The 108,258-nt window shown below is 41.0% G+C and overlaps 3 protein-coding genes and 2 long non-coding RNA genes across 14 annotated transcripts; 2 read left to right on the plus strand and 3 right to left on the minus strand.

The window, feature by feature from the left end:
* Window positions 1-3,448: 3,448 nt before the first annotated feature.
* larp1 (La ribonucleoprotein 1, translational regulator) lies at window positions 3,449-52,029 on the plus strand. 2 transcript variants are annotated; one of them, XM_023962691.2, is made up of 21 exons: window positions 3,449-4,129; window positions 25,446-25,510; window positions 26,746-26,811; window positions 30,508-30,579; window positions 35,482-35,629; window positions 41,014-41,148; window positions 41,377-41,529; window positions 43,239-43,401; window positions 43,753-43,897; window positions 44,750-44,924; window positions 45,001-45,161; window positions 45,330-45,428; window positions 45,800-46,126; window positions 46,700-46,823; window positions 47,691-47,887; window positions 47,976-48,082; window positions 48,711-48,868; window positions 48,958-49,102; window positions 49,262-49,371; window positions 49,464-49,591; window positions 49,669-52,029. In XM_023962691.2, the coding sequence occupies exons 1-21, from the start codon at window positions 3,748-3,750 to the stop codon at window positions 49,861-49,863; spliced, it is 3,255 nt and encodes a 1,084-aa protein (XP_023818459.1). In that variant the 5' UTR covers window positions 3,449-3,747; the 3' UTR covers window positions 49,864-52,029. The 2 variants fall into 2 exon arrangements, with proteins under 2 accessions (XP_023818459.1, XP_023818460.1); XM_023962692.2 differs by lacking the exon at window positions 30,508-30,579.
* Window positions 44,205-44,822, minus strand: LOC144983752 (uncharacterized). The gene is made up of 3 exons (XR_013647544.1): window positions 44,729-44,822; window positions 44,384-44,642; window positions 44,205-44,344 (listed from the first exon to the last, which is right to left on the minus strand). It is a non-coding gene; the product is annotated as an uncharacterized LOC144983752 (long non-coding RNA).
* A 45-nt stretch (window positions 52,030-52,074) lies between the features above and the next one.
* On the minus strand, window positions 52,075-66,944 carry faxdc2 (fatty acid hydroxylase domain containing 2). The gene is made up of 9 exons (XM_004076047.5): window positions 66,810-66,944; window positions 65,000-65,043; window positions 60,726-60,823; window positions 58,708-58,811; window positions 55,973-56,094; window positions 53,248-53,453; window positions 53,059-53,164; window positions 52,815-52,981; window positions 52,075-52,596 (listed from the first exon to the last, which is right to left on the minus strand). The coding sequence occupies exons 1-9, from the start codon at window positions 66,832-66,834 to the stop codon at window positions 52,440-52,442; spliced, it is 1,029 nt and encodes a 342-aa protein (XP_004076095.1). The 5' UTR covers window positions 66,835-66,944; the 3' UTR covers window positions 52,075-52,439.
* A 1,940-nt stretch (window positions 66,945-68,884) lies between these two features.
* LOC144983751 (uncharacterized) lies at window positions 68,885-70,392 on the minus strand. The gene is made up of 2 exons (XR_013647543.1): window positions 70,253-70,392; window positions 68,885-69,113 (listed from the first exon to the last, which is right to left on the minus strand). It is a non-coding gene; the product is annotated as an uncharacterized LOC144983751 (long non-coding RNA).
* macroh2a1 (macroH2A.1 histone) lies at window positions 70,091-88,695 on the plus strand. Of its 9 annotated transcripts, none has more exons than XR_013647542.1 (9): window positions 70,091-70,419; window positions 72,525-72,728; window positions 75,515-75,621; window positions 75,707-75,898; window positions 76,556-76,663; window positions 79,928-80,014; window positions 81,714-81,803; window positions 85,787-85,961; window positions 87,295-88,695. XR_013647542.1 is itself a non-coding variant. In XM_004076048.4 (9 exons), the coding sequence occupies exons 2-9, from the start codon at window positions 72,557-72,559 to the stop codon at window positions 87,458-87,460; spliced, it is 1,110 nt and encodes a 369-aa protein (XP_004076096.1). In that variant the 5' UTR covers window positions 70,091-70,419; window positions 72,525-72,556; the 3' UTR covers window positions 87,461-88,695. The 9 variants fall into 9 exon arrangements, 8 of the variants coding, with proteins under 8 accessions (XP_004076096.1, XP_011481424.1, XP_020564309.1 ...); XM_004076048.4 differs by lacking the exon at window positions 79,928-80,014 and adding an exon at window positions 78,580-78,679; XM_011483122.3 differs by having other exon boundaries at window positions 79,928-80,018.
* The last annotated feature ends 19,563 nt before the right edge of the window (window positions 88,696-108,258 follow it).

Consider the following 108,258-nt stretch of genomic DNA (forward strand, 5'->3'; position numbering starts at 1 on the left):
TACAGTGTGGGGCCTCAGCAGGGCGTGTGTCTCTGTAATCATGTCCTCACCTACAGGGGACTGTGATTGTGAACGCACACACTTTGGGGTATGTGTGTCAAGAGATTTAGCGGTCAGAGGGTGTGTGACGGTGCCGCAGCTTAACAAAAAGCCAACGATAACACCTCAGCCATCAGACATTCAGACGTGTTTGTCCACTTCTCGGGATAAGGAGGAGTTTCATTCAGAAAAACGGCAAACTCTCGTAGCTTTGTGGAAAACAAAACTTGAGTCAAGCAGCAAATCTCCACATCAAAGCCACACTTCTGCAGTTAAAAGGCTTCCACTTCAAGCACACACACTACATACATTAATGACATTTCTATAACCACTAAAGATAGCAACAAATAGGTTTATCATTGTTCATTTGGTTACATTCTGAACAAATTTGCAGTAGATCTGTTTCATTTTTGACAGAGTTGAATTTATTGTCATATTTCCTAGCTCAGATTAAATTTTGTAATGAACCGGATGTCCGGAACAACATCCAGACTGAGTCTAATGGCCTTTAAAGGGCCTACACCATGCAAGATCACATTTTTGAGCTCTAACTTTGTTATAATGTTCAATACTCACAAAAAAACAACCCCAAAGCGGCATTTTGGTCCATTTGTGCATAACTGAGCAACCCTTTTTTGGGTTCGTTTCATATTAAAAGCGGTCCTTGTGTGAGCAGACTGACTGGTTTAGTGGAAAAATGCAAAGTATTTAATAACTTGGATAGGGGGAGTTGCAGGAGGTTACGTGTGAGTTAGTCAGCAGTCATGTGGGAACCAAATTTCACATGAGTAAACGTGTGAATGACTGCTGAGGACGATAAGTGATATAGAGACCCTTTCCCATGTGTGGAGTGATTGTTCAGAGGCCTGCTGACTCCTGAATGTTGGAACTGCTTCTGCTGTGTTGAGCCGTGATGTCATGGAGAGTTTAGCAAGCACCGGGAATAAACAAACTTCTGCCAAGCAGTGGGGCAAATTGATGAAAACGTCTAGTCAGGTATTCCAGCTTAATGGAAAAGTCTTGCATAAATTGAATCATTTTGAGGTTCTGGTTTAACGTTCTAAAGTTTAACACACTGGAGTCATTTCTGCATCGGCTGGAATATAAGATGCAATTGTTGCACCAACTTACTGAGTGTCATGTGACTGAAGCAGCCAGAGGCGTTGCTGCAATCAGACACAGGAGGCCGGTCCTGTCTTGTCTAACTCTCCGCGGTGAGAGAAGACATTTGTTCTTTCTCGCAGAGACTCGAGGGTTTCCTTATGCTTTGAAATGCAGCCAATGATTTCACTTTTATTATTGGATGTAAACTGTGCTACTCAATAAACTGCAAGTTCCCTGTTAGTGGGGGACATTTTGGAAGATTTTTTTTAGTATTTTTGAAAGGAAAATCTGGTGAAAGTGTTCTTTAAAGGAACATCTTAGTGACACTTTGAAGCTTTTAGATCTCATTCAGTTTTAAAGTTATTCTCCTGCAACACATTCCTGCTGCACGCCTGTTCACATCCTGTCATTCGCGCACAACAAGTGCTAAACCTTTCACATAATCTATAGCATTTCCAACACACCAAGAGAAACCACGTGTTCCTGGCTGACAGCGTCCTTCAGGACTTGCATTTACCACACTTCATGTATACATAAATGGGTGGAAAGGAAGAAACCAAACGTGTCTGAAAGCAGAGAAAGTAAAATGAAGGACTTCCCCAGCACAGGCACAGGGTTCATATAAAAAAACACACACAGAAAAGGTGGGTGTAGGTTTTTTTTCTCACAATCTGGAACAGGCGCGTGAGTACGCACGTGCTCCTTTTTCTTGGACACGTGCAGAAAGGTTGAGTCCCTCTTCTCAGCGGAGTTTCTTTTTTATTTTAAATCACAAACTGAAGGAAATTGTGAGCAACGACTGTTACTGTAGTTTGTCAGACTGTATTTCACCGAAACATGCGCGTCAACTTAGAAGTGGGGGGGTCTAAGTGGTACATTTAATGGAATCGGGAATTTTAGACGCCGGGCAGAAACAAGTTTCAGGTTCTCAGTTGCGACGATGAAAGAAAGTGAATAAAAAAACTCTCACACAGTATTTTCTCACATTTTAATTGTATTCCTCTTGGAATAGTCAATTTTGTGTGTGAACAAGTACAGAATATTGTGATCACAACACTTTTTGTATGTAAATTCATCTAAAACAAAAAATGTCTTCTTTCATAAAACTATGAAAAGATTATGATACACAACACATATTTTAAACTTAGATTTGAACATTGTTTTTTTTGAATTATCAGAAATATATTTTTGTGGTTCAACATGATGAAAAGTTTTCAATTGTTTTTTTCTCTCAAAGATTTTCACAAATTATTTACTGACAGGCATTTTCTCTATTTAGAACTTTATTTTAAACACTAGATTTTTATCAAATTGTTTACTTCATTTATTGACTTAGTTTTTGTACAGAAAATATACAACCACTCACTTTAAGAAACTGTTCGCAACAATAAATTAAAAATATAACACATAACATTTACCTTAATCCTTTGAAGTCCCTCTCCAGTCATCTTTTGGTCTGTTGTTCCCAGTAGTCTTTTAACTATGATTATGGAATTTTTTTAGTCCAAATCAAAATATCTGAGTGGTTTTCTAGGACAAAGGTTCTGCAGAGTAGCAGGAGTTCATTTGAAATTTACCTCTAAATTATGGGCAGGATTGTTGGTGTTGGTAAGCCTGCCAACACTTCCCATCATCCCTTTGTTTACTCTCTCCTGCTATCTTACACCCCTCACAACCCCAACCTAACCTTACAGATGCAACAAAAAAAGGACAGCAATATCAGACATATCCAGCTGTGATTCAGATCCCAGCCCAGATGAGGAAAACAAAGACGTACATGGATCTAATTGTCTGCAAGTAGATGCATCGGAATGAAGCGGAGCAGGGAGCTTGTGGCCTGCAGATTGTAGCAACTATGTCACAGCTACAAGCTTTTCCCAACTGCATTCTTTGTCTGCTCCTGATTTTCCACAAATTATAATGAAGAAATACGCAGAAAAGCAAGTTTAAGCTTATTATTTTCTCATAACATTTCTTCAAATATAAAAAAAATGCTACACCGGATTTGGTGAAGGCTTGATTAATTGGGTTAGGGTAATATAGTCAAAGCCCCCAGCAGGATTGTTAATTATTTGTTTGTTTGTTTATTTATGTATGACTGGTCTGTTACTTTTGTCATTTGTTTTCAGTGTTATTCTTGGTGGAATTGGTGGGTTTAAAAATAAATAAAAACTCTTATGATAAAAAACACACAATTTAAAAACCTAAAAAAGGATTTTTCTTATCGGTGGTATGAAAAACGAGCAACACCTGAAGGCACCATCACGTTCTGACCGCCAATGCGCGTCCCCGCGCTTGCGTGGCTACTCCCCCTTCAAACGTACGTGCGCGCGCCACTCTATCGCGTGGTGGGGGATCATCCATATTGCTGCTAGTGCTGAAGATAAGGTTTAATCCTGAGCGGTTGTTTCTGTGTTTTTATATGTTTTAACTCGGTGCCGACTCTTCCGCGGCTTAGGCTCGAGCTCCTGCGGTCTGGGAGCCACAGAGGAGCGGTAGACTCCGCGGTTCAGCTCGACATTTTTCCCTGAATTGAAGCCACATTAGGGCCGGCGGGGGGAGGACTTGTAATCCTGAAGGGGGGAAGAAAGACGGTGGTGGGAAATGGCCACTCAGGTGGAGACTCTCCTGCCCGGCAACCCGCTTGCCAAAGCCGAGGGGCACGGTAAAGTGATTCGCAGTGAGCCGGAGAAGAAGGAGGGCGGCCGGTGCGACGGGACGAAGCGGCAGGCGGCTGTCACCGACTGCAGCCCTGGGCAGGGAGGAACCACCACCACCGGCGGCGGCGGCGCGGGGGAGCAGACCTCCAAACAGGCGGTAGAGCAGAGCAAAGGCGGCGGTGACAGCGACGAGCAAACGAGCGACGAAGGGGGCAAAGAAAGCGACAAGAAGGAGTTCACGGAGGCTCCCCCGCCCAAGGTGAACCCGTGGACCCGGAAAGTGACGGCGGTGACGGTGGTCAGCGTGAACGGACAGGCAGCGCTCGGTACGTACCCCCCTCCATGCGGATCAGGCGGCTGTCAGAGTTGCGTGTGTGTGTGTGCGTGTGTGCTCAGGTGTGGTCACACCCTGACGATCTGCGGGGCTTTTTAAGTCAACAAAAAAAACCCCGAACTTTTAAACATTCAAATTCAAATATCTTTATTTTGAACTGTTAAACTATTTTGGAGTGATTATCTGGTCCCACCTCATTTGTAAATGCTGCTGATTTTCTGGGCTAAAGTCAATCTTTTATATGTCCCTCAGGCCATTGGATGCTCCATGTTTGGTGCAAACGTTCCTCCCCCCTCTCTTTTTTTACTTCCAAAGTCAGGGTTTTTATCTGGAGTTTGATCAGGCTGCAGCTGAAGTTGCTTCATCACCTCTAGACTCCTGCTGCTCACAGTCACACTCCCTCTCTCTGCTTACCAAATATTTAAACCGCTAGTTTAATGCTGTTTACCCAAGTTCCACTTTCAGGTGGGCCTTTTTAGCTCAAAGATGCTGCTTACAGCCACGTCAGACACGAAGAGACACCCGCCCATGTCACACATTGCATCAGTTCGTTAAAAAAAAGAAAAAAGTTCGACCCTGGCAGCCTGGTTAGCAGCTGAACCAGCTAACAAAGCAGACAGTCCCCTTTGGCCTAGTCAGACGCGAAGCCCTTTAGCTAGTTTAGCTTAAATGCGACCACGTTGTTTTGCAGTCTTAACAACACGCCAGCTTCCCACTACTTCTGGCATGACTTCAAATCGCGACCTAACACGAAACATCTGCTCGTTTAATCGCTAAAAATGAGCAGATTTGTTATGAGACATCACGTGTTCACTCCACGTGTTCCCCGAGAGAGAGGCATGGCTGCGGCTAGCTAAGCTAGCTAGCTGGCCACTGGCGAGCCGCCGGTCCCCACCGGTTTCTGAGTGCCGTGGCCCAGCGTGGTCTGTGTGGGTGTTTCTCGGTCATCCAGCTGGTTGTCATGTGTGGCGTTTGTTGTCAAAGCAAATTCTGTCGCTAGTCGTGTGTTCACCTTGCTAGCTAACATTAGCATGTAAGCTAGCACGCTGTGGCAGGTCATCCTACTGAACTCGGAATTTTTTTAATGAAACGAAAATGATGTTCCCTTTTATGTACAGATGGCTGCACGTGTTTAACCCCCAACGTGTTTGCTTAGATGCTGTCTTGATCTAAAAGAGGTCTTTTTGTTTGTAACTGAGCTGTCAGTTGTCTGGACTACCATCTTTGTGCCAGCTGGACTTCTGGCAGTGATAAAGAACGGGCTTTTCCAGACTTTAGACTTCAGTTTGGGCTCAGGATTGGGTTGAAATGGCTCCAGAAGCTGTCACATTCAGTGGTGGAACCCAGCAGGGTCCTTGGCTGCAGCAGCCACAGTAACAGGCCTGTTGTGTGCTGCATTCACAGACCAAAGTTATTTAAATCAAGTTTTGTCTGTTTTTGAGTCTTTGCTTCCATCAAACAAACACCACTTCTGCTTTTACAAATGTAGTGTGAAAACGTATATTTTAGAAAAAGTTTATGGCATTGTGTTTCAATTTTCTTGGAGTAATGATGCTTCTTGTTGAAAAATCTCTAAATACCCAGTCTGATCATCTTTTGATCTTTTTTAAAAGCGCTTTCCAGTGGTCTTTTAAGTATGATTATTCCTTTTTTTTTTAGCCTTAATAAAAAATCCTGTATTGTTTTGTAGTACATAGTTTCTTCAGCGCAGCAGGATTTAAACTCACCTCTCAGTTGTGTTTGCGTGGAGCCTGCCTCCTCTTCCCATTATCTATCTAGTTTACTCACTCTCCCACTAGCTTACTGCCCCTCATAACCCCAACCTAACATCACAGGTGGACGACGTACCTGGATCTGGGATGAGTGTGGAGAATGGAGCGGAGCACGGAGCTTGTGGCCCGACGATTGTAGTTTCTACATCACAACTATGAGCTTTTTTGAACAGAATTTTTTTTTAATCAGCTCCTGATTCACACCAATTCCAATAAATACCCAGAAATGCAATATAAAACATATTTTTCTTAATATATGTTCTCCATCAGCAAACAATCGGCCAACAAATGCCACAAGAAGATGTTAAAAACACCCAAACCCATTGTCTTCCCCCATCAGCTGGTCTTTAAAAAGCTATTTGTTCTCACTTGTAAGGATTTGGCCCAAAACAGTTGCCAAATCTCCGCTCCGTTCCGCCATTGACTCCTGGTTGGTGAAATGAATGATTGACATTTGAAGAAACTGTTAAAGGGTTCTATTCAACAAGCTGTAGTGTCAGCAGTGTGGGATTGTCCCCGTCTTTTCTGTAGTTTGGCGGTGCGTTGGTGGTGGTCGTTCTGACACAAACAGCACATCCAAACAGGTGTTCAGTGTTGTTGTGATCCGGACCACCGGCGGGCCATCCCATCATCTTCACATTCAGATTCTGGAGCTGGTCTCTAACAAATCTTCACTCCGAGGCAAACATTGCCATCTCTGAGGATGTTCAGTTCATTTATTTTCTGGACTGTGGAGGTCCAGGATGATCTGTGGTTGCAGAATCTGATCTCTGCATTAAAACTGCATCCACTAATGCATCAGGTCTCATTTTTCCTACGAGGGAGGGGTCCACCCCTTTCATGCTGTCTCCACCCAAAGACGTTGCTCTGTTGGTGCAGCAATCATCGACGTTTTTCCAGTTTTCTGGAGTATTTGCCAAACAACCGTCTTCCATATCAGGACCGCCCAACCCTGGTCCTTAAGATCTTCCACCCTCTCTGTTGTCTCCGTGCACGTCCGGCCGCTGATTACCTGGATCAGATGTGTTCAGTCAGAATGAGGAGACGCCTGAACAGCAGAGCATAGTGTATGGCAGCTGTGACGCAGTCAGGGGGTAGAGCTCCGGGATCAGCTTTGGGCAGCCTTACTCCACATGGTCAGGTTCTGCTGGCATTGAAGTTTTGACGGCGCCCTTTTGGTTTGGTTTGTCATGTATTGAAGACTTTCTATTAAGGGTGGAGCAGATCACCAGACTCAATGTTTGGATCGTGTCAAGGGTTTAGAGTCCCTGTTAAGATAATTTTTCATATCAGTAAAATGGGAGAAAAAAATCTACGGTTATTATTTTTTTAAAGCTTCAAAACATAGATTTGAAGCTTGTTAAAACAAAGACGGTGTACACGAGTTTGATGCACGAATTGCGTTTAATGTGAACGGACAATTGATTTGAATGATGCACGTGCGAGGTGCGCACAAGGGGGATTCGCGGTAAACCGTGTCTAGTGATCCGTATGGATCACAGATCATCCGTGATCCGTTGCACCCCTACTTTCTATGACCTCAGAGTCCGGATCAAATGACAGGTTTTGTTGTAGTCAGAATAGACACAATTTTGGAAGATCTGGACAAATAATTTAGGCTATAATCAAAGGTCTACTTTCTGTTTACAAACATTTCTGGGTCAGAGATTTCTGTTTTATTTCATTTATAAATGCATGTTTTATGCATCTTAACTCATGTTTTTCCTGTCATAAATAATAAAATGTTAATGAAAATGTTTTGGTGCAGTGGTTGGAAACCACAGCGTTTTGGACAGGTTCTGGACTAGACTGCAGTTGTTTTTGTTGCAGAAGAACTTAGTAAAAATGTTTATCAGAGTCTGAAAGAGGTTTTATTTAGGAAAAAAAGCAACTAGATAGGTCAGTCTGTGTGTTCGGTGACGAGGCAGGACCTTTCAGGGTAAATAACAGTAACAGTGAAGCAGGTTTTTCCTCTTCAACAGAACCATATATAAGGAACATATATCAGTTGTTTTTGGAATCTGAAGCTTTAAGGGCTTGCGTCTGAAATGTTTAAGCTTAATTTCTTTTACTTTGAAATGTAAACTGAAGGGATTTTTAGCTGTTAGTTCACTGGGTTTGGTGTTTCTTTCTGATCAAGCTTTAGCAAACAGTGATAAGCCTTTTTTCCAGTAAGTTTGAGTGAGGGGGTGTACATGCCGATTGCTTAAACTCTTAATGTGTAACTACATGTCAGATGAGATGTCCAGACGTCTGTTCTTGGCGCTTGCAGAAACTGTCTGAGGAGGTATAGATGACTTACAACTTCATGAACTGCTATTGTCGGGGTTCCAGCTCCTGTTCCTGATGCCTGGTGTTTGTCCGACCACTGTACCACTATCTCATTTCACACCAGCACTACTAAAGCTGGTCTGAGATAAACCTCTGAAATTCAGCCGGCTCTTCTTTTGCTTCTGGTTTAATATTTTGTGGATTGTTGGTGATCAGGTCGGTGTAAACGGTGTTTAGATGCCGGCTTTCAGGGTTTCTTTGAGGGAAATGAAATGCTTTAGCAGCTCACAAAGATGTGACAGAGTTAACTGTGTTACCGCTGCCTGAAGGGAATTCTAAGCAGAAAGCAGCTGCTTTGGTTGAGTTGCTACAGCACCTTCTGATGCACAGGCAAAAATGTGTAGACCCCAAACAAATGGTCAATCAGTTTCAGTAATATTGGCTCATTTGATGCTTTTAACTTAGTTTTAGAGGCACTGCTGCTGAAGAGACTGTTTGTACCTCCTCCCGATAGTGTGTGTGGCTGCAGAATTGGACCTTTTAAGGGATTTGAACGTTCTTCATGGTAGAATTGTCTTCAACAGTTGAGATGAGCTGTCGGTAATCCTGGTAAAGGCGTCGCTTTGTTGGGCATTCGTTCATTAAATCCTGTTTACATTTGTCAAAAGTCTTACAACTCTTTTAGCAACTTTTTTGTGCAACATTTCTGATAGACGTAAATTAAGTTGGAGATCAATGGTCGTGGTCATCTGGTGGCGCCAACCTGACTGTTTTTCCTGTTCCCACTTAATGGAAGTGACCTTTTGTGTATAGCAGGGGTCGGGAACCTTTTTGGCTGAGAGAGCCATAAACGCCACATGTTTTTCAATGTAATTTTGTGAGAGCCAGACAATGTTAAAAACTAAAAATACAAGTGAATGTGTGCATTTTATGTAATTTCAGCACTTTTAAACTACAATTAGTCTGTGGATTCTTTTCAATAACATTGTAATTGTAGAGGACTGAGTTAGACTGGGTGGCTGTTGGGTTGCGTTCTAAGTTCCAGAGTTCATTGAACGCATCAAGCAGAGATGCTGGTTGGCCCTCAGTTCTGTCGCTCAGCCTGTCGTTGGGGAGTTTGGACCAATGGGGTTCAGCTGTGGGCCCAATAAGGGAATAGGAGGGCTGGTGAGGGGGAAGGGAATAAAAGTTGGGGGAGTTCTGTCGGTGGGAGAGATTCAGGAGTTGCTGGATAAGTTGTAGGGCTGGGAATCACTGGGTACCTTACGATACGATTTGCGATACATTGCTCACGATGGCGATACTATCACGATATGGCGATATTGTGATAATCGATATATCTCGTCTCTAACAACTCACGATATATCAAACTTTAAGAAAGAAGAACTTGAAAAACTGTTTTTTTGGAAAATATTTCCCCATTTATTTTTTAAACACAATGATAATAAACAACTGGTGTCCTATTTGGTGTAATGAATAACATACTTTTGTGTAACATTGCTGAAATCAGTAATACTCTCTCTTTGACAAACAATGACAATTTTCATTTGGAAATATCTGTAAAATTTGGTTTAAACAACAGTGAACATGAACAGCAGCCATTATTTTGTACAAAATTGCTGTAAACAGGATAAAAAATGAATAAGTCAAATAGCTGCCAGGCACATTGTTATTAACTTTTGAAAAACAAAACCATAGCCATTGCTTAATTTAAAAAATACGGCTGTAAATCAGATATTAATTCTGTGAACAAATTATATTGTCTCTGTTAAAAATAAATGACACCATTTAGTGCAAATGTGGTGTAAACAAAAATATATTCCCACAGAAAAATAAAATCAAGTAGCTAGGAACTTTCCTTTAAGTTATTTAAGACATAAACTGCTTTCAAAATAAATGACCAGGGATAAAATACACGAAGAACTTAAAGTGCATCCAAAAGTAAACATCTTTGTGAAAAACACGATTGGGGAAAAGCTGCATGTGATGTATGTCTAAATGTTCATGTTTTTCTGGAGATACATAGACTTTAAGCAGACGCCACTCGTCCACCGCTGCTTATAGGAGAAGGGGGGGTCTATGGGCAGGGATGCCACTCTTTTTTCCGTTTCCATCTCAACCATAGCTCTGGTCTGGCTGCACAGCGCAGGGATCCTTTTTTCAGTATTTCCGAGAGGGAATGTCAAAGCGTGGCTCTAATGCATTCAATAAAAACCGAAATCCCTCGTTCTCCACCTCCTGTTTTGTTTTCCGTTTATTTATTGCCGGTGCTCTGTCTTCGCTTCTCATTGTTTTTCCCCCCGCCATCTTTGTTTGAATGTGTGTTTTTCTTCGTCCGCCCGCAACAGCCAATCTCGCAACGAACACCCCCTATGGACTTTCCGAAGAATTGTCTTACCAAAGGATGGTTAATATAACGTTTTACAGGGTCTTTAAACGTAAATAAAAGGGCAATACTTGACAAAGACGTCTCGAGAATCTATTGCGGGACTAAATATCGCGATATATCGCCATATCGATATTTTGGCACACCCCTAATAAGTTGTACGCCATTGGTTACGGCCTACAGTAACCAGAATAAAGAACCTTAAAATAGATTAAGTCTCTGTGCCTCATTTATTAGCAACATTATGCTGTTGCTAATAAATGAGTATTTCATAGCATTAATGTGACTTCTGGTGCTGCATGGTGGTTTTGCTGATGATCTTGTCTGGTTGATGCGTGGTGAGTTTAAGCTTCATGCGGGGGTTGAGACTTCCACCCGTTAATCGTGATCGTAGGTTGGTCTGAATTTTCTTTTAGATGTGAGAAAGACTGCTCACATGCAGACGTCAGTACAGCAATACTCACTGCAGTGTGTGGTATGTGACGGGCAGCGTGTTCTTATCAGTGCGCCTTGCTGCCTGAGCCCACTACCCCTCCCCTTTTCCTTCATATACATTTGCAGCTCCTTGTCAGAGACGGGAGCATCTGCAGGGACGGCAGTGCACAGGTTTTAGGCTGGTGCCAACTCTGTGAAATAACAGATAATAGGAAACTGATAGTGGCGCAGATCTTTTTTCTCCAAGCACCTCTACTACTGTGCGCCCCCCCTGGCATCGCATCGCGCCAGAGAAGGACTGGTCTAATGAAACATTTTTTTATAATTAAAGATTTGTCTGCGAGCCAGATGTGGCCATCAAAAGAGCCATATATGGCTCGCAGGTGGTGTAAAGCCTGATGAAGAGTTGGCGAATCAGATCAAACGTGGTGTGCAGGAAGATACCAGGATAGATGGATCCAGGTCCTGAACTTCACAAAATCCAAGTCTGCAACCCCACTGACTCCAGGAAGACCTGATAGTTGCTCCACAAAGATGCTGTTTGTCTACAGACTTAGTTGTTTATTTAACTCTTCGGTTAAACAGTTAAGTTTTAATTTAATTCCTCTAATAAAACTCCTCTGGGACACCCATGTGCCCATCAGGTCAGGCAATAACCAGCAAACATGGTAAAAAAAAAACATAAAAAATCGTTATTGATTTTTTTTTTAGCTGATTGTTCTGAAAATTCTTCGGAACAAACCATGCCAGCTGACCTTTGGCCATTCAGTCTGCTTCAATGGCCTAAGTTTCACACATTGAAAAATCGACAGTGGGAGGATAATCAAATCTATAGATGAATTTGAAGCTGTGGTTAATGGTGATGTCTTAATCCATATATTTACACTTTGTTTTCTTGGTATGGTTCAACCCTCCAACACCAGAAATGTTGCAGGCAACACCAAAATAGCACACGCTCTTTGACCGTCCGTAACTCTTGGATTGTTTACGTGATCTACGTGATCAGCTAATTCTGATGCAGCGAAAAACTGCTTTTCATATCAGATTAGTACAGACACACTAACGTAAAGTGTTGCATATTGGCGCAAAGCCGGATTTCTCCACATCAAAAACGGTTGATTCATTTTGATCGCATAAACGGTGGAGAAATTATGGTATGTCAAAGAATGTGTCATTTAGGTCTCGCCAGCGCCATCGGCAGTATTAAAGGGATAAAGGTATACTTGGACTGTACCATTCCTTCAATGGGAGGGTTGATTGCTCACCAGGGTTTTCAAAAAACTGCAGAGGTCGAAATTATAAAACTAAATTTTACTCACAGAACTGTAAATAAGTAGTTTTTGTTCAGTACCTACAATTTTAAGATTGCAATCTAGCTGTATTTGTATCACCATACCAATTTAATGTAAAGATTTACTTTGTTACAGTGAAATCACTTCTTGTGAGCGAGTAGATTTTCCATAGCAGACATGGAGATCAGGATGTTTTCATTTCCTGTGATCCACATCATTAGAAGTGTTGGCTTCACCAAAACAAAGATCATCTCTAAGTAGAGATACGCTACTCTGTGATAAACAATTGTTACTAATTGTTCGAAAGACTGAGAACCAGGTTGTTGGTTAGGTTTATTCAAAATGATTGACCCCTCCTTTAATAGATGACCTTAACGTTCTAGGAGAACACAGATAAGAACTGGACTGAAGACCTTAGACAGTTCAGTTTGAATCCATCATCATGTCAGTCTAGTCTGAAAGTTCCCACATAGTTTGTTTGAACTCATAATGAAAAGGTATGTTTGGTGAAATTCAGAAAAAAACTAAACTGTTGCTGTTCAAAATATCACAACCAGTAAAAGGTTTTTGTTTTTGTGAACTCTTCTAGCATTCAACAGGTGATCCGAACGTTTAATTTGACTTAATTAAATAGTCATTTTTTAGTCAAATTTTAAATTGATTATTTTTAATGAATTTATCTACGTAATGGTGGTGGTAGGGGGGCGGGGTAGAAGAGCTTCTGGAAGATGTACCAAAGGGTTTGTGAGGGACAGAATTTTTTGCTTTTTTAGGAGCTAAATCCTTATTTTCTGCTCCATCATAAATATATATTCTTTAAAATAAGTGTGATTTCCTGGATTCTTTTTTACATTGTGTCTCTAACAGCTGGAGTGTATCTAGGATGACATTACTGACCAAACAACTTGCAGAATTGGTGACAAATACATTTTTGCTCCTCTAAATTGAGCACATTTTATGAAAATATTTAATTCTTTACTTTAAAGTATTATATATTTTTTAAATAAGGAGAGTTGAAACTGGTTGTGTAATTTAGTTTAAACCTGGCCGTACTGACAAGTTCATTAAATGTTGTTTTTAATAATCATTGGAAATGATTTACATTTTCTTATGTTTTCATCCTTTGTGTTTGAGGAAAATAAGTGGCCATTTTTTGTTGCTCAAATTTTGTTGCGCAATAAAGTTACAAGATGATGATATATTTTTGATTTGACTCAAGAACATGATTTTTTATTTCTGTTTATAAACGTTTTTGCCCTTAAATTTGAGCTTATTGGAAAGGGAAAAATCTGAGGATTTGCACAAACATCAGTGGATTTTTTTTCCAATAAAGAAATCTTTTCTTGGTGTTTGGTTTTTTTCTCATGTGGATATAGACCGGAGGACCTTCAGGGTTTGGCGTTTTGAAGGTACTTGGCCATCTCACAGCAGTTTCTTCTGCAGTTCATAGAAACAGGAGCGACTCCTCTCATGTCTCACATCTGTCCCCGACTGTGGATTTTATCTTGTTGCTCCTTCAGCCATGTTTAAGAGCTGGATGTGTTTTTTGTAGGCAGCGTCTTATGAAACCCAGCAGAGAATCTGCCGTTTGAACCATGAGTGGGATGCAGACATATTGCTGGAATATTCACCAGGCAAAAGCTGGAATAATCCTAGCATCTAGCCTCTGACAGCCACCTCCTCTGCTCTGATGGTGTGGCGTACTGCTTGGTACCAGCACTTGTCTGGATAAATGTGCACAGAAGGGCCAGGTAGCAAGATTTCAAAAATGTCTGATACTTTCTCCATCCCTAGCTTCTCTGCCAATACCCCCCACCATCAGCTGTTTGGCATGGCTACAGTAACTCAAGCCCTTTTTATCAGTCTGGATGTTGTGTCTGGTCCTGGTGATAATGGAGCGACCCTTGGTGGAGATTCGGGTGGGGACCGTTTGTCTAATGTGGCCAGTCTGGTATTTTCCCTCCTGAGACCCACAAGTTAAACTGTTTTTTTTAGCTAGGAGGGAGAAACAGTATATTTGGAAAAGTAGCCTTAAATAGCTGCAGCTCTTTCAAATAGATGTTTTTCTCTTGGTTTTTGGGTGACTGAAACAGATGCTATTGTCTTTTCTGTCCTGTAAGATAATGACATTCTTTTCATTAAAAAGTCTTTTGAATTCATAACCAGTTCGTAAAAATAAATAAAGGGAAAACACGTGGTGGATTTGTGCTGTTGAAAAACGTCTCAGCACCGTCTCTCCCCATGTTGATGTCTAGCTTTTTCTACTCCAACCTCCTCAATCAACTCTTTTGTCTTTTCTACATTTTTTGTGTTTAAATGTTTTTGTCAGAGTAGAGAAGATGTTTGTGTTTGTTGAATCATTTAACAAATCTGACCTTTCCTCCCTTTATAATTAGGGATGGATACCATTTGGATTTTACCCGGTGCTGAACTGGTCCTTTTTAGAAACGGGTCTGGTGCCTAAATGGTGCTTCAAAATGGGAAAACACACGTCAACTTTTTCCAAAAACATGTGTGAGGAAGCAGCCTGACAGGGTGAAGATGATGGTCCTTGGATGGTTTATTTCATTCTTTCTGACAGGCAGCGCTGCATCTCCATTTTTATTCACGTTTTAGGTAAACACGTATTTCACCGCTCATCGCCACGACGACTATCTTTGTTTTAGAGCATCACTCTGATCCATCAGGTCGCTGAATTAGTCTTTTACTGTGAAGTACAGATAAACTGTGGCTCACTTTAACTTTGGCTTTTAGACTGAAGCTCCACCCACCCTCACGGCCTGACCCTTTATTATGAGCCCACCCACAAAGGAAAAATGATTGGCTAAAATTGTACAGCAAAACTGAATAGACTACAAGTGACTCACACATCTGAAACAAAGCACAGAAACCTGCATTTTTATGCAGTGCTGGTATTACTGTATACATCGGCACTGATACCAACTTGGCGGTAAATTTTGGTACCCAACTATCCAGTCAATATCTGATTTTTAATTGTGTGAAAACAATTTTAAAACAGCAGAATTAAATTCAGAGTGGAAATTAAAAAATAAACTAGTATTTTATTGAAGAAGCAAATCAAATTAAGTATTTTGCTGAAATGCACAAGTCATTTCTTTAATGAATATAAAAACAAAATGCATTTATATTAACACCCCTCATAGACCTCCCTGTCCTGCAAACTTTGCATAAATTACTCTTTTCTTTGCGCTTCTTTTGCAGTGTTTTGGTGCTTTCTTTTCGGTTTCCTTTGCTCTGCAATTTTCCTGATTTTTGACAAACCAAATGTAGAAAAAAACACGCATGTCAGGAGAGAAATCATTTTCTAAAATCATTATACACATTTAAGTGCTGGAATTAATTAAAAAAAACGACCAGAAAAGGAGTAAAATGATAAACGTTTATGAATATTGAGGTCAGTTGTTCCCCATCATTTTGATTGTGTTGAGTTCATTTTGAGCTGTAGTCCTGAGAGAAACCAAATATAAGAGATTGATGTTTTATTGTTTTTTTCTGGGAGTCATCAAGTTTATGTAGGGAGCTGTGTTCCATTGTTCCCACAGGCATGAATAGTTGTGGTTTAGGCTGGTGCAACCAGTGAAGATCAGAGCCAAGAAGTTTAAAGATAGACTTGATGTTTCGTAGGTCAGCACAAGGACCTGCTCAGTGACTTATCGAACATGCAACAAGCCCTCAGGAGTGGACGACTGTAGAGCAGTGCAGGGGTTTGTGCGGCGCTAACCAGTTCAGCATCACTGCTGGTGGTATCAGGTAGCAGTTGAGATCAGGTTAGATTCCTCTTGTTATTTGACCTATGTGTGGTTAATGACTTGGTAATAGACCTGGCGTACTCTTGTTGGGGTGGGTTGCTCCCTGAGCTCTTCCCTCTTGCGAGATGATGTCACCACGCAGTCATGTGACACTGAGCCGGGTCCTTGACGTGTGGGTGAGGAAGCAGGCGGGCGCTCAGCCGTTTCCTCCATATTTGGTCGTTGCAGAAAGGCTTCCCTCTGCTGTCGTCATGCGTTCATGCACAGAGGACCACCAGGCCGCCTGCAGAAAACCGACTTCCCTCTGATTCAACATTATTAGAGAGGTTCAAGAGAAGAGTTTTATGCTGGATCATTCACCCCTTTCATAGCTTCAACCCTTCAGCGTCTGTCTTTAAAAGCCATTGTTATGAAGATTTTGTGCTGAGAATGCTGCGTTTCCGCCTAACAGAAGAACACAGGAAAAGCCACAGACAGGCACTTGCCTCGATTATCTAAATCTGGCCTCGGTTATAATTCAGCGCATGTGGGTCTGGGGGCGGGAGGGGGAATCACAACAACAAGTCCCCACATCTGATGAGGATTGGGTTGGTTTTTCAGCTCCATGAGTTGATCCATCCCCGCAGAGCAACGTGGCACACGGTTTATTTATAGGCCTTTCCAGTGATGCACTGTGGGATTGGGAGCAGGTGGCTTCTGCAGCACCCATGAGAATTTCTTTGGTCCTCCCATGAGGTGTGGAAAAAAAAAACGCCTTTCATAGTAAGATAAGAAAATAGATAATTCTTTTAGCGATCGTAAAAAGGGGTTTGAGTTCGGTGCGTCTGCTGGTTTATTTTGTATCTGTAAATAAAGACTTTCGTGTCCTGGGCAGCCATTTATCAGGGCTCTACTAATGGAAACGATCAAAAAGGCAATTTCATGAAGCCCCCCAAAATTTAAAAATTAGGAATTTCATACAATAACCCTCCTAAGAAGCAGGAAATTATGAAGTTTATATGAATTCTAAATTTCCACAGAAACAAAGTAAAAGCAGCGTTTTTACTCATCCAACGTACTTTCATTGTTGTATTGATATGCGACTTTCAATTCTTAATTTTCCATTCAAAACGACCTAATTCCCCCAAAAATGGTAAGAATGGAAGCAGAATCGCACGATACTTTTACTACGCTGGTTGTTTTTTGTACATTAAAGCTTGATAGTCGACTGTGGGAATAACCCCATTGTTCTGACTTACAGCTCTGGTCTAAAGTTTTTCAACGCTCCAATTATTGGTTATTTTTTCCAGTTCAGGGTCCTAAATCCATTACTGAACATCCAGATGTGGAAAAAAAACAAAGATAGGGTTACAGTTGACTTACAAAGTCAATTTCAGTATTACAATTCACTCATTGATTTGCGATTAAAGAGCGTTTTATGTGGAATAGATGTTGATCCAGCAGTGGAAGTCTTCCTACAATTGTTCCAACTTTCCTGGGTTCCCCTCGTTTATCGTGGGGGTTACGTTCTAAAAATAACCCACCAAATCCACGGCGTAGGGTTACAGATGTTCTAAGGCTGTTAAACCCTTTACTACACACTTAATACACTTCCTCAGACAGACATGAACATTTCCACACTTTTCTTTCTTAAACTCTTTAATGGCTCAAAGTTCAAAGTTTCCCAAAACAAATGAGTCCAACACTATAGAACGAAAACAAAGATTTATGTGAATGTTGGAAGTTGAACGCATTCTGTACAGAGGTGATTGACAATGGTCTACAACCAATCAGGACGTAGAACTGTGTGCTTGGAAAACCAAAAAATGCAAAGTTGCACTTAAAATTCTGTAAAATGGTGAAACTGTGGTGGATAAACTGCCATATAGGGAACACTGGTTCCAGCCTTCACCGACTCCCTGGAAGGAGTAAAGAATCACGGTTTTACCAAACCCTTGTGAGCTTTTGTTGAACAGTTTTGTCCTGCTGAGAGTTGAGAGAGTGGGGAAAAGACCCAGAACTAAAATAAAAACGAGCCCTTATGTTTGTTGGACAGAACCACCAGTTGCATTTAAAATGGAAACGACGCATCAAAAGCGAAAAAAGGAGCACACAAACATGACATTTTATTACATATAGCATTTTTATCTCTTAACTGCCTTCTAGTGTCTATTGTTCTGTATTGTTTCTATTATTTCAGTGTACAGTTATGCAAAGTGTCCTAAAAAGTTGATATTCTGAGACAGTTTTGAATATCTGCTTTGAAGATATAGATAAAAAAAGGTTGGATAACATTAAACATTTGCATCCAAGTGCAGTCAGCTGACAGCCTCTAGCAGGACAAACCAAAGGAAAGTTGCCCAACTTTAGTTCTGTTCTCTGCTTCTGTAATCTGAGTATCTCAAATATTGAATGAATTGTTGCATTGCTGCAAGGTGGAACAAAAGAGCTGCAGCAGCAGAGCCAGCCGGTAAGTTATGGTTAATGTGACCTGGCAAGTGTTTGGTTGCGGTTTATGTTAATGGAAACCTCTGGCCTTCTGGAGTGCACAGCAGGCAGCAGCTGCCTAACAGAGCTGTGAGGATGGATGCATGGAACAATAACAGAGCAAGACTGAAAAGAAGCAAAGAAATGAAAGAGAGTGACGAAGCATTTCAGTGTGAGGAGTTATGGCCAAACCCAGCTAACGATTAAAGTGTGTTTGGCTGTAAACTTATAGGTTTTGACGTGTGATCAAGGCTGCGTTGAGCCTTTTTTCAGAGTTTGCTTGCCATAAATACTTTGGCAGCATCTTATCTACACTTTGGCAAGAAACGAAAAAACAATGTTTGTTTGTTTTGAACCTTTTATGACCCATTTGAAAAGCAACAACCATTGGCTTATAAAAATTTCTCTTTTCACTGATTTTAAAGTACCATCATGGCTTAGATAAAAAAAAGAAATTTTTAAATATAAAATACTAACAAAATATTAAACGTATCAAAAATAGCAAGCCTGTAATCGTAGCCTTTTTTCCTGGTGTGGAATCATAAGAAATCTGTGTAAATATGTTGGCTTTTCTGTCGGCGTTTCTTTCTTCTAATGTCTCTCAGGTCTCAGATTTCAGCTCATTAGTTGCAAACACCACTTATGATCCACATTCTGTGTGATTTTGTGTGAACATCCTGGTTAGGGACGGGCGATATATCTGTGCCCGTATGCCAATATTTGCATAATTTGAGTTTGTCTGTATCGGTCCGATTTAAAAAAATCTACTGAGATTCTTTTGTTTTCAGAAACACTTTAGTTTTGAAACGTAGACTTGTTCCTAATAGATTGGGAAGCGTATGTTCACAGTCATAGTCAGTAATTGACTGTTTTCAGGGAAATGTTCTTTTTGATAGGGATACGTGTTGTTCCTGATAGATCCCTGGCAATGGGGAGCTGTTGGTTCACAGTTATGTCCAGTATTCAATAAAGAGTCTGAATGCTTACAGATATATGTAGGTGAAAGTTTGAAAGTGATCCTTGTTCCTATGAGATCCTTTGCTGTATGTTAAAAAGGTTAAGTACAATGTGATTGTCCAGTAAAAGAAAAGTTGAGAATTTCTGATAAAGACACAAAAAGGAAATATAAACTTTGTAGACACTTATGAATCTGAATCGGCAAATATCAACCATCGTCCACAGTTGCAGGGGAAATATCGGTTATTCTATTGGCTGGGAAAAAAACACCCATACTGGCCCATCGCCATCTCACCTACTTCACTGCACAGGCTTGCCCATCCTTCTCCTGTATTTAACCCATATCTAGCTGTAAGGGCAGTTGTTGTGACTAAGCCGTTAATTTGATCTCTGCCTTTACAGTACCATCTTTTTTGTTTAGGTCCTAGTTCTGTGGTTCTGCATAAAGGAGGCCTGAAAGCACCTTCTGATCTTTTGATTTCCCCTGAATACGTTGGATCCCTGTGGACAGCTTGTAGACGAGCTAATGTTGGCGGGGGTGGGGGGGGGGGGGGGGGGGTAAAGCAGCTGATCAGAAGATTGTCCACTTTCTGCACAGACAGGCGGACTATAAAATCTAATTTCCACTTGAGGTTTCAGGAACCGGTCTAGTTCAGTTCTAAGGGATTTTTATTTGCGCTCACTACCAGTTCCTTGGCTTCAGTACAGTTAGATGTTGTCTTTTTGTTGCTCTGTGTTACCCTCTTTCCGTTTCCATGTCAACTTGGATTTGCATGCGTAAATGTGATGCAGAAACAAATAGTTTCTCGCTCAATAAGGATAAACCTGCAGCTGTAAGATTCTGGCAACGTTTCAAAGTGCTGGGTCATAGTGACTCGGCAGAAAGAGCCCGTTTCATCAGCTTGTCCCACTTCCTGGGATAGAGGTTTGGATAATTCAGCTGTCTAATGATGATCAGGCACATTGGTGTTCAGACTACTGCATTTAGGGAACTGTGTCTCTTGCGAAGTAGGCGGCAACAAGACATTCTCAAGAGTATTATTGTTGACATGCTAAGCAGATATAAGGGTTCGTGGCTTGCGGAATTTCTTAATTTAGCAAAAATGTTTTTCCTCGGGTCAAAGTCTCAAGTTCTCTCTGCTGCTGGAAAAAGCTGGCGGGACAATAATAGTTTAGGTGTTTCATGAACATAATGGAATACATGAGAGTAAAGGATGACTGTAAAACATTTGAAACCTGACTGATAAAACCATAAAAAATGCAATTAGCTGAAGATTTTTTTTCCACTTGTACATTTTTTTAAACAAAAATGGGATTATTAGAAGTAATCAGATAAATGTACTAAGTATGGAAACTGATTATCAGATAATCCAGATCTACTTGGTGTGTTTTGGGCAGAACTACATGGATAGATGTAACTTTGAAACTTCCTGTTACTTTCAAAACAACAGTCGTAGCATTAGCTTTGCTAATGAGGAAACTAATACATTTGCAAAAATAGAGAACATGTTTGACTGTTCTCTGTTTGTACTTCATAGCAAAGAAAGAGTGGTTTTCTTTGCCGCTCTGGTTCTCACATCTTGCTCGTGTGACTTCTGTTTTCAGCGTTTTTGCTTTATCGTGATCAGATTTCTTTTTGTATTGGCTGCTATTAATGCTTGAAATTAAAAAAAGAAATAAATTGTATAACAAGGAGCAAAATTAGGGGAGAAATGTGCATGTGTTAAACCAATCCGGTGGTCTCTCGTTCATTGCAAAAGTTATGCTCTAAAGATAATTTGCAATTGGTAATATCCGCAAAGTAGTCATATTAATCCTTTACAATTATTCTAGATGTTTTTAGGTTGTAAAATCTTCCTTACACACTTTAGACACTTTACTCAGACATTTTTACACATTTTTCTGTTTAAAGTTTGAATAAAATAAATGAAAGTTTCAATAAAATGTGAAGTTCAAACCTTTGTAGAAAAAGACTCCAGTCTCCAGTAAAAACACAGATCTGCTCACTATCAAAGTAGTGACACAATGTGTCACAATTTTCCACAGCCAATCAGGATGCAGAACACAATGTGCTGGTGAAAAAACATAAAGCATGCATAATTGAACTAAAAATATCAGCGAGGCAGCAAAAGATGAAGCAGGATATAGCGAGTCAACACTACATCATCATTAGATAAGGGTCGTTATCGAGTGGAAGGCACCTGACCTGCTTAAAGAAGTTTGATAACTTAAGAAATCGGATCCGTTTTTGACAAGTCATTCAACAAACAGATGTGGACAATACTTTGATTTACAGCAGATATAATCAAATTTCTGCCACGGCACTAGCACTCATAATCCTCATCTATCAAAGGAGACGTCAGCGTCTTATTCAGGTCGTAGGGCGGCGAGCTTCTTACACGTGGGAACGGCTACAGATGAAACGATTTTGGGAAATGATGGTGGTGATTTTACGAAGGATCTGTGGATCCAACAATTCCGCATGACACCGTGTGGTGCTGCCGGACCTCTTGTGGCGCCCGCTATGCATCCAGTTCCTACCAAAAGCCGCATCGGTGTCTGAATCAATTAATACGAAAAAAGTGTTTCCATTGCAAATATGTCCATTTCGCAAAAACATTTTTTGCAATAAATGCCAGCTTTTTCTGAATTGTCCTGTTTCCATTTATTATCCATTTATTATTACGATAAACAAACAACTACATATTTCCATTCATTCCATTTATCACAAGTCCATTTATGCACAATTTTATGGTCAATGGAAACGGACTGTAAACCTGTCTTGGATTTTAGCGGTAAAATTCAGCCCAAGTAGAGTTTAATTTTGAGTCCCTCCCCCCGTATAACGCCTAACTATGGGAAATACTTTAAACTTTAACTTTAGCTTGTTTATAGAGCAACATATCCCAACATAGATTGTCATCTATTCTATGTGTGATATATTCTGTGTGATTGTCTACGTTTTTAACGGACCAACGCCTGAGTTTTGTGGCTCTTATTTTGTTTTTTGCAGGAAGCGGCTAATGTTAAAATCTTAACTGTTTCTAAAATGTGATAATTTAACAGAAAACCATGAATGGATTCTTTTTATTTACATCCTAACCAGCACATTGAACTTTGTTTGGTCAGCTTTGGAACTGCAGGGCAGAAGGATGATGTCATGTGTCTGTTTGTCACACTTCTTCTTTAGGTAAAAGTGGGTTTTCCACTGACCGTGTGTTCTCGGGTCCCAAAGTTCACTGATTCTGAATATCGGTTGTGTAAGGACTGCTGCGGCTCTAGAGTCCTGCATTAATAAAGCTGAACAGATTGTTAGAAATTGGCGAGCTTTTCCAACCTCTGTGTGACTTGAGGTCACGAGAAAGAACCTACAAATGGAAGTCTGGCTGAAGCGGTCTCTCGTGATTGGGTGACACGGTGTTTTGTGTGTTTCTACCCCAGCTGCCTTCAGAATGCGTCAGAATCTGCTTATGACGGTGTTGGAGGCACAAAGTACAACAGCCAACATTCACACAGGAAAATGTAATCTATCTGATGTGTTTATGATTTAAAACACTACATTCAGTGAGAGGCTGGATTGAAGGGGACTTTGGAAGCTGGTTTTCATGGATTTTTTTTTTGGGACTTTTCCTGTTGTATTTTTCATTTGCTGTCTTTTGGAAACCCCTTTATTCCTGAAGATCCTTTTCTCTGTTTCTCATCCTTAAGGCCTGTTCACACCGGGACGATTTTCGCCGACGTTTAACGCCTCGTGACTAAACAAAGGGCACCAATGAGAGTGTGCACACCAACGCGAAAAAACGCCACGCATCAAAGCGTCAAAAAAAAAAAACGCCTCGGGTTCGTTTTTTTTTTTCGACGCGTTGCGTCGAAATCTATTCGACCAATGAGAATGGTGCTTTTGCACAAGTGTCTGGAGCTTCTGAAGTTACAGTAAAACACAACTTGGGGGCGCTCAAACACAAAACTGCCTTGCTGAGCACACATACCAGCGAAGAAGATAGACGCCAAGTAGCGTCTACACTGCCGCGAAGAAATAATGACGGACATTCTAAAATATCCCCGAACCAAGCACCAGTTGGAGCTACTGATGCTTGAAATATTCACGTTTTCTTTGTATGATTCTGAAAAGAGCGTAAATACTTGCTCTCTTCTTCTGAGTGAAAAGCGACTTTAAGAAGCGTAAAGTTGCGCAGCGCCACCTTGTGTACAGGAGTATTTCTGTTTACATTAAGCGCCATCTAATGTCAGGGAATGAAATTGCATGTTCGCTCGGCTCACCGTCAGCGAAAATCGCCTGGGTGTGAACACAAAAAACGTGGCGAAAAACGCTGGCGAATAACGCCTGGCGAATATTCGTCCCGGTGTGTACGGGCCTTTAGTGTGGTTTTGTTGATGCATTTTTCTTGAAATATGCCAATAAGTTTGCTTCTTAGTGAGTCTTAAACGTTTTTTCTTGCATTCTCTTAAAAAGTAAGTTCTAAGTTTAATATGTTTTCTTTGGAGATTTTTTGCTTCTCATGAAACTCATTGATTTATTTAAAATTCTTGCTATTTGACATATTTATCAGGGGGAAAACAGGAAGTAAATGTTTCATTTGTCCTTTTGAAATGGCATTAATGAATCCTGGTTTTTAGCAGCAGGACAAACAAGCCTGACATTCATTTCCTATTAAAGCTGAATATCAAGCATAACTAACATGCTCCAATTGGAGCGCATGTTATATCGTATAATACAAACGAGGAAAACACGCCCCTTGAGGTTACATTGGGAATTACGCCTGTTTCATGTTTACATATGCTTCAGTCAGGAAGCCACCAGCTGGTTGGTGTTGGTTTAGCGATGTCCTGTAGTGATTGTCTCTCAGCTCGACTCCCCTTAAAGAACTCAATCAGGAGACTTCTGTAGTGGAGCCCCTAAGCTGCTCCTGGCATCTGCTGCACACCTGGAGACCATAAGAGCCGTGATCTCTGGCTTCATGACAAACTCAACAACCTGAGTGCAGCGTTTAGATTATAGATTTATTGTTTAGATTCATTTCTTTATTATTATTATTAATCGATTGACTTTGACAGTGGAAAACCATAAAATGACGTAAAAAAATTGGCTTCTTTGTGACACTGAATAGGGTTTTATTGGAAAACTATAAGCGAACATGCAGTCAATAATAATTATAACAATAATAAAGGCACGTTTGTTTACAACAGACTTTATATTTTCTTTTATGGTAGTATCGTAAATTGTCCAGACCGATGACTATCTGACACGTCTTTGGACCAACGTACAGCCAGTCACATAATGTGACGTCAGCATTAGTCCCAGGCCCAACGGTTATGGTACCTACAACGTCTTGAACAGAGAGCTCTCATCAACGGGGAAGGGAAGGGTGGCGGGATTGCTCTGCAGGAATGGTTCCACCCATGACTCAGATGAGAATTTCTAAAGAGTCTAAATGCTGAATGCTTTTGATTAAGACAACGAAGACATGAAAGATCATTTAAAAGCCTTTAATATTAAGAGCCAGAAGAAGCTCTAATCAATAAAAAAAATGAATACATTTATTGATTTAGCATTTGTTACAGGCAAATACCAAAAAGTGCTTTACAAGGTATAATAAAAAGGTAATACAAATTAAATTAAATAATTACAAAAGTCTCTTCTGTGATAGTCAGGGGACCATCTTACCTTACTTCTACCTTATTTTCCATTTCCGTGTCTGGACTCCAAATTGTAGTTTTAGGTCTGCACTCAGAAGTGTAAACACAAACTAAAGTGTGAAAGTTCTTGTCCTTTAGTGCCACACCTGAACGCAGATCTGAACCAATCTTTTGTTTTCAGTTTCAGGGACTCTTTGAATGTTTGTGTGGCGTGTTTGTGCAGAAGTTATTTCAAAAGCCAATGACTGTATGTCTATTTCATTTGAGTTTATTGAACCGCTCTTCGTCTGTGTTCCCGCAGAGCCGAGCGGCCCCGCCAAGGTGGTGCGAGCAGGGAATCCGCCCAAACCCCGGCGTGGAGGAAAGGTATCATTTTCTGTTTGTGTGTCTGCTGAGGAGCCTCACAGATCGTCCTCCACGATCATAACAACATCCTTTGTGTCGTTTGTTGTTGCTGCCATGCTTTTGGACTTTATAGAAAGAAGCCTGTTCACAAACAAATACAATAAACGGTCATTTGTAACTCTAAAACAATCTCAGTACTGGATTGTTCCGCCTGCAGAATGTAAAAGATTGTAAGTTTAAATGTTCTGGGAGCATCTTTCTGTAACTTCTGCAGTCGTACATGAGTCGACGCCTCGGTCACATAATTAACGCCTCTCTGGCTGTGGCGCTCCAAACGCACGCCCACTTTCTCCTGCTGTTTCTACAACTTCAGAAAAGAGGAGCAGAGCGAGATGATGGAGATAATTTAGGACATAATGAAAGCGGTTGTCTTCCACAGCTTCTCGTGTTCCCCTGAAAGCATCAGACAGAGAAAATGAAAAGGTCACGGCGCTCAAAGCGTCCGGTTCATAACATTTGAGTCCCGCTGCAGCTGAATCACCACAAATTTTTTATGGGGGTCTTGAACTAAGAATTAGCTTCTCCAGTTTAGGGCATTGATGTGTTTTCTGCCCTCAGGCATCTGAAACCACATCACCAGATCTACTCTGGGGCTTTATGTCGTCACATCTGCTGATGCAATCATGACATTTTCAGTTATTTTCTATTGTTATATCATGTTGAAAGGGTGATTGTTAAAAAAATAGAGCTGAAGTTGTTTAAATGTGTTCTGCTCAATAACAGGTCTCTGCTTTATTTTGAAGTCAAAGCAAATGTTTGATTCAAAATCAGTTTATTGCCAAATTTGACAAGAGCGTTAAACTGTCTTTTTTTTTGGAAAAGGAAAAAAAACAAACATATTTGAGCAAAATTGAGTTTTTCTCCAATTAATCCAGTTTACAGGTTTCCTCAACGTCCAGAAATGTAAATAATTTTTTGCACCAAATAATGTTTTCCAGTTTAAATAGATGGCATTATGTGTTATGTGTATTTATTTTCATAAATAGAAACATTTAGCGGTGACCCAAAACCCTCAACTGTTCTTTGCAACTGAGATCCTGTTTTCTGTAAATGTTTGGGATAAAGAGCTGGAGGCTCAGTTTTCCTGCAGATGGTTGTTGGATCTCAACTTCCATACGGTTCAAGTTTAGAGAAGCTTTACTCTTGACTCTATTTTATCCATAAAATACTTTTTTCCCCTTGTTTTTTCTTCTAAGGTTGGAGACTTTGGCGACACAAACAGCTGGCCGACTCCTGGAGAGATCGCAACTAAAGACATGCAGGTAAGTTTTCCCGTTTGTTGGTTTTGAGGCTGAGATCGTCTGTTTTTATCGTTCAGTCTCGTCGAGGCTTTTTATCTCTTATTTAAAGAAACCTGATCAATTTTTTGAAGCATTTAAGTTATATTTAATTTTAAAATAAGCTCAGTTAAGGTGATCTTTATTTTGAAATTGTACTTAACACAGGTGTTATGTGGAGCAGATGCATAGCTCCTAGATGAGGTGATCACACCTTCACAATGAAAAGCAGGAAAGGAAATCCTGCAGAGGATCCTGGGACCAGCACTAAACATTACAACAAAATGCTCCAAAGAACAAATAACCTTTTTTTTTCAAGTGGTGGCTAAAGAGTAAAGAGCCAATCAATATTGTCCCAATCAGACACGCGTTTTTACTGCACATATATGAAAAAGCAGATAGATTCTTCCCACTCATGATGTGACATTTAATCCACATGGCATTTTTGTCTTTGTGTTTTTATTTACAGATATGTTAAAGTGGAGAAGCAGACCAGGAATTTACTTATTTGTTTAAATAAATAGGTGTCAGTTAGTTCATACAAAAAACATGGTTTCCATGACTTTTATGACTTGTTAGTATTTTCATTATAACCTTTTTTCCTTAGTTTAAATGTTCCTTCAAATGTTTAAAATTTGAGTTTTTGCCACAATCCTGTGTCGTAAAGCAAATGTATCTTAATTTATGCTGCTCACACGTTTAAACCCAACCTTGTTTATTGTTTGAGTTCTGATGCTGTGATGAAACAGGCAGTTTGAAGATAAAACTCTTGATATTTTTGGGAAGCAGATCATAGTTCTGCTGGTTTTTGCAGAGTTTTCTGTGGTTTTTACAGTGTACAAAGTTTGAAATATTCACGTGGTTCAACAAAAACATCATCAGAACATCCGGATAGTGATCTTAAAATAGTTCCATCATTTGTTTTTGGGGCCTTTTATCTATTCAGTCCATTCTCAGAGTCCCTGTTAGCTCAGCCTGGGATGCTGCCTGGGATACAGTAGCAGCAGCAGCCACTTTCTATTTTTGCCCTCTACATTGTAACCTGGCATTGAACCAGCAACCCCCCCTCCCCATTTTAGGCAGCCAGGTCTGCGCGCACCAGAACATTCCTGAGCGTCAGAATATGGGTCACTGCGTGAGCACCAGGAATAACCCGCGGTTCTGAGGGTGGAGGCCGAAGGTGGGAGGGGTGTGGGAGTCGTAGCCGAGGCCTGGGGGAGGACATCCTTTTAGGGACCCCCCTCCGTTTAAAAAAGAAAAGACCTGCTGGATTCGTGCTGCTATTTTTAGGGCTGCTGGAGAGCGATGTCCGTCACCCAACGTGTAAGGCCCTAAATCACATTCCTGACTCCAGGAAATGGAAACTGAACCCTGATAATAGAGGTTAAAAATGCTGTGCTCGGTCTGCTCCAATGTAGACCAAAGAGTTTATGCAACAGCGTCGACTTTCTGTGAAGTTTACGCTTCTAACTCTAAATTCACACCAAAGAGGCAGCAGCTCGCCACCAGACATCTTTCTTTCTGTTCAATCACAGCAGCGCCGTCGTACTGTAAAGGTTGGAAGCCTAATTTTCCTCTGCGGAAACCTGCTGAGCCACAGCCAGCGAAACACAGGAAACTGGCTCCAAGTGGCAAAAGGACTTCTGCTTGGCTTTCAAAATAAAAGTACTAAAGCAAACAAACAAACTGGCATACTTCAGTAGACAGTAACGAAGAGAAGTGAACTCTTGAGGTGGAGACATATCCCTGGTCCCCAACCTTTTTTATTGGCCACAGTCTGGTCTAATGTCGGGCAATCTTTTCATGGCCCAGCCTGTACGAGGCCAAGGTTTCCATCTTTGGTTTCCCTTAACTTGTTAGGCAAATGTTTCAAAGTGTCTGTGACACTAACTTCATCCTTAACCATCAAAGGCGTTGCTATAAAAAAGAGGCATCAACCTCAGCCATGTCTGAGTTTTAGGGTGTCGGATTATTACAAAAAATCAAATGATACAACTGTCAGCAAAATATAATAACAAACCTTATTACCAACGACCTGATGTGTTTGAACAGTGGTCACAATCAATGCACATTTTGAGCAAGAACTCCTATGTTGAATGCACTTTTCTTATCAGTTTTAAACATTTCTTCTGTTTCCAGACAGCTCTTTTTAGTCCAAACAAACTTTCTAGAGACGTTTGTTTTTTCAATTAAATTTGCCCGTTTGAGGGATTTTAATTTAGTTGTAACATTACCGGCCGAAGCAAACGTTTTAAGGTGGTCACAGATTTATTTAAGACTAGTGACCAAGACGAAAGACTTAGCGGGAAGAGTCAGAGACGGATGGGCTGGACAGAATCCAGGAGTTTTACAAAATAAAACTTCCTTCAGAAACACATAGGAAATAAAAAGGAAATGTTATTTATGCTGTGTGGTACCAACCAAACCGGAATTACTGAAATGACCCCCCCCAGTTCGCATCCCAGGGGTTTGCGATGCAAAACACTCATTTTATAGTTCCAGACTCCGTCTTAGCTTTGACACTTTATAAATAGATGTTCCTTCCTTAAACCAACCTCAGCTTCAATTTACACTATCAAACAATCAGAAAGTAAACTTACATATACACTAACTTATTGCTTTATCTGGAAAAGTGGAGGTTAAATGAAGACATAAAAACATCAGACTGCACGCACCTCTGGAGATCATTCACAAATTTTCAAAATGTACCAACAGCTGGATTTTCCCAACCCTTTTCACATTCCAGTGTAAGGTGATTGATTGTGTAAATTAAGAATGTAGTGAATGTTGGTTTAGTTAAATGGTTTTACATGAGTTTGACAGAGCAGTGTTTTATACTGGGATGTTTGTAGTGAGGATGGAAAACGTGGGATTCTGGGTTTTAATGTTTCTTTTACAGGTTTTTTTTCATGCTTGTGATCAAAGTAGAAAAGAGGAAACAGCTAGTTTTAATGCAATCAAACTGGTGTTTATGGAAGATCATGGGATGAGGTCATCAATCCTCCGTCTGAAAAACATTTTAAGTTGAAGTTCTGTCATGAACATTGTGGAGTTTTTGTCATTGCATATCGATAGAACCCGTCAGGACGTGTTCAGATGATGAAGTACTTAATAATTATTTGAAATAACACTGTCAGAAACCATCATAGCACGTGCAGATCAAGAATAAAAAGTCAATAATGTGTGTGGACTATTTATCCATAGAAAAATCACTCATGTAATTTGACATGTTTTAGAAATCATAGCATATGCAGATTCAGTCATCAGATCCTCATCGGCTCTCGCCGGACTCCACGTCGCATACCTGCTCCCGCACTTTTTGTTTGTTTGTCCAGTTTTGCTGCAGTTACAAAAGCAGCTGTTGTGTTTTTGTCCAGTCGCTCCGTCTGTCAGCGTGGCAGTCGGTGCTTCTGGGGGTTAAAACACATCTAAACAAACTGGATCAATTCTAACCGTCAATCTGATAAATCGATAAAAAGATTTTCACTTAGAAATGGATCCATTTTGTCATTTATGTGATTTGTACATTTGAGAGTGTGGAGAACAGGTCTGCGTAGCGAGGAAGCTGCTCATCCTCTCCCTCATACAGTAAGATTGTCTGTTTGTGTGTGTGTGTGTGTGTGTGTGTGTGCGGTCCACCTCATTGTCGTCTCTAAACTGCTCTTCCCTCCCTCTGTTCAGATGGAGGCAGAGACACGGACCGTGTCCTGCCCGCCGACTGTCAGGCAGGTCAGAGACTCATGGAGAATCAGTGTAAGTCCATCCTGATGGGACCTCCAGCCTGCTGACATTCAGTCTGTCTCAGACCAAAAACCCAAAAGCTGAACGTTCAGAAACGACGAAACGTCTCAATCAGTGCTTCAATGACTGTAGGATCAGATTTATCCAGTTCTGATCTGAAATCATTTTATGAAATTCTAAAAGTTTTAGGTTTAAGGATTAAAATAAAACCTTTTTTTTATACATTTTAACACGTAGGCAAAGGCGGATCAGCTTTCTCACGTTGCTCTGGTTGTTGGGACAATTCTCTATGGAGAAGGCTCATGTTATTGTTGTTTTTTTAAGGGAATTCACAGTAAATCTGCAAATACACACATATTTTAACTATTGACTGCATTAGAACTGGACTGAGTGACTCCTCCCCCTGGCGTTCCACAGGAAGTACCTGCTGGCTCCAAGAAGCCAAACTCCCATATTTCTATAGAGAAATACGTCAATTATTACTCAGTCATTCTTTTCATCAAAATAGCTCTGCAGCCTTTTTTAAAAGGTTCTTCCTAATCTTAATAATGTTCATGATATAAGTTATTCAGGTTATAAACGGACCAATCAGATGCCTCAATAAAAGTATGTGGTGCCTACTGGCTTCCACGTCGAACCCTTTCAATTTGTCAGATTTCCTATAGCCTGCTTTTACATGGAAGGGGGGGGACAACTTCACTACTGATCAACAAAAATGGTTGCCATAGAAACAGAGACAACTTTTCCAAGATGGCGGCATCTATATTGCGAAAAAAAAAATGGCAACTGAATTGACAGAAGTAAACCAGTTTTTATGGATGGTGTATCGCTCGCTCCTCTACAGTCAGTGGCTCCAACCATTTAGTCGTTTATTGCCCCGCCAGAGCACCTTTAAGTTGCTTTCACACTGAAATATTCCCCCAGATTCCAATGGGTTTGTTTTTAAGACGACCAAATACAGCTTTACAAAAAATCCTGACCTGCGGGGAAGGCAAAAGTACAAAGAACACCGTTTTCATCTTTCTCATCTCCTGACTTGACTGTTTTCCATAATTTCTTCACCTCCTTTGCACACTACTTCTTATACCCATAAGGCATTTCTCCTGCCTTTCATTACCTTTTTTTATTTTCATTGTTTCCTTTGTAATTCACAGAAAAATCACATTTCTGTGGCTCACCTTCTTTATCTGTTCCATTAAAGAGTCCATCTGCATTCACACTGTAGTGAATAACATCAGGGTTCATTTGCAAGACATTTACTTTTTCAGTGGGACCATAATTACAAGAGAAGTCATGTAGAGAGTTAGTTCAATGTTAATAAGAGGGATTTGTGATGCAGTTATCTTTTCAGCGTCTGGTGGGATAAACTTCCTGCTTTATCTACAGGAAGGGTACCAAGTCACACAAATGTACAAACCCGTGGCGATAGCACAGAAAAGTCAGATTTCTCCAGAGATTCTGTTTGTTACAGAAATGTGGAGTCTTTCTCCAATGGCCCCAAGATAAGAGTATCAAACCAAAAGCTAACATCCTCTGCCGGAAAAAAAAAGCCCCAACCCGGTCACATGGATCCAGACGTTGGTCTCATCCATTCCTCACAGTGATTTCAAGAGTGAGGATAGAAAGTGTAATTGCATAGTGATTCCTTCATGCAGCCTTATTTACATTTGAGTTGGACATTGTTAAAGGGCAAGCGGTTAAATGGAAAGGCCAGACATGTCATTACACATTAGCCTAACTATTGTTAACAAATTAACAAAAAACGCAAACATCGACAGAAGCTACCAACGGTCTTGACTGTATACTCGAATACTGTATACTGACCTGTTTGATTTAAAATATTTAGAAGCTTTATTTCAGCCTGGCTTGTTGATAACTGCTTGTGTAACGTTTTAATTTCTGTTTTAAGCATTTCGACCGCATGATTGCAGTGGTTCAAAGCTTCTGGGAAGGAACGTTTTGGCGGTTTTTGTGTGTTTGTTCAGAGTGTTTGAGCGATGAAACCAATTTCCATCGCACTACAATAGGTTCTCATCGTCTTTAATTAAACCAAATCTTAAAGGAATCAAACTTAATGTGAAGTTTTCTTTAAAGATTATTGTATGTGGTAATTTTAGAGTGAAGATTGTATCTATTCTGGCTTTTTTTGGCAAAGTGCTTCACAATTTCCATAGATTCCAATGATGAAAGTTGATTTTTAAACCTATTTTTAAAAACTTTCTGCTTGTTTCTAAACATCTATGTTGTACTTGCTGTGAGCCAATCACCTGGATCAGTTATCAATTTAAACCTTAAATCACCTGATCCTGCCATCAAGCAGTGATTGAGGCAGTTAGGATGTCCTACATGTATGTGTTAGATGTTTAAATCCCCTAAACTTTCTATGAAACATCTGTTGTTCCGTTCCTCAACATTGATCTCAACAAGGTTCCCTCCGATCAATAAAACTGTCCCACACTGTTATACTCCCACCACCGTGTTTCACTGTGGGATTTGTTTGGGCATTGTAGTCTTTCACCAAAACAGACAATGTCTCGCTCAGTGACACCAAGGCTATGACGAATTCCTTTCTAACCCATAAAGACTATCTATCCAATGCTCTGGACTTTAATGCAGTTGGGACACAAACTCACTACTTTTGTCTTTAGTGCCAAATATGACGTCAGCCAAAAGTAAATATGAACATTTTACAAAGTCTGAGTCCACTGTGTTCTGATGATTAAATTTGAATGGTTTACAAAAAATACATTTACCTCGATTTTTCTTTTTTTCTACAAATGTTTGATTCAAAGGCAATGCATCGTGGTCCATATTCTCTAATGTAGTGAGCATCAATGCACACTAGTTTTTCCGAGAGACTCCTGGGAAATTTCCAGGACACTGGGCTTTGGAATTGTAGATTTGGACTCCCCAAGAAAATGGCGAACGCCCTTATAGTGCACTAAGTAGTGAAGGACTTTGAACATAGCCCAAAAGTTGAACGCTCACTGCCCTTCCCCTATGCTTCATGCTAAAACGGTGTTTGTTCGTTTGTTTGTTTGTTTGTTTTGGATGCAGCAACCCCCTTTGAAAGATCAGGGGTTTTGAGTTTAAGTTGCACTCTTGACCACTCCTATGAGATTTGAATCCTTGGTTCATTGGTTCCTTGCTATATCACGGTTCACCTTTTGTTGTAGACCACCGTCAGTCAGTCTCCTCTGTGTCCTGAACAGAACGCCATCACGTCACTAAATCACGATAAGATCTTTGATTGCTTTCTATAATGCTGAACTTGTTTTCCACAAAGGTTTGAGCTTTGAGAGTTTAAACAAGTGAAAATGTTCATGTCTGTCTGAGAAAAGTGTATAAAGTTTGTAGTTAGGGGGTCTCACTGCCCTAAAACAACTAGAATTATGGTCAAGAATGAAGATGATGTCACCTATTGCTGGTTATTTTAAGAACCTAACTAAACGAGGGACTGCTGTACTGCAAGCTGTTCTAGAGAGATCTGAGAAGTAGATGTGATCCTTGGATGACGTCACTTTTCCCTAGAGAATAGTCTCTTATTGGCGCAAAAAGAAAAACCACACTGCTCATCCAGAAGTCCATGTTCTAGGTGGGTATGTTCGGGAAGAGCTCCATCGTTTCATGGGAAGCGTTAACTGATGGTAGGAGCGAGGAGTGCTGCAGATGTGTGTGTGGCTGATAGCTGAGGAGAGGCGGCGCTCTGTTCCGTTTGAATGAACGTGGGTATCGCCTCTGCGGCCAAAGATAACCGGCAAAGCCGACTGCTGTGAGCGCGCTCCTCACCCGCTCCTGAGATGAGGCGGTGTGAGTCTGCAGCCAAATGTCATGAGGGGATTTAACACAAGACGCTGTTAACCTCATGCAAAGCTGTCTTGGTGAGATAACCAACTAAAACTAACCTTTAACTCGGTGATGCAGTAGATATAACCGGTATTTTAAGATATTTAATGCTGGGTTATTATCTGCGCTTTTATTTGTTCAGTCAAGTCTACTCTGGACTTCTTTAGTCTGAGAGTTTCTGGTTTCTTCTTCCAAACTGGTGTTTTGGTCATATTTTGGTTTTGTCCTTCACTCAGCCTTGTCAGTCTGGCTGGACCTTCCAGCTGACCGTGTCCATGGCCCAACCAGCACACCTCCTCACCTCAGGCCGGCTCTAATGGCTGTTTTCAGGCAGGTCGGCCTTCTGTGTCACTCAGATGAGACGTGGCGGCCTCCCTCCTGCCCTTCAGGTCTCTCAGTCAGCCGTTCACCGCTGCAGCGACGCCCGTCTCCAGCAAGTTCAAATAAATATTCATAAAGCTGGGAAAATGATAAAACAGTAGTTCACACGCTAGGATTAAACAGAAGGATGAAATTTTTAATATCCTGAAAATGCTGAAATGAAATTTAAAACAGTTTTTCATTTACCGAATTCAAAATAGAATACAAATTAGAAGAGGACGTGTGGAAATACGTTTAGGTTTGGTGCTGAAACTGCTGAAAATGTATGTTTTTACAGCCTTTGATGGAATTTGAGCCAATAGTAACATTCAGTTCAGTAAACTTTATTAGTCCCAAAAGAGACGTGTATTGTTAGCGAACATTTCAGTAAAACGATCCATGCTACTCCTTATAGAGATTATTAAAGTACATTTTTTAATAACATCAGTTTAATAATGTGTAACTTGAATATCTGAGCCTGGTTCCTGTCAGAGTCCAGCTCGTTGAAGTTTCTGATTGGACGACAGCTCAGTTTGGGAGAAAGGAATGCTGCATGTCCTGAGTTGAAGCGTTTTTGTGGAATCCTTCTTCTGCTGAACTAACGTCAGAGCATCTGCTTTGTTTACAGAAACTCACCAAAGCTGTAATGACAAACTTCAGGTGTTTTCTGGTCTGACATGGTCGCTAATAGACGCCTTTCCTCTGTAGGGTCCTAAAAAGACCAACGCCAAGAAGGACTCCAAGGAGAAGAGGGAGAGCAACGAGGAGAGCAAGGAGAACCTGAAGGCCAAGTCGGACGATTCGGGAGAGGAGAAGAACGCAGACGCGTCTCAGAAAAACGGCCCAAAGAAGAAAGGTTCGGCTTTCAATCGATCTTAACCGTCATGGGAAACTTTCTGTTCACCTTCCAGGCTACATTTGTAGCTTCACCTACAGCTGTGTGTTTGAGTGGAGAAGGTCTCTAGGGGTGGAAACACCTTAGGTGTTTAGGGTTCAGTTAAATAACTGATTTATCCAATTGGAAAGTGCTAGATCACTTCATTAAATCTATTTCTTTCTTTCAAAGTTTTTCTTTTATTGTTTATGTTTTCAGATACAACTATTTATCTTTAAGTTTTAATGTAAGAATTTATCATTTTATTAGTCAGTGTTCCACCTTCAGTTGAAGTCACTAGCTGTATAACAATACGGTTTTGTAACCAGTTTATTAACAAAAACTAAAATTTGAATGATTAATCAGCAAGTTTCATTTAATCTTGACCTGAATCTAAGCTTGTCCTGTTTTTTTGGTAAGAGTCTAGGGATGTGATGTGTATCGCGATACATCCATAGACTGTACCGGAACAGTTTCTAAATATTTTTTTAAAAAAAAGTATGACTACCTGAATATTAACAGGCCTGTCATTGTCATAACGTGGTCAAATTCATTTTATGTAATGATCAAAACATTAAGCACTGCAACTGTTTCTCCTTTACGAGTTTCTTTTACCAAAGCCAATTCACAGTGCTTTTATTTTGGTAAATTAAGAAGATATATTTCTCCTTAAAGGCAACATTCAACACTGTCCGATTGACACGACAAAATATTTTTCAGTGTAAGAAAAAGTGCCTTAACCGATACGGTTCTGTAGGTAGTACATGTCTCATGACAACAAAGGCTGACTGAATGTTTAACACAAGCTGGTTCTGGTTGAGATCTAGTTGCTGTGGTGCGGCGTAGAGCTGCTCAGAGAGACTCGGTGTCGGGTGACAAGTCAGACACTGAAGGAAGCCTCATAAATTAAAATAAACAGTTTCTTAACACCATTTTAAATCCGATATAAGTATCGCCAAATGAAATATCGCGATATATCGCCAAATCGATTTTTCCTACACCCCTAGTAAAAACCAATTGCTAATGGTAAACACACAAAACAGTCAGAAATGCAAACACTTCGGTTCCTCCTCATGAGTCTCATCTCTTGATGCTGAACCTACGCAGAAAAGTTTAATTCGAAACATTCAAAATGTAAAGTTCATAGACTCTTGCTGGTTGTGTCTTGATTCCTTCACTACTTTATAGTGCGTTCACCATTTTGTTCAAACTTACAATTCCAATAAACAATACCCTAGAAATTTCCCAGAAGTCTCTGCAAAAAGCCATTGATCATCAATACTCACCAAATTGGTGAATATAGACCACAATGCATTGCGTTTGAACAATTTTTGTGAAGAAAAAAAAAGTATCATTTAGTTTTCATCATCAGAACATGATAGTTTTAGTAAAGTGTTCACATTTTTTAGGTTTTTGCTTCAGGAAATCGGTGACGTCAAAGTTTGCTTTAAAAAAAAAAAAAAAAAAAGAAGTGAAGAAGGTGTCAAAATGGCTGGTTAAAATCCAGGGCACTAGATGGTCCCACACTACAGTTTGGAGTAGATGGGACTTCATGTGAGTGTTGTGGTGCTTGCTGTATGAAATGGCAGGGATTGTCCTGATGGGACAGTCTGAGAGAAGCTCCAGCTCAACTGAGACACTAAAAGCTTTAATGGTTGGAAAAATGAACTGTGAAGGATTCATGGATTCAGCAGAGGGAATCGGTTCTCCATTCTGTTGTCGGCGCTCAGACCCGTTTCTGAGGAAGACGGCGCAGCGGCTCAGACTTTTCCTCAGTTGGAGACAAACGTTCTGAAAGTTTTGACATATTTGGTGTTCGTGTTATTAGAGAAAAAACATGGACTTTGCGTCCTTGGAAGTTCAATGTCATTATTGCTCGAAATATTTACATGAACTCCATAAGAGGAGCGTGAACTCAGGTTCACGCTCCTCTTCCTCAAACAGATGAGCTGGTAGAAGGTGGTGATTGATCCCTGATTGCGGATCTGAATGAGCAGACTGGCTTTTCATCTCCAACAGAATACTATGGTGGCCCAGAAGTGCGAAAAACATTTCAAAGATCAGAACGGCAAAACAAATTTTTAAAAAACAACAATACATTTAAAAAGACAAAGCTAAGTTCCAGACACCAAAACGTGAAAAAAAAAAGCAAAAGTAATTTCCAGAAATCCAAATGAAATGTTAAAAATGAAACAGCATAAGAAACTGGAGAGGGTAGAGACGATGGGACATCACTGATTGGATGGTGACGTTTGTCCATCATTTAAATTGAAAGTTAAATGGCATTAACTGATACTGGTATCATCATCCAATCAGCCATGTCTCATACAGTGATGAAAGTCTTCCGGGAATTCCCGGAAATCCGGGTTTTTGAGCAAACCGAACGTACTTTCCGGGAAATAAAGACCTGATCTCTACGGACAAATCGCTTTCCGGATCAAAAAATGGTCTGAAATCAGCTAATTTTAGCTTTATTTTCTATATTTCTCCGCAGATCGCTTCCTCTATGGTCGTGGCCATCTCTCATCTTCCCGGCCTAATTGACCAATGACGGGACGTTTTAGTTGCTTTTGGATGCGTCGACGGGTCTGATTGGCTCTGTCTGCACCACGTGGTCAGCGTGACTTGCTTCCCTAGAGACCAAAACTGGCGGACCCACGCTAAATTTTCACAAACACACCTGAAGAGTTTGCGATCAAATTTGTGTTAAAATAATGGCAGGCATCGTCATTATTGAGCGTGGTCACGACCTCAGTTGTGAGAAGACGATAAAAAACAAATTGAAGTGGTCTTGGCTGGAAAAAAAAGATTTTTAAGTTAGTGTAGGTCAAATACTTTTTTGTGTAAAATAATCTCAAAACCACATTTTGAAATAATTTCAATTTTAGTTTTGAGTTTCAGTTTTTATTTTGAATACATTTCTCTATCTAATTTATTTGTATTTCCTAATAAAAATGATTTAGTTCAGTATAGTTGACATTAATTATAAGTATTTGATGGTTTGGACCCACACTCCCTTAAAAAATAATGTTTACAATGTTTAGTTTAGTTTTTATGTTTGTTTTGATATTTCCCAGATTACTTAGTATTGGTGTTAAAGAATTGATGTATTATGTTATAGAATTATAGTTTAAAGCAGATCCCATATTTTGATGTAGTTATACTTTGAGAAAACAGTGCAAGTGGATGTTGTACATCAGTCATTTCTAAAGCAGAAATAATGTATAAATAACTGAGGTATTTTCATAGAATATAATAGTTACTGGTGTTCTTTTTGCCATTTGGGGCTTTGATGTTACTATATTTTAGCAATTGTATGTTTTGCAGCTTTAAGGAAAAGCGTAGATTGTAGGATTGTGTTACTTTGAGCAATTTTCCAAATTCTTTTTTGGGACCAGCAAGTCCTTAATGGAGAGTCAAACTAGGGGTTTGAATGACAAATCATGATGCTCCAATTAGTCTTAGTTTCTTGATAAAGAAGTGAATAACTAGCCGCCAGAATGCACCAGAATGCATCTAAGACCACGTATTTTTCCAAAATTTCGCTCTGTGCCCGCCATATCGCTCAAAGAAAAGTTCAGGGATTTTTTCCTTGCCTGACTTTCATCACTGCTCATAGTACCTACCTTTCCAGGTTCTCATTGTGTTTTTTGTTTTTCCACATTTCTTTTTGGTTTTCCGAAATGTTTCTTCAGTTATTTTATACGATTTTGTTTTCTAAAAAGGTAAAGCTATGTTTTTTAAATGTGTCTGGCTTTTTAAACTGTCTCTGTGTTCTTTAAACATGTTTCTGCATTGAGTGGTTTGTAGATGCCACCGCAGAATAGCAACATGAAGCGGCCTTGTTTTTATTTGCATTTGCACTTTTCTGATTTTCACTTTCTGCTCAGGAACCTGAGTCGGCCTCCTTTTCATTCAGGGCAATCAAACGGCTCTGACTGTTTGAATGCTTGCCACATAAACTCATTATGCTTGGAATGACTCATCATTCAGAGGCACGTGCTCTGTCACTGACTTCAGAAAGCTGGTTCAGGACGCCACCTGCTGGCCGGTCATGGACCTGCAGAACATTTTTGTTTTCAATCGGGATAAATTCATTTATTTAGGTAGCGATTCCATTCATGACTCAAGACGATTCCCAGATCAAACTACAATTCTTACTTTACAATATGTTTTGTTTGAATGGTTGCTATGTGCATGTCTTTTTAAAACTCAAATATTAAATCACCGTCATTTTTACCTTTTTTTTGACCAGAAGATCAGAATCAACAAAAAACAACAGGAAAAATAAATGGTATTTATCACTTTAAGGAGTGTAACACTCTTTTTTTGGTTAACTTAAACATTAAACAAAAAATCTTTTTCAAACAAATCCTAAAAATGTTCCAGGTATCCTCAAAGTTTTACTGACTAACTAGAAAACACCTTTCACCTCATTTTTTTCTAACAGTCATGTTTTATGAACCTTAGCTGACGCCTGACTGCAGTTTCATGATTCCACATCACTCATTGATCATGAAATCTGTGTAGTTTGCTTTTTTTCTCACATTCATTCAATTTTCATTCTATTTTTTATTGAAATTGTCGACTGTATTTAAAAATCCTTTTTTCAGAACTTGTCTCACTTTTTAATTTCTAATAACACTTGATAGTCTTACTTTGAAAATAAGGACCTTCACCCATGCTTTACTTTGAATTATTTACTTCCTGTGACAGTAGCACATACTTTTAGCTTAGTTAACATACTAAAAATCCAATATTATTCTGCAATTTTAGAGCAATAATTACATTACCTAAAGTGTATTTTTACTTTATCAACTTTGCTAATCAGCGATCTGGGACGTCACAAATATTCATTTCCACATTTTCTAGAACATTTCCAATATTCAAGTATTCGGATGCTAAATAAGAGTTTTAAGACGTTTCTGCCTAAACCGCAGCTAAAGCTAATTTCTGAGGTTTATTCAATTAAATGGACTGTATTTATTCATAAACATTTCATATTTGTAATTCTTAAATATATCTTAGTGAGTATACTGTATTGTTTGGCTGTTTCATCATATTTAAATGACATTGTGTCAAACGCACAGAAACCTGAACCGTGTTTTACATAGAAAGCATTAAACATTTTACTGAGCTCTTTGTTATAAAAGATTAGTCTAAACGTTTGACAAAAAATTCCATTTTCAAAAGGTAATATTATACTAACTAAATATTGGAATACTTGTAAAATTCACCTCAGGTATTTTTAAATTGATTTGAATCTCCAGGAAAAGGTTTTGCTGTGTTTTTGGATGATTTCTTTTTCATGTGTTCTTTGTGAAATGTTGTTTTGTTGAGCGTCGCCTCTCATCTCTGTCAAACAGCAAACAAGCAGAAGTGGGTTCCTCTGATGATCGAGGTGAAGTCCGAGGGTCCCAGAGAACGCTCCGCCTCCAGGAACAACAGCAGGCAGAACGAGAACCCCCGCCTACCTCCCAACGCTCGCAACGACCTCAGAGGTCAGCCCCGCCCGCCCTACGCGTCGCCCTCTGTGCTTTTGTGCGTCCACATGGAAGTGTGAAGGAGGAAGTGTGTGGTTGTGGGTGTGTTGAAGCGGCCGCCGGCTTTGTCCGCTTGTTTAAACTATCAGTCAGTAAAATGCTGGATGGATTGTTTCAAGCTTTTAATTTGAAGGGTTCGCTGTGGCCGATGCTTTCACTGAAGGACGGTTGCTCTCTTTTACGCAGACTGGCACAGTCAGAAGCACGAACGGGAGTGGCACGACGACCACGATGAGGTGTCCAGCGTGAAGAGCGAGGGGGCGCCGTTCCGGGGTGGGTTCAGAGGTCGTGGACGCGGACGGGGAAGAGGCCGGGGCCGAGGAAGAGGAGGAGGCAGAGGTAATCCTTTTCCTCATCCTCTCTGCTGATCAGACTCAAACATGACGCTGCGGCGCCAGCCTCTCCTCTCCAACAGCTGACACAAGCGACGTGACTAACACTTACATGTGTTTACGGGGCTTTGCCCTGCTCTTTGACTCGCAGGTTCTGCAGTCAGTCTGACCTGTAAAGCCAAAGTCAGTCAGTCAGTGAGCGAGGCGTCCACGTCTGTTCAAATGCTTTCAATGTTTTAAATGGCAACATGCCCTGAAGGGGTTAAACCCCAAACATGATTAGTTCAGATGGAGATGCTCCTGATGCTCCTTTGGGAAAGTTGGTGGTGGTTGGATGGATGCACCAAGCGGCTCCTGGAGCTTCCTGACCTGGAGGCTTGATGCAGAAATGATGAGCTTCCATGTCTCTTCTCTGATTGAACATCTTGTGGAGAAAAACCCGCACAGCTCTGATCTGCGGCTCACCGCTCTGACATTTAGTCTGGACCTAAAGTCAGGCTTAAAGCTTCTGGTAAAACAGCCATTCTCTGTAGTTTATTTATAGTTCTGTGACATCTGGAAGCCCAGAAGAGAAACAGAAAGTATGACTGGCTGCTAAAAATGACTCATGGTTGTTTTTCGTCCAGAACAGCTGAGCAGGAAAAACCTTCATTCCAAAGCTGCTTCTTTTCACGTTCTTTAAAAAAAAAAAAAGAAACTTTTTTGTTCTCCTCACTTTTTTGCGCTTCTTCCTTAAGCGGCCTGTTTCCACAGGAGCGTCTCACTTTTGTCCAGACTCTGTGGTTCTTTGTTTGGATTATTTTTTGTTGACATGGAAGTGAAAGCCGGCTGAACAGGTGACGACAAAAATACTCAGCAGCAACGATTTTCCCTTTTAGACGTGTTTATTTCTGATTTTCAATAGAAAAACGCTTCGTATTTTAGCTTCAGGCTGATCAACTTTGTTGCCAAACTGTCAGATTTGACTGTTAAGTTAGAACCTTTTTCTCTTTATGGCCTTTAAAGTTCTAAAACTACAGCTGAACAGTTTTTACACCCAGATTTTTAAAACAAAAACATTTTGTTTTTATTCTGTTCAGTTTCAATTGTTTATTTGCTACTAAATACATTTAATTTCCATTAGGATATTTCCTATAAATGTGGTTTTTTTCTGCTTTTTAATGTTTTATTGCTTGTTTTTGTTGTTGATAAACCAGAGGATCAATTCTTTTTTTTTTTTTTTTTTCAAAATTGTTTTTATTGGATTTTAGAGCAGCAATATTAAACACGTGATAACAATGATTACACTTTTTTTTCCTCCCCCCATTGAAACCTAGAACAAAAGGAAAAAAAAAAAAAACTCCAAACAGAAAGGCGATACACATCCCATCACTACGCCTAATATACACCAAAAACATATAATAATAGTAATGAATCATTAAAATTAAGAAAATAAAATGGCAGCACAACATATTTGATATATCAAAAGAAACTCTAGGATCAATTCTTTAAAACGAAATATTTTATGTTCACATAAAAAACGTCAGAATTCAGCTTTTAAAAGACAAAAATTGTCCCTATCTAAATGTTTATTGTATATTTTATTTTTGTGTCATAAAAAAGAGTTAAAACCCTAAACCTGATGCCCTTTTTACATTTATAATCTGGATTCGAGAACATCTGATGTGCAGAGAAACTAACATTTTTTCCTGTTAACGTGGTTCTCCGTTCTGGAAGGTCACTACGACTACCACTGCACCTACAAGTCCTACGACGGGAAGGACGGCTCCTACAGCCAGAAGTTTGGCAACTCCGTCACGTACTACTACGACAACATGAGCAGCGCTGAGCTGTACTCTGTGGACCAGGACCTGCTGAAGGACTACATCAAGAGACAGATGTGAGTCCAGCTCGCTGGGAAGAGGCGTATACGGACGAGGAGGAGGAGGAGGAGGAGCTGCAGAAGTGATGAGCTCTTCATGTCTCTTCTCTGATGAATCATGAGCAGAGAATTTTGACTCTGATCTGAGCTGTGAAGCAGGTTTTGTCCTGAAGCAGAAGCTCAAAGTGAACCTGCTTCTTGTCTATATTTAAACCTTGAACAATGTGGTTTCTGTTTCCACAAATACCAGCTTCCCTCCTGGGAACTTGGTTCCTCTCCTTCTCCACCACGGACGCCACGGCATCAGTTGAAGCATTTGTTTGTGTCGTTTTGTTGGTGACTTGAGTGGATCTGGTCTTTCCTCTGCAGAGAGTACTACTTCAGCTTGGAGAACCTGGAGCGGGACTTCTTCTTGAGGAGGAAGATGGATCAGGAGGGCTTCCTGCCCATCAGCCTCATCGCCAGCTTTCACCGAGTGCAGGCCCTCACCACAGACGTCAGCGTCATCCTGGAGGTGAGCAGGAGCGGACGAGTCCACCTCTGCCGTCGCTATGGAGACGCATGCTCAGCTAGGACGGGAAAGCCTTCTGCGGGCTGGTTGTGGCAGGTTTTTGGAGCTCAGGTGTTCAGTTTGTCATCTGCTTTTTGCAGTCTGCATTGAAGGAGCCTGACGTTAGTGGATTTTGATGATTTGACTGATGCAAAACGGCGACTGAAACGAGCAAGATTGAGAAATATTGGTGTAAAACCCCAAAAAAGCTTTGTTTTTTATGAAACATTTTTTTTCAAATAGTTTATATTATAATAAAGAATGAAGAAAAAAAAAAGGTTCAGAACCATCAGATTCTCCTCCGTGTTGGTTTGGACTCCGCCCAATGATTGCATCAGTACGTCACAGGCCAAAGCTGAGTCCCTGATTGGTTGACGGTGCGTCTTCTATGCTAAAGTTCAGATATTTGACCTTGCACCTGTGATCGTGTCTGAAGGTTGAGCTTGAAACTGGCCGCCCCTAAAGCACGACCGTGGTTCATATTTGACCTCTTTAGTGTTACGTCCCTTTTCTTTCTTCTAGATGTTTTAGTGATTTTCAGCTTTGTGGTTTTTCATCACAGTTGCATCCGGGATTGTATTGATGCTTTAGAGTTTCCACGGAAACACAAATGTGCTGGTTAACCAGCTTATTGAATGCAGGGAAGCTTCAGACTTGGAGGTTTCTGCAGAAATTATGAGTTTTTCATGTCTCTTCTCTGATTCAGCATCTGTGGGGAGAACTTTTAGACCTCTGATCTGCAGACTCTGCTTCTCCAGGGACAACAGAAGCTCTTTCTGGCGAGTCTTTACTTACCATTGCTGTGTCTGTCATCAGGCTCTCAAGGACAGTAAGGAGGTGGAGGTGATCGACCTGAAGATCCGCAGGAAGGAGGACCCAGAGAAGTGGCCTCTGCCCGGCCTGAGTTTACCCAACAACACGCACACAGACTTCTCCCAGCTCATCAACTGTCCCGAGTTCATCCCGAGGCAGATGACTGGGGATCCGAGAGGTCGGTCCATTCCCGCCTTCCTGCACCTGCTCCACCAGAGCCTCAACGGCTGTTAACCTGAGGGTTTCTGCTGCAGGCTCCTCCAGAGGATCCTCTCCAGTGCGGGCCAAGCCTGACCCAGACACCTCCAACCTCAAATCCATGCCCAAGGGCCTCTCTGCCAGCCTCCCTGACCTGGACTCTGAGTCCTGGATCGAGGTGAAGAAGAGGCCCCGACCGTCTCCCGCCAGACCCAAGGTCAGCTCAGAACGTCACGTCTTCACACGGAGCTCAGAGTTAAAGCTACAGCTCCACAGATTGATCTCAGAACCAAACCACATCCATCCATCCAGTCAGGTGTTGACAGAATCTGCTCTCACCATTCCTCTTCATCTCCTCTCCCTCCTCTTTTTGTGATGGAAGCAGGCCCCTTCGGTGCAGCAGCAGAAGGAAAAAGACGAAGTGGTTCGATCCCCGGTTCCCCCGCCCGGCTCCTCGCCGTCCCGCACTACCTCAGGAAACAAGGTGAGCCGCTCACCTGCACGGATCTGCAGGGGTTTTGGACCAGTTCTGGTTCTGTTTAGAGCTGTAGGTTTAATGGTCACATGTCCATCAACAGGCCACGCCCCTCCGTGGACACGTGTGTTTTTTAAAGGTCAAATTTAAAATAGGGCTTCAAAACATTATTACAGAATAAACTATATTTGTGAAACAAGCCACCTGGTGGTGACTTGATGGAATTACCTGATTATAGAGTTTAGTTTTAAAGCTGGGATTTCATCCTGAAGTTAGACAGTTTTTAGCAGTTTTTAAAATAGTTTACAAAGAGTTTGAAAATCCTGACAGTCTGTTGATGAATGAAAGTAACTGAGTATCGTGTTTGTTTGTGGGGTCAGGACGGAGCCGAGCAGGACGAACCAGAGGAGCTGGACTTCATGTTCGACGAAGAGATGGAGCAGATGGACGGACGCCGCAACACCTTCACCGACTGGTCAGACGAAGAGACGGACGGCGAGCTGGATGACCAGGACGTCAACAAGATCCTGATCGTCACGCAGACGCCGCCCTACCTGCGGAAGCACCCAGGCGGCGACCGCACCGGACACCACACGTCGCGCGCCAAGCTGACCAACGAGCTGGTCAAGGTCATCAACGACGGGCTCTTCTACTACGAGCAGGACCTGTGGGACGCCCCCTATGAGCCGGAGTACGCCACCATCAAGGTGAGGCGGCTTTATGGTGGTGAAAAGGGAAAAAGAGCAGAGTCATGCATGGAGGCCTTCCAGCGGTGGCTCTCCTTCAGTTGCAGCTTTTTCTGGATCCGGACCCAAAGCAGAGCACAGAAGCTGCCTTTTTGTCCGCTTTTTTGTTGCCGCTGCCGCCCATTGTTGCATTGTTGGGCTCTGTGTGGGACCTTCACGCGCTCGCCAACACACATCCAGCAGCCTGTGGAACACACGCCGCTCGTTTATAAATAGACCCCAAACGGCGGGGTGCCAGGGGGGAGGCAAAGATGGCCGCGGACCGATCCCTGGAGAGTCTCTGGAAAGAGAGGCCGAGTATGAGTGTGAGTGGAGCTGCTGCTCTCAGGACAGACGGGTTTGTGTGGAGCTGCTGTTTGTGGCGATATGAGGGTGAAACGCTTCTTTAAGGCCGCCATGTTCTGCTGCTGCCTGTCTGTCTCCAAACTTCTGCGGATGAGGTCCGCCGACGGAGATTCCCCTTCCGCCGCTGCCGGTCGCTTCCTCCGCTCCCTCTACTCACGCTGCGGGTTTCTGTCTTTTCTTTGCTTCCAGCAAGAGGTGGAGAACTTCAAGAAGGTCCACCTGATCAGCCGGGAGCAGTTCGACTGCCTGACCCCAGAACCCCCCGTCGACCCCAACCAGGAAGTCCCCCCCGGACCCCCGCGCCCCCAGCAGAGTAAGCAAACCCAGACAAAATCAGCAGATTATGTTTTACTAAAAGCTTTAAACTAAAATCTGTTTTGACCAGGACAATAGTTTCTCCTTTTTTTTTTATTTAGGAGAAATTTAGGTTTTTAATCTTTTTTTAAAAACAGATTGAGGTGCAAAGCAGTTAGAAAAAAATCAAAAAAAAGTGACAAGATTTCGACACAGAAACCTGAAACTACTAACTTTGTTAATATATTATTATGTAAATATTGCATTTTCTAAAAACAGATTCAAGTCGAACTCAAAACTAATCATGTTTTTGTAGTTTTAACATGTTCTGATGGCATCTTTCCGATGATGGAGGACAAATGTTAATGTCTTTATTTAATCTAAATGTTATGTCTTTATGGGTAAGGAAGTGTTCTCCCTGAAGCTTAAATTCTGATGCTTCCACTTGTAAACCAATGTAAGTCTTTGTTTTTTCTCGTCTCCGCTTGAATCTGTTGCTCTGCAGAAACTATGTCCTAGAAAACGTCTTTGCGTATTTAATTTTGGCTAAAAACAGGTTAATCATAATTATAAAACCACTGGGAACGCTTTGAAAATAGATCAAATCATGACTGGAGTGGGACTTTGACGGTGTGCAGCCTCTTGTTTTTCAGTCATTCATTGACATAAACGCTTAAATGACACAAATAAAGTTCATAGTTTCACTTTCTGATTCCCAGGAACAAAAATTAAAGCTGTCATTTACTCTACTTCAGCTTTCAAAATGATTAAAGAGTAGTTTTTGAAATGGGGTCACATTTATCAGAGTGCTCCTCCTCATCGGCGGCGTGTCGTTCTTCTCTCTGCAGTTTAAAGCTCACTTCTTTAGCGTCTCGTCGTGTTTCAGTCCCCACAGATGCTTTGGCAAACAAACTTTTCGGCGCCCCTGAACCCTCCTCAATGGCCCGCTCGCTACCCACAACCGTGCCTGACTCGCCAAACTACCGGACGCCGCGGACTCCTCGCACGCCGCATCGTAAGGACCCCACCATGACGCCTCGCTTCTACCCGGTGGTGAAGGAGAGCCGGCCTGTCGACGCCAAGGTGAGACGGCGGGGGCAGGTGGGGTTGATGTGAGGAGGTTTCCCGAGGGGAACTCCTTCACTCACGCTTCAGAGTCTTCCTCTTCCAGACTCCCAGGAAGAGGAAGACCAGGCACAGCTCCAACCCCCCCATGGAGTGCCACGTGGGCTGGGTGATGGACTCCAGAGAGCACCGGTCCCGCACCGCCTCTGTCAGGTGAGTTGCAGAGGAAGCATCATGGTATGGGACTGCTGAGTCTTTCTATCCACCAGCAGATCTTTTTTTTCGTTCAATTATGCTGGACTTATTTTTCTATAAAGGTTTAAACAAGAGAGAAAATTGTGAAAACGTTTTTCTGTCTGAGAAGAGCCCGTCAAGCGTGTAGCGGCGGCTTCTACAGCCTTAAAACAGACTAAATGAGGGAACGGTGTGTTCACAAAGGATTCTATTCCTGGTTATTCCAGTCACATGACTTGGTCAGGACACTCAACATGTGGTGGTTTTTGTGTAGAATGTTGTGTTGAAAACGGACCAAAGCTCTGTAGAAGGAAATGGATCGTTGAAGAAATGCATCATGGGAAGCTTGGTGTTTCGTCATTCTGGATGAAGAGTCCACCTCTCATCTCAGTGGTTGAGCACGGTGGTGGAGGCATGATGATGTGGGCTTGTGTTGTACAGAGGTAGAGCATCAACAGACGTATTCAAAACCGTGTCAGACGGATAACCCTTGAGCTGTCTTGTGGGGAGTGGGGTCATCTGGACCCCACAAGACAGCTCAAGGGATAAGAAAGAGTTTGGGGAGCTTAGGATGATCATGTTGGATCGTGTTTACTGTCCCTCGCAGCTCCAACGCCAGCCCGTCAGAGGGCACCCCCGTCATGGGCAACATCGGCTGCACGCCTCAGTCCCTCCCCAAGTTCCAGCACCCGTCGCACGAGCTCCTGAAGGAGAACGGCTTCACGCAACACGTCTACCACAAATACCGCCGGCGCTGCCTGAACGGTAGGTGTCTCCGCTGCGTCCGCGTGCGTCCGCCTCTTCCTCTGAGGAGCCCTGACCTCGTTCTCCTGCCTCCTCTCCGCCCACCGCAGAGCGGAAGCGGCTGGGAATCGGCCAGTCGCAGGAAATGAACACGCTCTTCCGCTTCTGGTCGTTCTTCCTGAGGGATCACTTCAACAGGAAGATGTACGAGGAGTTCCGACAGCTGGCGCTGGAGGACGGGAAAGAAGGTTACAGGTGAGCATCTGATCTGAAAGGTGGTTCACCTTTCTTTAAAATGGAATGGGATCTGCAGACGGACTCTGAGGTTTCTGATGCCGTCTGAGCTGAGCGGCTGCAACCGTTGATCCCTGGTTGCTGGTTTGAGTCCGTTCCTCAGCTGTGTTTGTGCTGCAGGTATGGTCTGGAGTGCTTGTTCAGGTACTTCAGCTACGGGCTGGAGAAGAAGTTCAGGCCGGACATCTTTAAGAACTTCCAGGAGGAGACCATCAGAGACTACGAGGCCGGTGAGGAGGACGTCTGCTGCTCAGAGTGGAGCTTCAAGATGGCGGTTGTTCAACCCGCAACCTTCTTCAACCTGTCTGCTTTGTCACCTCAGGCCAGCTTTACGGGCTGGAGAAGTTCTGGGCGTTCCTCAAATACTCCAAAACAAAGACCTTGGAGATTGAGCCCAAACTCCAGGAGCACCTGAAGAAGTTCAAACGCCTGGAGGATTTTAGGATTGATGTAGGTGGAAGGGAGGCGGGGTTTGTTTGAGTTGGAGGCGGAGTTTGTTCACCTAAAGCCGTTCTTTTTGGTTCCAGCCCCCGATGGAGGACGGAGGCCGCCGGAGACACCCGTCCAGCGGGGAAGGTCGACGCCGAAACCCCTCCCAGTCTTCCAGCCGGCCCCACAGCCAGGCGGGGGCTCATGGCCCCGCTGCCAAGGAGGATCCAAAGCCCAGCGGCCAGAAAGCCCCCGCCCCCATCGCCGAGCCAGACGCCAAAACGCTGAAATAACCAGCAGAAAGTCACCAGCCTCCATGGATCAGCTCAACCACGGCTGGGAGCCCACGGCTCTTTGTGCGCCACAGGAGGGGAGGGGGGGCTCCTCACTCACGCATGACACCCCCGCCTGGCAGCATCGCTGATAGAAATCCTTTTTGTCATGTTTTGCTTTTAGAACTTCCTAAATCAGACAAGAGTTAAAGGATCACAGTTTCTCCTCCAGCAGCTCAGCGGCTGCTTCCTTTTTTCCTTTTACTTTTCTTCTTCAGTCTGAGGCCCCCAGCCCTCGGTCTTTGGGACCCCCTCCTCTTCTATCATCTGTCCTGCTGGTTGAAACTGTTTGGTTCCCCTACCAGATGTTGGATTACCGATTTGCTCATCAGTGTGGGGAGGAGTACTTGAAAGCCCCCCCCCCTCCGCTGGAGGCGCCCCGCCCTCAGCATCCAACTGGACCAAAGTGGTGTGAAGCCAGGTGCTGTGTGTCAGGGGCCGAAAAAAAAACGCATTTCATTTACTTTGTGGACGGGGGAAACCAGAAAACAACCAAAATAGAAAAAAAAGACTTGTTTAAACCCCGCGCCATGATGGACAAGCAGATTTGAGAGTTGCCTTATTTAATGGTTTTAGTGCTTCTAAGTCTCTGCAGCATCAGTTCCCACAGCTGCCACTAGATGGCGCGTTTCTGCCAAACCTCCCTCCTTCCCAAGTCTCCACAGGTCTTCCAAACAGAAGTCTGTTACGTCCACAAGCTCCCTCTGTGGGGCAGCTTGGGGCTTTTTTTTTTGTTGTTTTTGAAAACGGATCTTCCCTGTGACCCCCCACCCCCCCACCCCACCCCAGGAGGACACAAGGCATCCATCCATCATCCATCCATTCATCCATCCATCCATCCGTCAGCAGTGCTTTGGGGACTGGAATTTTCAATCTGAAGTACTTGAAGAGTGGATGGTGGCGATCAGCTGCTGTCATTTACAGGCGTGAACACTAACGGTGTGGTCAGGTACAGGCGCCGGCACGAATCCCAGACCCCATTCTGTGGTCTTTTTTCATCCGAGTCGTCCCACGTTCTGGAGGAAAATCCTCCCGACTCCTAAACTGATGTCAGATCCTGTCCTCCTCCTCCTCATGTAAATGTGAATTTGACCGATGAAGAGAAACGATCTCAACTCCCGTTTATTGTTTATAGATCAGATTCTATATTCGCCTTATATGTGTACGAATTTTTTTTCTTTCTTTGTTTAAAATCTTTTATTGCTTTTTAATTTCCGCTTGCTGTGTTTCTAGTGCTGTTATGCTGGAGGCCAGGTTTGAACTCAAACATCCGGACGTGCTTTTCACACAAAAGGGAATTCGGGGAGTCGGCAGGTCTTTGAAAAAACAGAAAAGATGGTTTGATAGAAGAAACCAGAGCAAACATTTCCAGGCGATCAAACCCTCAACCTCCAGTTTTCCCTCAGAATGTGTGACGAGTCTGAAAATGCACACAAGTATTTAGTTTTGGGGGTTGAAGTTTTGGAGAAAATCTCAAGTCTTAACGTCTGCATTTGACGGTGCAGCTCCAAACGAAACTGTGCCTGTTCGTCTCCAGCGTTCGGCCGTCGGTCACAGAGGCGGACGGCGCCGCCGGTGTCCGGGATTCTTCAGGTTCTGTCCTCGGCCTCCGCTTCAGAGGCATCAGAAGTGTTTACTGGACTGCTCCTCCTGAGAAAACCCACTTTGTTCCTCTGAGCGAGCGCGGTGGACGTCTGAATGTTTGAGCCCCTCCCTCCCTCCATCACGCTGCTACGCGTCCGCACAGACTCTGGAAGGAGCCGGACCGGAGCGGAGCGGGAGGCCGCTCGGAGCAAACGAGGCTGTTAGGATGTCTGGGGATGCGAATTCTAAAAGGACTAATTCCAGAAAGCCATACGAATAAGAAACAACCATCCTAGTTCATCACCTTCTATTCTAGGCTTGTCATGAGGAAAAAAAAGACAAAAACGCAGAAAAAAGGAACAAAAAAAATATATAAAATGGAAAAATGTAAAATACTTGAATGAGATCTTGTATAAAACATTTAATATTCATAATATCTGCTTTGTAGGCTGATGTGATTCACTTAGTGTTATTTGTAATTTGTAGTAATTATGCTTTCCTTTAAATAAAAAAAAACATAAAACGGACAAAAAAACCTGAAAATTCTGTTTGCTGTGTGTTTTTTTTTTTTAATGACGAACAAGAACATCACATTTTTCAAAATTTATTCAAAACCATTTTTCTGCAGCATTATAGAAAATATACATTTACATAAAAGTTCCTTTTAGTATATAGGTCTAAGTGCTTCCCCAGAGAAAAGTGCATCAGTATTTAAGTGAATGCATCACAAGTTTGGCAAAACAGTTTCATGTTTGGACTGAATTTCCTGTAAACGGTTACATACTGTTCAAATGTTTGTTAAAATCAAGCTGAAAAGAACCAGAGAAACCCCGGTTTCTCAATTTGGATCAATCAAAACCTAATTAAGAGCGATTGGGAGAGCAGCATCTCTCTCTGCTTACATGAAGACCCCCTACAGTGGTTTCCTGAACGTCCCTGGAGGTCGGAGGGGGTCACTGACCCTTCTTGGGATGGTCTGGGATGCTGTGCGTCAGCGGCGTGAGGCTGGTCAGCAGCATGTGCCTCTCGTACTGCTTGGTCTGCTTGAATTTGGCGTCCGTGCCGTGGAGTCTGTCCAGAACGCCAAAAACCCCGTAGCACTGGTTGAACCTGAAAGGAGCAGCTGTTATTTCAGAAACGAACAGGTGGAGCAAAAGGAGCTGTGGGTGGAGCTTAAGGATGGAACAAAAAAAGTTTGAATTTAGTTCAATGTAGTAGCAGATTTCAAAAGTAGCTTTTCTAAAGATCTTTCAGATGTTATTGATTGTTTTCATCCCGTTTTCCAGAGATCTAGACGTTGTGTCCTGAATTTGGACTTGCAGGCTCACTTTAGATGATGGAAGTCATGGAACTCCGGGGAGGGCAGGAAGGGGAGGTGGTAGCCACAGTGGGAGATGGTGGTGCTGATGAGAGCCACACAGTACCACATGCAGGTGGTGGACAGGTGAGAGCCCAGGAGGACCGGCCCGATCATCACGGGCAGCGTGTTGGAGATCTAAGGGGGGGAACGCCCACATTCAGACTCATTCCAAACCTTTGGCCATCGACTGGGGACCTGGGACAGTCGCTTACCACGTGCTCCAGAGGATGAGCGTAGATGGAGATCACGCCGATGGGAGCCGTCCACTCGTGGTGCTGCTTGTGGAAATGCTTGTAGAGGCTGGGGTGGTGGAACAACCTGAGAAATAAAGCATCACATCTGCTACCCTGACAAATTCAAGTATGCGATGAACTCTGCATTTCAAAATAAAAGCCCCCTGCCTGTGCGAGTAGTAAAACAGAATTTCTTCAATGATGGAGAAAACCCCGAGCTCCATCAGACCCCAGTGGAAGGTGGGGAGCTCAGGCCCACAGGGGTTTCCTCTCCAGGTCATCAAGTAGTAAACCCCCACCGCCATGGGCCCCGAGATGAACACGTGGTTGAAGATGACGGTCTTCAGGGCCTGACGCAGCTTCACCGGATCCACCTGCAAGGTGACAGAATAAGGGCACACAAGAAACAAATCTTATTTTTAGGCTCCGCGTGCAGCAGCTAAGAGACGATGCTGATGTTGGACGATAAACTGAGGATTTCTAGTTTTAAAATCTCAGGCTGATGTTTTTTTTCCAACCAGATGTATCTATGACCTTTGGACTCTGGTTACAAACATGATACGCCGTCATCCCCCTGCAGTGTATAGAAAGGAACCTTTGGACATGGTAGTTTGATAATGGTTGCAGATATTTTCACCATCATCAGTAATTTTATGCTTCTTACATTTTCTGGTATGTTGCTTCTGCTTTGCTGGAGGTTGAGAAACAGGCAGAACCGCTGCAGCTCCTAACGCTGTTCTTGTTTGGGGGGGTGGTGTTGGTCCACATGGCTATTAAGGGTGGATGAAGACTGAGTGGGACTTTCTGGTACCTCGTTAAACCAAATTAGGAGAACAGAGAGTGGACAAAAAACACAAGTGGAGTTCCACAAGGCACCGTTTAGGACCCACAGCTGTGAATATGACGTGCAAAAAGTTAACGAGGGGGGAGCTTAGTATTCAATTCAATTTATTTGTATAGCCCAAAATCACAACAACAGTCGTCTCGATGGGCTTCGAAGTAAAACATGAACTCAAAAGGATCATGAATACAAAGAGTTCAATAGGAAAATACTAAAATGAACTAACAAACTGACTAAGTATACTGGCATCCCTGCCCTTAGACCCCCCTTCGCGGTAATCTCGAAGGTATCTCTGCACTTAGTATATTAATACCATTCCAGAATGTGGGACATTTGTTCTGGTTCAGAATGGCAGCAGCTAAAAGGCTGTAGGTCTGCGCTGCCACATAAAATCAAGTCACCTGAGGAAACATAGCAGATCTTTCTAAAAAGCCTCAATGTTTTTCTTCACCACGACAGATAAAGGGTTGGTTGGAGGAAAAAAACGTTGGTTCCATTGGTTTTATGTCATTCTTGCTTTTATTGTTAGTAATCTGTCTACTATTGAATTAATATATTAACTACAGGTTCCCAAAAGAGATTAATTTAAGTAAAACATGTTTAACATCGAATATGCACAAACAATTACATGTGGAGTTCCTCAGGACTTTGTTCTGGGCCCCCTATTTTTTTTTATTTTACACATGCTCCTATTGTTAGTATTCTGACTACAATAAAATTAATTTCATATTTACAGGTGCCCAATAAAATGTAATTAGAATAAACTTGGCTCAACAATGATTATGTTTAACTATTACACAGGGCTTTTTTTCTGGGCCCCATTAATTCATGCCTCCATTTGTAATATCTCCAAGTATAAAAATGTTTGATATATCCTACCATCAATTTGCAAAAGAGACTTTATTAAAGTGCATTTCAGTTTCAGTTATTCAGCTTTAAAAAGTGGTACTGAATGTTCTGCCACTTGATTAAACTTGGGTCAATTTAATGTCAAATTCTATAAATGACCTTTAAGATCCACTTAAGGTCATTTAATTTCAGGTTAGGTGTGTTTTAGAAAAAGATTCAACTTTTTTAAATATTCAGGAGCAATTAAGTTCTACTCCATGGATGAGTCATTTCACTCGTTTTCATTACAGTAAGTTGGGGGAGTTTTGTGGCATAACTTGTAATTAAGTCTTTCCATTAAGGTTTGGCCTTTGAACTTCACTTTCACTTTTATAACTAACACGTGTTGTAGTTCTGGACCCGTTTAAGCCCATCGTACTACTGGACGAGACATTTGAACCACAAATTGAGAGCAGGAAAATGCAGCTTTTTCTTTCCGATTAGTTAGAGTAAACCGTTTTTTTTTTTAACCTAAAGCATCAGAACGTCTAATCCACACATCGATGATCAGCTTCAAGCCTCTGATCATGATGGATCACAGAGGAAGCAAAGGCGCACAGCGACCACATCCTCTCCCAGAAAGCAGTTGGATTAACGATCAATGATTCTGTTTCAGGTCAAGTTTCTCACCAAAACAAACAAGCTTTCGTGTTGACACAAAGCTGACCATCCAGCAGGTTTTACAGCGCCTGAACTCTAAACCGTTTAGTGAAACTAGTTTTTTTTAAGTCGAGGTCCAAACTAAAAAAAAAAAGCAGGACAAACTGTTTTTCTATCGTAAAGCAGACAGTTTTTCCTGATGTTTTTATGCTTCCTGTGTGTGCACCGTGTTCCTGTCTGTAATCTCCAACAGATAACAACTAATGTGATTAATTTTTACCAGGCCTCTTATCTGGAACGTCGGCCTTCGTCTGTTCCACTGCAACCACGTCAGTATTTCAAACACGGCGGACTTTGCTCTGAGAGATCTGGACTCATCAGAACCTCCTGCTGATGTACACAAGTTTTTAACACAACTGACTCTAACAAAGATAAGATTTCTGAACGGAAGTGTATCTGCTTTCATCTTAAGAAAATGTCAAAGTGTGTTAAAGACTTAGATTTTGAACTCAAACGGGACAAATTCTGGATATGATTTCGAGGAGTCAGTGGGGCTCAGCTTACCGGCTCATTCTTGTTCATCTGGATCCGGTAGCGAGTGATGAAGGACAGTTTTCCGGTGGTGTCCACCAACAGCAGCAGACCGTTTGAAACCCAGAACGCCACGGTGGGGGCAAACATCGTCCCTGTCCAGGAAAATGTGAACATTGGTTCATGCAGGACATCTGGGTTCCACAGACATTTCCGTCATTACATTGATTCTTTAACAGGAACGTTTTAGTTCGATCATATCTATGATTGTTTCACACTTTTTAAAGTACATCTAAATACAAGCTGTACAAATGTTTGTGTTAGAGTTATATAATTATCATTTGCTTGCACACTATAATCTCCATAATATGATTGTCTCATTTCTATCTTTTCAGTAAGAAAACAATGACTTGAAAAGTTCTGATTATACAAGAATATGATGTTCCTGTTGTTTCTGATTAAATGACCCACATTCATGTCTGCAACCTTCAGTTTTCAATAAAAGAAGGCTTCATGCACTAGGATGGCAGAACTCCTCTGTGACAGTTTGCGCTGTCACAGACCGATTCTCCTTCTGCAGAAGTCTAGCAAAAATTCTCATGTCCTGTGTGGTTCTTCTCTTTATTAAGGAAAAAGTCAAAACCCTGACAGTTTGTACAACTGTGTTTTGTGAGCCGCCGCCAACTTGAGCCTCTCCTTCCGCCTCAAATTTTTTCATACTCTCACTTTTGGTAGCAACAGCCTTCAAACAGATTTTGCAGTTTGTTGCTTCCAGTCTGAAGTTGCAAAACGGAGCCAGTTCCATAGATCGACACTGTTCCTTTCATGGGAAAAAGCTCCTCTTTGCCATTTTCATATTTGTACATTCCAAGAGACCTTCCTCAAAACAATGGAAGGTCAAGAAACCCAACAAATCCAGATTTTACCAAAAATTTAAATAGAAATTTGAAATAATCAATCAAATCGATTTATTGCCCAGCCCTACATTTTAGTCTAAAATTTAGTTGTAAAACCAATTTTTTTATATTTCTCCACATAACTACACCTGCCACAAATACAGTGGGGTAAAAAAGTATTTAGTCACCCACCAAATTGTTCAAGTTAAAAAAATGAGAGAGGTCTGCAATTTTCATTCCAAATATCCAGTTTTTCTAGATAAATGGTGTAAAAGGAAGAAAAAAAACCCTCTGGAGCTTAATACTCAAATCAGCCGTGGTGCAGCGATAGGGCGGTTGCCCTCTTATTAGAAGATTGCAAGTTCAACTCCCTCCAAAGATTGTCTATGGGGTTGAGGTCTGGAGACTGACTGGGCCTCTCCAGGACCTTGAAATGCTTCTTATGAAGCCACTCCTGTTTCACCCTGGCAGTGTGTTTGAGATCGTTGGCATGCTGACAAGCCCCGTTTCATCTCAATGCCCTTTGCTGATGGAAGGAGGTTTTCACTCAAAATATGATGATACACTGCCCCATTCATTCTTTCCTTTACATGGATCAGTCGTCCTGGTCCCTTTGCTGAAAAACAGCCCCAAAGCATGATGTTTCCACCCCCATGCTTCACAGTAGGTCTGGTGTTCTTTGGATGCAACTCAGCATTCTGTCTCCTCCAAACAGTAGAGTTCTTCCCAAAAAGTTCTATTTTGGTTTCATCTGACCACAGGACATTCTCCCAATCCTCTTCTGGATCATCCAAATGCTCTCTAGCAGACTTTAGACTGGCATGCACATGTACTGGCTTTAGCAGGGGGACACGTCTGGCCCTGCAGGGTTTGAGTCCCTGGTGGTGTAGTGTGTTACTGATGGTAGCCTTTGTTACTTTGGTCCCAGCTCTCTGCAGGTCCTTCACTAGGTCCCCCGTCTGGTTCTGGGATTTTTGTTCACCGTTCTTGTGATCATTGTGACCCCATGGGGTGAGAACTTAGGGGGAGCCCCAGATGGAGGGAGATTCTCAGTGGTCTTGCATGTCTTCCATTTCCTAATAATTGCTCCCACAGTTGATTTCTTCACCTCAAGCTGCTTTCGTGTTGCAGATTCAGTCTTCCAGCCTGGTGCAGGTCAACATTTTGGTCTCTGGTGTCCTTAGACAGCTCTTTGGTCTAGGCTATAGTGGAGTTTGGAGTGTGACTGTTTGAGGTTGTGGACAGGTGTATTTTATATAAATAACCAGTTTAAACAGGTGTCATTAATACAGGTAACAGGTGGAGGACAGAGGATCCTCTACAGAAGAAGTTACAGGTCTGTGAGAGACAGAAATCTTGCTTGTTTTTAGGTGAACAAATACTTATTTTCCACCATGATTTACAAATAAAGTCTCTTCATCCCTTCTGCTATCCTAGACACTTTACCGTTGGGAGTTGGGTCATCTAGACCCACTAGACAGTGCTCTGAACCTTTTTTCTTCAATGATTTGTGATCTTCACTGGTGTCCATGGATTACATGTAATCTTTCCACCTTTCTCCACCTTTGTCATGGTAGGGAGAACACGTCAATGTAAGGGTGGGGTCATCAAAGATAGCACAAGGGTTAACTGTCATCAAAACATCAAGACTCTGCTGCGCCTTCTGGGAAAAAGTCATGCGTGTCCACTTCACAAACACGTGAGCCGAGTTTCTGTTACGTCTCCACATTCCTGACAGAGCTGTGTGAATCTATGAAAGCCCTTTCCCGTGTCAAGGGGCAATTGTCTTTTCTCAGCTGACAGACGATCGCTGAGTTCCTCTGCAGATCGAGATTCATTGGGATTTTTCAGAAGAACAGATTTATTTCTTACCCATGAAGAACAAAGCAGCTTCATGACCTTCAAAGGCCAAGTACAACTTAGTCCATAGGTTCTGCCAGAAGTCTCCTGACGCTCCCCAGAATTTCTGAAGGTGCCTGCAGGAAGAAAGTGATCAGGCTTCAGTCATGAACTCACTTTCCTTACTGATAAACATTTTGGTTTTTTTTAACCTTGCACGAAATAAAAACAAAAAATCTCTAGAAACATGTTCTGCTCTAGTCCTGCTGAGTGTTGGGTCACATCACTGCGTTTATTTCATTTTAAAGTCCCACTCTGATCTTCTTTTGATCAATTGCAAAAGTGTTTCCAGACATCTTTTTTAATTATGATTATGCCGTTTTTAGGCAAAATCAAAAACCTTTTACTAGGGCAGGGGTCGGGAACCTATGGCTCGCGAGCCATATATGGCTCTTTTGATGGTCACATGTGGCTCGCAGACAAATCTTTAATTCAAATTTTTTTTCTTCATTAGACCAGTCCTTCTCGTGCGCGATGCGATGGCAGAGGCGCGCAGTAGTAGCGGTGCTTAGAGAGACAAATCTGCGCCAGCACTAGTATAAGTTTAAAATTGTCTATTAATTCACAGAGTTTGTACCACCCGGAAACCTGTGAATTGCCGTGCGTAAAACTGCGCGCTCCCGTCTCTGAGAAAGAGCGCGCAGTTGCGGGGACGGGATGTGTGAGGGAGAAAGCAGAGGGGGGGGCTGAGGTGTTGTGGGGACCGGCAGCAGGTGAATCGCGCAGGGATTGTAAATAGGTAAAACCCACTGCCTGTCACTCACTGCAGCGTGTGAATGTGTGTTTGGCTCCAGGTCCGCATGTGAGCAGTCTGTCTCACATCTACAAAACATTCATACCAACCTAAGATCACGTTTAAAGTCTCAACGCCTGCATGAAGCAGAAACTCACCACGTAAACCAGACTAGACCATCAGCAAAACTACCACGAGAAATACTCATCATTTATTAGAAACAGCATAACAATGTTATTAAAAAGAATCCACAGACTTATTGTACTTTAAAAATGTTGAAATTACATCAAATGCACACATTCACTTGTATTTTAGTTTTAAACATATTGTCGCGGACTGAGTTGGATGGCTGTTGGGCCGCGTTAAAAGTTCTGGAGTTCATGGAACGCATCGATCATGCAGAGATCTGATTGGCCCTCAGTTCTGTCGCTCAGCCTGTTGTTAGGTAGTTTGGACCAATGGGGTTCAGCTATGGGCCGAATAAGGGAAAGGGGAGGGCTGCAGCGGGAGCAGGGGAATATAAAGTTGGGAGACGCGCTCTCGTCTCGTCTCGGCGGGAGAGATTCAGGAGCTGCTGAATTAATTGTACGGCGTTTGTTGTGGTCTGCAGTAACCAGAATTAAGAACCTTAAAAGAGGTTAAGTCTCCGTGCCTCAGTGTGGGAAAGGGACACTACATTATTGTATGGCTCTTTCGAAATTACATTTCAAAATATGTGGCGTTTATGGCTCTCTTGGCCAAAAAGGTTCCCGACCCCTGTACTAGGGCATCGTTTCTGCAGAGCAGCAGTTGGAAATTCACCTCCAAGTTGTGCTTGAGCCCCGTCCAGCATATTTTCTACATAATACATATAATCTTTATCAAACGGCATTTTTTCATCTGCTCCTGATTTATGATTTGAATAAAAAATACTCAGAAATGCATTTTTAATCATGATGGTCTTATGTTCTCCATCATCAAAAAAAGCCACAAGAACATGTTAAAAACAGCAAACCCAGCATTTTCATCAGAGTGGGTCTTTAAGCCACGTTCCACCGCGTTCTAAAGAGCACCTGGAGGAAAATCTGCATGAATCAGGAACAGAAGTTCATGCAGACTTCATTTAGTCTGAATTGTTGTCTTTTAGTTTGCTGTGTTGTGTCTGAACTGGTTCCACGTCGTTTTGTTTAGAAACAGAGAAGAAGCTTTGCTTGGTTTCAAAGAGCCTGTTCAGTCTTTACAGCCTGAAGAGGCCGCTGCTGCAGTGCGGACATCCCACCAGGTCACGGAGTTGCCGAATGCAGCCAAGAACAAGATTCCGGATCCGATGACGACGGCGGCCTTTTTCACGGAGTCCCACAGGCCTCCAGAAGCTTCCTGAGCAGAAGAAAAGAGTGTGAAGAGGATGCTGAGCTGTTTCCAGGTAAAAGGAGTTTTCAGAGGCTTTTGCTGGGAGTCTGTCGTTACCAAACCAGGTGCAGACATTTAAAAAAGAACAAATGACTTATGGCTGCCGGTGATTTATACTGGGACTGGTTAAATTCAACTTCTAGTGAACTTAAAGTATTTTTTGATTCCATCAATCTCACTCAGTTAGTGACTCTACCCACCAGGCCAGAAAAGTTCACATTAACTGATCTGGTTTTAACAAACATGCCGCATACATTTTCTTTGCTTGGTGTCTTCTGTAATGATTTAAGTGATCATTGTGTTGTTGCTGTTTGCAGAAACACTAAAATTCCTAAATGTAAACCACGTATAGTTTGTAAGAGGAATCTTAAACATTTTAGTGAGCAAGCTTTTCATCATGGTTTGTCATTAGTTAAATGGGAAAATATTGCTCTACTGCCAGACGTAGGGCTGTAATAGAGCATGGGACAAGGCAAAGACAAACTGATTCGTCCACTGATTGGTCTGTGTTTGAACAGCTTAGACATAAGTGTACTTCTGTCATAAAAAAGGCCAAATCTGAATATTTTTTGCCTGTCAATACTGAGAACCTTAATAACCCACAGAACTTCTGGAATGTGATCAAGTTTCTCTCTGTGACTAATATGAATCAAGGAATTCCTACTTGTGTTGTTAAAGATTCAGTCGTTGATGATAAAACTGAAGTCCTGAATTGCTTTGATGAGCATTTTTTATCATCAGGTTCCTTGTTTGATTCTGCAGGAAAGTCCTCAACAAACCCTTGCACAGAATCCCCCATGTTTTCTGGGGACCCATTCAACTTTGTACCTTTTACTGTGCATGAAGTGCATAAAGCCTTAAAGGCATTTATTGGATCACAGAAAACCTCCTGGGCAAGACTTAACGGAGCCTTACTTATTTAAACTGGCAGCAGATTTTACTGCAGAACCACTCACAATTCTCTTTAATCTTTCAATCAAAACTAAAGAAATTCCATCAGTTTGGAAATCAGCTTTTGTTTTCCCTTTATCGAAAGGAGGGGATCCATCCGTGACTAACTATAGGCCAATATCACATTTATGTGTTTTATCCTAAATTCTGAATCTTTAGTCTGTGACCAGTTGAAAGAATTCCTTTACTCGAATAACATTCTTTCTTGCAATCGGGTTTTTAAAAAAAAGCACAGTACCAACACGCTACTATTAATTAAGGTGATAAATGACATTATTGTGGCACTTGATCAAGAACTGTACTGTGCATCACTTTTTACAGATTTGTCAAAAGCTTTTGACACCGTTGACCATGCTGTTTTAAAAAGCAGATCACTCAGCCTTGGATTGTCAGAGCATGCAGTTGCGTGGTTCTCAAATACCTGAATAACAGGACCCAATACATTAAACAAGAAGGTCTCTGTTCTAAGTTTGTTACTATCCACAGGGGGGTGCCACAGGGCTCAGTTCTGGGCCCCCTACTATTTATGTTGCACATTAATAACTTGGGTGATAATGTCTCTGACGCTAATCTACATCTTTATGCTGATGACAAAGTTATTTACTGTTACTCTTCTCAGGCCATTGAAACCTTGCAGAAAGCTTTTAATGCGGTACAGCACTCACTTATTCAGTTAAAATTGGTTCTCAATGCTGACAGAACAAAACTAATGTTGTTTTCAAACTCAAAGAAGGTCCCTGAAACAATTCCTATGGTGTCCACCTTGGATGGAAATGTTATAGAGGTGGTTCATGAGTACAAGTACCTTGGTGTCTGGATTGATGACTCCCTCACCTTTAAACCTCACATAGAAAAACTAGTAAAAAAAACCTGAAACTTAAACTTGGCTTTTTCTTCCATAATAAGTTGTGTTTTTCTTTTGAAGTAAAAAAGCGTCTTGTCGCTGCAACTTTTTTTTATCTGCGCTGGATTATGGTGATATTCTGTATATGAATGCCTCATCTTCATGTCTCAAAAAGGTTGACACCATGTATCATGACACCATGTTCCGTGAGGTTCATCATCCTCTAGACCAGTGTTTTTCAACCTTTTCTGGGCCACGGCACACTTTAACCTTAAAAAAATCCCGCAGCACACCAGCATCAAAAATTAAAAAAAAGGAGAAACTCATAGTCTGTATTGATCCACAGCCCCTCCGCAATCTCACATGCATTTTTGAGAAAATTGTTGCAGAAAAAGCTGGAAACTGCAGCTGTTTTTTTTCTAAAAGATGCAATAAAAGATAAGTTAGAAGATTTAAAAACAGTTTGATGTGTGTTCGTTGGTTTCAAGACGTTTAACAACAGATCTCCGTATGCGCTGTCACGCTCACAACCCAATGCATCATGGGAGATGTAGTGCATGTAACGGCCGGAGATCGTTTTTCGGAGCTTCATTGTTTTGTTCACTTGTTCCACGGTCTGATACCGGATTCTGTGGAAAGCAACAGCGCAGAAGACGAGCTTTAGCTGCTATTTTTTTTAGAACTGAGCGACTTTACGAGCTAAATCGGGACAAGGAAGTGAAGACTTTAACCACTTCTGATTGGTCAGACTGATGACATGTGATTAAGCCCCTCAAGAATGATTGGTGGAGACAGTTAAAGGGACGGGACGTTTCCAAAATACAGCCGAAGGTGCAGCTGAATCGCGGTACCTTATCAAAATGTCTTTAATAAAATAAAATAAACGCAAAGAAAAAGTATTTTATGATCTTTTATATTCCTAACTCCTCAGTGTTTTATCAGGGGCTGTTTGGATGAACAGAGAGCTGAAATCCTGGAGATGGGAAATGTTTTTAGATCAGTTATGAGGGCAATTTCCCAGGGCACACTTGACCATCTCTCACGGCACACTAGTGTGCCGCAGCACACTGGTTGAAAAACACTGATCTATAGATCCATGACGCATCATTGTGACCTGTATACAAGAGTACAATGGCGGTCTCTGGCCACTAGGACATTGGTACACTTTTATTTACAAGGCCTTGCTTGGATTACTGCCTCCCTACATTTGTTCTTTAATCACAAGAAGTGTGGAATCTTATTACTCCTTAAGATCTCAAGACCAGGTGTTGCTTTCTGTTCCATTTGCTGCACAGAGCTCTGCTCCTTTTCCTTGGAATAGGCTGCAGAAAGACTGGAAACTAACTGAACTGGTATCTTTATATGTTTTTAAGAACCAGCTCAAAGCAGTAAAATGCAACTGCTTTTTATGACGTATGTGGTTTTAATGATGTTTGTCTTCATGTCTTTTTTTATTGAAATGTGATGCCTGTTGGCCAGGACTCCCTTGGAAAAGAGGTTTTTAATCTCAATGGGACTTTCCTGGTTGAATAAAGGTTAAATAAAAATAAAAAATCAGCTTCATGATAACAGCAGAACTGACTCTTCAGGCCACCTTTATTTATTTATTTTATTTTTAACACTTTAAGTTTCAATTTGCTTTGATACCAAAATGACAACAATTATAATATAAAAGCCAATCATTGGGAAAAGTAAATCAGCTCATTCTGAAGGAATTAAATCCTGGGATTGATGTCAAATTCCAACATGCCCCCCCCCCACCCCGCTCAGGCATTCGCCCTCACTACCTTCAACGGTAACCATAGCAACAACTCACCACAAATGTCAGATCGCTCTCCTTCATTTAGAGCGTACAGCATCCCAGATTCTGACGCTTTGCTATGTAGAATTCTGCAACAACAACCTCTCTCACGTCTGTCCGTGTCACAGCTCACCTTTACCTGTTCAACAGGCACATGCGCAGCTGCTTATGTCAGCAAACTAGCCGACGAGCCTGTTGCAGCTGTGGGAGGAGCAAAACCAAACCCAGCAACCATCAATTAAAAGCTGTATTTCCAGCTTTTGTTCGTGTCACTGCAGCGTTCAGTGTTTTCCCTAAAGTACTTTGATAAGATCCACTGACATCTGAACATGTTTGAAGAAATGTTCAATGTTAAGCAGACCTGGAAATTTAAAAATATTAAAGAAAATAGAAGAAATCACATGCATAAACAGAAATGTTCACATAGATAAGCATCCATAGGGGATAATGAGTTAGCAACTTGTGGTGAGACTGATTGACTAGCGACCTGCAGGGCTGCTAACATGTGAGCTGGGAAAAACCTGTGCAGCTGCTGCTGCAGACTGACCTGTCTGCGCATGCTCGCCGCCTTCCTCTCAGCTGCTCCCTTATCTGGAAACAAACACATCATTTTATCTAGATTTTTCCATAATTAATGCAAATGTTTGTTACAAGAGAGGAACAAAAAAAGATGCACATTTGGGTGTATAAAGAAAGCTGTACTTAAGTATTTTATGTTGGGCTAAATTGCTAAAAAAAGAGAATTTTTGCACAAATATGAAAATAATTTAAAAAAGACAGTGTCCTTTATCATTGCAGAGTACAAAGTTCATCAAATGTTGGTAAATGAAAAGACTGTATGTCGCAGGATTATGTATAATCTCATTATCTTGTGAGCTTTGAGTCAAATTCTTGGAAATATTATGGTGCCAGAATTATGTCTTACTTTCTTTCTGATCTTTTTAACAATGAGTAACATCAAAATAATTTAAATATTTATTGATATTAGTGCACCCTCTGGATGTGTGAAACCTCAAAACGAACACCAACAAAAAATTTTAAAGCAAAAAAGTCCACACGTTTCCACTGAAGGGAAAAAACAAAACTAGGAAATATCAACTTTTAAAAATATTTTTTTAACATTTAGCTTTTTCTCACCAGAATTAAAACTTGAACTCTATCGGTTCCTAAAAGATTTATGAGATACTCATCCATTTTTACAAAAAGTAATACAAAAGAATTCTGCAAATAAAGCAGAACCAGTTTAATTTGCAGCGATTGCCCCATTATTTTCTGCTGTGGATTCATCGTTTAGCTTACTGAATATTTTCTATCACTAATTAAACTCCTTAATAACTTTGTCCAGGATATCAAACGGCTCAGAATGTCATTTTCAGCGACTGCACTGGAAAAACTGATTTATCATCATTTAACCTCCCATTTGGACTGAACACATGAGGTCTGTGAGGTTTAGTTCACTTCTCTCCTAAATGGGATTTAAACAAAAATCCAGCAAAACAGAAGTTAAATGTGAAAGGAAATGTGTTTTTTGTAATGTGAGAGAGACATTGATCTGCAAATTCACAGGAATCTGCAAATAACTTAACTAACAGCCAACATATATGGTAATTATTCTTTTACATGCTCCTTTTAACTTTGTAATAAAAAATAAGCTTAAACTGCACAAAGTTCAGTCATTTCTGCCCACTTCATGACAGGAGGTCACATATAGATATGCAAACCTTGTATCTCCAAGTAAACATAGATTAGAATAAAAATTTAAAGTTTTTAAGACTTTGTCAAAAAATGCAAGATCTGTTGCTTAAATCCATGACCAGATTTTATTTTTCTATGCGAGAAAGTCGGATTCTTTTGTAGATTTGTTTTCCTTCAATTTAAATAAATACAACAAGGGAAAAATTAATTTGGAACAAAAACTTAACAAGAAAAAAAAACATTTTTAGTTCTAAATAATTGACTTATATGGGAAAATGGAAACAATTAAATTTTATTAGAAGACAGAAAGCTACAAAAACATATTAATCCTTTAAGGCCAGCAAACTTTATATTTAACTCCACTGTTTGTAACCGTATAACCTCTGCGTGCAAAAATGTTGAAATAAATACAATGAAACACTATAAAAAGTTAACAACATAATTTATTCCTTTATTATATAATTATTACGATGTGTTTTGAATTGGCTCCAACAACAGTAAGACCCCGGATAATTAATAAGGAGAGACCACGGAATGTTTTGCTCCTCACAGTCAGAGACAACCCGGAAGGTTTATCTGGACGCACTGACCCTCATTCTCTTCTTTTTTCTTCGCGATGTCGGCAAATGAAGCTCAAAGTAAAAACGGACGCAGAAACTCACCGCTCGCTGTCGCGTCCTCCGGCATGTTTGCTGCCTTGTTGCTGCGCCTGGCCTGCAGGTGCGCCACAAAAGCAGAGTATTTACACCTGCTGACGACTTCTGATTGGCTGGCTGCGGGTCAGCTGACTCACGCCTTAAATGGACGCCTTTTTTTAAGTCCACGTGATCTATCCAGGTGAAAGTTTAAACTCAGCACGGTGGTTGGACCGTAGCGCTGCGCGAGGTTGCTGACAAAAACAACGGTTTTCTTATATTCTAAAAAAAAAACACACACTTTAGTAATAATGACGAATAATTAGCAGAACTATAACATTTTGCTCCGAGTCCCCCATGAATATCAATGATGCCGTTTTGTAAAAACAACAATAAATCAGTGATTCTCAATCTTTTTCCAGCAACATGGAGGTGTTCATTGTGATTTATGGTTTTAGATAAGTCTCCTCTAAACAGCAAACCTCAGCTTTTAACAACCGGACCTTTAAGAGGGTTCAAATAAAAGTGGAAAGAGGATAAGAAGCAGACACAAAAAATCTCTTAAATGTGAAAAAATAAAATAGAATAGAAACAATTTTAAAGTGTGTGTGTGTGTGTGTGTGTGTGTGTGTGTGTGTGGTCCTGCTCTTTGCCATTTGTGATACTTGAAGTTACTTACTTAAAAAATATGTTATTTCAGAAGTTTCTATTGAATTGTTTTGTAAAACAACAAACAACAACTGTGTTATGACTTTATGGTGAATAACTACTACAGATAAGAAAATGAACAAACTATTAACTATTGTTGGAGTTCTCAAAGTAGCAGTGGAAGCCTGAATATGCTGTAAAATATAAAACATCATTTATCAACTATCATTAAAAATGGAAAAATGCTTAGGTAGAAGTTTTTTTTATTAATTAACATGTAAAGAATCTCCAGGGGTGCATGGATCTCATCTTCAGAATTTCTGCAATACACTAAATTCACAAAACAATAAGACACCGGGATCATTTTGCTGTTGACAAACTTCCTTAATAATATTAAGTCGATTAAGTCAGTGGGCGACCTAATCAACCTCTGGATCCACTCATACTGTTGCTCTCCTGCCCCAGAAGGATAAACTATTTATTTAACAAAGAGGAATCACATCTAGAATTTGCATTTCCATTGTATTTGCCTGGTGACTTTTCAGTCTGCAAATCTCTGCTGACAGCACACATTAGGTTAAATAAACAGCTCAATTCTGCCCTCTGGTGGAAGCAGCTTTCATTACATCAAGTTTAGGGAAAGTTTCTAAAAAATGGCAGCACAGAACCTTAAAGTTGGGTCATTCTAGATGTTTTTGTATCACAAGTCCTCATTTTTATGGATGCATTTAGATTTAAAACTTGAATTGAATCGTCTTTCATGACAGAAAAACACTGCTTGTATTCCTTTATGTGTTTTTGGGCTTTAGGTAAAACATAATATAGATGATTTCGATATTTAATAGTCCTAATGTGTTGGCATTTCCAGTGGCATCTATCAACTGCTGTCTTTGTGATCGAAGAAAATGACAGTGAATGGAATTTTCTTCTCAGTAAGCGTGTAATAATCTACCTGCATGCTATTTGAGACATTTTTGTCATTTGTGAACAAGAATTTTAATTGATTTTTGTTTCTTTACTTAAAGTATGGAAGGCATAAATAATAAATATATGGAAGGCAAAAGAGGACAATTTTTTTCGTCTCATCAGCCTCGTCATAGGAGCTTATGAGTTCAATATGTCTGCAAAACACTTTAAGACTGTGTAATGTGTTCAACATGTACCTTTTTTTGTTACATTTGAAGATAAACGTAAGTGTGGGAGTTAGGAACTTTTCCAGGAGTTCATAGGAGGAACACGTGAGAAATCGTACGCTTGTCTACTTTCAGTGAAGTTTTTTTAAATCAATATAAAGAAAAAGACAGGATAAAATGAATACAGACCTCTGATCAAATTGGTGACAAAAAACAACCTATAGTTACTTTTGTAACTATAAAGTAAAAAAACTGAAAACATCAAACCATTGTCAAGGTTATTTCTGGAGACACAACAGACACAACAGACACAACAGTACGGCCTGTCTGACCTCCTGTTTTATTCAGAATTGGTTGCCCTGGTTACAGAAAAGGATAATGAATCCAGGAGTTGCCAGGTCAGTAATTAACAATACACTTCTTGCTGCAGACATGAGAGTGTTGGTTCACAGTTACGGCTTATCATTTTGTATCCCAAACTTCCTCTGCTTTCTCAGACGTCTCCTTCCTGTTGATGGTATGTGGAGAGGAAAAATCCCAGCCCAGCAGCCTTTAAAGTGAAGGTCAACAGAGTTCAAAACAGCAGTCTGGATGATAATAAAGAAAATAAAGTTTATACATCCAACAATCATCAAATGTAAAATGTAGTCTGACTCTGAGGTCCTATTTGGGTTTGTGTGACTCACCATCATTTTTTCATGAAGTTCCAGAAAAATGAAAGTCAAAAGTCAAAGTCAGGTTTATTTGTCAATTTCTTCACATGTGCTTGACATACAAAGGAATCAAACTTACGTTTCTCACTGTCCCGTGCCAGGTCCCAGTTACTTTTTTGAATGGAATTAGTCTGAATTTGATAGTTATTTGTGTACATTAATCAACAAAATCACACTTCCTTTTTTTTAGCATCTTGAAAAACACAAAGGGGACAAATACTCGACCTATCCTATTTTTTTAACTCTATTTCGTTTTTTTTTATTTTTTAAAGCCCCATTCCAATCATCTTTTAATCTATTGTAAAAGCATTTCCTGTGGTCTTTTAATTATGATGAGGCCATTTGTGGCCAAAAAAAAAAAAAAAAGACGTAAGCCTGCCCCTGCTTCCCAACATCGTTCTATTTGCATTCTCTCCCTCTAGCTTACAGCCCCTCACACCCCCAACCAAATATATTACCTGTGCAGCAAAAATATCGAGTAATATTGTAGATACAGTTTTGAGCCAGATGTCAGCCTGGGCAAGGAAAACAAGGACGTACATGGATTTAAGCATCTACAAGTGCATGCATCAGAAAGGGGGAGAGCAGGGAGCTTGTGGCCCCGCCCATTGTAGCACCTACGTCACGGATAGAGGCTTTTTTAGCCAGCAATGTTTTGCAGTCTACTCCTTATTCACAACAATGTGATTAAAGAAATAAAAACAAACGAAGTTTCAAGCTTAATTTCCTTTTATCGTGAGAAAAATAGCAAAAGAACATGTTAAAACACCAAAAATCACATTTAAAAAAAAAATTTGAGTCAATTTTAAGTTTCACACATACATAATATTCTGACCCATAGGTTTAATTGCACCGCTACGTCCTATTAACATCAGTTATTGCTGGTGCCAACAGTGGATTGGTGTTAGAATATTCGCTCGTGAAGTTGGGCGTGTGTCAGCGCGAGGCCGTGCGCGCGTGAAGGGTTAAGCATCACCTCAGGAGCGGATTCCGATTCAGCAGCTTTGCTCTTTGCTCTCACTCAGCGCTCCACGGGCAGCGCGGGCTCGCTCCACGCTGTGGATTGTGGGAGTCCAGGACACTGCCCAGGCTCGTTACCGAAGGACGGGAGCAGTTTGGCTTTGCGGCTCCGCCGGTTTTTGCGTGAGTAACGGCTCCGTTTGCGGTCTGACATTAGCCGTTGTCGTGGGTCGAGTTCAGACCGGTGTGGCGAGCGGAATCGTTAACGTTGCCATTTCGTGCCTTTCTGTGACATGGAGGCCGAGAGCGGAGACGGTTACTGGAGCTGACAGGCAGGCAGGAAGGGGAGGGAACGAGGAGCGGGCAGCAGCTGCTGCCGCCGCCGGGGCTGGCTGCGTGAAAACACACCGACAGCACCAACAAAATCTTCCGGTGACAATTCCGAGTCGTTAATTCTGCCGTTCACCTCGTCACAAGAAAGATAGGTTTGAGCGCGCGCGCCGGGAATCAACTGACGGAAATCGTAATGTCGTAAAAACAGGGATGCCCGCCGCGGCGATAAAAAAAAAACCCCACCTCCACCTGACTGGAGCTAAGAAATACCGCAGATATTTAAAACCACCGGGAACGAGCGGGCCTTTATCCGGTTAATAAGACCCCTGGGATCACGGCTGACACCGCGTTTGATGTGGTGTGGCGCTTGTGTCCACCACGGCGGCGGGGAAAGTGTGGCCCGTGAGGCAGTGATGAGCACTGACCACAGCTAATTGGCGTTTGCTGTGGAACTGCTGATTGAACAATAACAGACATGTCCTTATATTCAAAAAATACTCTTTATGAACGAGTTTGGGTTCACATATGGATCATTAATTATTCCTGAGCTCATGAATTAATCATTTGTGCGGATACACTTATTTTGGGGGGAAATATTATTAGACATTAAACCAAACAACATGATCTTCAACTGACATAATGAAATTCAGACCTGAAATGTTTTTGCATGTCAGCTCTTTTATAATTCCACTAAAGCAGAATGTTTTGTTTTTATTATAGCCTATAAGGTGACTGCAGCAGAGATCTGTGCTTAGTGAGTAATGGGTGACTGGAAAACTCTAAACCTTCATTAACAGAATCAGACTTAGTCGTAGGACAAACAAGACAAGAAACGGACAAAATCACAGGAACATCTGTGTAGAGAAAAGGAGAGGTACGGTGGCCCTGAAGTACAAATCACTCAAAATACAAAAACATTAAAGATCACTGTGTAAAATAAAGTAAAACAAAGACAAAAAAACATTACGTTTTAAACAAAAACAACGAATTCCATAAACCAAAATTAAAAAAGAATTGAAAATGAATTGAAACAGAATAACAAAAGGTGCAGTGGTTAGCCCTGCCTCACAGCAAGAAGGCCACTAGTTCAAGTCCCGGCTGGGGGGCCTGTAACAGAATGGGGGACCTTTCTGTGTGGAGTGTGCATGTTCTCCCTGTGCACGCGTGGGTTTTCTCTGGGGACTCTGGCTTCCCTCCACCGTCCAAAAACATGCTTCATAAGTTAATTAGTTATTTTAAGTGCTCATGGGTGTGATTGTGACTTTGCCACGGACTGGGGACCTGTCCAGGATGCCCCCTGCCTTCACCCACGAGTGGCCAGGATAGGCCCCGGGACCCTGAACGGGGCAAAACGGGTTTAGAAGATGGTTGAATTAACGATGAATGAATATGACCAGAAAATGTAGGTATTTTGGACGTCACTGTTTGGACAATATCGCCAATAAAGGTAAACAAACGTCATGGTCCAATCAGTGGTCTCCCATAATGCCTTTACCAGTTTCCTTTTTTGTTTCGATTACTTTTGTTTTCCGAAAATTTTCCTTTTATTTTGTTTCTTTTTTTGTTTCATTTTTGAATTACATTTTGGTTTCTGGAATTGTGGTTTGATTTTTAAAATATAATGGGGTTTAATACCAGTTTTGCTTTTTTAATGGTCATTGGGATCTTCATTGTTTTTGCGTTAAATGATTTGTTGATGTGATTTGCATTTCAGGTTCACGGGGACGGGGAAGCTGAACTAATTTATTCAAGAAAAAGTTTTAGCAACATGTTATGTGTCGTTACTGCTTTAGGATTATCTATTTCCTTTGTTTCCCTTTAAGCTTTAATAGAGGGTCTGCGTTTTTCCCACTGCTCCTTCTCAGTCATGAAGATGTGTGGACTAAAGTTGTACTTCATATGTTAGCGTGTTGTGGTCCTCTTCATGATGTCAGGATCTGCATGTTTTCCTGCAGACCCTGACACCTCTTAGAGCAGTCTCAGCACCATGTCCAGCCGAGGAGGAAAGAAGAAGTCCACCAAGACGTCTCGGTCTGTCAAGGCCGGGGTCATTTTTCCTGTGGGGCGCATGTTGCGCTACATCAAGAGGGGACTGCCCAAATATCGCATTGGAGTCGGAGCGCCCGTTTACCTGGCAGCTGTCCTGGAGTACCTTACAGGTGAGGGATTCTTTGGGGGATAACAGATCACAGAAATTCCATTCAGTTTTATTACAACACAGTTGTCTCAACGGGCTTCAATAATCGTACAAAACATAAAATCAGTTATAGCTGCTTACCAGACAGACTAGACTGAATTGGGCATCCCTGCCCTTAGACCCTCCTTCTGGGAAAAACTCTTTAAAAAAAAACCTGATTCCATGGAGAGAGAAGAAAAACAACTTCTGAGTTTAGCATAAATAGAGGTTCATTTTGTGCTCCTGACACAGTTTCTGGATGAATCAGATAAATATTTAGAATTGTCATCATTTGGAATAATTGTAAGTGTGTCACAAGTTTGCAGTCATTTAAGGGAGTTTACAGACTGGGCACTTTTAGTGAACCAGAGTTCATTTCCCCCGGTAATCCAAAACAAATCTTCAGTCTGAATACATCCAAAGCGGACCCGGGTCCAGGACCAGGAACCGCTCTCGAACCCATCCTTGGAGGTGGTCTCAGTTTGTTTCCAATCGCTCCGGTGGGCTCTGAGATTCCTCAGTCTAAGCAGAACAACTGAACCAAACGGCCACCGTAGCCAGTGGTCATGTGACGTTAAGCAACAGATGATCTGCGGACAAATCTAAAGCTGCGACCGTTGTGTTTTCAAATATTTAAGTGTTCTTAAAAAGGTCTAAAAAATCCCTGTAAATCTGTGGACACCCTGCTTTAGTGAGGAGATACACTTTATTTTATTCTGGATACAATAATCATTTGCTTTATATAAAAAAAAAAACCTCATAAATGTTTTTAATTCAATTTTTATGCATCTGTGTGACCTCCTGGACTTAAACTAGTCCAGTGTTTTTCAACCTTTTCTGAGCCACGGCACACTTTAACCTTAAAAAAAAATCCCGCGGCACACCAGCATCCAAAAATTTAAAAAAAAAGAAGGAGAAACTCATAGTATGTATTGATCTACAGCCCCTCCACAATCTCACATGCATTTTTGAGATAATTCTTGCAGAAAAAGCTGGAAACTGCAGCTTTTTTTTTCTAAAAGATTCAATAAAAGTTAAGTTAGAAGATTTAAAAATAGTTTGATGCGTGTTCGTTGGTTTCAAGACGTTTAACAACAGATCTCCGTATGCGCTATCACTCTCACAACCCAATGCATCATGGGAGATGTAGTGCATAAAACGGCCGGAGATCGGTTTTCGGAGCTTCATTGTTTTGTTCACTTGTTCCACGGTCTGATACCGGATTCTGTGGGAAGCAACAGCGCAGAAGACGAGCTTTAGCTGCTATTTTTGTTAGAACTGAGCGACTTTACGAGCTAAATCGGGACAAGGAAGTGAAGACTTTAACCACTTCTGATTGGTCAGACTGATGACATGTGATTAAGCCTTCAAGAATGATTGGTGGAGACAGTTAAAGGGACGGGACTTTTCCAAAATACAGCCGGAGTTGCAGCTGAATCGCGGCACGGTCATTCTTATCAAAATGTCTTTAATAAAATAAAATAAACGCAAAGAAAAAGTATTTTACGATCTTTTATATTCCTAACTCCTCAGTGTTTTATCAGGGCCTGTTTGGATGAACAGAGAGCTGAAATCCTGGAGATGGGAAATGTTTTTAGAACAGTTATGAGGGCAATTTTCCACGGCACACTTGACCATCTCCCACGGCACACTAGTGTGCCGCGGCACACTGGTTGAAAAACACTGAACTAGAGTACAGGTGATACATTTAGATCTCAGAGAAATGTTGCCTCCTTTTTTGGAGAAAGGAAACTCTCCTTCAATCACTTCAAAATGCAAAACTGGACTAAGAGAAGGTCGTGCACTTGTGCTTTGTTTTTTTTGTTAGAAATTTTTTTTTGTTTCTTAATGAAAATGCAAACAATGGTGCTCCACTGGATCAGAACAGCAGGGCTCAGGAGAAACGCGCTGCAGGACTCAGCTGATGAGTTTCCCACAAACTGCTGATGCACATTTTGGAGGCAGCAGTAAGAAATCGTACATGGTGCATACATAACTCTAGAAGCTGGTCACAAATGCCAAATACTTGATGCTCAAAGAAGAGTTGATGCACCCCGGGAACTACAAAAAAACAGGGAATAAATAACTTCTTGGAATACAAGTAACTTAAATCTATAATTACTAAAAGGTTTAAAAACAATGACAATGACCTAGTTACCTCTTTGATTAAGAATCAAAGGGAGCTGCACTCTGTGCCCCCATGCCTCCCTGCTCTCTGGCTTTGGGGGCCCCTGTGGCTCTTGCTGTGCCCTGGCCTGGGTGGCAGACACGATTGCCCGGCGGGTGGTTTTCCTCTATCTGCTATACCGTGTGGGTGTTGGGGGGTGGGTTACAAAGTTACAAATATAATTAATATAAATAAAGTTAAGTCTAAATTACAAAAGGAGTTTATTTAAATATACACCTTGTGTGCCAAAAGATTGATAATTTCATGTTGTAACAGTAAAATATGTCCAACACTAGAGGCCTTCAGCTCTCACCTGTTTGCTCAGCTGTTGGACAACTTAAAAAAAGTAAAGGAGAGTTGGTGCAGCTCATGGTGGAGAATTGTGTTAAGTCTGTGTTAAAGTCCTCCTAGCATTTGGATATGTGTACATGGAGACACCATAAAGAGCTTTGTTAGAGAAACTAATGCATGTGTGTTCAGAGTTCACCTCATGTTCTGACATTTCCTTTAACTTTCTTGCATTTTGAGGAAAACTAAACTTGTATTTAAGATATTTTATATTCAGAGAGCTGAACTGATGATTTATTGTTGTTTTTCTGCAGCTGAGATCCTGGAGCTGGCTGGTAACGCAGCCAGAGACAACAAAAAGGGTCGCGTAACTCCTCGACACATCCTGCTGGCCATTGCCAACGACGAGGAGCTCAACATGGTTGGTTCTCACAACTCAAACTTAAGGTGGACTCTCTGTCCTCGACACGGCCCTACACAACTCTAAACCTTGTGTTTTGTCTCAGTTGCTCAAAGGTGTCACCATTGCAGCAGGCGGAGTCCTGCCTAACATCCACCCAGAGCTGCTGGCTAAGAAGAGAGGAGCTAAGGGCAAACTGGAGACTCCGGTCTCACCTGCGCCTGAGAAGAAGCTCAAGACGGCCAAGAAACCGGCAGCTAAGAAAATGAGCAGGAAAAAGGCTGGAGGCAAGGCTAAGGTGGGTTTCCTTGGTAACGGACAGACTCTGGGTTCATTTTAGGAAGTTCTACAAAAATCAGGAGCCGTTTGCTATGAATGAACATCTGTGGGTGAGTTTAACTCTTAATTAGTATTCACTACATGTAAATAATCCAGAACTAAAACACTAATTTATGTTAACAGTTAAGAACAAAACCCATGAGCGTTAACCCGTCAGGTTCTTGAGACGTCTTTTTTCTTGGTTGACATCATCTTGAGCTTAACTGATCATTCAGTGACAGTAGGGCTCTCAGTCCTTTCTACAGAGAATGTCTAATGTTGTCCATTGTGCTGCTTCTACACACTTGTTAGAGATCTGCACAAACTCGCCATAACCACTAAAGGCCTGAGCGGCCTCTGCTGTTTTGTAAACAGCATCTGTTTTGCATTTCTGGCTGAGTCTGTTGTTGAGCCAAAACCAATTATCTGTTGTTGTTCATCAGGATGTAAACACTCCTAAAATCAACCAGAGCTTGGGGTTTGAATCCTGTCGCCCCTCTGCACTCCTCTCCAGCTCCTCCATAAGCCCACTATCCGATTCTAAGATGAGGATGGCACAGCTAGCTTGTTTTTTAAACACTAGAGTATTGCTGAAGTGCCCACAGCTGAATAATGTCCGTTTTTTTTGTTTTTCCAGAGACAGGGCGAGGTGAGCAAGACAGCGTCAGCAGACAGCACCACAGAGGGATCTCCAGCTGACAACTTCACCGTGCTTTCAACCAAGAGCCTTTTCCTGGGCCAGAAGGTCAGTTCTCTTCTCTGATGATGCATCAGCAGAAGCTTCTCTGAATCAGCCGTAAAATGATGACAAATCTGAAGACAAATTGGTGAGACTGCAAAAAGTGGACCACCATGTCACCAAGGAAGACTGTATTTGACACAGTTAACCAATCTAATGTCCACACTACTAATTAGAAAACAGTTCTAGCAGACGATTTGAACATTTATTCTTCGTTTTTGTGAGATACTGTCCAAAAATTGTAATTTTGTCTTAAGTTGTACATTTTTGAAGTCTGTATCTGTGATGGTTACGACCTGAGTGAGTTCTCTCTTTCAGTCCTGCTGAAGCTCTTAAGCAGAATTTGAATCTGTTAAATAAATAGTATGGAGTTTAACTGAGCCATGTCATTTTACAGGCCATGCCTGGACATTTACTTTTGTCTGTGAGATGAATCAAATGCAGCATGTGATACTTAAAGATGCTGTGGACTGTTTTCTGCATCAGAAAACCGATTTAAAAACGTGATAAATGCAGCAACAGAAGCTGCACAAAATGCCAAACAAATACTTTGATTGCTGAGTGTATTCACATGACCTAAAAGCGATTTGGCTACATTTAGTGGCATCAGCAGAGCTGGACGTGTTTAACAGAAAACTCGCTCATTGTTTGAATGTTTCTGCAGCAGCGAATGCGTCACAGTCTGATCAGTAATTACTCTCTTACTAACAAAGATCATAGAAGAACCACTGATGTCACTCTAAGTTATTTTAGGGAACTCTTTTGGGAGCTTCCTCCCAGAAAACCTTTTCAGTTTCATGCTGTTTTCTATCTTCACTTCTTCTTGTTTTCAGTTCTCTGCACTTTAGCGCCTCTCTTAAGGCCAGAGTGATTCTAGCTGGTGAATTCTGAATTCTCTGTGATGAATTTTAAACAGTGAGATGCTCACTGACATCATATTTTAGAGGGATACCTTTTCCTGCTTCTGCGTTACAAAACTATCACGTTCACGCCTCGCCATGCAAGTTTCCACGACTAGCGCACAAAACAAACTAGATCTAACTTTGACCAATCGGAGACTCGGATTTGGTAGAGGCGTATGGATGACGTCCCCTTTAAATAACGGAAGTGCCAACATTTGAAAATTGATCATGGACATTTGTGGTTTGTGTGCAGCTGGATTCATAACAATAATAATGGATTGGATTTATCTTCCAGTGTGTCCATTTTTCATTCATACTTGCTGATGGTAACTACTGATGCAGCCTCAGCTGTCCTGGGGCAGACTGACAGACTGCCAGTTCATGCCTACAGCCCCTCTGACCATCACCGGGACATTCATGCACATTCAACCACCAGTGGAGCTACTCTGGAGGCAATTGAAGTGTCTTGCCCAAGGACACAAGGACAGTTGACTGGGGGGAGCGGGGTTCGCACTGCTGACCCTTGACCATTGGACGCCCTGCTCAACCGCCTGAGCCACTGCCGCCCATGTCTTTCATAAATCAGACAAGAATTGAAAGTAAGAAAAAATCCTGGAGCAAGATCCACCAGATTTGGACCGCTTTGACATTTCGCACCAAGCCTCTCCCAACTGTTCACGCACTAGTAAACACTAAAAAAAGAAAAGAAGAAGAATCCCCTCCCTGTTTGTCCAGTGTGAACACTGTGGGCTAAGAAAGCCTGGTCTGTTTGTAACTTTATATTTAGATTTTATTATACTATGAAAAATGTTTATTATTTTATGTCTGACCTGAAGTAGGTAATACGTTTTTCAACCACACCGCTTTGAATTTCAACTATTGCTCCAAGATTGATCCAGAAGCTAAAGGTATCCCTCTAATCTACAGAGAATCCGGTTTTAATGGCTCTGCTTCCTCACCTCTTCCTTCTTTGCTCCATTCCCTCTTCTGCATGCCTGCTCCTCCTTCCCCCTTTTACAGCTCAACCTTATCCACAGCGAGGTCAGTAACTTAGCTGGCTTTGACGTGGAGGGGGTCATCAACCCCACCAATGCTGAACTTGAGCTTAAAGACGACCTAGGTGAGCTCCCCAAGCCCTCAACCCGCCCCCCGGCCTCAGCGGGCTTTGACATGTGAAATCCTTGAAGGTTGTAGCTGAACATCACCTCCTGTAGTAGAGCGACCTGCAGGGGTTCGTGTTTTTTCCCACGGTGGCATGGCCCCCCCATTTAGACAGTTTCTATTAAAGTTGGTCAACAGAATTTGAAATTAGACACTATAGCTCTAAAGCAAATGACTGTGTGCTTATGCAGAAAAAAAAAAAAAAAGGTTTCAAGGTTTGTTTTGGAAATCAGGAAATCTAATTAAAATATACAAGTAGACTCAATATACATTTATGCTTAATTTTTTTTCTAATCCACGAGTTAAAATGTCCCTAGAAATCCTTTCTGCCATGCGGCTGCTGATGTGTTTTTACCCTGACCTTTGTCATCCATGCAGCAGTTCCTCCTAAATGAGTAAGAACACGTCAGGTTCTATAGAGCATCCAACTCCCCGCAAACAAGATGTTTAAGTGGAGAAATTCTGGCTTTCATTTTTCAGTTACAAGTAAAACGAGAGACGTATCAAGTCATTAAGCATTACTCCTTCTTTTGCTAAATAAATGAATTTGATCGCTCGCCTCTTCTAATGACAAGAAAAATCCTGACAGTGTGAAGAGAAATGAGACTATTTGGTTTCATCCGACATAAAACAGCTGAACTCTCTTTGTCTTGTCTGAGATGAAGAGCAGAAAGCAACTAATCAATAAAAAAGGAAAAGAAGTCTTGTTCCTCTGAGAGGAAAAGAACTTTCAAGGATCTCCTGAAAGCCGTTGGAAGCAGCTCGCTTCCTCTTGTGTGCAGACCTGCGGCGGTTCTTTTCAGGTTTTCATCCTTACAGCTGGCTGCCCAACGGCTGCGATGCCAGAGTTTTTATCCAAATGATGAAGATGGATGAGTGTAAACTGGATGTTAGTCACTGAGGGCAGCCTGGTGGATGGATCTGTCACCTGGAACCGAATCATTAGGTTTAGGAAGCAGGACGACAGCTGTCACATTGATTTTTCTAGAAAAGAAAAAGGAAATGTTTTAAAGAGGAAATTCCACCTGTCTTGCTTCCTAATTCCTAAAACTCCACCTTCCATTGCCTCATCCTTGTCTTCTGTGATCTTCTTAGCCACTCTTCCTCCCCTTCTGCTCTTCCTCATACTTTCTCATGTGGTGCTCCTGGTCATTCACTGTGTTTTACCACCATGTTGTTGCCTGTTGTTTGTCGTTGTCGCCTGTAGTTGCAAGTTGTCCAAGCCGACATCTCCATCGTGGAGAGCGATGCTGTCATTCACCCGACCAACTCCTCCCTCCACACAGGTGGTGAAGTAGGTAAAGAACCACCGACACCGTGGAGACTGCAGCTGCCTGTCTGCTCCTCGTCTGCGCAGCCACAGAGTCGGTGCTGCCGTCTGCGGACAAACGCCACAGCAGCAGCACTTCACTCGCTTACGACCAGGGATTTGTGAAAGGAGTTGAAGCTAAAGCTAAAGCTAGCACTGCAAACTCTGTTCAAACGTTGGTGCAGAAGCGATGGACGACATCTCCTGAGAAAATGGAGTTGCTGAGACTTGAAACATGCTGGAGGGCTGTTTTATTATGTATGTCAAGTCTGAGAACTTACTGGCCGTTAGCCAGTAAAACTAGCGGAGACGTTGTACCTGCACATATTCTCACGCCTGATATGCACTTAAACAACCTGGATTTAAAATGTCAGAGAAAAATATGAATTAAAAACATTTTTTTCTTTTAAGGACTGAAATCATGTGGCTACAGCACAACAACCTGTGCATGCTCTTCCATGCATGTTTTCATTCTCTGCAATACATTTAATGCTTAGTCCTGTTTGACCCCATGCTAAGACTGTTCAGTGATGTAACTATCACAGCCTGTGGAAAAGACATGGAGATACATTTAAGAAAATATTCAGCCAGAGGAATAAAGGTCTTATTTGGAAAACTCCATTTCCAAATGTCCAAACAGGACCGTCTCTGCTTTAGTGTTTGTAGTTTTTGTTGAACAGGTAAATTCTAAGAATCTGGTCAGTTTGATGTTTTTTTGTGTGTTTTAACTGAGTCTTGGTGTGTTAGAAAAGCCTTTGAACTGCAGTTTAAATCCTAATCCAATTCCTCCATTTGAACTGCTCAGGGATTCCGGTCCATTAGACTCTGGTTTACTGAGGATCTTGCTAAGTTTCAAGTCTCATGCAAGTTCATTTTCAAACACTTGAGCTTCAGACAACACCCACGCTTTTCCTGTGTCGCTCTTGTGCGTTAAACATGTAGCATCTGAAGGAGCATCTTCATGTTTGTGCGTTTTTCACATCAGAAAATGAAGCCACACAAAGCAGAGAGAGGTTATATAGCGATTTTTAAATCTACAGATTTTAATTTAGATTCTTTGTCATTCTGCTGCTGCTGGGTTTGTTCAACCACACTGACATGTGGTACATTTCCCTTGAAGCTTAGCATAAAAGTCTTGGGTTGGTCAGTGATAGAACTTGACGAACACAACAAAATAATTTGGTTCAAAATAGAGATTTTGATAGAGTTGATATTTAGCTTGTTTTTTAAAATCTATTTAAATATTACAATTAGTAGACAAAAAAACAACTCTGATTTTAGTCAAGTTGAAAAGCATTTCTTCCTCTTCAATACATCCCAATGTGAAATAACTTGTGAGCGATCAGAAAAAGTCACATTTGCTTCTCTGTATATTAAAAACAAATTTCCTTGTTTACCAGTTTAATTAAAAAAAACAAGATTTTCTGTTAATTACAAAACTTTCTCTAACCCTTCATAAACTGAAACAAATTCATTTAAATGTCAGTTTTGAGTCTTTTGATCTCACAGATTCTCTTAAATAAGGGGAAATGTTTGTGGGAGATGATTGACAGCTTGTCTGTCCGCCCGTCTGCCTGCCGCAGCGTCTGCCTGCTCTCGTCTGCATGACCGTCAGCCCCTGCCTGTTGCTCTGCGGTTGTGTCTGCCGTGTTGTGATGAGTTCACGTTGTTTCTTCTCCCACAGGCTCTGCTCTGGAGAAGAAGGGAGGGAAGGAGTTCACAGACGCCGTGCAAGAGCTGAAGAAGAAAAACGGCCCTCTGGAGGTGGCTGGTGGTAAGTGCACAAGTAAATCAGAGACGTCAAAAAAACGTGAAGAAAAGTGCTTCTCTTCCGCGGCACAGTGCGATGCAGAAAACCCTTGCAGCCAAGGGTTCGGCATCCCTCCGCTGCACGGGTTAGCCCTTCAAAAAACTATTTCGGACAACCCTACCCCTCCAAATGCCCCTACAATTGGAGGGGTAGGGAGAAACCGTAGGGGAAGAATTCCCCCCAGGGAGGCCAAGATGCATTCGATTAGTCTAAGAAATTGTTGGGAAGTTTTTAAAGTGAACTGTTCTATTCATGTTTGTCTCTTTTATTTGCAATAAAAATCCTTTGCAGATAAGTCAAATTAGTTTGATTGCTTAATGCAATCAAACTAATTTTCTTCTGTTTTCTTTCGAATGTTTTTTGTCTGTGTGTATCCTCTGCATACTTCACTCCATCTAAAGCTAATTTAGCTAATATTTCAGCAGTATGCTAGCTCATTTGTTTAATTTGGCATCTAATGAGATTTTGTTAGCTAGTTTGGCATCTAACTCATTTAACTACAATTTTACAAGGTTTCTTGAGAAACATTCAAATCCCTAAGCAATTTAGGCACTTCCTTGCATTTCCACTTTCAGTATTCTTTTTTCTGATATTTATGGACAATTTTGCTTACTTCTGCAATTTATCGTTTTTATTCCACATGTGGTTTTTCTGCAGTTAAACTAAATTAACAGCTTTGCTTTCTAAATGCTCTTCTGCAACTTTACACTTATAGCTCCAAAAAGCTTCAGCAATTTATTCACCCTTTTTCCTTTTAATAAACTTCATCTTTTTCTGCTAAAAGTTATGCGAATAAGGAATTAAAAGCATTCACCTTCAGCAATTACGCAATCAAACGCAGGAAATGCTACTTTTCTAGTTTTAGTTACGATAATATTGTTTGATTGTAAAACAATATCTCAATATTTCATTATGTTAAAGCACAGTACATTTTGCTCCACTAGGCTTCTGACTACAGTACCCATAATGCTCCTACAATCTATCAAGCGATGCAACTTTGTAGTTTATCAAAGTCGTACTGAAGCAGATTTTTGAGCCCAGTGCACCACAGAAAAGGAGGTTTGAGGTAGTACACGTTCAGAATTCACACATAAAGTGCACTTTTGATTTTTGAGATTATTAAAGGGTTTTGAGTTTGCTTTATGGTCCATTAAATATGGTAAGTCAGTAGCCAAACAGCAGATGAGCTCAGAAGAGAGAGGTGGTCAATAATTACAATAATGATGACATGGCTAAGAAAGAAAAACCAGTACGACCCCTGACGGTGTGAGCCAAAAATCCTGCAAAACACTTCGTATACAGAAAGAGTCGTTTCAAGCATAAAATAATTGGCATGCTTCCTTCCTGCAAAACAAAATCCAAATACATTAAAGAAATTGTTTTTAGGCGACTGAAACTGTTGAGTCAAGAATTGTTACAGTTTCCAGTTTTGCTTTTATAACAGCTGAATTCCTTCCAAGCTGAAAGGATTTCTCTTTCCAATCTATTGCAGGAGTTTATGTTTCTTTGCTTTGTCTTTCCGACATGATGCCTTTATAGATTGTTCTTTAAACTCTAGATTTAAAATGAGTTTGCCCCAAGCTAAGTTAAGTTCTGTTGGACATGAAAGGCAGGTTCTGCACTCAAGGACAGACGTCGTCTTTCTTAAAAGACAACAGAAATACTGAACTCATTTTGTCATAAACGTCATCAAAGACCTTCAGTTCTGGCACTTTAAGCACAGGCGCGGTTTTATGGTGGTACTTTGGAGCCGTCTGAACATCACACAGCAGGGCTTTGAGGAGATGCTGGGATCTGGATCAGCCATGACCAGAAGATGACTGTAAGATCTTTAAAATATATCTTCCATCTCCAGTCCTCACATAGTTTTCCAAACTGTCAAAATACAAAAATTCAGTGTTTTTTCTTTCATATTTAAAATATGTTCAGTTGAAATTTCTTTAAAGAAAATCAATTTGACTCATTTCACTTTTTTTTGAAAACATAGAAGAGTCTACATTTATCTATATATAGATATATAGAGATATATATCTATATATAGATATATATATTTTAATAGCAAATTTTAGTTATTTTAAGCTTATTTTAGATGTAAGGACCATTTTTTAACCTCAGTTGTTTGATGTTGAAGGATAAAAAAAGACTTGGCATTCTTAACACGCATGGAGAAGCTAGAACAGGAGTGTCCAACTCATTTTCACTGAGGGCCACATCAGCATAGGGGTTGTCCTCAAAGGGCCAGATATAACTTATAGATGTAAAAAAATTGTAATGAAAAATAAATGTAACTACTCCTTAATGTTGAATAACTCATTAAGAGACATTAAGAACTGAAAACCTTTTACGCTCTCGCGGGCGGGCCTTGAGTTTGGCACATGTGAGCTAGAACATAGTTTAGCCGCTGATTTTTGTACGGATGTTGTGGTTTCCTCTGGTCAACAAAAACAAACACAATAGCTGATCATGCACGGACACCATCACAGACTCTTCCAACCAAAAGATGACACAAATTGAGCTTTACGGGCTTTCTGCAAGCCATGATGATGATGAGGAGCAGACCACACGCAGTAGGAATGGCTGAGCTCTGTGGAGTTTCTTTATCCTTCATGCTCCAGCTGGAAATCAGCTCCTCCTCAGCTCTGCCTGTAAACTCACTGCCAGCTTTCTCCCAGCAGTCATTAGCTTTGGCTGCGCCGACTCTTTACAGCTGCTGGGTGGATGGAAAGCTGAACTCCACAGAACAGACTGCTCTTGTTTGTCTTTTCTCACCTCTGAGAAACCTCTTTCTGCTCCATATTCCTTCAAAGACCAATTTCAGAAAATGTAAATGTTCATTTAGCACTTTCAGGTTATTTTATCTTTCTTTATCTAACTGGAAACAAGCTTCTCTGATCTTTGTCCTAATTAGCCTGAACTGTAAAACGCAATGGAAAATATCCAGGAGGTTTTGAACCTTCTGTTGAATTTTTAAAGGCCCTTCCTGGAGTTCAGTGACACAGCTTTGTTGGATAAACTGGATAAGCTAGCAGGAGAGCGTGTAAATAAATGACTCTCAAAATGAACTACTGCCGCTCTACAGAAACTGTCCTTGAAAACAACACACCTTTTTTTGATTTGGCCAAAATAAAAAAAGCGTAATCATAATTAAATGACTTTTCCAGATCAAGAATTTTTCTGTGCAAATCCTTTATTAATGGATGGAGGTTAAGTCTAGAATTACGACAAAGAAAACAAAAGTTAAGGAGGACTTTGACTGTAATTTTTTACTTCAAGTGTGTTTTAAAAAACCATTTTTTTGCGGTTGCCTGTTTATCTTTTGGAACAGAAGCAGCTTTCTCCCTCCATTTTTAGGATGGGTTGTTGTAAAGAAAGCTGAAGCTATAATTAACCACAGATCTCCAGAAGATATCCAGCATCTTCCTGCAAACTCAGAAGAACTGAGGTTTCTTGACCTTTAGTGACCTTCTCCACAAATGTTTCTTCCTCTGGTTAGAAGTTGAGCTTTAAGCCATGAGTGTTGGACGTACAGAGAATCCATGAGACTCTTTAGATGCACAAACTAACCTGCTGGCAGATTAGTAATTACCAGGAGAAACTTGACAGTTGTGGTTTTTAGAGGTTCATGGACTTGGTAATCCAGATCCTGGAGTCACCTACAGGTGACACAGTGTGTGGTCTGGTGTTGGACTCTGGTTTCTTTGGAACAGAAGCGGTGCTGGTGAGAAGGAACAGAAGATGTTTTGGTTTGCCAAAGTAAGAACAGACTGGGCAGAAATCTTCAGAGATGGGATCAACTGAGCTGATGTTACTCCAGTTTTATTTATTGTGTTCCTTTTAGATTGTTCATATTGTACGGTGGTGGTGATGATGCCGTCATGTCTGTCCAGCATTTACCCAAGCAGCATGTCACATCTGTAGCCGCTGAACTTTTCCTTTTGTGTCTTCAGCTACTTTAACTGCTGGCTTTGGACTTCCTGCTAAATACGTCATCCACTGCAACAGTCCTGGCTGGGGCTCCGATAAGTGTGAGGAGATGCTGGAGAAGACGGTGAAGAACTGCCTGGCTCTGGCGGATGAAAAGAAGCTGAAGTCTGTGGCTTTTCCCTCCATCGGTAGTGGAAGGTAGAGAAAGTTCCCGAAATTTCAAAGCTTTAGCGTTTACTCAGATATAGTGTCTAATTATATGGTTCTTTTCTAGCTTCATGGTCCAAAGCACTTTACGGTCGCTGGTCCGGGACCAGAAATCACTTTCTGACCCGTCTTTCGAGGTGGTCTCGGTTCGTTTCCAATCAGACTGAGCTTTGGTTCACTCTGTGATTCCTCACTCTGAATACAATCTGTTCTCGTAGCGGAACAAACTGAACCAAAACGGCCACCGTAGCCGACGTAAACAGAGTACCAATGAGCCTCAGACAAATGTAAAGCAACAATTACAGAAAAAAAGCTCCAACTCCTTACTTGTTTGAACGTTTATTTTAACACAGCTGAAAATGCTATTACATGCTTTTCTGGGTCTCGTTTCGCAGCACGCCGGCGGCGCTACTGTGACGTCACTCAAATATCTACCTTGTATTTCCATTACAGAATCCTCTTAAAACAATGCCATTAAACCTCACCGACGAGACACAGCAACTCATTGAAATGTGATCAGATGGATTCAGGCTCATCAAAACAATTTTTAACATCATCCACATTGCTTCTCTCTCACTTCTCACTGTTTTCCCAAACATCTATGTGTCATAAACCCTTATCGTACCTTCATACCGGACGTCTTCTCATCACTGCAGTTGCTAGCATCCTCTGAGTGAAAGCGCACACGGCACGTCTCCTTGACAGTCACCGCCTTGCACCACGCCTCCACTGTACCAAAGTAACAAGTAAAAAGTTTTGTTCTCAACGTTCATAACTGGTAATCGAAATATAAAGTTTTGTTAGCGGAGCACATCTGTCTTTCTCTTGTTGTTTTGATCGGCCTCTCGTAGTTCCTGGCCAATGACTGTAGAGATCTTTAGTCATGTGGTTTGTTTGCTTTGGTCCTGAACAGGATGGTCCGCTTGATGGCAGTCTGAGTACAGACCAAACGCAAGGTTTGGGACTTGGTCCGGAACAAACTAACTCCAACTGTAGGCGACGAACATGCGCTAGTTACCAGTGAAAAAAAAGAAGAAGCGTGAACACCATGTGCTAAACGCGGGTTCAAGAAAACGCTTTTAGCACATTTAATCCCATGCCTGGTGTGAAAGTAGCGTGAAACAGACCGGCGCTCCCCTTACGATGCATCGGCTTCTCTCTACGACCCTCCACGGGCCCAGACGACCCAAAAACCCCTCCAGGTCACCCGTCAATACAACTAAGGCTTTCTCTGAAGAAGAAATGAAGCTGAAGTTTATAAATGCAATGAATCTAAGTGCAAACATCACATCAAAACAATCGTGTGTTTTGACTGTTTGGTCAGGAACGGCTTCCCAAAGCAGACGGCGGCCCAACTGATCCTGAAGGCCATCTCCAGCTACTTTGTGGCCACCATGTCTTCCACCATCAAGACCGTCTACTTCGTGTTGTTCGACAGCGAGAGCATCGGCATCTATGTGCAGGAAATGGCCAAGCTGGAGACCAGCTAAAGCATGGAGTATTCTCTTCTCCCCCTCCTTATCCTCAGCCTTTTTTTAATTTCTATTTTTCATCCCTGACAGGAGAGATGAAGGTGTTTACTGGTGAATTGTTTAATATGAAGAAAAGAGAAGATTTTAAAGGCCGGGAACTTGTTTTTTTGCATTTCTTTGTCTTCTTCCTTTCTGTCTGATCTGGTGTTTTAATGTAGACGTGTGCTGTTCATTATGGGGTCTTCAAAAACATATACCAGTTGGTTCAACGCGTTTTCATTTATAGCTGCACCTCAATTACAAGACTTTTTTAGAGAAGTCTGATAAATACGGGTTAAAATACGTACAGGGAAGAAAAAAAATCTGGTCTCTTTCTGTTAAACTCAACATCACGTAGAAAATAATCATGCGATTTTCTTTTGGCAACAATTCTATTACACCTGTTGTAATGTGTTATTAAAAGGTAAAGCGGGAAGAAAATACTTTGTTTAGGTGATTGAAAACAGAACAGTAGAATGAATATTTGTGTTGTGTGTTTTGCCTTTGTTCTTAGAGGCACAACATTGTTTGGGTGCACTGCAGAGAGCTCAGATACCCACAAACATTTGAAAAGATTTCTTTTTTTTGTGGTGTTTGTACCACAAATACACCTATGTATGGGCTGGGACTGGATATCTGAGGTTTTTTGCAGGGCATCGGTGGTTTCTGTTGTGTGTTCTAAATAGATGTTTATATAAATGGAGTATTTGTGAAATGGTACTGGTAAAATATTGGACCGTAACTTGGAGTTTGTACTTTTCTGTTTTAATTTTCACAGTGATTCTAAATGGCAAAGGATTTGGAAGAAGAAAAAAAGATTGTTTTGTGTTTTAGTCTTTTTTTTTTTTACCCATGCATGTAATGTTCTCATCGTTGCTGGAAATGGAGGCTTTCTGCTGCTTCTTTTGGTTTGCTCCTGCAGTCATCCACCAGCAGGTGGCGCCCTCAGACCACACCGTGGATTGGCAGCCATCCTTTCTGCACAGAATCAGACCTCCTCATTGGCCGATTTGGGTTGGATTTGAATTGGAAAAGAAGGACATGTGGATTGGTGAATCTGACTGCTCTTCTTTATTTGGACTTTTAAAAAAGATTGACTTTCTTATAACAAAAGAAAATATATACATATATATATAAAAAGCTTTCTAAAGATCTAGTACAAAGAAAAACAAAAGCTCTGTACACACTCCGGTAATAAAAGACCTTTAAAACTCTTAGTGTGTCTGATTTAAATTTATGTGATCATTTCAGAAATGCAATGATTTTCCTGAATAGTGGATTATAAAATGTTTTTTTTTTTGATTTGCCAAGTCCTTCTGATTCACTGAAATTGGATTAAAAGAAGTGTTGCTCTTGCTCAGCAACAAATCAAAAAGCTGCTAAGAAACCTTGGGAAGTAAAAAAAACATCTACATATTCTCTGCATATTGCAAAAGATATGGCAATAAGTTCATTTAGTATTTAAATTGTTAAAATCACTCCAACCATAAGGATTACATTTTAATTAAAATATATTTGACTCAGCACAGAGTGATGCATATGACAGTTAATGCAGGTACACACTTATTTCCTGAGGGACTGTTTACAAAAAATTACGATGAATATATTCTCACAGAGTTTTAACTGATGATAACTGGAGAAAAAGAGTTGTGTAAAAGTAAAAACCACTTAAGAATTAAAAAAAAGAGAAATAGTGGTAGAAATAATCTTCAAATTTATTAACTGTGACAGGTTTACTGTAAATATCTTTACTCATAAGAAAATCAAATGATGTATAATCAGACTTTAGCATGTGAATACAAAATAATTGGCTGCCTTATTGTGCTGGTCAGATTTTGAGGTGTTTACTTGGAGAGGAAGACAAATCTGAGACAACGTTGCTAGTTTTTATAAGAACTGTAAAATTAAGAGAAATCGTCAGATGATAAATAAGTTGTATTAGGTTTGAAATAGAAACAGCCAAGAAAAATGCACAATTTAACTTTGAAATATAGAATTGCAAAAATTTTTTTGACAGTTTTGATATTTTATATGTAACCCTTGTTCCTAGGCACTTTAACATTGGGATTTGGGTCATCTAGACCCACTAGACAGTGCTCTGAACCTTTTTTCTTCAATGATTTGTGATCTTCACTGGTGTCCATGGATTACATGAAATCTTTCCACCTTTATCCACCTTTGTCATGGTAGGGAGAACACGTCAATGTAAGGGTGGGGTCATAGCACAAGGTTTAAATGTTATTTAAACAAATTGTTTGTGTGACAGGGCTCTTTATATCAGAAACAGGCTTTTTTATATATTGATACAGACATATTTTGGAGTTTCATTCATTTCTGTCTGCATTTGTTGTTTCTCACCTGGAGAACATTACTGATCTTGGATCAGTATAGTTTGGTCTCAACCACCTTTAGGAGTTTTATTTCATCAACTAGCAAACCTGCTAACATTTGCTGGGGCACAGAGAACGGCAGTTTGTTTTTTTTGGTTTTTTTTTAGCAAAGAACAAAAATATGGTTTAAAATTTATAAGAAACGACTATAGGTTTGTGAATAAAAGTAAGGAGAAATCGGGAAACTTAACCTTTGACCTTTTTGTTCATACTTTAGCCTATATATACTCTCGATAAATTATCTAGAGTACAATATAAAACAGGTTTATTATTATTACTTCTTCTGCCTATCAGTACTGAGACAGAGCTTTTGAAAAAGATGTATAGAAAAATGTCACTTGTGTTCTCCTTTCCTCACAGTGGTTTGGTCCACCTGGCCTCCCGTCACGTTGCTGTGCTGCATTTTGGGTGCCTCGGAAGTTTTAAATGACACAACTTTTCCTTTAAAATCTCTTGGAGTAATCATTTACATTATCCCAAGCTGTTTTCAATTATATTTATCAATTCCTATAATAACTTATGTGATGAAAAAGTGTTTGGGACTTGGCTACTACTTATAAAATACTTCTAATCTTAGCAAAAAGTTAAGTATAGATGACCATAGCATTTGCACTGTATAAACCATGTATGTGCAGAAGGTATAGGCCTGAATACTTTTTCAGACAAATTAAAACATTTTAGTTTACAATATATATATTATATAAAAAGTAAAGGTCAAGTATACTGTCTCAATTTCAGTATAATAAGTACTTTTAGTTCACTTAAACAGGCAATTTTTGCTAAAGGTTAGAAAAATGATTTTATTTCATTTTCCTTAACCTTGGCATTCGGAGCAGACAACAAGTAAGAATTTGATTCTGCAGGGAAACCCGTTTCTTACTGTGCATATGACATTAAACCCTATGAATCTTGAATCTTTGAAAGTAATACACTTGAAGTTTATTTTTTCAAGTATCCTTGAGTATAAGTATGGTTAGTATACTGCAGACCATGTATGGGTAGTGTAAGTATACCAACTAAATACAAACATTTTAAGTTTACAATATGTAGACCGTATATAAAAAGGAAAACTTCAAGTATACTGTCCCACTTTTAGTACTGACTAAGTATACTTGCAGTACACTTAAAATAAACTACTTTTTGTAAGGCGGTGAAGTTCCTTTAGCTCTTCTGCTATCTTAGATGACCCCACCCTTACTTTGACGTGTTCTCCCTACCATGACAAAGGTGGATAAAGGTGGAAAGATTTCATGTAATCCATGGACACCAGTGAAGATCACAAATCATTGAAGAAAAAAGGTTCAGACCACTGTCTAGTGGGTCTAGATGACCCAACCCCCAATGTTAAAGTGCCTAGGACAGCACAAGGGTTACTTCAAGAACTGTGTGAAGTTAGGAATAATAATCTTAAGTGTATAATAAAATGAAGTTGCATCTTATACTTAGAACACAATCCAAACGGAAAAAACTGTTTTATTATTCCTGCTAAGGGTAAGATTTATCCTGCCTGGTTGTTGGGTTGAGCCCGGGTCCTGGTCCTGTTCTGGGGCAGAAATACCGGCAGGGGACAGAGAGGACAGGGGAGTCAGATGGGGGTCAGTTTCCCAGCCATCAAGGGAGGCCAGGACCTAAGACCTCCTCTGAGGGCGCCCATCTAAAGCCTAATCCCCAGGAAATACATACAGGTTTGGCCCCCTCCTATGACCCCTCCCATCTCTCTCCCTCCATCTCTCCTTCCATCCCTCCATCTCTCTGTGCTTCTTCTGCCAGACAGAAAAGCCCTGTAAATTCAAAGCATCTGTACGGGCAAGGGCCAATCCGAGGGCTGCCTTTCCCAGAGCCTGCGCAGATGAAATTTTATTCTTTGCACGAAAAAATTTACAGAGGGAGGGGGGAGAAAAAACAGAAAATAAAGTTAAGCAAACAAAGTGGAAAGATCAAGGAGGAGAAGAGATGAGGGGTAAGGAACTGGTCATGAGAGACCTGCCCCACTCTTCATTGTATTTATAAGAAGAAAGCAAGGTTGTCCTCTGTGAGGCTCACTGCAGCAGCACCAAGCCTCCAATCGGCTTTGATTTGGACTATTAAAATTGTCAAAACAAACACTTGTTTTCCTGATTCAGTCGTCACCTTCTGGTCTATCAGTTTCCATTTAGTTTCAGTTTGTTCATGTTAAAGAATTCACAGTTTGACGAGTTTTTCTCTTTAACCCTTGTGCTATAGGCACTTTACCATTGGGAGTTGGGCCATCTAGACCAGTGTTTTTCAACCTTTTCTGGGCCACGGCACACTTTAACCTTAAAAAAAATCCCGCGGCACACCAGCATCAAAAATTAAAAAAAAAGGAGAAACTCATAGTCTGTATTGATCCACAGCCCCTCCGCAATCTCACATGCATTTTTGAGATAATTGTTGCAGAAAAAGCTGGAAACTGCAGCTGTTTTTTTTCTAAAAGATGCAATAAAAGATAAGTTAGAAGATTTAAAAACAGTTTAATGTGTGTTCGTTGGTTTCAAGACGTTTAACAACAGATCTCCGTATGCGCTGTCACGCTCACAACCCAATGCATCATGGGAGATGTAGTGCATGTAACGGCCGGAGATCGTTTTTCGGAGCTTTATTGTTTTGTTCACTTGTTCCACGGTCTGATACCGGATTCTGTGGAAAGCTACACCGCTAAAGACGAGCTTTAGCTGCTATTTTTTTTAGAACTGAGCGACTTTACGAGCTAAATCGGGACAAGGAAGTGAAGACTTTAACCACTTCTGATTGGTCAGACTGATGACATGTGATTAAGCCTTAAAGAATGATTGGTGGAGACAGTTAAAGGGACGGGACGTTTCCAAAATACAGCCGAAGGTGCAGCTGAATCGCGGTACCTTATCAAAATGTCTTTAATAAAATAAAATAAACGCAAAGAAAAAGTATTTTATGATCTTTTATATTCCTAACTCCTCAGTGTTTTATCAGGGGCTGTTTGGATGAACAGAGAGCTGAAATCCTGGAGATGGAAAATGTTTTTAGATCAGTTAATGAGGGCAATTTCCCACGGCACACTTGACCATCTCTCACAGCACACTAGTGTGCCGCGGCACACTGGTTGAAAAACACTGATCTAGACCCACTAGACAGTGCTCTGAACCTTTTTTCTTCAATGATTTGTGATCTTCACTGGTGTCCATGGATTACATGAAATCTTTCCACCTTTATCCACCTTTGTCATGGTAGGGAGAACACGTCAATGTAAGGGGGGGGGGGGGTCATCTAAGATAGCACAAGGGTTATTTTAGAGTGATATATTTATTCACTGCTAAGAAGAACCCCGTCACAAATCCATTTTGGGATTAGCATTGCTGGAGCCTATCCAAGCTACTACAGGTTCACCCTGGACAGGTTGCCTGTCCATCACAGGACATGCAATTCTGGACTGTCGGAGGAAGCCAGAATGCTTGAAGAAAACCTGCGTGAATGAGGAGAAAATGTTAACAGGCTCCTAGCTGGGACTTGAACCAGGTCCTTCTTGCTGTGAGACATGGGTGCTAACCACTACACCACCATCCATCCCTCCATCTTTTCTCTAACACCAACCCAGCTGCTGTTGGGCAAATGGGTACAAACAGGTCGCTAGTCCTCACATACACATTAACCCTTGTGCTATCTTAGATGACCCCACCCTCACATTGACGTGTTCTCCCTACCAGTCCTACTAGTCCTTTAACTTCCTGTTGTAGTGTAAATCCAATGAACCCTTACATTTGTTTTTCATACTGATCAATTAACCCCACCATGAGGCACTGACAGAGTGATGCACAGTGTTTCATCTGAGCCATCCTTTATAAACTCCATCAGAGAATATGTTAACGCAGAATCAGAAACCAGGCTTAAACAGCCTCTAGTGGATCTGCGGTGCTTAATCTTATGATCCATAACCATTAAACAGAACTGCACAAGGAATGTCCACACAAACCAAACACCAGCGCCACCTGACTCCAGTGCACCATCATCAAGCGCAGCTCCTCAATGGGACGGAGGGTCTCTCTGGTTGTAGCCTCCTGGTGCCAAAGCAATAAATCAATCTTGTCATGGAAAGTGCCTCACTGCGACTCTGAAACCTCAACAGGGTTACGTGGGATCCCACGCTGCAAAAAACCCACACTGTAAGGCTATTTAACACAGGAAACCTGATAGTTTGGCTCTTTTTGATGGCCTGATTCCCAGGCTTAAGAGAATAAATTAAATGCAATCCCTGCCTAGGCCTCAGCTGCAGAGTGGGGGCACACTGATTTAGGATTTTCTGTGGGGAGCCCCCCCCCCCTTTCTTGTGCTCTTCATCCATGACTCCCCTTCACCGGTCTCAGACTCAGTGTGAAAAACAGTAAATACGGTGTTGGAAAACACATGCTTTCAGACAATAACAGAACTTTAAAGGTTCTGTCTTGATCCCAGATCTGCCACTTCAGTGTTTGGGGCTTTGAAAAAGCTGCCAGTCATTCAGCAAAGATGAGCTCCATCCACAGATTCTAACAGAATGGAACCACAACACTCAAGTTAACAACAACAAAAACTGATGTAGATTGTACTTCTTTTGATCCACAAAGGTCAGAGGTCATTTCTGTAACAATGTCATTGGCGTTTTTCTTTGCCTGAAATAATTACCTGCATTTCAGTGACTTAAAGACTAGATGTTTTTTTTCCACACCAAACCAATGTACTATAATCTTTATAGACACTAAATGACAGAGAAAACAAAAAGAAGAAGTAAAAATGTGTTGAAAAAAAAAGGAAAATAATGTAAAATATTACAGAGAAAAACTTACTGACACCTCAAACTGATTCCACCACAAAAATATATACATTTCTTTAAAAAAAAATAAAAATAAACAGAATGCAATTGCATGACAAAAAAATGAAAAGGGTCAATGAAGCAATATGTCAAAGAAGTCTAAAAAACTGAATTTTAATGATCGGTTATGACTGCAGGTGAAAATTTGTGTCAATGCCACTTGTAATACGTGTTTCCCTGATGTGATCAGGCAAAGTTCTGTCCATGTAATGTTAGAAAGGAAAGTCTTTCACTCAGTTTACCTCCATCTGTCATCAGCAGCCAAACACAGATCCTCCATGATTCAGAGCAGCGGTGGGTGGCCGCTTGGATGTTCTCATCCTAAATGCTGTGAGCAGACGGACTGGAAAAAGGTCTGAACCAGAGCTGAGCTGCTTTTGGTTGTAACTCAAACGTAACTAAGCAAAAAAGTCCAATTTTCTATCTTAAAACCCAAATAAAAGCCCCAGTTTGTGTCAGAATTCCCTAACTACTCACCACCTAGTGGACTATGCAGACAGAGTGTTCACCGTTCAGGGGTGTCCAAATCTACAATTCTAAATCTACAGTAGAATTGCACCAATCTCAATTTTAACTCACTTTTTTTAAGAACCTGTTGGCCAGCAAGATTGACTCCTCACTTCTGTTAGGCTACTTAGGACTTTGTGTGCCCCAACAAACCACACGACAAGCTTTTTCATTCATGTTTTGTTCATGCTTGTGTTGAAATGGTTAAATCTGGCAAATTTTGTCATATGTGTATTTTGCCAAATGCTTTTTATCTCCTCCTGTCCTCACAGTGACTTTCTAACAGCTGACTCCTGCAGTTTTACATCTAGTAGTTTGTCATAAATGAAAGGTTTGTGAAACCTTGAAATAGTGTCGCTCCCTGTTGTTTTATATTTTATTCTATGTGTTTGAAGATTTTGTGAGTTTTGGTGTTTTGCCTCTTAACACCTACAGTGATTGTGTTACACAGGGACAGAAGTGACAACAAAAGTTTATAAAATGTGTAATTCTGCTCTCTGAACCAAAAGAAAAACAATACTCGGGACAAAGTTTCCATTTCAAGGTTCCATCCTTACCCATTTCTTTGAGTCAATGATCAGCAGTGACTGTTTATCCTGTTGTTACTGAAGCCTGAAGACATTTCTGCAAATGTTAGATAAACTGTTTCAATTGGAGTCAACAGCTAAACATGACAGTGAATTTCTCCTGAACAGCGCTCCGGGGTAAGGACCCCTATTTTTTTTATTGGTCTGGCCGTAATCTGAAAGTTACACTGAGGTTACGCCGCACTCAGACATCTTCACACACGTATTAACACGTCTGTCATACAGGATGTTTGTTGTTTGTTTTCTGCACACACAGGCACAAGCTGCCTCTCTTTGTCTGCAGGTCAATCTGCAGGCCAGATCAAAGGGTCAGGTCCAGCAGATAAACCCGGGACCCTGGAGGTTGCAACTCTCTGTATATCTGCAAATCATTAAGCTCCAGCTGATTGGCTGCAGATCACCAAGCAGTCCCAGAGGATTCTGGGTCAGATAGGGAGGGATTTGTCCGAGCCTCTGCCGTCGACCTTGCTGCCACTCATGCAGACGTTTCTCCATCGCTCAGCTTTGTGCCTCCACATGCTCTGAACTAGACAGGAGAGCCACTCAGGACACCCCCGGAGATAAAAGCCTCTTCACCTCTGACAGGACGGAATCTCTCTGAAAACACGCCATGCAAATTATATTCTCTCCTGGCTTTGAATGAGACTTCTCCAAGGAGGAATTCTTTTGAAAGGAGACAAATATTCAGCCGGTTGAATGTCTGGAGGCTTTATTAGGCAGAAAATTTTTCAATGGGCAGCGAAGGGCCGTGCTTGTTCCTGCTTGATTTGGAAAACTCTTCCAACAAAGTGGAGAGGGGTGGATGAATGGGGCCATGTGTCATCACTGCTGACACGCTAAATGAAGGATAACAACACATGAAAGTTCAGTTTGAAGAGAGGACCGGAATGAGGAGAAGAAAGGAGGGAAAGAAAATGAAAAGAAGGAGGGACTTCAGAGAAAGAACAAGGAAGAAAGGTGTGCCAGAGGAGCACCAATAGTTCACTAAACAAAAGAAAAAAAAATCTGCTTAAAAAAAATGCAAAGATTCTGTTGCTGTTATGCAAAAGCTGGTGAAACAATTCATTATCACGATGATGAACGCTCTCCGGTGAGTGACATCTCACTTTCACTTTGAGTGAAGGGAGCATCCAAACATCCCAAACACTCATGCAGCCCCTACCATCGACTGGAAACCAATCCCCCCCCCCCCGTGCTCCAAACAGGAAGTGCTGGTTTCAAGAAGCCAAAGTTCCACAGACGTCTACAGGGAACCAAACAGATATTACTCAGTCGTATCCGTCAGAATAACTATTCTTGCTCTGATACTGTTTTTTTCTTTGGATTGATTTAATTTAATGTGTCATGGTTTGGGTTTGTTGTCTTGTTTTTCGTCCTTGTTCTGTCTTGTTTGTTTCTGTTTCCTGTTTTATTTTGAAAGTTCTCCTGTCTTGTCTGTTTTCTTGAGTTTTACTTCCTTTGGTCCCCATCTGCCCTGATCGTGTTCACCTGTGTCTTGTCTGTCCTGTCTGTATTTAAGTCACGTCTTTGCCTTCCTCCTGTGCTGGTTCATTAGTCTTGTCATGGTGTTTCATGTCATGCTGTCTCTTGCCACGTCAAGTAAGTTTTGTTTGTTCAGAAATCCTGCTCTGCAGCGCTTTGTGTTTGGTTTTTGTCTATTAAATCCATTAGACTCTGATCCTCGTGCCTCCGCCTCTGCTACTGGGTCCTACCGGCTCTCGAGCCACCCCTCAACCGTGACATATTGGTTTATTCTAGACAATACAACATTAAATGACACAGATTTATCAAACTCAATTCAGAAACAAATACATGATTTCATTTAAGTGCAACGAAAAATGAATGAAAATGCAAATTAAAAATTAAGATGAAAATAACTGTAAATACTTATAATCACATGGATAATCATATGGAGATTGATGCATACAATACACACTCAGGCCACATTTTATTTATTAGTGATTATTAAAATCAAGTACATATTTTTATAGTTGCCAAAATCCAGTTCTTGTCAGATCAAGTGCAGTAACAAAATAATAGACTGCTTATTGATCATCCTCAGAAAACAGTCTTTCCTAATTTCAGTAAATAAGTTCTTGCTAATCCAATTTTCTTTATTTCGTTTATATTGCATGTTATTTGAATTATAAACAGACCCATCAGATGGCTCAATAAAAGCATGTTCAATGTTTGAAGAGTTTGACAGATTTCCTGTAGCCCGCTTTGAAGTGGTAGAGGTGTGGACTTCCAACAAGCTCACTCCTGATTGGCTAGAATGGTTGCCATAGAAATGTTCCAACATGGCAACATCCGTATCGCAAAAGAAATAATGATTGAATATATATTGATGGCCCACGATCTACGGCATAAACGTTGACTATTCTAAAAGTAAACTCACTCAGATCTTCTTAAAATGTTTCCTATATGTTCTGCTTTATTAGCTGACAATAATTTACTTGGGAAAAGTCACATCCTTGTATTTCCAGCTCTGCTTGTGCAGATAAAGCACAGCAGTGAGCTGGCATCTGACACTTTCCTCATAGGGCATCAAACTTTGCATACATAACTCTAGTCTGTATAACTCATGGGCTTTTACTACATATTCAAGTTGCTTGGAATGTTGGGAATAATCTCGTGTATCATCTCCAAACTGAGGGTTATGTTCCATACAACCTTGGCATGTCAGCAACAAGCACTATGGTGTGGCTGACTAGAAAGTCCTGAACAGACTGGTGGAACACCTTTTGGTGAAAGAAGTTTTCTGGCGTTCCCTCACCAAAAAAAATAAAAAAAAATAAAAGGCCTGTCATCATTCAAAGCATTTTGAATGGCAGAAGAAGCAGTTTGGTGTTGGCAGATATGCTGCCATCCCACAAATGTGTGATCCTTACTGATGTGGGGCCAATTTGACTTGAGGAATGACATGTTTTGACATTTTGTAGTTTGCAAAATCAAACACTGAAATGTTTGTTCTGGTTATACTCGAGCTACCCCATGCTGAACAAAAGTCTGCTTAGAGCACATCACATAATAATGCCATCTATTGAACATGTTACACTTTATTGCATCACGCCTTTCCACTTGTGCAACAGCAGAATTTTGTTTGCAATGAAAACACATTTTTCTCATGTTGGAACTTGAAGCCAAAGTAATCATCTTCTGTGCAGGAAGAGGCCATTGGTCTCTTTGTTGAAGTGTTACGTTGTGGTGTTGGGACACGAAACACATTCATTATAGCTCTTGAGAAAAAGTGAGAACAATGGTAACTTTTGTACCAATAAGTCTCAGAGTTTCCTCCACAGGTTGTTTGCATTAAAGGTAGAAAAAGGAGAGACAGGATGCTTTTCCATCACTAAGTTGTGCAATAAAATGCACAAGCTTTAGCAAGGAAGCTGCATCTGCAGCATCTCACGAACAAGCTGAGAACATTTACAGGTTTGGTTTAAAAAACCTTAATTTAAGAATCTGCCCAAGGTAATATGAAGTAATTTGTACTATGGCAAAATATTACATTTTTTGGGCATCAGTCAAAAATAATATTGAACTTTGTAAGATTGGGTATCTACAGCCCATTTCACGAAGCTATTGTCCCATAAAGACACAAATAAGTGTGACTGTTCCACCTCAATTCTCTGTTCATGGAATTTTGCTGTTCTTTGTATTTGTTTACAGTGAATTACGCAGCTATGGCACCAAAAAGGTTGCAGCATTAAATACCCACTCTGATCATCTTTTGTAAAAGTTTCCCAGTGTTTTTTAGGCAAAAAAACAAAACAAAACAAACAACTGTTGTATTCTAGAACATAGTTTCTGCAGTGCATTGATACTTTACAGTGATTAGAAATTCACCTCTGAGTTATGGATGGGACTGTTGACACGAAGCAACTCCGCCCCCCTTCCTCCCCCCTCTGCCGAGAACTCGGAGCACGAAGCTTGTGGCCCACCTGGCGTATTTTCTGTCACAAGTAAAATCTTTTTTAAACTACTTTTTTTGTCTGCTCCTGATTCAGAACATTTTAAATAGAAAAAAAGACTCAGAAATGCAAGTATGAGCCTCATTTTCTTTATATATGCCATGTCCTCTTGGAAGAATGCCACAAGAAAATGCTAAAAACACCCAAAACAGGATTTTTATTGGAGTGGGTCTTTAAGGCACCTTCAGGTTGAAATCATCACTTCTTCAACAATGAGGCTGTGCTTAGGCTTCTGCAGACTTGATGAAAACTCTCAGAACCAAGTTCATAAAAACACCAAGGGCAGTTTTGTAGAAAGGGGGGATTTGCCATGGAGACTAATGTTAAAGGGCTTATATCATGCTATTCTTAGGCCTTTCAGAGTAAACTATATCAGTATATATATATATATATATATTACCTTTGGCACATAAATTAACACATTTTTTTATGAAATGAGTTATTTTCGCAGCTTATCTCGATCTCTGAGGTACCAGTTTTTGCTACATGTGGTTGACGCACATTTTATGATGACACCCTAGAACCTGGACAGCGTGTCAGCGTCTCTCCCACAAAAACAAACCACATCTGAACTTTAGCAAACGTGAGTTTGATGCCTTTCTTAACTGAAATATCTTTTAGGGTGAGAATTTTTAAGATAAATATCATTGATTGATAAGTAGGTTTCTGTCACTTTTTTACTTTGTACATCATTATTTATTATTATTTATCTGTGTTGCATTTATTATTGAAGCTTAAATCTTACAATACTTTTGCTATTTTAGTTACAATTTTGGTGAATGTAAGATCACTATCTAATATGGTTTCAGTTTCCTAAAAAATATTTTTTAAACTAATAAGAGATTGTGATTTCATGGTTATGAATTTAGAAAATTTCACAATAAAATTATTATTTTTTTTTTGCGCTATCAGGTGAGCATCAAACATCTTTTATTTTGTTGTTGAAAAAAAAGCATTTAAAGACAGATTATGTCTCAGAAAATCTTCACTGGAAGGTGGAGGTGGGGATGGTCTGGTACTTTTCAGCTGGGATGGGGAGTTTGGGGGGAGCTGGATCAAAAACTGTTTCTTGATACATCTTGCGTGTGTTTGCACATAATAGCCTGTGTGTCTGTGCCATGTTTTCTTGGTGGGTCAGGCCACACATGTACACCTTTGTCTCTGTGCTTTGGGTGTCAGGGTCTTGACACTTTAAGCCTCTTCTTTTTGTACCTTTGGGAGCTGGAGCTTTACCCCCATCCTACACAAAAACTCAAACAGACTGCAGTGTATGCAGAGCTAACGGCAGCCTTAGGTGTCATCTATTAATCTTCACAGTTCAAAGTCCAGCACAACAATAAGACACGATTAGGAGCTTACAGAGGAGATCTGGGCCTTTTGCTGCTGGGAGAACACGTTCAGACCAAGGAGAAGACCTAAACGTCTGGCAGGGTTATCTGGCTTTGAGCTTTTATTTCCTCTGGCCATGCATCCGGTCCAACAGAGATGGGTCCTCTTGCAAATAGAAAACATTTATAGTTCTACAATAGAAGCCTCCATTATTCATCAGCAGTTCATATATGTAAAAACCCAAAAGTCAGAGGCAAATTTCTGATGAAAAACCACACACTTTTCTGATATTGGCTAAAAACAATATAATCATGATGAAAAGATGACTGGGAACACTTTTAAAAGGAGTTCAAGAGGTGATTAAAGAGGGAACTGAAGGTGTTAAAACTTTTAGTCAATTGTCTGCAAAAATAGCTCAGTTGCTTTCTGTAATGTTATGATACTTTACGTGCCAGGCGTCTCCGCCTGATACCCATATTGTCCACGGTGTCCCCCACTGTCTGCGTCCCAGACATTGTGTTTGTCCACTGTAACTGGAGACCAGTCTAGACTGACTGGCTACTGGTTCTAATCCTCTGAAACATGCGGCGGAATCGGTCTGAAACAAGAGAGCAAACTTTGTCTCTGCAAGCACCCCAACAGTACAAGCAGAGATGCAAAACACACCAGAGCTCAAGCACAAGTTTCTATAAACCAGCAGAGGAAATAATAGGAGTTTCTTCATGCTAAACGTCCTAATTCAGTCAAATAATTACAAAACCCCTGAGTGGTCAACTTACTGATGAGCAGGAGCACATGGTGAGGAGGTCACAGGTGACACAAAAATGTCATGCCATGTCTAGACCTCATGGAGAACTGTTTCCACCCTCAAAAAAACCAGACAGCTCAGATCATCTTTACTGATTCTATCTACAAAGTGACACTGAGGAACAACAGAGAATGGGGAGGATGGTCAGACAGTAAAATGACCCTTCTGTTTGAACAGAAAATGTCATTTGTCTTTTTGCCCCCCCTCCTCCTGCTGACTTTGTTTCCTTATATCTGTGTAAGGCTGACTCTATTACTCAAAGGGGTCATTAGTTTGTAACTTAAGTCAATGCGCAGCGTCACGACTCACGACTGGGGTTGATTTCTATGAAATCATAAAGCTCAGGGTGATCCCCCCTCACAGTTGCTTTTCAGTTTGAGTCTGGGGGAAGTCTGAGTGGTTTGCTCCACTACAGACAAATATATATCCAGTTCGATCCCAGACGCAAATTAGTGGAGGTTGTAATGATGCATTTACACTAAGAGTGTAACGCTTTATTTTAACGAATCGATTCATATCAATTAATTTATGCTTGCTGATCCGATTTGATCCGATTCACAGACCTAAAATGGATCCAGGGCATCGTTAGCCAAAACTAAAACCAGAGTGACTCAGAGAGAAATACCTGGTAGTGAACAGTGCAGGTGACGTTTTCCAGATTCCTTATATTTCTAGTAAGATAATTGCGTGTAAATTAAATGTGAAACAAGTAAACAAGAATTAATGTGAAATCCATCCACATTTTAGTGTCATGAAGTTCAGGGGACCTTCCTGTGTGGAGTTTGTATCTTCTCCCCGTGTATGTGTGGGTTTTCTCCGGTGTGAATGTGAGTGATTTATGTGGCCCTGTGGGAGACTGGCGACCTGTTCAGGGTGTCCCCAGCCTTCGCCCACAAGTGGCCAAGATAGGCTCCAGCAGCCCCGTGACCCCGAAAGGGACAAAACGGTTTAGAAGATAAATGAATGAAAGTTCAGCCCACTGTTGTTTTTCCACATCAAATAATCCAAAGTTCTACCACAATGTTTAGTCACATGTCTTTGCTAAATTCAAAGTGTTTCCACACATTGGGCTGTGATGATGGACTGGTCAGTTTGTGCTGCCATCACTGTGCTGTCTGCTGTGACAACACCCATGTCCTGTTTTACGTTGTCGTTAAATAATGCCTCAATCCAAATGGAATTTTCCAAGATTGATTCGATTCAATTTATTTCACTTTGAAACAATTTTATTATGGTAAAGATCGAGTCGATTAATAACTTGCCCCAGAGAGATTGATCTCATTGGATCGTAGAAATAGAAATCGATTCATCGGTTCATCGATTAATCGTTACACTTCTAGTCCTTGTGCTATCCTAGGCACTTTAACGTTGGGAGTTGGGTCATCTAAACCCACTAGACAGTGCTCTGAACCTTTTTTCTTCAATGATTTGTGATCTTCACTGGTGTCCATGGATTACATGAAATCTTTCCACCTTTATCCACCTTTGTCATGGTAGGGAGAACACGTCAATGGAAGTGGGGGGTCATCTAAGAAAGCACAAGGGCTAGTAAACATACACCAGAGATGCAACGATTCCCTTTCCCCATGACTCAGTTCAGTTGTAAACAGAGAATTGTTGCATCACCTTTCTTAGACACCTACACAGTGATTGCAGGTAACTCTACCCCCAAATGAGCAACTATAACTGCAAAATCAGATTGATACTCTCTCAAAAATGCAGCAGATCAAAACAACTGTGATTTTTTTTGTGCCATTTGTCCATCAGTGTAAAACCAGTTAGCAGTTTCTCTACAGTCTTGGAATCAAACGTTGCCTTTAGTGCTTCCCGTCACATGAAAAATGGAGACCCACACCCCTTAAAGCACGGAGCACTTCAACATGCTACTTCCAGTCTTGAGTCATCTCTCAGAGAGAACGCTCACGGCCTCTCTGAGTCCAGTTTATTTATGGTTCAACACCTTCCTGTTCCCCTGCCTCATGTCATCTGGCTGCCTCCGCTGTTTTTAACTGTATTCCCTCCATCAGCTCCATCTCTCTCTGTGACGGCAGATGAAAGCGCTGGGGTCAGACATGTATAGTGTCTGACTCGGGGGCAACCACTCAGAGCTGGTCAAGATAAACCAACAGTGCCTTTCTACCTCAGGCTGACCTCCTCGCTCCATCTATCCATCCTGGTTCCGTTTCTTCAAACATTCCTGCATCCCGTGCCTCTCTATCTCCACACTAGCTCAACTTTGTGTCTTCTCAAGACAGTAAAAGGTTAAGAAGCTGTAGAAATCTATGCATATTTTCCATCAGCAACATGGAGGCAGATATTCTCTTATATGTGCTGCAAAAACACGTGTGACACATTTTGCTTTATAACTTTTTCTGTGAGAACCCATGAGTCCATCGGCTGGAGGAAAAATCCATCCACACACCCCTCTGTCTATGACAAACAGCTGTGAAATAACGGTAGTTCTTTTGGTAATTCACTAAAAAGAGCACAGAGACAATCACACAAACATGCACACGCACATTGAAGACAGTCAGTGTTTACGTATTTAAATGCATTAACCCATATGAACCCATGGTGACATCAGTGGAACAGAAACCTATCAGAAATTGATTCTGTGGTACACCTGGTTTGTGGTTCTTATGGGTTAACTCCAGCTAAAGATTGAGAGAGCAGACACTCTTTCTGAATGTCACACACACACATACGTGCACACGCACACACACACAAGAGTGTGCACACACAGCAGACATGCAGGTCAAGTGCTGTGTCTGAAACAAACACTTCAGCTAAGACGAACAGGCTGATAAGTGGTGAATGTAGTGTCCAGCTCCATTTGTGTGGATGTCTATTTGCATGTGTGTGTGTATTTAAACTACACTTTAAGGCTCAGCAAGACTGTTTGATAAAAGCCAGGTTGAAGATTAAGAACAAAACAGTTCGAGTGATTAATTCCTAATTTCTCTTCAGATTAAAGATCCACTCCGATCATCGTTTGATCTATTTTCAAAACATTCCCAGTGGACTTTGATTATGCTGTTTTTAACCAAAAATCTCAAAACCTGTGTCGTTTTCAAGGACATAGTTTCTGCAGAGTGGTAGTGGAACATTAAAGAGCCTAAGCTGTTTTTAAGCCTTTCAGAGTAAACCATATCCAAATATATGATAATCTACTACCTTTGGCACACTAAAGAAAGATTTATTAATCAATTATTAGTTATTTACCCAGTTCATTTTCCTAACCGGAAGTAAGACGACACGATTTCTAAGGGGCACCAGCTTTCGCCTATTTCATGATGTCAACCTACAGAGTTGGCCTCTGCAGCGTCTCTGCCTTTCAACCACGAAAACAAACAACAGAGATGGATGTGCATATTGTGCACAAAAAAATGAAAGGATTTATCCGATCGCCTCTTGCTCTGTAGAGAAGGTGGGTATTTGTGTTAGCCTGTGGGCAGTTCTGGTGGCACAGATTCTTCCTGGAAGGGGCTGTTCTTCACTTTGTTTCATCACAATGTGAGAACCTGCTCATTTTCATGAGTTGGGAGGGGTTGGTGCTCAGAGCGCAGGTTTTTAGAGGAATGCTAAGTGATGTTTGAATGCATCAAAATACCTCTTTGGGGTGATTTTTGTGAGGAATAAAAATTATAATTCTCTTAAAAGTTAAAAAAGTTGATTTTTCACGATGAAGGCTCTTGTAACCCTTGTGCTATCCTAGGCACTTTACCATTGGGAGTTGGGTCATCTAGACCCACTAGACAGTGCGCTGAACCTTTTTTCTTCAATGATTTGTGATCTTCACTGGTGTCCATGGATTACATGAAATCTTTCCACCTGTATCCACCTTTGTCATGGTAGGGAGAACACGTCAATGTAAGGGGGGGTCATCTAAGACAGCACAAGGGTTAAAAACCCGCCTCTGACTTGTCGGCTGGACCGTTGGCGTGGAGCAACCCCACCTCCCTTCCCCTTCATGTTTGTGGAGTTTGTGGCCCGCCCACGTCACAAATACGATCTTTATCTAACTACCTTTTTTTGTCTGCTTCTGATTCACAATTATCTGAAAAAATAATTATTTTGAGGTAAATTTTCCTAATTTGTCCTCCATCATCAGAATGAAGAAATGCTACAAAACATGTTAAAAACATAAAAACACTATTTTTCTCAGCGTGGGTCTTTAAGAAGAATGGTTTTTTCCAAAAACAAACAAATTATGGCATAGATTATGGTCAAGTCAGGATTGCTTCCTATCAAACATGAAGTTTTTTTTACTTATAATCTCCTTATTTATCCACAGCTGCTCTTTTTTGGGAATCAATTAAGAAACCCGATTAAACAATACTGTATATGCATTAACAATTTTAGAAGGTTTACCTGAACTTTACTTTGTGATCAGCAAAAGTCACAATTGCCTCCATTAGTACAGCAATGAAAAGTAAATTTATACTCAAGCTGTCAGGAATAAGACAAAGACACAAACCAGATTCCAAGCGGCTGGAGACCAGGAAACAGGTCCCTCTAATCATACATCAGACCCATCACATCTGAAAATTGCAGTGTTTGTTATTATGGCTCAATTGAACCTGATATAGTTGCCCTAAATCCCCTGTAGGGAGCAGATTAGTCTGCAAAGCTGCTCCACTGACAGGGCACAGCTGCACTCTAAAGTTACAGTGATCAGGCTAATTCCCCTCATCACTGATAGGATTCATGATTATGTGGTTCTTCTCAGCTCCAGACGGACCTTCAGAACCAGGATAGATGAATGCTAACGGTCACAGGAGACAAGAATGCAGACTTTTATTTTGAATTTTTCTCTAAACATGCATAAAGTTGCGTTTCAGAGCAAACCTTGTAGAAAAAAGTTCATATACGACGAGGTTGTTTGGAAATGCGTGTGGGTTCTCTGCATAAATATGTTTAAAAACATTCTTTAAAATGTTACTTTAGAAGCTACCGAAATCCTTTGATTCAATGGCAATTTCTGAGACTGAATATGTCCAAAAATCTTTTATTTTGGTTTAAAAATGCATTTGATTATTCTGGAGAAATTTTCAGGAAAGAAAAATTGTGACGATTAGAATATTGACAAACTTTGTAAGACTGCTCAACAATCCTGTAAATAGAAATAATTTGCTTTAGAAAATGTTCAAACAGCTTCCTTCCTGGTTTTCTGACAGAATAATAGAACAATTGTTTTTTTATTGCATTTTGCAATAAAAAAAAAAGGCCACAAGAACAACAAAAACACTTTTTTTCATCAGTGGGTCTTAAAGTTTGCTTAAATCTGTGCAACAAGGAGGTTTTTCAAACCAGTTATACCTTTTGATCAGTTTAGTTTACACAAAATAATAACAAAAGTAACAATGTCATTCCTCTACTAAGACTAAAAGAAAGTATAAAAGGATTTTAAAAACTTTTAAAATTTTTACCATCTGAAGAATTCAGGGGACTGTTTTTATTTTGGAACCAGCATCACAGCTTTGTCCCGCCAGTGTCTTAACAGGGAGGAAGTGCATCATGATGTGGGCCTAGGTGGATAAAGCTTCAGAAGCTTTTTAATCCCACTGTGCTGTCATCCACACTAATACCCTACAAATCCTCAATGACATTTTCAGACTAGCTGAAATGACTTCAATATTTTTGCTTTCTTCTCAAATATTTAATATTTTTCCCAACATATTTTTTGCGCCAGATAATTTTAAAGAAGTTTGCTCTAAATTCATTCCTCATCTGTCACTCATGCTTGATAAACCCTCTATCTGCCACATTCCAGCGTGTAGTTTTATATGCATACTTGTGTGTTGTGTTTGTCAAAGGGTCTTGGGGTTGTTGACTCCTGGTGAATGGTTACCTCTGGTTGTTGTGTTGCAACAGGAACTGCAATGGCCTGATCTCGAAGTCGTGAGCTTATCAGGCAGAGGGCCATCGTGGTTGTCGATTCTGAGGGGAATCTGGGGTGATCATTAGTGACCACTTGTTCATTTACAGAGCGAGAAGGCTTCACATGAAGGTTATTGATCAATTTAATGGCCTACATGTCAAGGAAGGAGCCCTTTAATCATTAATGACATGAAAAATGCCGTGCTGTTAGCAAAATTGGCTGCAGGAAGTTCTGTGTTGACATCTGCCGTGCGTGATGAAGTTTTCTCTCCACACGGTGCGGTGTAGAACCTGCTCGCATGTTTGGACAGCGCTGATGGCGTCCATTGTGTTTGTCTCTTGTAATAGATACAAAAATCACAGCGTTTTATAAACCAACAGTCCCACAGTGCTACAGGAAGACCAGAAACTCAACTCTACAGCTAAAAATGCTCTGAAACTAAGCCCACAGCAGAGAGG

Source organism: Oryzias latipes, chromosome 14 (genome assembly GCF_053564925.1).
Source record: "Oryzias latipes strain Hd-rR chromosome 14, Olatipes_Hd-rR_3.1".
Taxonomy (NCBI): Eukaryota; Metazoa; Chordata; class Actinopteri; order Beloniformes; family Adrianichthyidae; genus Oryzias; species Oryzias latipes.

Bases quoted from the DNA above. Each gene is read 5' to 3' on its own strand.
- faxdc2 (XM_004076047.5), bottom strand. From the start codon at position 66,834: ATGCCGGAGGACGCGACAGCGAGCG. The intron at 58,812-60,725 runs GTGGGATGTCCG...TTCTTCCTGCAG, and splicing joins TTCGGCAACTCCGTGACCTG to GCACCTTCAGAAATTCTGGG. The intron at 53,454-55,972 runs GTAAGCTGAGCC...GTCACCTTGCAG, and splicing joins AGATGAACAAGAATGAGCCG to GTGGATCCGGTGAAGCTGCG.
- macroh2a1 (XM_004076048.4), top strand. From the start codon at position 72,557: ATGTCCAGCCGAGGAGGAAAGAAGAAGTCCACCAAGACGTCTCGGTCT. The intron at 75,899-76,555 runs GTGGGTTTCCTT...TTGTTTTTCCAG, and splicing joins AGGCTGGAGGCAAGGCTAAG to AGACAGGGCGAGGTGAGCAA. The intron at 76,664-78,579 runs GTCAGTTCTCTT...CCCCTTTTACAG, and splicing joins GCCTTTTCCTGGGCCAGAAG to CTCAACCTTATCCACAGCGA.
- larp1 (XM_023962691.2), top strand. From the start codon at position 3,748: ATGGCCACTCAGGTGGAGACTCTCCTGCCCGGCAACCCGCTTGCCAAA. The intron at 43,898-44,749 runs GTGAGCAGGAGC...GTCTGTCATCAG, and splicing joins ACGTCAGCGTCATCCTGGAG to GCTCTCAAGGACAGTAAGGA. The intron at 47,888-47,975 runs GTGAGACGGCGG...TTCCTCTTCCAG, and splicing joins GCCGGCCTGTCGACGCCAAG to ACTCCCAGGAAGAGGAAGAC.